The 135304-nt window shown below is 39.6% G+C and overlaps 1 protein-coding gene across 10 annotated transcripts; it reads right to left on the bottom strand.

The window, feature by feature from the left end:
* Window positions 1-1731: 1731 nt before the first annotated feature.
* Nin (ninein) lies at window positions 1732-102054 on the bottom strand. Of its 10 annotated transcripts, XM_071607892.1 has the most exons (33): window positions 101913-102054; window positions 101333-101386; window positions 92446-92649; window positions 80161-80242; window positions 68146-68315; window positions 54404-54443; window positions 52998-53188; window positions 47793-47939; window positions 47167-47334; window positions 46551-46687; window positions 46093-46233; window positions 45643-45817; window positions 42988-43098; window positions 42516-42605; window positions 40201-40339; window positions 39016-39102; window positions 38235-38356; window positions 36518-37035; window positions 33481-35625; window positions 32094-32219; window positions 31912-31981; window positions 30077-30292; window positions 27234-27347; window positions 25353-25475; window positions 24458-24571; window positions 23560-23706; window positions 20266-20445; window positions 18575-18724; window positions 16623-16724; window positions 12218-12415; window positions 8311-8424; window positions 8154-8214; window positions 5684-5750 (listed from the first exon to the last, which is right to left on the bottom strand). In XM_071607892.1, exons 3-32 carry the CDS (start codon window positions 92626-92628, stop codon window positions 8194-8196), a joined length of 6321 nt encoding a protein of 2106 aa, XP_071463993.1. In that variant the 5' UTR covers window positions 92629-92649; window positions 101333-101386; window positions 101913-102054; the 3' UTR covers window positions 5684-5750; window positions 8154-8193. The 10 variants fall into 10 exon arrangements, with proteins under 10 accessions (XP_071463989.1, XP_027785445.2, XP_071463995.1 ...); XM_071607888.1 differs by lacking the exon at window positions 8154-8214 and having other exon boundaries at window positions 1732-5750; XM_071607891.1 differs by lacking the exon at window positions 5684-5750 and having other exon boundaries at window positions 5778-8214.
* Between the last annotated feature and the right edge of the window lie 33250 nt (window positions 102055-135304).

Genomic DNA, 135304 nt, shown 5'->3' on the forward strand with positions numbered 1-135304 from the left:
TGGGCAGGGCAGTGGAAACCACTGTGTTCCCTCCCTGTCCTGTCAGTAAGAGAAACCTGAGCGAGGTGCAGGGAGAGGGGTGGCAGGAACTATGTGGGTGTCTGCCTTCAGTCCTAGCACTGGTCTCAATGAACCAGACCTTGTTCTCAAGGGTGGTGCTTTCCATTCCCCTTTGCATCAAAATACCAGCCCTACATTGCAGGTCACCCAGATGGCTTAGGTCACCTAGATCAAGTTAGGTTCACAAAGCAGGCAATAGTCAAGCCAGTGTTGTGGAATGTCTATGAAGTCACAGAGATGGAATATGTGGGAGTTTCTGACCCCTACAACAGTCTAAACTCAGTAGCTTACTTTTCAAGATTACTCCGGGCCACTGACAGATGATGTGAGGTCCTTTTCCAAAGCAAGGCTATTGTGCAGTTTTCACGTTACTTATCTAAGTGGGCTGCCAGCCTGTGAGGATTGTGTAACTTTCTGGTTATCTAAAATTGCCAACATCTGCGTCAATGGAGTTTTCTGGAATTCTCTTTCACCCTTATCCCTGTGAAGAGGAGATTCCCCTCCCCTGGCTGTGGAGCAAGGTGGCAGATGCTGGGATATTTTGTTTCTTTCTATACTGTTATCCCAGATCTCTGAATCTTAGAAGGTTCTGGTCTCTTTTCTTGCTGACTTCGTGTTCTCCCATGGTCATTCACCTTGAAATGTAGCTACATACTTTTTAACTTTAGTTCTCCTTTGTGGAGGAGGAGATGAGTGCTAGGCACATCTATTTTACCACCTTGGATTGTCCCCTCTACTCCCAGGAATGTTTTATGTTTTTCTTAAGAGCACACTGTACATGAATCAACATCAATTAAATGTTCTTCCAGAAATAGGAGTTGATCCAAATGTTGCAGCACATTAACAGACAAACCTGGACGAGTCCTGAGTCCATTACTTAGCTAGCACTGTGGCTTTCAGGAAACTACAACTATGCTAAGCTTCAGTTTTCTCATCTGTAAAGTGAGGATCATAGTTCCTGCCTCATAAAAGCAGTGTAAGGTTGACATAAAATCTTTGAAAACAAAGCAAAGTTCCTAAAATGAGTCTAGTTTGGCTGACATTTTCATTTCACATCAGCAGTCAGCCTATTAATAATATGCCTTCAACATTTAAAAAAATTCTTTCTTGTAGTTGTAGATGGACAGCATACCTTTATTTTATTTGTTTATATTTATGTGGTGCTGAGGATTGAACCCTGTGCCTCACACTTTTGAGGCAAGTGCGCTGCCACCGAGCTACAGCCCCAGCCCCTCAGGTTAACTTTTGTATCTATAATTAAATCTATCTCATCACTCATGAGCAGCCAAATTAACAAAGTCCAAACCATCCACCCATAATGATGGAAAAGTGAAATAAAGCCACCTCTGAAACATCCAAAATCCCAAGTAGGCCCTGGCCTGAGGTCAAGTCAGAATTCTTCTGGGGAATATACACTACCACATTGTGAGGGACCCCAAACTGCCATCTCTTCTTGGACAGTAACAGAATCCCAATGCTCTAAATCACAAACACATCACTTGGGGATCACATTAAAACAAAGATTCTAGTTTAGCACATCTGGAGCAGGGCCTGAATTTTGGCATTTGTAGAAAGTGTTTAGTGTGATATTTTGATGCGTTCTTGCTCAAAACCAAGGATAAACACATTGAAACTGTTTATAAAAGTTCAGGGTAGATATAAAACAAGAAGTATATTTGTAAAATTATTTATTTACATTTTAAGCTCACATTAAAATCTTTGTAGGATAGAATGGCTAAGATGAAATATACAAAGCTGATATAAACACATACACTTATCTTTATTGGAAGAAAGTTCTATGGATTTTAGATGAATTCAGGTTTTCTTTTACAAAACCAGTGTTTTCTTAAACCACGCTGTGATAGTGTGTCTCCTCAATGAGAATAGATCGAATTTGTATCATTTAAAAAAGTTGAGAGACAAAAAGCTTTGACTTGTTGAATAGTTATCCATAAAAAATTATGCCATAAAACCAAAATTGTTTTACAGTGCTGAGATGTTTAAAGAGGTCCAAACAAGATATAATGAATATATTTTAAACATGAGTACTTTGGTTGTTAGGCTTTGACTTGGTTTGGGCATTACTTATATAATTACATTATTCAAATGAATCATTCATTACAGGTAATCCATTCAAAACATGACTTGCTTAATATTACAGTATTGCAAAGCACTTAGACTTGCCTTGATTTGGAATACCTTCAAAGATGTTGACAATAGCTGAATGTTTCCTTTTCTTCATTTAACAAAATAAAAAGAGAAATCACAAATTCATTTTCCATGTGTTAAAAAGCCTAAATCTGTCACAAAACCTTATTCATTTCATTAAAATTTTTCCCCTCAAAACAATACCTGTTCTAGGTACTGGTGCATTATTAAAATACTAGACCCGTAAGATCTCTTTCTATGCCTCAAAAGCCTATTATTTCATGATCTATTTATGTAAAATGCACTGATGAATATATCAATAGTACACTGATACTTAAGGGATGGATTCATATTTAAAACAACTTTCAAAGCCTAGATTTAGTAAGAGTCTTAGAAAAATAAATAAAACAAAATGCTGTGGTTGGTTCTACCCCTCTCCTCCACTTTTCTTCCTTCATGGATCTGAGCTTGGATTCAAACTTTTAAATAGTAGAAGAAAGCAAAATAGGATAATAAAGGCTTTACTGCCCACAGTTTCCTTTTCTTATGTAATGTATTATCCCCAAGGTAAACTTGATTTTTCTTTAAAATGAAGATCTAGTCTTGTAAGACTATTTTAAATAACTGTACTTAGATAAAAATAAAGTTTAAAAACCAGTGCTTTTAATAAAAAAGCAGCTGAATGTCTATAAAATACATAACTTGTGATTATGAAGAGTGCCATTAAGAAGTCTAAAAGCAGATGGGCACAGTTGGTAACATCTGTAATGGCTTGAGAGGCAAGGAGGATCACACGTTTGAGGCCAGCCTCAGTAACTTAGCAAGACCCTAAGCAACTCAGTGAGACTCTTCTAAAAATAAAAAAAGCTGTGCATTAGCTGAGTAGTGAAGTGCCCCCTGGCTTAAATCCCAAGTTCCAAATAACAACAACAACAAATCTGTAAACAAAAGCTAAACATAATTTGAAGTTTACATTTAATCTCTTTGAAATTCTGTTTAAACTCTAAGTTATATCATAAATGATCTCTTAAAACTCCCACTCTAAACTTTCTCAAAAATAAACTGTCACAAAAATGTATAAATTTAAGGTATCCCTGATGTTTCTTATATTCATCTTTTTTCCAATTTTGTGGTGGAAAAGCAGGAAATTAAGTTCCGATATGTGGCTAAATTTACTTGCATCTGATTTTGGATTAAGTATTATTTTGTATTTGTATTTTGGATAAAGGGATTCTATGTGCAGTCTAAAACTTTCCCCAAAGCCATATTTACATTAATCATACAACATTTTATATACACATAATACAAATTCATAGGAAACAAATTAACCTACACTTTTCATAATGTAAAAAATAAAAATAAAAAATACAAATGTGACCATATGCTAAGTTGACTGAGAAATATGCGTGGTGTCTGGTTCCAGTGGTTCCTTGGGTAACTTGAAGCATGTCACATAAACACACTACAGATGCTTAGTTTATTGTTGACCTCAGCCTAGGCCAAACCACAGTTTTAAGTGAAAAGTTTTCTGTTAAAGCTAGTGCCATACAAGTACTTGAGTTTGCTGAGAATATCTGCACAGGACAGAAAAGATTTAGGGAAGGCATGATAGTAGATGGCAAATGTTTGGAAGCATATTATAGGGAAGGATTAAAATTCTTTTTCCAGGGGGAAATCAGAGCTTTCCAATAAGAGCTATGCAAATCCTGAAAGTTCTGCTTCACCAGTGTGGACTCCTAGTCCCGTGAGTAGCAGTGCCTTTTCAAGGGCCTGGTAGTGAGGACTCCTGGACTGACAAGTGGTTAGCCTGTTAGGATCTCTGAAGTTCCTTGATGGAAATTATTTTGTTGAGATTGATTTTCTGGCATTATATGACTTCTTAGGCAGCTGGCTTTATCTTGTGTTTCTGCCTATAAAGCAGTGTTTGATTTCTGTTATACTCTTTATAAATAGAAAGAACCTCCTGAAATAGATCAAAGTAAAAATTTCTGATCTCATTACTCTCCCATGAAGACAAGTAGGTGGCTGTGATGAGCTTTGGTAGCATTCTGCACCTTGTAAGTCTTCCGCCATCCACTGGAGGAAGTAGGTTAGAAGCAAAGAATTAAACTGGAGGTGGTGGGGGTGTTATCCAGTTTAAAATGTTTACTGTTCCATGATTCCTGATCTTGAGAAAGAATGGGAAGTCCTGATGACATTCCTTTGCTTCAGATGGCATGCCAGTACTTACCACAGTAAGGAATTCTTAGGATCAGATTTGAGGTATAGCAGAGTAAGAAGCATGGACAATTTTGACCTATATTTAACAAACAATAACAACTCTCCTATAAGTTGGAAAAAGTTTTTAACTCTAAAATCAAGGCCTTTTTCAAACACTTAAATGCACTAAAATGTACATGAAAACCCTATGGCTGGAAATATATAAGACAAATAAATAAGGTCACATGGTTTATACATCTCAAATTCTTAGAGAGGCCTGGCAGTAGTTCAGGAAGACAGTTTAAAGAAATGTTCCCTGAGTTCTTGAGGCAACCTCACAGATAAGTCCATGACCTCCAAGACTTTTGAGATAGGAAAACTCACATGGACCGCATATCCCTTCTCCAAGAGTGAGTGTGTAGTCCAAAGTGGTTTGTTCAGTGCTTTTCCTACAGTTCAAATGCTTTAAGAATGTGGCTTTATCCATTTTTTAGAAAATGAGGGACCAAATGAAACTTCTAAGAGGAGGAAGAAAAAGACTGTTTAAAGAAAAGTAAAGCTTCATCATTAGTTAAGAGTGCAGTTGAGTAAATCAGTTCTAAACCTCTCACATAGCAAGAGTAGTAATAGTAAGTGGAAGAAGGTAGAGCTCTATGGACTTGGGTTTTTCTGGTCTCAATTACTGAGCCCAGCCCTCCTATCAAAGAACCAAAACTATTAAAAGCAGAATGATTTTTCAGTATTTAAATGTGCAATACCTAAATTTGTTTTTAAATAAAGTCCCTAATAACCATTTTAGTAAGGTCTCAAACTTAAATATATGGAATTTATATGTATACATATTGGCATACAATGGCGCTTTAAAAACACATTGAAAACTGGGATTTAAAGTTTCTTAAATTGTTTTCATATATTAATTTTCTTGGTACCTACTAGAATACTTAAAAAATAAATTATTTGTAAGTGTTAAATTTTAACAGTCAAATTGTTACAATGAATAGACTCCAAAATTTAGGTTGGCTTAATTTTAAGCCATTGAAAGTTTTTTTTTTTTTTAACAGGGTTAAGATACTACTGAAATGTTCCTTCTCTTTCAGTAAAGTGCACAAAAATGAGTGCATCCTTTGGTGTGGCTATGACCTCAAGGGAGGCATAGAAGTCAATGGTGCTGGTGTCAGGTTCCTGACTATATTACTGAGGCTAGCAATCTTCTCTTCTAGGAGGTAATTTTTCTTCTCTGCTGTTTTCTGTCGCTGTTCGGTCATTTCCAGAGCTTTCAGCAACTGGGCATTTTCAACATACAAATCCTTCACCATTGCATCGGCTTTAGTATTCTTGCAGAGCTAGAAACAGAACCAGAAACACTGTGACTCCATTTCTGTAATTAATCTTTTAAATTTAAGGAAAGATATCAGGATAGATGCATTATAAAGGCAAATCATGCCTACCAGTTACATTCTTATCTTTTACAGTACAGCTTTAACATCAGATTCAGCATCAGGGAAACAAGAACAAACCCACTTTTTCCAAGCTCTTTGCATGTTTGTAGAAGTTACTAATATTTTTTTTTAAGAATTTTAATATTTATTTTTTAGTTTTCGGCAGACACAACATCTTTGTTTGTATGTGGTGCTGAGGATGGAACCCGGGCCGCACGAATGCCAAGCGAGCGCACTACCACTTGAGCCACATCCCCAGCCCAGAAGTTACTAATAGAAAGAATAGATTGCTGTTTGAAGACTCCAAAATGAAAGACTTTATTTCCCACCTAATTAAACTAGATGTATTCCTTTATTTTTTTAAAACATCACAAATATTTTTGTAACTTTAATTTTTGAGGTGTAAGGAGTGAATTGTATTAAACTCCATTCTTAACAGTAGAGCCTGAAGCTTTCCATTCGTAACTACAACCTATTATTCATTTCAAAAATGAGCTCACAAATTACAACAAAGAGATGAGATGTGAGCAGTTGTTTTTCGTCAGCTTCTCCCTTTTTGCATGGGGCCTTGCCTAGAAGGTATATACTAATCCTTATGGTTAGAACATATCATATAGGTTGGCGTGGGAAAACTTTTTAGCAGACATGGAATACTTTTATTCTTGCTCCTTTAATATCTTCAATCTCCTTTCCCATGTTAACTCTTCACTCGACTCCCAATTTCAAGCAGGGCATCTTAAAGAATAAATGTTTAAGGGAATAAAGACCAACTACAAAGTGGCTAAATTATTAGCATTTCAAAGGTCAATGATAATTTAGATGACTGGCAGGTATAACATACTAGCATTTTAGAACCTACTCTCTTTTGAAATACCACCTGTCTTGTTTCCTTTTTCCCTCCCTTCTTTCACTTAGGAAACAATACAATGGTTCCTCATGACCTACAGAATAAAATTCCCTTTTGGGATACCAAGCAAGGCCCTCTCTTTCGGTCCTTTCCCGTCTTTTCTCCCAGGACAGTAGGAACTGGCAATATCCATGTATCTAATAGATATCCACACCCCACATGGTGACCTAACTTCATGATGCTCTCATAGCCTAGAATGCCCTTCCCACAGTTATTCACTTGTTCAAATCTCACTCAACCCTCAAGATTTTATTTAAGAGACCTTCAGGAAGCTTTCTTTAAATCTCTGGGTTTTATCAAGTGTCTCTTCTCTGTGTGCCATTTATTGAAACAGGGCTGACCCTATTTTATATATTTTTGAACCTATCATTTGGTGGAATGCTTGGTACCTTGTAGGTGTGATAGAATTCACCTTCTATATGGGCAGGGATGTAATTTTGTTCACTGCTGCATCTCTAGTGCCCCATATAGGACATGGCCCAAAGTAACTATGTGTTGAACAAATGAGTACTTAAAGGATTGAATGGGAAAATGCTCACTGATAGGACTTTCTCTTTCTCCTGTTCATTAAGATATAGGGCAAGGAACATTCCTGTCTACACCTATTTCCAGACCCTCTCTTGGGGTTATCATTCTCAGGTTTTATTTATCTAGAAAAACAAGTTGGGCAATTTCCCCTGCCCCAGTCTGTCTCAATCTTGGTTTCCAGAGAAGCTGATAATACTTTCCTAGGAGGTGGTTCTCTTTGCATAGCTTTTTTTCTTGGGGAGGAATTTTGGGGATTGAACTCAGGGGCACTCGACCACTGAACCACATCCCCAGCCCCATTTTGTATTTTATTTAGAGACATGGTCTCATTGAGTTGCTAAGTGCCTCGCTTTTACTGAGGTTGGCTTTGAACTCCTGATCCTCCTGCCTCAGCCTCCCAAGTTGCTGGGATTATAGGCGTTTGCCACGAGTTCCTAGCTCCCTCCTTGCCTCCTTGTGTAGCTCTTTGGAAGATGCACAACTAACCTCTAACCACTGAAGTCACTTCTGCCACCAGCAGGTGGAAAGGATATGGCTTCTTAGTGGTCTGGCATTTGGGGTCCAGACTTTATACAAGGCACATCCTTTTAGGGCAATGAGATACTTTTTGAGCTTGCCATAGCTGTTGGAAACAGGAAAGCTAACTCTCCAGTCATTATCCACCAATATCATTTTTCTGTTTTGTTTAAATGGCATATTGCTTATGTTGGACAGAAAAAGATCTGTTAAGTATTCATTTTGAGCCACTGAACCTCATCAGGAATGCTTCAGATCCATGTTAACCACTGTTAGCAGATATTTATTTTTTAAACTTGGGGTGGACAAACATATACCTAGAAGAGTTTTGGAAAAATATAGAATATAGAATTTACCTTTTGTGGGCATGTGAGGGTGAGTGAATCCTAAGTTCTTCTAGACATCTATAGAATTTGCCTTTATTAGACAACACAAGTTAGCAAGTTAATGGCAAGAAAGGAATGTTAAAACTGGAATGTGGGGTGGGTGGAAGATGTGTCTGGGGAGGCTCACTTGTTCTTTGAGCTGATTCACTTTCTCTTGAAGAAGCCTTTTCACCAGTTTCAGTTTCTGTTCAACTTCTATCATTCGTTCCTCCATGACAGTTACCAGCTGTTCCTGGCTTCCCTGAAGGGAAGAAAAAAAGTATATCATCATTTGAAAATCATGCTACATCTAAAACACTAGTTGTTTATTCTCCCCACAAGATGCCTAGAGGAAGTACAGCCAATGTTTCGCCTTTTAAACAGGAAGGATGGATTTCTGATGAAATGGGGGAGTTCTGAGCACTGCATTGATTGCACATGTCAGAAAAGTAGTCCTATCAGAGAAAGAATCAAAGAGAAAACAAAGAATCTTACCTGTGGTATACCATTGTCCCCTGATAAAAAGAAAAATTCTTAAAACCCATAGTTGAATATCTGTGTGCACTTCATATATAGTAAAATGGGTATCCAAAGTAAATTAAAAGAGGGTGATCAACTCCCATCCTGATTTGGGTATTTATAATACTGTGGGTCTCTCGACAACAAAACAAACACTGAGTTTATTCAGGGTTGCTTAATGTTTCCATTCAGCTTGCAACACACGTCTGTTTTTCTTCAGAAATAACTGATTACTTTTTTGAGGGTGTTAGGGTTTTTTTCTTCATAGTAATCATATCTTCCTGCCAGTTTTTCTAGTCATCTGTTGACTTGTCAATGTGAAGCAAACATCTGGATTGGAGGATGGATTTATCATCAGAGTAAATTGAAAATTAAGAAGCCTCTCTCCACAGACAACTCCTAGATAAAGCCACTGGGCAGGAAGGGGCCCTAACTTTCTCCCTCTCCTCACACAACAGGGCTAGGTGTGTGGGTTTCTGGAAGCAGAGTGATGTAAACAGAGATTAGAGTCTGACTGATTGTCCCTCTCCTCAGCTGGCCTCCAACCCCTCAAAATTTCCAGAGAAAGAAGTTCACATTTCAAAAGGTGCTTCAAATCTTGTAGTTCAGGTGTTAATGGCTGATGGAACTTAAATATTCCTTTTTTTAAAAATTATTTTTTAAAGTATTGGGGATTGAACCTAGGGGTGCTGTACCACTGAGCTACATCCCCAACCCTTTATATTTTCTTTTGAGACAGGACCTCCCTAAGTTGCCCAGGTTGTCCTTGAACTTTCCACCTCCTGCTTCAGCCAGTTGCTGGGATTACAAGGGTGTGCCACGCCACACTGGCTGCTCTTAAATATTCTTAAAAAGGCATACTTTAAAAAGTACTCAGAATGACCAAATGTGTTAAAGCCAAAGTTTGCTTGGATATTAAATAATTAGCATTTAATTATAAAAGAAATAATTAACTCATGTGACTAATTTGAAGATAAAAGTTGTAGGAGGCAAAAGTCTAATGCAAAAAACTGAATTTCAATAAATTGGGCCTTGAACATCTAGGCCCAACAACAACTTTTAAAAAGTTCTATTTATTTTAAAAGACATATGGCTTTTTAAAGTTCAAATACAAATAAAAATGTTTGATTTCCACTTGCATAAAAAAAATCAAAATATAAAACCACAGTTACAGAAAATTCATAGTATACAGAGTACAGCAAAAGAGTGGGGGAAAAGAGGAAAAACAAAGGCAGGCATATATTTAAAATTTATTTTATTGTTTCATCAAAAATTTCCTTTTTTCTGGCAAAAAGTATTATACATCTTATACAAAACAGTATAAATAACCCTGATTCTCTTCAAATTCCATATATAAAAGTAGAACCTTTTGTTAAAAATAATTACAACTTATGGAATGAGAAAATATATAGAATACATCCTTTCAAGAATCTTAAATCCACACTCTTTAAATGGTATAAATAAAATGATTTGTAACAAGCAGAAATTTGTGAATTTGATTCACAAGATCTGTCATTTCTACATAAATAAATAATACTGCAAAGGCTTAATAGTAAAAATCATAATAGAATAATTTTAAAGAGCACTTATTTCATGTCTCAGCTTATGCCTCTGTTAGTGTGGTTTATGTGTGTGTGTGGGTGTGTGCATTTGAGAGTCTGCCATAGTAACAAATGCCATCAATAGCAGCCCAGTTTTCACAGGTGCCCAATCCTTCTGTAGGAATCTGCATGCACTGCTCGCTGCTCCGGTAGCAAGGCCTAGAGAAAGAAGGCAAGTGGTATACTTCACCCTGATGTCAAGATTATGTATTTTTAGGGAGTCTAAATTCACACATTTATGATGCAATTTTTCAAAGCACACACATTAACACTACACTACATTACACACGCAAGCAAAGCAACACAAAGGCAGAAGACATTACATCACTCCACACAGACAACGTGCAGATTCCAATAATATTTTGTATTCTTAGAATTAGTGTCAGCTGGGCAATCAGGAATGGGAGAGTCTGAAGTGGTGATCTAGTCGGAGTAAGCACCCTTTGCTCTGGCTGGGTTTGTCTTTTTTTTTGTATGAAAATTTTAAGTTTTGGTCTAATCCTGAAGCAAATGGAGTAAAAGGATGTTTTTAATTCTTAAATACGGGTGGGTGGGTGGGTTGGGAAGAGCATGCTTTGAAAATAGTGTTTATGGGAAGTCAATGAATAGAATCTTAGTCAAATCATTTAGTTTAGACAGTCCATTAGAAACGGAAGTTAAGGTTGTATGGTCAATGATATAATGAAGAGTTGAAGCATTGACCATTGCAATTTTAATTTGCAAATTTAATTTTAATACTGGGAAGTTGAAAGCACAAACTTCAAAGTTTTGTTAGGAAGAATAGATAGCAGGAGTACCAAAAAAAAAAAAAAAAAAAAAATACTAACAAAGCCCAGATATATACTAGTAGTAGAGAAAAACAACTGTTCCTATGGATAATTACAGTGCTCACGTAACTTTGCCAAGCTACTCTGAAGGGATTAAGAAAGAGTTGGGGGGGCTGGGGATGTGGCTCAAGTGGTAGCGCGCTCGCCTGGCATGCGTGCGGCCCGGGTTCAATCCTCAACACCACATACAAACAAAAGATGTTGTGTCCGCCGAAAACTAAAAAATAAATATTAAAAAATTCTCTCTCTCTCTCTCTTAAAAAAAAAAAAAAGAAAAAGAAAGAGTTGGGAAATTCCTTATCAAACGTTGTTGGAGAGGTAAGGTGTATAGAAACAGAAGTGCATCTAAAGCAGAAGGAATTTAGAATTCCACAAAAAAGTATTTGTTCTTTTTATTCCTAATTATGAATTAACTACATGGGCAAGACCAAAGAGTTATGAACTTCTGAAAAAGGATGATTATGAATGAAGCACCAAAGAGAAATAACTGTTTGAAAACTTAGGTAATATAAGATGGTATTTGGTAGTGACCCAGAATAAGGCTAATTCAAAGCCAATGGGAAGATCTTTATTTTCCTAAAAATCATTTTTCAAACTAGATTATAAAACAATTGAGCTTAATGATCATATCCACTAAGAAATATGTCACCAACTACACTTTCTTCTACCTTAATTGTGAAACACTCCACCTGTAAATTCCATGGATGTTGGTGGGCCCCACCCGTCTGGTGCAGTTAAGGATGTTTTGTTCCTAATGTAAATCCTAGAGCTGCACTTGTATTTTGTAGTATTTTTGACATGAGATGAGAATGATGGCCAATTGTACACTATGCTCAAGTGATTCTGATGCTTTGTCTTCTACTACAAGTGTGCAAAGGAGACCCAGAACATCTTAGAAGTGAAGAGCTGGAAAGTAGTGCTGCAAAAACAAAACAAAAACCAGCACTGCAGAACTCTGGATTTGTGATACAGGGAAGTTGTCACTCTCTAAGAGTAGATTTAGGTTTGTTGTCCCCACATTTGAATTGGTTTTATTTGAACTTTCAAATAAAAGTAAAATTAATTAGGCAATCTGAATTTATTACTAGAGGAAAAAAACGCTTCATACCTGTGGTGTGTTGGTTTCGGAGGTCCTGTTGTCAAGTTCCTCCTGTAGGTGCTCATTTCTCCTTTCTGCCTGTAGTAGCTGGTGTTGAAGCTGCAGAAAGTGCTCCCTGGGCACCATCGGACAGGCTTGCTGCTGGAGCAGCTGCAGATCCCAGTGAGGGGATGAGCTAAGCATCACAGTGGACTTCAGGTGCTGCATCTGAAGGACAAGGGCAAAAGCCTAGTCAGCAGCAGTGCCTTCTGTCACAGAGCTGCCCTTGAATGTGTCAAGCAATAGTGAAGCCTATAAATTTGCTAATGGCCCCACACCCACCCATAGCTTGGAAACAGGACAGCACATGAGCCCGAGAGAGATGTAAATGAGAAGAGCCATTTTGCTTAGGACATAATATAATCAAGAGCAGGCTTTCTCAAGATTATTAGACTTTAAAAAACAGCACTTCCTCATCTTGAGTGACTGTGGGAGTCTGGGGCACAATATATAGTATATCTGAATTCCATCTCATTTTTTCTTATGCTAGAATGTTTGATAACCCTCCTTTAAAAAAAAAAAAAAAACTGAAGTTAGACTAGGGAAATAAGGGGAGTAAGTGATTATGTTTTAGGCTTGTGCTACTTTACTTACCATTCGTAAAGATTCTTATTTTCCAAACCCAAGTAAACAAATTTTTAAAGAATCTTTTCCTGAACTTAAAATTATTTTAACCCATCATTGGTTTATCAATAGATAGTGAAACCCTTTAATAGCACAAGACAGGCAATTCTGGGGTATAAGGCCATATCCTAGAACATCTGGGAACTGGAGGACAAGACAATGAGGAAATGGTATGTCAACATGAGAATCAAATTTAGGGAAAGAAAAAGGGGGAGACTGCATTTTGGCCAATGGAGCACGCCACCTCACATCTGTCAACACACGCAACAGACACAGGGCTCAAGGGAAGGCATGCAACAGCATGAGAAGAAGCACCTCCAGGCTTGAGTGGGGGAAAAAGAACTTCTAAAACTCAAACACAATTAAATGCTATGATGAAACTTCAGAGCCACTATCCATTTCTTTAAATTTCTGAGGTGCACCATTACCCATTTTGAAATACTTCTAGTTGATTCAGAAAAGCTACCACTTTATTTTTATGAATAAAAAATATGGAGAACTATGATCCCATGATTTTATACCCGTGGGATAATTTTCTTCATATAATGCTTTTAATACTGATGAAAATCCTAATGTAAATGCAGAAACGTATTCTAGAGTTAAAACAAAATAAAAATGAATACTGGCTCTTACCAGAAGTATTTATTCACTGGTATAGTCATCAGAAATGATTACAAGAACAAAGAGTTTAATGAGATGGCCCCATGCTATGAAAATTCATTGAAAGAGAATGTTCTACCTTCACACACTATCTCAGGCAGAGCACTGCACCCTTCTCTGCCACTTCCAACCACTGAGTTCTAGATACAGGTTAGCCATAGACAAAAACAAACAAAAGAAAATCACAGGAGTTAGAAAAAGAGGAAGAAAAGTAAGAGTTATAAAAGAGAAGGAACAGTATCATTTGGTTATGTTATATTCATGAATAAGAGCATATGAAGAGCTAACATTTACATTTTTCTATACATAAATTTAATAAACATTAAAATGTCTTAATAGCTTTACTTTTGCAACTGCATCCTCATTGTTATAATTTGGTTGATTTTGTGTGTGTGTGAGAGAGAGAGAGGAGAGAGAGACCATGGGGTACTCATCCCACTATAATTACTTAAAAAATTCCAGGTCTAGTATGGAATGGATCTGATGTTAAAACCCTTGCCACTGGAGATGCAGAATTTATTTATTAAATATTTTTTTTAGTTGTCAATGGAACTATATTTTATTTATTTATATGCGGTGCTGAGAATTGAACCCAGTGCCTTGCACATGCTAGGCAGGCACTTTACCACTGAGCCACCACTCCAGCCCTAGAATTTAAACTAAAACATTATGTTTCACTGTCTAAGTTGTTGGCTCTTACAGTGGCGTATAGCACACTTGAGAACTGCTGAGATGGTCTGTACCACCTCCCTCTTCTTTTTTCAATGTTCAAACTGAATTGTTTATTGAATGCTGCCTCATCTAGTTAAATCCCTGGAGTGGAAGTCAAATTCTAGCCCTAATTTGACTAGAATTAGTCTAGAATCTCCTACTCTGGTAATTTGCACACTTTCATTACACTGGAGTAGGATATGTATTGGATTACATCAGAGACTTTCCAACTTATATATAGAGAGGAAGAGAGGCTTCCCCTCAAGGGAACTTGTACATCAGATCAGATCAGAACTGCCTAGAAAGCTTTACTCAAATTCCCTGAAACCACAGATGTATCTCTGATGTAGACACATCTCTTTGTCTGCTCACCACCCCTAACCTCACCAGGTGAGAATCTCTGCCAGAGAGGAAGGACTACACAGATCCCTCAGGTAAGCTTAAAAAAAAAAAAGATGATGTGAAAGCCATGGCACATCTCCAAACTCGCTTAATGTATAAATACTGTACTCTAATAATCCAATTTATAAGGCCAGAAGTGGGAATGGTTAACGCTTAATGGTTATTCTGTTTAGAGTGATAAAAAGGTTTTGGAAATGGTTGTATAACATTGTGAATGTAATTAATGCCATTGAATTTTAAACTTAAAATTGGTTAAAACAGCAAATTTTATGTTATGTATTTACCACAGTTTAAAAAATTAATAAGGTAATATACCCCAAACCATTTAACTGTTTACTTTAAACATGTGAACACCATATGTGAATTTATAGCTCAACAGAGTTGTTAAAAAATCCAATCTGTATAAATCTAGAGTTAACAGTTCTTATTTCCTAATGGAAGTTTCATTAGAAGAGTGTACGAAATGTTCTCTTTAGTGTTTGAATAGAACATTCATGCTTTTTCCTTATTCAGTTCCAGTGCCAAGAATACTCAATTTTCCTTATTTACTAGCAAATATTTACTACTGATCAAGGGAAAAAATGATAGGAAATTGCTTATGATGGCTAATAATATAAAGTGGGACTGAGAGATAAGGGGGCTTCCCAGGCTTGGGGAACAGGCGGAGAATCAGCCTCTTGGCAGAGCATTTGGAAAACATCCAAAGGTGTAATCACCATAGTAAGTATACCCTGTTACTTTTGAGTTAATTACCAGACACATTGGGCTTAGCTTCAGATATCTTATTCATTGGAATATATAATTATTTTGTCAGAAAAAAATACCTACATCTAAGTGTAGCCTGCAACTCAAGATTCTGAGTGCATTTATTATATGCTGTCAGAATACATGGTTTGGGTTTCACTATTTATAATTTCACTAATCTCCCTATTAGTGAATAAATCGGAGAACATAAAATTGCCAGAAACCTCCGTGGTCATTTAAATGTCAATGTGATATGTTTGCCCTTATTTCTCACGTTATAAAACTAAGCATTAATTTTTAAAGTCAGCTAGCATGTATTCAGCCTTATAAAAAATATTTAAATATCTCTTCTGTCTCATTATTCTGGCTTAAAAATATTTCTATACAATTTTTAAGAGCATAAAAGATATTTTCTATGCATACTTCTCTACCTTATATAAAATTTACAGTTAACTAAATGTTGAAGTAATTAAAATACTTTTATCTACCCAATGCAAAATATCTCAGTTTTACTTATTAAGTTTTACTTATTAAGGAGGGCTTGTATATAAGTTGTTTTCTAATCTTCAATGGTATTCAGTAGTATCACAAGGTAAACTGACTGGAATTCAATGTCCAAGCTGACAAGTTTTCCAAACATTTTTACATTTATCAGATGTACCTTCCAAAAGGCAGTGCTGTGGTATAAGTGCAGTAATGAACAAAGGCAATTCTTCCCCCCGCCCCCAGGGCTTGGGAGTGAACCTAGGGCCTTGCACATACTAGGAAAGTGCTCTGTCACTGAGCTACACCCCCAGTCCTACAATGGCAGTTCTTGAAAATGAACTTAAAAATGCAAATGCTCTCAGATTCCCTGGATAGATTTCCTAACTGAAGAGGTTGTTAGTGAAATACAGGAGTATCAGGACACTGTTAAATACACACCTATGCTGAGAGCTCTAGGCCCCTTGGCCAATATCAGGTAGAAGTTCCTGCCACTGAATTTGTTGAGGTACAGGTCTTGGCATTTTAGGATATTATTTCCTCTTCTGAAAAGCAGTATGGAATTACCTGATCATGTAATTAAGCAAAAATGTCTATTAAACTTGCTAAGATAGATCAAAGAATGCAGCCTGGAAGTATACTCAGATTTTCAGGACAGGAATTCAATGTCAGGTCTAGTTTCTTCCAACAAATGGCTCATTCATGGATTAAAATATTCTTCATAGTTAAGGACATTTGCTTAAAAACTTACCTCCAGTAGCTGCTCATCCAGTTTCACTTGTTTCTTTTTCAGGCCTTCGTTTTCCAAATGAATTGTTTCTAATTCTCGTTCAAGGGAATTCACCTGATTAACCTGTTAAAAAATAAAATTCTTTAATAAGAGAAAATAAACAAACATGAATCGCTCTATTTCATTTTGGTAAATTTGTATTAGTCAGAAATCTTGATTCTTGGAAGAAAATCAAGATAATTCAACAAAGAAAAACAACAATGCAATTCAGTTCAATGCTGATATTTAAGTCATCTGGGTTAAACTAAAATTTAAGTAATGTAGATATCTTTAAAAATATATTTTTAGTTGTAGATGGGCACAATACTTTTATTTATTTATTTATTTTTATGTGATGCTGAGATTAAACCCGGTGCCTCACACATGCTAGGCATGTGCACTACCACTGAGCTACAATTGTAGCACCAGTAATGTACGTTTAATCATTACTTCTTGCATGTAACAGATTCTTTAAGGCAGTTGACTTTTAACCTCTGTGTCATCCACTGTAAGAAATGTTTTATTCTATAACCCCAAACCCACACTGTATGTGTGTGTGCGCACAGTTACTAGTACATGTCACAAAAAGAAAATGTTTATTAGGTAGTAATTATCCTTACCAGGATCCCTATACTGATATTTCCCAGTATATTTCATTAATAAAAAAATGCTGATTTTAACTCAGTTGATTTACTGATCCTCTACTATAGATCTGCAATGGGGAAATCACTGTTTTGAGAGTATATAAATTTTGGTTTATATAACTCCTTTTTCGATTTTAAAGATGAAATTAGAAGATTTTATGGGTATCTACTTTTGGAATTCTCTTTATTACAATAGAATCTAATAAGCTACAGGACACTGGGATTCAGAGGATTGCTAAGTAGAAAACATGACACTATTCTAGATGATTTTTGCTTCTATTAAAAAGAGCCAAGGACAGCAGCTAACATTTCTAGGTCCATTTAATATTCATTGTTATTTTAAAACCCATCTTAAGACTTTTCACTTGGTGAGATTATAGATGAAACTTACTCTTTTTCTGACAACTTTACTTAAAAGTAACTGTAATTTCAACTGATATTTCAACTTAGCATACCAATTTTCTTACTACAAATTGTTATACTTTCACAAGTAAAAAAATATGAATATAACAAAATATTGCTCATTCTTCCCATAATTTTAAGCAAATTTTTTAAAAAATAGGCATCTGTTCCATTGGCTCTTTTTTTTTAAAATATACCTTTATTTTATTCATTTATTTTTATGTGGTGCTGGGGTTTGAACCCAGTGCCTCACATGTGCAAGGTAAGCACTTTACCACTGAGCCACAACACCAACCCCTTAAATGGTTTTTAAGAAGAGGAGGATATTAGAGAAAACTGAGTTTAAGTTTAGGAAAAGAAAAACAAGTAACAACAGAAATCATGAGAATAACATGATCTAGAACCTTAACTCCATGAGAAAAGTATAGAAAGCAACTGGAGCTGGGCTACAAAAGTTTGTCCATGTGGTAGCCAGCCTCCAAGATGGCACCCAATGGTTCCCACCTCACAGTCTGAATCTGTCATGTAGACTTCTCTCAGACCACATCAGGACTAATCTGGGTATGTACAGACAACAGCAAAAGTGATGGTATGCCACTTCCAAGATTATGTTATGAAAGGCAGTATAGCTTCTCTCTTGGTCTTTTGGTGCCGTGTGTCTCTTATTATCACCTCAAGAAGAAATCAGCTGCCACATTTGGGCTGGGGTTGTGGCTCAGCAGTAGAGGGCTCACTTAGCAGGTGTGAGGCACTGGGTTCGATCCTCAGCACCACATAAAAATAAATAAATAAAATAAAGTCATTTTGTTCATCTACAACTAAAAGAAAAATTAAAAAGAAAAAGAAATAACCCAGGTATACACATAGTGTATACCTCTCCAAACTCACCTTCTTATTAGTAGGAGATTGTTCTTTCTGAAACTGATCACATTCTCTCTTTAAGTTCAACTTTTCTTGCTCTGTGGGTTTCACAGTACCTGATGGGTTTAGATGTTTTTGGTGCTTGGAGGGAAGAAGGTTGGATTCCAACTGACGAACCTAGCAAAAACAAATGTTAAGAGGAAAAAATGGTTATGTAATCATGTAGCCAGAAAAAAATAAAAAATAAACATATGGGGCTGGGGTTGCGGCTCAGTGGTAAAGTGCTTGCCTAGCATGTGTGAGGCCCTGGATTCAATTCTCAGCACCTCATAACAATAAATGAATAAAATAAAGGTCCATCAACAACTAAAAAATATTAAAAAAAAAAATAAACGTGCAAGTAAAGTTTTAATTCAGTACTTGGGTTCTGTGTCATTAAAAGTCTTTTCTTAGCAGGGTGCCTGTATTCCTAGCTTTAGGGAGTCTGAGGTGGGAAATCATTTGAGCCTAGGAGTTGGAGATCAGTCTAGCTAGGCAAGATAGCAAACTTGACCACATATCAGAAACCAAAAATGAGAGCAATAAAAAATATTTTTCAGTCTAGCTTGCCAATTTTTTTTTTTTTTTTTTGGTACCAGGGATTGAAGCTAGGGGTGTTTAATCACTGAGCCACATCCCTAACCCTTTTAAAATATTTTATTTAGAGTCAGGGTCTTGCTAAGTTGCTTAGGGCCTCACTAAGTTGCTGAGGCTGGCTTTGAACTTGTGATCCTTTGGCCTCAGCCTCCTGACAGGCTGGGATCACAGGCATGCGCCATCGCACCTGGCTTAGCTTGCCAATTGTTGAAGCTTACTTTTATGGATTTCCAATGATCCTTTCTAGGTAAATCTGGCTGGGTCTATAAACCTAACATTGTAAGTATCGGACAAGGTAGAAGGGATCTATCAAGACTCCAAGAGTCAAATTGTGATGTGATTATCAAGATCACAGACATAGCAGTCCTAGTCCCTGCAGCTCTGGCATGAGTATAACTTTCACAAGTGAACAGTCCCATCTATTCTGTATCAGACTGCTTGTACCTGAAACAGTACATTCGCACTATTAAGTTCCACGAGGACAGGGACCATGTCTTTCTTGTCCCCCACCATGGCTTCAGTGACAACAGTTTCTAAAGGAAAATCTGTGCTCTAGTTTCTCCTCAGTAGAGGTGCTGAAGCACAGATTAAATATAAACAGTGAACTTAAGAGCAGAAGTAAGGAATTCAAGCATAGTTTGTTGGTTGAAAAAGATCTTTAAAAATCACTTTAACCTTGAAATGCTGACTCTAACTAACTCCTTATAAGGAGCTAGACCCATAAGATCTGAGTCTAATTTTGTCATTTTTGTAACTTCTGGTCTGGGCAGCTATCCAATTGGAATAAGAACTATATGGTTGACATAATTTCTACGAGTCTATATTTTTTATATCAGGATTAAAATCACAGATTTATTTTAATATAGAACTCCTTATACAAAATGAAAAAAATATTTTCTAAACATACTTGGATAAAATTATATGTAAGTAAATGATAAATGATACACTCTTAAAATAAGTCTTCTTTCACAGGCTACTCAAATCTGTACCCTAGAACCACTTCAATCATATCACACATTCATTTTCATATCAAACTAATCCTTTTCAGACATATGTCATGATGTGCCAGCCTTTGGAGTTACCTTTTCCCGGGAGTGTGTGAGTTCTGCTTTGGTGTTCTGTACCACAGTCTGGAGTCTCTCATTCTCTTGCCAAAGCAGCTGTTGTTCCTCATTTATCAGATGATCCAACTTGTCCCAAGACAGCCTTTTCTGCTGGCTATGGAGCCCTGATGGATGGGTGGCTTTTTCTGGGTCCCAGTTCTTAAGAGAGAATAGCAGAGGTAAGCCTTAAAATGACCCTGATGGGTCATTTCTGTTTTAAGAATTGTATCCTATTTACCTAATGACATCAATACTCATTAAGCACCTTTCAACCTTTTTTGTGTGCCTAATGTGTATAGATATGAATAAACTATATTCTTAGAATATAGATATGATATGAATATAGATATGAATAAAACTATATTCTTGGAATTTGATTTTAAAAATCAGGTTTGGAAATTCTCTGTTCAAAATGGCCTTTGGGAAAACTGGCCAGTCAGGTTCAATAGCAAATAGGATTACAGAGCAAATCCCAGTTACTAATAGGATCCAAGTATATGGAAGTTGGTGGCATGAAAATTGCCTTATTCTTAGGAAGTTATCTTTGAACCTGTATAATACTCTTTTTCAAAAAATATACATATATTTGTATAGATATATACAAATGGACACAATGGCTTTATTTATTTATTTATTTAATGTGGTGCCAAGGATCAACCCCAGTGCCTACCATATGCTAGGCTAGTGCTCTAATACTGAGCCCTAGCCCCAGCTCCTGAACCCAGATTATACTATTTTCCGAGATCAGACGAGATCGGGCGTGTTCAGGGTGGTATGGCCGTAGACCAGATTATACTATTTTGATTAACAGAAAACACAAAAGGAACTCTGAAAGGCACTGCCAACCTGAAACCTTTCACCAGCCAAACTTTTTCGTTTTCACATATGAAATCATATCCCTTTTTAGAATCCCAAAATACATATTGTCCATGTAATTGAGGCTTGGATTCAGAAATGTGCTTTAAATTACCAGAGTGATATATTTTTTTGAACTAAAAATAATTTTAAAAAACAAAAACAAAAAAGCAATACAACTAAGTCAGTCTCCTGCCTTTTAAGCTAAATATGAAAAATAAAAAAGGTAGAATCTCATTTAGAAAAAGAGTCAGCTCAAAAGTAATTTTTACAATACAAACTACATTATTTTTAAAAAGTACCACCAAGAGATAAAAATAACTGAATTAGTGACTACTTTCACTATAGACAAAATCTTAACATCCACCTAAAGACTAGCATCTACAAAATTCTTAATTTACTTGTATACAGATTGATTAGCATTTGTGATAGTTTAAGATGAGATACTTTTTTTTTTAAGTTGTTGACAGACCTTTATTTTGTTTATTTATTTTTATGTGGTGCTGAGGATTGAACCCAGTGCCTCACCCATGCTAGGCAAGTGCTGTACAACTGAGCCACAACCCCAGCCACTTTCTAACAACACTGTAATGTGCCAGCTAAGGCTTTAACCAGCTCTTCCTGGTCTTCCTGGTACCATAGGTGAAACCCATTAGGTGGCAATGAATTATCTCCTGAAATTCACCATTGTTGTTTTATGCAATAGTTTTCCTTCTCAGGAAAAGCTTACTTTTCTTGCAGCCCTTGTGTGTGTTTCTTGATTAATTTCTTATAATGTTTTTCTTGACTTAATTTTTTTAGTCACATTAAAAAATAGGATGCTCTTACATATCAAAGTTTGGAAGTGTTTTAATTTCATTACTACAAAACTCAACTCAGCTATGGTGTTTTGACTTGTTCAATACCAAAAAATTACCTTTTGATATACTTTATATTTTCACTTATATGACGTTCAGAAACAAGCATCTCTGACCTATGGTGACACAAGGTACATAAATCCGTCCCTTCCCAAGAGCCTCTCCTCTCACTGGTTCAGTGGGCACCCACATGGAAAGTCAGTTTGGCCCCAGAAGAGTGACTGTGAAACATATTTGCTGAGAACTTTAGGCAGTGGGAAGAGCAATCTGCTTGGCAGAGGGAAGCAGAAAGTGCTTCCATTCAAAAGTGTAAGTTTGCCCTTTGTAATAAGGAGTGAGACTAGCTGTGTGTGGATTCATGAAGGGGCTGGGACTGGTGGAATGCTTGGAGTCCCTCAGCTTGCCACCCCAGCTCCCTTTGGGTTGGTCACCTCCTGCAAGTTTAGAGGAATTCAGAGGCTTCAACTGCTGTAGTTTGGACACTTGCCATATCCCTGAGCACATCGACTGGGGGATCCAGATAGATCCACAGGCTTGGTGGGTGGCCATGTTCCACCTTCCAAGTACAAAAAAAGAGGCATTGGGAGTGAATGTAGTTGAACTGTGGATAACTTTGCCCTAGCACAAGCTAGTGGGCAAGGAAGGGTGGAGCTCAGCCTACAGACTGCCCTAACTGGTTTGGCCCCTTTGTGTTGGAGCTGAGGACGAACACACAGGACTGAAGCTGCAGCCTGCAACCTCGCCCCCCCCCCCATACCTGGTGGATTCCAAAATTAGAAATCCCAGAAAAAAGTATATCCACTTAAAATACTTTGGACAAAAGGAATCTTAGCCTCTTTTTGTTTCTGCCTTCATTATGTTCTATGTTGTTTTGTTTTCCCTCATTTTATACTTTTATCTAATTTTAAATTAAATTTTAAAAAATTATTTAATTGGATTTTTTCTTTCCTTCTCATTTTTATTTCCTCTTTTCTTTCTTCTTCTTCTCTTTTCCCTCCCCTCCCCACTTTTCAATATTTTAGTACTAATTTTACTTTAATTAATATGTCCTAGTGTAGCTTATTCTATATTATTTCCTCTCTTTGGTTAGTAGACCTGTAGAGGTAATTTCTAATAGGGTTTTTTTTTTAGATGGACACAGTATCTTTATTTATTTATCTATTTATTTATTTATTTATTTATGTGGTGCTGAGGATCGAACCTAGTGCCTCACGCATGCAAGGCAAGCGCTCTACAACTGAGCTACCGGGGGTAATGGGTGGGTAGAAATGCACAAAAGTATGTTATATGCATTTACAAATATGTCACAATGAAATCCACATAAGTAATAAGAACTAATAAAAAAAGTATTTCAAAGGAACTTCTCTTTATAAAACAAGTGGGTATCAGTATTATCAACTCAAGCGGACACAAGAGCCAGCTGGGTGCCAGAAATGTTCTATATTTTGACTAGTGGTAGTTACACAAACACATTCACAAAAATACAACTATATGTAAAATTATATATATCTATATGACCACATTATAGAAGAAAAAGGTGTGCCTCAATAAAAAAAATTACCTTGTCACCCACATTCTGAAGTTGTTTGTGTAAAGACATCACTTCCTGTTTCAAAGCTTCCTTTTCCTGCTGAGTCACTCGGAGGTCAGATTTAATCCGAGACATTTGAAGATTCACATTCTGCAGGGTTTCCTCTAAATTCTGAACCTGCATGAAAAGAATAAGCTTACACTGCTACCCAAACCTCACGGTCTTACTGCCACCATGTCCAGGAATGAATAAACAGGGACTAGAGAACTCCAAGGCTCCTGCTTCTGCTTACTATATCCAGTTCTCTTTTCAGTAGTTTGGTGGAAACCCAGGATATTATGTAGGTTTACAAGATGCTAAATTATGTTTAGGAAAATGGTAAACTGTGCCTGGAGCAAGGTAGTGCTGATAGTCACCTGGTAGATCGCCAAGTGATAGCTGACAAAAGAGTGCCGACTGGCATCACAAAAGGTGGCTTCACTGTGTCCTGGAGAAACTGCATTTCAGCCTGTGGTATTGGTTTGTAAATGATCTCTTCATTGAAAATAATAATATATGCTTGTAGAATCCTATTTTGCACTGATATCTCATATATATATTTCCATTAAAACTTCAAATTTTGTAAAAGGAATGTTGATAGAGATCTTTAATAGGGCATGGACCTGCTTCAGAAATCCTATTTCTAAATTGGGAACAAACACTGATTTCAATATACTATTCTCAAGGTTTCATAATAAGTAATCTCATAATTAAAGAACTTTGAAGGAAATGTTGTTTGCATTATATGGACATACTATATAACGTATATGTAAAATTGGATACTATGTGATCATTCTGAGCCCACCTGGAGTATTCTTTCCACTGGGATTTCTACTGGAAGACATAGGAAAATATTCATGTGGTGATGAAACAGGAATTGTCCACATACCTTTTCCTGTGAAGCTACCAGCTGTGACTTCAAGCTCTCACTCTGGTGCTCCCAAGACTTTTGTTCTTGCTTCATTGTAGCAATTCTGTGCTCTAAACGTCTTGATTTTGCCACCTGTTTCAGGAAGAGAAGCAGGTTAAGAAGGCATTTTTGCAAACATACCTAGCCTCAATTTATCAGCCTTTGCTTACACTGTCAAGAACAAGTACCATCTACATGGGAGATCAGGGAAAGGAAAAATAAAGTAGAAGTTTTCCTGACTCTGTTCTACTTCTAATTTTGAGTCTTTTCATTTTTGGGTTTTCCCATTTTTTTTTTTTTTCCCCTCACTGCCTCTTTTTTTTTGGTAGTTGTAGATGGACAGAATGCCTTTATGTTATTTGTTTATTTTTATGTGGTGCTGAGGATCGAACCCAGTGCTAGGCAAGCGCTCTGCCGCTGAGCTACAGCCCTAGTCCCATGCCTCATATTTTGATGGTAGGAAATGTTGGGCTGGAAGGCAATTAGAAATCTCAGGAGTGTACTGTAACAGGAAAACACAGAATAAGGCAGGTAGGGAGAAAGAAAGCAGAGGTTTTAGATCTGCTAAGGAAACTAATAGAAAAAATTGTCTATGAAATAGATTTCAGATTATTAAAAACAATGTATCAGTTATAGCATATAGAACAGTAGCATTATTGTATGTAGATATTATATATTTAAGCAGTATCCCGATATACTAAAATGAGACAAAGTCACAATCTTGGCTTCATGAGATCTAAGGTAATGTAAGACCAGCTGAAATGCTGTTCCAGGAAACTCTGGAACATGGGAGGCCCGTGGTTGAGTACCCCCAGAGAAATGCTCTTTAGGGAACACATTCCATGATGTGGTAAAATCTTATTGTTTTTACTACCTTATCCACGTAGCTATTTAATTCTTCACTCAGAGCTTCTTTTTCTTTCAGCAGTTGTTCATTGTAGCTTAGAACACTAGAAATTTTTTGCTGGAAGTCAGAGAGATCAGGACATCTGTGCAGCTGTAAGAGATAAACAAATGAGCCCCACCATCATCTCCTGGCTGTGTTCAGAAAGAGGTATTTATAAACAGGGCATTTTCATGACTGCTGAGATTTCCCTATCTGTAGATATTTCAGAGGACATATAAACTCTTGCAGACTATAATTAACTTTAACAAACTGTTCCCTGCTGGCTTCTCTTTCACTCCCCAGTTCAGTGCTGCAATGTCTGCTCAGATGGACTCAGACAGACATTGTTAAATAATGATCCCAGCTTTCAATTTCACCTTCAGGGTAAAATAACTGTACTGCCATTCTGCCATCCATCTAACTTGTGCACAGTGACACATTATATTGTCCTCATGCTTTTTCAACTAGAAAAAAATCTTTTTTCAAAAAACGTAGGTCAAGAATATAGCATCAGCATGAACCAAATACAAGGTATCAACACAAGGGTTGTTTAAGAATATAACAATCTGTGTTTTCTAGCTTGTTTCATGTGCCCTTTCCTTTGGAGGATGCCTAAGTTGACTTCCCAGTAGAGTGTTGCTAACGTGAATGCTGGGCCTTCTTCCTCTCCATGTTACAAACCAGGCTGTTTCTTTGCAGCATCAATGTTGGTATTATTGACACTTTGGGCTGAATTAATTCTTTTGGCGGCAAGGGTGGGAGGTTGGGGGGAGGGAAACTGTCCTGTACACTGTAGGTTGTTTTACAGCATCTCCAGCTTTACTCACTAGATACTGTATCCCCATTTGTGAAAACCAGAAGATCCTAGACATTGCTAAATGTGCCAGGGTCAGGGAACAAGCCCCCCATCTAATCCTGTTGATAATCATGGATTTAAAGAGGCCACTTGTTTCTTACACCTCTTAACCCTTCCCCACATTTTATAAATGTTTAATTTTCCACCCTTGCACTTGACTTTCACATTTTTCAGTTCTTTAGTATCATTCCGACAGGGCCATCTTTCTATGTCCTGCTTGAAGTTGTTTTACATTTCGCTTTAGAAATAGTTATGACAAATAGATTTTACTGGTTGAATCTTGTCTTCAATTGGCAACAAATCTAACATACTTTGGAAGAATAGGCCAGAAGGATATATTGGTCTAATGAAGAGCCTTCTCCTTCACCCAGGACCTTGCAAATTCCCAGAAAGCTTATTATCATTTTGGATGTCTACAGACTGACATGTGATTTCTGCGGATGCTATTTGTGTTTCTTTTCAGTGCAATAGGTAGAAGGCATAGAAGTGCTTGCAAGCTATGATCCATGATATCACATACAATGGCACATGCTTTCTAGGTCTGAGCTGTAGGCAATGACAATGGGCTGACCTTCCCTTACTCAGGGGTCTGGCGCCTGACGAAATAATTACAAGGAAGGACGCTCAGAGGCACCACCTTCACCTGTATCCTCACAAATCAGAGTAAACAGAGTAAGGAAAGTTAAGAGCAGAAGTCACCTTCTTTTTAAACAAACTAATGCTACTTTTTTTCTCCCTGGCCAGGAGAAAGTAGAACAACCAATTCCTTGGGTTGAAATGGTTGGGCTTCATTTACAGTAATAGAATTTTGGAGTCTACAACCTTAACTAGAAGGAAATATGGATAATTACCAATAAGAGCTCTTGCGAATGGACTTGTCCTTTAAGTCCTCAGCTTTACCAAGCAATAAGCTAGTTGAGGGGACTGAGTGCAAAGGATGTTTGGTGCTAGAAACACCAGACTAGGGGGGCACAGTCTGCTCCCTCAGCCCCTCTAGTGGTATGCAGCCTTACTTGTTTCATTTTCTCCAGTTCATCTTTGAGAAGGAGGTTCTCCTGTTCCACAATATGAGTCTGTATTTTAACTTCAGAAAGTTCTGCTTCCAAAGAAGACACTAAAGTAGAGGACTAAGAGAAAAATAAAAACTCAGATAATAGATACATTCACTCAGGCTGGGGAGACAGACCAGGTTCACAGAGGGCAGTAAGTATGAAGGAAACAACGACACCAATTCAACCACAGGCTGCTTTATGAACTTTGTCCTTGTTTTTAAAGGAACTCACTAAAGCCATCTTAAAAGGCTTTCCTCTTAAATAACATGAATAGGATTCCTAAGGCAGTTTTTGTACATTTCTCCACTATGGGGTTACTTTTTCTTGTCAGAAAAGCTTTTGAGGGCTGGGGATGTGGCTCAAGCAGTAGCGTGCTCGCGTGCGGCCCGGGTTCGATCCTCAGCACCACATACAAACAAAGATGTTGTGTCCGCCGATAACTAAAAAATAAATATTAAAAAAATTCTCTCTCTCTCTTTCTTAAAAAAATGGGTAAATAAAAGAAAAAAAAATCTTTCAAGTTTAAAAAAAAAAAGAAAAAAGAAAAGCTTTTGAGATTATGAAATTTCTGTTTTCCAATTTTCTGCTTTATTAATGTCTGATTAGTGGATTTTGGCTACAATAATTATTACTTGGGTGTTTTGCCTAGGGATGATTTTCTGTTTTTGTCTTTCTACATTTTTTAATTATCATTCTGAAATGAATTCTGTAAATTCTCCCTATTTAATCAATTTTTATGTTAATATGGACTCAGGTATTTATTATAGTCTGTGTTTACTTTATTCTATTATATATCTATTTTGTAGATGACTTAATTCTTTTTTTCCTAAAATATGTTTCTAGTTATAAATGGACACAATATCTTTATTTATTTATTTTTATGTGGTAGTGAGGATTGAACCCAGTACCTCATTCATGAGGGGCAAGTGCTCTAACTCTGAGCTACAGCCCCAGCCCCTCACTGAATTCTTTTCTTCCCCAGTGTGGCTACATCCTGCATGCTGTTGGGCTCCTGTAGCGTTTATGTTCCATTTTGGTACCCTCCCCATCCCCACATCTTGAATGGATTCACTTATGCTTTTCTTGTGAGAGTACTGGAAGATGTAAAACAGTGCTGGGGATGAGCAGCTTCATGAAAATGAGTAGGTACATGGGTATTTTCTAATGTCTCCTTTCTCACATATGTGGAGGCACATAGAGATACTCTTGAATATTTTTTTCACGTAACATTGTGTTCTGGAAATTATTTCACATAGAGAGCTTTCTTATTTTTTTCTCGAACAGTACTAATGTGGTATGGATGTACCCACCACATTTCCTCCACCACTCCACTGTGTAGGAGCATCTAGGTTGTTGGCACTATTTTGCAATTACAAACAATGCAGCAATGACTAACCCTGTGTATATGACCTTTGATATTGTTGCAAGTATACCTTTAGGTTATATTCCTAGAAGTGAGATTGCTAGGCAAAAGTTTGTTATTTATTGCCAAATTTACCTGTGCACTGATGATATAATTTTGCATTCTCACCAGCAATGTATGAAAATGTTTGTTTTTCCACAGCTTTTGCCAACAGAATATGTTGTCATATTTAAAAATTACTGCTGGTCTTTTAGGTGATAAATTTCACATTAGTGTTGTTTAATTTGCACTTAACTAATTATGACTGATTTTGAACACTTTTTCATAGATTTGAAGACCATTTTTATCTCTTTTGTGAATTGTTTGTTCATATCTCTTTCCAATTTTGCTATCAGATTTTATATCCTTAATTTTTAAGAGTTCTTTACCCGTAGAGGTATGAGCTCTTCTCTCTGTAGTTATGTTGTAAATATTTTCTCCTACTTCGTCAGTTGTCTTTTGACTTTATATAATTTTTTTTTGCCATGCAAAATTTTTTTTCTTGTATTGCCCTGTTTTAGAGTCATAGTTGGCCTTTTTTAAAATGATAGTTAAAGGCAAATTCACCCATCATGTTTTCTTTTAGTACTTGTACTGTTTTTTTTTTTTATATTTAGACTTCTAATACAATTAGAATGTATCCTTATATATGTTATGAAACATGGATCTAATTTTATCTATTTCCAAATGTCTATGCAGTTGGTCAAACATCACTTATTAAAATAAAGAAGAAGAAGAAGAAGAAGAAGAAGAAGAAGAAGAAGAAGAAGAAGAAGAAGATGATCCATCTTTACTCCAGCAGTTTGAGAAGCCACCTTTGTCACCTACTGTTATTTCTTGGCATGTGTGGGAGACTGGCTCCAGTACTCTCCACAAATACCCAAGCCCCCAGATAACCAAGTCCCTTATGTAAAATGGCATAGTATTTACGTATACCTATTCACATTCTCCTGTGTATTTTAACTCATCTCTAAATTACTTATAATACCTAGTAAAGTATAAATGCTATGTAAATAGTTGTTATAATGTATTGTTTAGGGAATAAGAAGAAGAAAAAGAACTCTGTTCAGTTCAGATGCAATTTTAAAAAACAGTTTTGGTCAGAGGTTGAATCTATGGATGTAGAAACCATATATTAGAAGACTGACCATACTAGGTATCCATTAGTATTTGTATCAAATTCAAGACTTTCTAGTCCATTTATCTGTCTGGGATAGGGATTAATGTTCCAGTACCACACTGTTTTAATTATTATATTTATGCATAAAAAATTTAATACAAGCATTTCTTCTAGTTCTTGAGATTTCCTTAAAAAAAGGAAAAAGAGAGAGAGAGAGAGAGAGAGAGAGAGAGAGAGAGAGAGAGAGAGAGAGAGAAGTTGTAGGGTGGCTGCAGATCATACCTGCACTTTACAGTGTTCTAGTTCTTCTTTCAGATCAGACTTTTCTTGTTCCCATTCCTTGAATTTACTATTTCCTGGCTCTTTTTCCTTCTGGCATAGCATTGCTGCCAGACGTTGATTAAGTTCTTGCAATTCTTCCTGGTTTTGAGAGTTCTTTTGGCTAAGCTCTGCATTTTCCAAATCCAACTGTTGGTTTTTGATTTTTAAATCTGAAATCTAATTAAAATTGAAATACATTTTTAAAACTTGTTACCCTGCTTCTGCTAAAAAACAGACTTAGAAACTAATTCTTTTTTCCTTTCTATATAAAGTTTAAAAGTAAGTATAAATAATAACAGAAAAAATATGTACCCATTATTACAAATTCGGTCATTCAGAAGTGTATGAGACACAGCTTAATCCCATCCTTTAGGATGATCTATTGTTTGCAACAGGATATGTAAACCACTAGATCATTTTCTATGAATACACATTTCTATGAATATATAAAACCCACATACACATAGAGATTCTTTTCTCTTTTTTAAGCAAAAAATTAGATCATTTCATGTTTGGATAGCCTGCTTTTTCCACTTATAATATCTTACAGATGCTTATGCTTTCCATGAGTGTTTGGAAATTATGTGTTTCTTCTTATGGTTATAGGATATCCCAAGTAGCAAGATTTTCCATAATGTATTTAGCCATTCTGCACTGATAGACATATAGGTTTGTTATAATTATTTCCTTTAATTATGAGGAAACAACCCATCTATATCTGGTATCATTTTACATTTAGGATAATATCTTTTAGAAGCAGCGTTGTTGGGTTAGAAGGTATACATAAACATTGTTGTTTTGATAGATGTCTCCCAAATCTGTTCTTCAGAGTGCTACCAATTTACAATCCTATTGGCAATGTATTTCTCGTTTCCTCACAACCTTTTGAATCCTAGATGATATCAACTTTTAATTTTTGCTAGTTCAATTGAGAAAAAAAGAAACTAATTTATACTTCCCTCGTTATTTTGAGGATACCCATCTTTTATGTGTTGTATTATTTTTGTATAATTAGAGCATTCAAACTGATTACCTATTTTTCAACTGGGCTTTACCATTTTTCTACCTTTTTTTTCTTTTTTTTTTTTTTTTTTTTGTGGTGCTTGGGATTGAACCCAGAGTCTTGTGCATGCAAGGCCAGCACTCTACCAACTGAGCTATATTCCCAGCCCTGCTTTACCATTTTTGTAAGAGTACAAAATACATTTTGGATGTTAAAACCCTGTACATTTCAAGTGCTGATAATACTCTTTTCCCAGAATGTTCTCGTCTTTTGACTATTTCAGACATAATCTTAAATGTTCTTCACGTGCTCAACTACATGTTACAAGATTATATAAAATGAACATTGAATGGCACAAGCTATCTGAATAAATTATGATTCTGTGAAATGATATGCTGATTAGCTGGCATTCCATATCTGTGAAATTCTGTCCTTATCTTTCTGCTTTTAATCATGATGAGGAAAAAGAAAGGAACTAACATTGACTGAAGCTGCACAAGGGCTAGAGCTAGTATTCTAGGTGTACTTTAGAGGTATCCCAACTCCTGCTGGTTATAAAGCTTGCATTAAGCACACAGGATCTAGAAACAATATCTACATTATTTTCTAAACAGAAACCCAGTTTAGAGTCAATGAGAGGTGAGTTTCCATTTTTAAACTCAGAATTTACAACTTTACTATCATTAGCAATGTACTATTCTAGGAATATATTTAATTACTATAAATTTGTAAATTTCAAATAAAAAAAGGAAATTTCAGAATCAAGAAACATTGGGAAATACTGTTTCCTTACCTGTTTTTTTAAATTTTCAACCACCTTCTGAACTTCAGCTTTTTCCTGTTTTACAGTTTCTATTTTTTGCCTAAAGGAAAAATGAAAATTTAATTTGGGGGCTAGGCTTTAAAAGTTGAAGTTAAATAGTTTTTTAGTCCTTACAAAATGTCTTAAGAAAATTCAAATATACTCTGTCTTACCACAGTTCTTCCTGAGATCCACTTAATTTTCCTAATTTCAGGCTAGAAATGCTATCTTCTTCATTTAAAGTAGTAATTTCATTTCTCAAAATAGAATTCTCCTCTTGAAGCTTTTCAGATTCATATCTGAAGTACAGAGATTTTTTTAAAAAGTTATAAGGCAGTCATCTGGCATCTTTGGAAAATATTTTTTAGTAACTTCCAATAAAGTAAGTATTGCATGCCAGTTAAAAAGAAAAGTCTAAATTAGTGGTCTCTTGGTCCTTGGAAATCAAGTTTTGACATAACGATTTACTTCTTTTGGGAAGTAAGAATTTCACTAAAAGACATCAGGGGAGTGTGGCTAAAAAAAAACTTGAGCATGGAGATGGGCATTGAGATTCAATATCAATCTGGTGGTTGATTTTCTCAATGGCAGGCATATTGCTTTGAACAAATGGCTTTATTTATCTCAGTCTCAAGGCCTCCCTGCTCTGAATAGACATAAACCAAATTACTAAGCTGTAAGAGTTTTAGTTTTATGCCCACAGGGATCTACAGAAAGAAATTTTACTACATTAATCAAAGGGCCACACTGAAATACGTATACTGTTTACTTTGAGATTCTATTCATCTCATTATATGCTGATGTTTTGAACTAAAAATGGCCTGAGGAAGGAGAAACTATCTCAGGATTGTTTTGTTTTATACCATTAAGATATTTTAAACATGATGTAATATTTTACAAGATGTTTTTAGATACCAATTTTGCTAGAAGATTCATATTTCATAAAATCAAGTGGGCAATAGTTTACATTAGTTCTATCTTTGTTGCTACTCTTTAAGCATATTTATTAGAAACTAGGAGCTCCTTGGTAAGTATATGCTCTAAGATAAATTTCTATTGTTTTTTGAATATCAACATGAACTTCAAGTTATCTAAGTGAAAAACTATAAGCTACAAAACATCTTTCCTATATTAGTATAAGAATTTTTAATCTACCAAGAGAGTTAATAATACACAAAAGCCATTCATGCTTATATAACGTGTTTCATCAAAATTAGGAAAGTAATTGACATTGAGCAAAATAATAGCTATCCATCCAAATAAAGTAAGTGCTAGAAAAGAGGTAAAGTTGTACAGTGGTGATGCATGTGGTTAAACAGCAAACACTCGCCATTTTGAACTTTCACACTCCATATGAACACATTTATTTGCTACAAGGAAGAGAATGCCTCCAAGGCAAGGTTATTTGTTAATATGACACAGAAGCAGAAGGAAGTCTAGGGTACTGCTCTTTTCTTGAAGACTAACAGGTTAGTTTCTCTATGTACGGAAAGCAGTGCAAGTTAGATTCGATCAGGTGCTCTGTGGGATTCCGTGAAGTCTAGAATGTACATACGTTACCTCAGAAGTTCAACTTTCTGCTGCATCTCACTGCATGTGATTTGCAAGTCATGCATCATTGCCTTCAGCTCTTCCTCCTTCTCTCCCTGAGAAGGTACATCTTTCTGCTTAACTAAGGTAGTGACTCTCTCCCTTAACTTTCTAGTCAGCTCCTGTAGCTTCTGTTTCTCCAGTTCTAACTCTGCTATTGTGGCCTGACGCTGAACATGTTTATCTTGAAGGCCTAGGAGAACAGGGCTTTCCTCCAGTATAACTTGAGTCCCACCTCTGGAATTTTCTTGATATGTCTGAACTGTTCCATACACCTGAGGGATTTCATGTGCTTTTATTTTTTTGGAGATTCGCGTTCTGCCCTGCTCAAGGCCCTGGTTTTCTTGGTTGCATTCTTCTAAAATATGGCATGCCCTCAAAACCTCAGGCACACACTCTTCCAGCATCTGATTGAGTTCAAGTACCTTCTCATCACACTCGACCTTCAAGTTGTCTGAACAGTCTTCCCACAAGGAGAAGGAGCCACACTGCAAGGCTGCTCTTTCCTGCAGTTTTTTAATCTTCCCTTGAAGCTTCAAAACCAGAACGTTTAGCTCCTCGTTTTCTGTTTTGACCTCATCATAACTCTTCTCCAGGCTAAGGAATGTTTCAGTCACTTCTTCCACTTTCTTTAGCTCATCCTGCAACCTGAAAACCTCCACAGTGAGCTCTTTGTTGTTCTCCAGAGCCTCCTCGTAGCGTGTCTCCATCACTCTCAGCTCTTCCTGGAGGCAGTCATTTTCTCTGCTTGCATCTTCATATAGCAGCTTATACTTGGGAGAAGCCTCAGGGATTCTCTCAAGCATTTTTAGTTTCTTTTTTAGCACAGAAACATCAAAAAGCAGGTCCTGTTTCTTTTCAGAAGCTCGGTCACAATCTGCGCGTAAGATCATTAGTTGCTCCCGAAGCTGACTAATCTGATTCTTCAGGTCCCAGGATTCGGTCCTGGTCTCTACACTGTTTTCTAGCTCAGAAAAACTCTCTATAGAAGCTTCAGACTCCTCAATTTTGACCTCCTGTCTCTGAACAGAGCTTGTCGCAGTACTCCCCAGGTCCTGGACCTCATCATCTTGCAAGTCACTTAGCCTGCATGGTGCAGTTTCACCTTTTTCTTGCTTCATTTGGTTTGGGGATGAAAATGATTCTGTCTGTTCCATAGAATTTCCAAAAAACTCAGTAGTTGGCTCCTCTAAACAAGATGACATCACCGACCCTGGCTCTAGTCTTTGCAGCCTCTGCTGCAATCTGGAAATCTCAGAAGCCATTTTCACATTTTCCTTCACTGCGCGTTCATGAGCTCTCTGCAAGCTTACAAGGACATCTCCGTTTTCTTCCAACAGCTGTTCCCCTTGCTGAAGCAGGGACATGGTCCCATTTCCTTCCTCCTCATCTTCTCCTGTTGTTTGACAGCTACCCTGAAGCCTGGAGAGAGGATTTGCTGCCTGCTGCATGTCCTTAATTTTATTTTGCAGTCTGGAGATTTCTGTGCTCATCTCAGCCCTCTCTTGATCTGCTTTCTCACAGGTCACTCTGTGGATGGTCTCCATGGCCAGAAGCTTGGCCACCATCTCCTGCCTTTCCTGTTCACGTTCCATTTGTAACTGTTCAAGCTGTTGGCTGGCCAGCTGTTCTGAGGCCCCTGCCTGGCAGAGGACCTGCTCTCGGTCTCTCAGTTCTTTTTCGTGACTGCTCTTCAGCTCAAGTATCTGATCAGACAGTAGATTTTGCTGACTTTCAGATACATTCCGTAGGTCTTCCAGGTCCTGGAGCAGTTGCTCTCTCTCTAGGACCATGCTGTTTAAATGTTCTTTGTATGTCTTCTCCAGCATCTCTCTCTCCTGGGACAGGACCAAAGAAGTTGCTTTCTCCCTCTGAAGAGTCTTCTTAAGCTGCTCCTGGGCTTCTGCATACTCTTGGGTGAGCTCATCCTTCTCAAACTGCCACTGAGATTTCTCCTCCAGTTGCTGTTCTAGAAGGTCCCTCAGCTCTTTGCTGTAGCGCCCCTCTAGGCTTTGCAGAGCATTTTCACATCTCTCAGTGACTTTCTGACAGTCAGCCTGAAACTGGGCTTCTATATGAGAAGTTCTTCTATTATACTCTGTTTCCATTTTTTCCCTAAATGTGGTCAACATACAGTATTACTGAAATTGCCACCAACTCCAGAAACAAACAAAATACATTTTTCCATGCATAGAGGAGGCTGCCAAGCAAACAGTTAAAATTCTTTCTAAAAATGTTCTTAACTTATTCCTCCATGTTTCATGTGTACTGGGAGGAATCACATTTCTAAAAGTTAAGAGTGGCAACTACAATTAATTTGGAAGACAGCTCTCTCTGAAGTTAGGAGAATATTTATGAAACCAAATTCTTTGGCATAGACCTGGATGTACTCACAGATTTTTAAACCAAAGTCTTAAACTGGTATTTCATATGAAATGATGAAATATGTATTGACCTAACCCCTAACTTGGGAAATATATAACACTGCTTCATTTTAATTAAACATGCATTGCAGGATATTAGTCACTTAAATCATACATATTAACAAATTCATTTTGGGTTTGTTTCTTATTTAATAAAATAGCAGTATGTCAGGGAGTGAAGCACCAAAGCCCTCAAATGAACTGGGATTTCACAGAAGGAAGGTGAGCACAAATTGTCATTTCGTAACTCTGGGAAGAAATGTAAGGTTATAAACAGCCTTTCTTAGAAAGCAACCGAACCAAAGTAGGAAGAGACCACATTTTGGATCATCTTATCTTCATCTGGAGCCTTAGAAGATAGATTTTAATACCAGAACCACTTTCCTGTTTTAAAAAAAAACAAATAGTTCCAATACTCTCCAAGTTAAGCTTACAAGGGCAAATCAGTTGAAAATTTTAAGAAGAATCTATACAACCCCTGGGCTACTCTGCCCTCTGTTTTTTCCAGGCCTCCTTCACTGACTGGAGCTTCTGACGCCCTGAGGGGATGCGCCTGGGTTGCTTGGCTCCCCTCACATCCTTACCTTCCCTCTTGAAGTTCTCTTTGATGCTTCTCCAAGAGCTCTCTCCTCAACTCCTCTTTCTCAAGAGTGTGCTTCTCCACCAGGCTTGTCAGCTGCTCCTGGTGAGACTGCTCTAGGTCCTGAGTCAAGCCCCTCACCTTCTCCTCCGTCCAGGTGCTACTCTGGATGAGTCCTTCCCTCTCTTGGCTAAAGCCTTCCTCCGCCTGCTGCAGTCGGGCCTTGAGCTCCAGCTCGTGCTCCAGCTCGTGCTCCAGCCTGAGCTCCTCCCTCAGGCGAGCCTTCTCCTCATCCCACGTCACCTGCAGTTGCCTCTTCTCCTCCTCATGCTGGCAGCAGGTCTCCCGGTGCGCCTCCTTCAGTGCCATGACCTGCCCCTGGAGTTCTGCAATTTCACTTTGAAGGTCATTTATTTGTTTTTCCAAGGTGTGCATGCCATGCTCGTACTTCTGCTTCATGGTCTCCTGCTCCTTTTCACAGGTGAGCCTGGTCTCTTCCAACTGCTTTTCATAATGGCGCACCTACAAGCAAGACAGGAAACCACCACAAGATTGTTCAGCTCAAGGCCATGGAAAGGAATGTGATGGGGGCAGCAAGTGTTTTGTTCTGTAATCATTTCTGAATTTTCACACTTTGAAAATAACTTATTTCAAACACCTTAAATAAGATATCTAAGTCTGGCATAATTTGTTTTTTTTTTTAAAAAAAAAAACTTGGTTAAATTATACTAGTTTCTGAGCAACTCTATTAAGAACTGGGAAGACCCTCACACATAGATACTCTTTGTCTTCCCATGAGTCCTTTCCAACTGAAACTTAAGGTCTTAAAATATTTAATTAATATTTTTAATATTAATATTTAATTAATTCAAATTTAATATTTAATTAATTATTAATTAATAATTTATTTAATATTTAACTAATTCAAATATTTATTGGTACTACAAGGTACCCTGCAAGCCTCAAGGCAACATAAAATCGACTAAGACATAGTTCCTGCCATTGAAGAGAAACTAGTCTGGACATGGATAAAACAAGTTTACAAGTCAGAACATCAAATATAAAAATCCTAGAAAAAAGAACTACAATGTAGCATGGGGAGTTAGAAAAAGAGAAAAATCAAATTTGCTTAGAAAATTCTGGAATGACTTCCTCTAAGAGGCAATATTTGATGCAAACTCTGGAGGGTAAGTAGACTTTCAAGAGGCAAAAAGCAGTAATAACAGCACAGTTTGTAATAGTGTGAGCTAAAGGGGACAGAGTTTAATGGAGAACCACAAATCACCTAGTTTGGCTAGGGGATAAGAACTTGCATGGTAACAGAGAAGACTGGGAATGTAAATGGAAGTCCCAAGGTGACCTGTTGGGAGGCCAAGGATCATAACCTATACTTAATTTAGTACATAATGCTACATCAAAGGGTTTTTTTGTTGTTTTATTAAGATGTTGAAGTTTTTTTTTAACAAGTTGAAATAACACAATAGCCTCTGAGCTTCATGTTCCATGCTTGCAGGAATGAGTATATTATATTTTAGATAAACTCTCTCAGGAGGAAAAGGGCTTGCCCTCAGCCTGAGGAAGTAGGCTTCTGGTAGCCACCAGACATAGGGAGAAATGCACAGAAAGTCCTGTTGTGTGAGAAAGACTTGGGAAAGCCCCACATGAAAATGGTTGTCAGAGATCAAAGAAATTAGGGATCTGGGTTGGTAAGAGAAACTTACCTTGTCTTCAAGCTCCAGTCTTACGTGACACAAGTCCCTGTGATGTTGTTCTTTCATCTGTTCAATGACCAGCTCAGCCTCGATGCTCATATTGAGTGGATTACATTCTTCAGAACCCAGTCCTAAAAACAGAGGGGACCCTCTGATCCTGTGGCAGGTTCTTTCAGTGACACAATCTGGCATCTGAGGAGGGACCCCCAATTTACCTAAGGCATAACTTTCAGCCTAAATTTCCCCAGATGTGAGCTACTGGAAAATAAGAGAAGCCAAGAGAAGTCTCTTCTCTTTTCAAACATTAGGGCAAATAAGACACTAAGATGAACAGATTCTTTCATGTATTGGCAATGTACCAACCTTAGTAGAATATACGTTTTTAAACAGTAGGTAGACATAGGTGTGGAAATTACTGCTTAAACATGACCTCCTCCTAATAAAAATGGTATGTGGTGAGGAAATAGCAGGAGAAGTTTGGCCAACCAGCTTTCTATCCATCCAACAACTACTGAATGACAAACTGGCACAAGGGCAATGTGGCTGGGGGGTGAGTGGCCAGCATACTTGCTGCCAGGCTTTGAGGAGTAGACTTCTTGAGTCAGGATGTTCAGCTCATCACTCAATAAAAAGGAATACTTGGTGTCACTGAATTTCCTGTTGATCCCCCGCTAAAATTATTGGCTGAAAAATAGGACATAATTTGGAACCTGGATATAGGCAGGGGTTTTTTTTTTGGGGGGGGGGGATGGTGAGGGTGGGGATTCACAACTCCACCGTGTGACTGTACCTCTGAAACTGCCCATGATGACTGATGAGAACATCGAGAAGGTAAAGACTAAGTCGAAGGCTGAGCTAGTGCCAAAACACTGTGTGTCTACAAAACAAAGTCTACTATTAGGTAGCAATCCCTTAAGGCAGGGAAGCCCAAGATAGTTTTTCATGTGGGAATATATAGGCAGATGGGAGAAAGGGACCCCTCTTGGGTTGAGACCTCACAGCTAGGATTGACAGTCTTAACCTGGGCTTCCAATCATATGGCATATCCCCAGCTGAGAATCAACACATGGATATAAACCACCCAAAGATGGCCACCTGTGAAGAGCACAACCCAACAGCTGGATGGAAAAGCTGCTGAAATGTATCATATAACCACCCTTGACTAGAGTATATAGGCCAAAATTCAGAGAAAAGGGCTGAAGACCTCTTCCACTCCCCTCCTCTACCCCCTGCTGATTCTACACTAAGTAGGTGAGGGAAGGAATGAACCATTTTGTGAGAAAAGTACTTTCACCCAAGTAGCAGAGAGGAAAGCTATTTATAACAAAAGAACTGATTTTGAGCCGTTTCTGAAATCTGAACTCAATGCATCTGAGCAAAAAGGCAGGCTATCAAGATGGGGGAAAGAGCCAGGAGTGAAGGTCGGATGGTTCCCAAACAACTCTGACTTCCAACCTTGCCCCTGGAAATTTTCCTCAAAGGCACAGGCGACCAACCCTTATTTATCTTATTTGTTGTTCTGCAGAAGCAACAGAGGCATTTAGCATAGCCAGCATAAGAAAACCAGTTACAGATTCTGTGGTTTGCGGTTGGCTCACCCTCCAAAACCATCTTCATACCAGCCAGGCACTCTCAGAGAAAGGATTCAGCAATGGCTCTGTGTCTGAATTCTAACACTCCAAAGGCATGGGTTCTTAGATTTGCAGTCAGTTTGTTTGTTTTAAACAAAGCAAATACTTTAGTGTTTTGATTTTTTTCATTCCTTTGTTGATACATATAAAAATCAGATGGACATATTCTCATACAGACTTCAACGATAAGTGAAAACCTGACCGCAAGTGAAATAGCTCAAAATGAGAATTGACAAAGGCTTTTTTCCCTTCAGATTGCCAGTTTTGCAATTTCACATTCAGTCACAGTTCTTGCAAAGATTAAATGCAAAGACTCTGAAAAGATAATGTCTGAATGTGTTTACCCTGGTCAGGCTCAATGCCGCCACTATTAACATCAAGTTCTTCTGACAGCGAGTTCTTCAAGGGAAGCCTGAATGCTTTGCCTTGTGCACGATACTCTTCTAGCTCGGACTGGAGTTCATCCACTTGGTCTTGTAATACCTGGGGTTTAAAAACCCACACAGGTCTTAGAAGTGACACCAAAATACAAGCAACAACAACAACAACAACAAAAAACAGATGAATAGGACATCATCAAAATAGACACTTTTGTGCTTCAACAAGCACCATCAAAAAAGTAGACAACCCACAGAATGGGAGAACAGTTTTGTTAATTTCATATCTGATAAGGTACTTGTAACTAGAATATATAAAGACTATTACAACTCAATAATAAATATAAGGAACTCAATATAAGAATATAAATATAAGAAATGGGCAAAGGACATAGGATCCTTTAAGATATCTTAAGAAATTTCTTAAGATACTTCCCCCAAGAAAATAAACAATCAGTAAGTATGTAAAAAGATCCACAAAATCATTAAACTATTAGAGAAATGCAAATAAAAACAATGAGGGGATGTCACTTCATGCCCACAAGGATAGCCAAAATAAAAAAGATGCAGAATAATAACTGTTAACCAAGATACAGAGAAACTGGAACTCTCATACTGGTGGGAATGCAAGATGGAAGAGATTTGCCAGTTTCTCAAAAGGTTAAACACAGAGTTACCATATGACTCAGCAGTTCCACTCTTATGTATATGCCCAAGAGAAATGAAAATCTATGTCTTCATAAAAATGGGCACACAGATTTTCATAGTAGCATTATTCATAAAGCCCCCCAAAACTCAAATGTTCATTAACCAATGATAGATAAACAAAACACAATATATCCATATGATAGAATGTTATTCCAACATTAAAAGGAATAAAGTACTGAAACACTTAACAACATGAATGAACCACGGAAACATCATGCTAAGTAAAGGGAGCCAATCACAAAGGTACACACATTATCTGATTTCATTTTTTGTGAAAAGCAAAGATTAGGCAAATCTACAGAAAGTAGAAAAGTAATGGTCTAGGGCTAGTGATCATGGGAGTGACTGTGGCTAGGTAGATCAGGGATTTCTTCTTGGGGCGAGGAAAATATTCTAAAATTGACTGTGGTGATGGTTGCCCAATTGTGTGGATATAATAAAAGACATTGATTTGTACATTTTAGATGGGTGAAATATATGGTATGTAAAGTTGTTTTAAAAAGTGAATGGACTGGGATGAATTTTATTGATGAATTCATTACATTTAAAGACATTGAAAGCAAACAGTCCATTTGATTAGGACCAAGAGCTGTAACTTAATTATAAAAGCAGAAGAAATGTTTCTTTTCTCAAAAGTGCACGTGCACCTCCTGAGAAGGCAGCCCAGAAACAAGCTCATCAGGAGGGATCTGCTTTCCCCACCTCCGCTCAAGTGTAATTTTTATCTAAAGCAGGTAGAACTCAGTTAACCTTGTTAAAATAGACTAGTATTTCTGGTTTAAGGGGGGAAAAAATCCCAAATTCCTAAGCTTATGGAAGTTAATTTAGGAAAATAAAAAGAGATTCCTCTAAAAGAGTGTTTTTATCTCTCCTGGTAGGTATTGGGAATGGTTTATTATAGAAACACTTGAATGGTTTCTGCTTCATTTGTTTTGTAAAAAAGGAACTTATTCAAAAATTAAAAAAAAAAAAAGAAAAAAAACAGGACAAAACTAAATTACGCCACATTAGGCTGCAATGATCAATCAGGAAAGGCTAACTTTGGAAAAAGCACATCAACATGGCAATATCATATTCCTCCACTCGGCTTAAAATTATATTTTCCTCTAAGCACTAGTAACTTTTGATCTAGATAAAGCAGACCTAAATGCAGTTTGCAGATTCCCTGATGCAGGATATTGACTAACCATATATATATATATATATATATATATATATATATATATATATATATATTTTTTTTTTAATTTGTTCTAATTAGTTTTACATGACAGTATAATGCATTTGACTCATTGTATACAAATGGAGCACAACTTCTCATTCCTCTGGCTGAACACTGACTAACAATATTAATAGCCAACTTCCATGTAAGTGCTCTGCACATTGGCTCGTTGAATCTTCACAACCACCTGATGAGTAGGTAGGTACTCTTGTTTTCACAGCCCTCTAGAGGAGAAGGTGAGGCACCCACAGGTTGAAGTGACCTATTCATGGTCATATAGCCAAGAAGCGGTGAGCTGGGATTTGCATGCATGCCCCCCTCCTGCACTCACGTGTTCTCTCCAGCCACTCACCCTGCACTGCTGCTCATACTCATTTCTCATCTGAGTCAGCCTTTCTTCTTGCAGAAAGAATTCAGCACTGCTGGGATCTAGGTCACCAAACTAGAAGGTGAAAGGGCAAAACTGTCATTTTCCCCAAATGCCCTTCTTTGACCTATCACATACCTATCACATACCAGTTTCTGTGTCACCCAGGCTCTTGAGCATGAGAGGAATGCAGTATTTAAGCAGAAACATCATCAACCAGAAGACAGGGAGAACATACGAGAACAATGTGTTCAACTCAGGCAGGGATGACTTCTTGGTGGCAGGCAATGTTTTCCTTCATAACCACTCACTAAATTATATCCCTGCAAAGTTACAACTTCCTTTAGGTACCCAAATAATTCCCTAATAAAAATGTTCTTGGCATTGCTTCTGCTCCTTTGAATAAAGACAGACACATTGGGCAGCCCATCAGGAAATCAGATTTAGACTGATTTACCTTTTCAGCTAACACATTGTCCAAATTTCGCTGAAGTTTGTTTGTCAGATTCTCATACTCTGCCAACTTCTCTGCATTTTCCAGAAGCTCATTTTCCAGGCGACTGTTTTCCTGAAGAAATTTAGGGAAATTAAATATGGCACAGATTAAGAAATAAGCAAACTGTTGTATCATTTTATATGAAGCATAAGTCAGTGTTCTCAATTAAGAAAATTTGCCCATCTTGAATGGAAATGAAAATAAACACAAAGAAGTTGATATCTAAATCACAGCCCAAACGTCTGCCCTTTTTAAAAGAAATCTCATAGAACACGGTGTCCAATATGTTAGCCAATAACAGTCACATGTAAATACTGAGTGCTTGAAATATGTACAAAGATGAGTCGTAAGTGTAATATATACACTAGATTTTGCAGAGCACAAATATATAAAATAGGTCAGTAATTTTTTTGTATACTGATTGCAATTTAAAACAATGCCTTCGAGATATTGGACTAAATGAAATGATTTGAAATGAATTTTACCTTTTAATGTGGCCATTGTAAATTTGAAATTACATATCTGGCTTGTATTCTATTTCTACTGAACAGCACTGCACTAGAGTATTTTTTGAGGATGTGTATTATACTTATTAATGCATATGAATTAAATAAGTGGGTTTCACTTGTAGTGAAACTTAGTAAATTAAATGAAATATTCTCAATGTATTGTCCAATGAAGGAAAACTTGTTACAAAGTAATTTGTCCAGCCACCAACAAAAGAGAACTCAGAAAAGCTATAAAAAGTAGGGTAACTCTAAAATCAATTTTCATTTACTGGTATTATAGTTTGATTTATAAATTAATTTTGGTTTAAGGATGTAAAAGCTATACATTTAAGTGGTTCATATTTATACATTTTTTTAAGTTATAATAAGATAACATCAACCAAAACTCACAAAAAGTTTTAATTAATTTAAAAGGATCTGTACATAAAGTACTTTTTAGAAAGATTTCTACTCACATTGAAAAAAAAAAACCACCAGACATGCTATTTGACATATTTTCTTCTCCAATGGTAAAGACTGATTGGAAGAATGTTATTTCCAAAGCACATTTTGCCAAAAGAATATGGAGCCAGTATATTTTTAACATATTCTTGTTCACACCCTCACATAGCAATATGGAGTAAAGAAAAAAATGTACTTGAAGCATTTAAAAAAAAATACTACCTTCCCCTAAAAATGCCAGTTCTATACTCTAGCCTTTCAAAGTGTACCTAAACTTATGATGCTAAAATAATAAGGAACAATCTTTACGTATCAGGCACTGTTCCGGTACTCTGAAAGATGCCCAATCAGACAGATACTGACTACAGGGAACAATCAGGAGCTCAGGAAGAGAAGCAGATGTGGATACAACTATGATGCAAGAGTTAATTGCACTATGAAGACACAAGAGTAAAGGTAATGGGAATGAAAAGGTACAGCCCACAGTATCAGGGAAAACAGTGAAGGAGCATAAAAGTGTTCTGTCTCTGAGTGCAGTGGGGTAGGGGCATGGTTCTGGGAGTTGCTGGCAGGAGCTGAGGCTAGAAAGGTATGAGGATGGGAACTCTTTCAGTGGCCTCAAATATGAGCACTTTTTTTTTTCTTTTGACAAAGACTATCAGCTTGATTATAACTGATCTTTACGGTAACTGATGGCCATATGAAGGTAGGAGAGATGGGGAAAGAACTGTTAGGGCCCATATAATCAGCTAAGAAATCATGATGAATTCAGAGTCTAATCAGAGGCTAGGGAAATGCAGAGGAAGGAGATAAATCTGAGAGGTATTTCAGAGCATCAACACAACTTAGAAACTGATGAGTGATGATGACTGAGAATTTTAACTCCTGGAACTTATAGTGCATGGTGATGACATTGATTAGGGAGAAAATTCAGGAGTTGAAAGAACTGCATGATTAGGAGTCATAATTGGCTCAGTTTTTGATGTACGGAGTTTCAGGAACATTTCATAACAGCAGCGGTAGCATTTCCAAAGTACTTATTTTCCAGATACCATACACATATCATCGGATATAACCCCCACTTCAAAGGGTAAATGTTATTATGGTGCCCATCTGTACATTAGGAAACAGTTTGAGTAATTTCAGCTAAGTATACGCTGACACCCATGTTTGAGCCATGCCGTCTGACTCTAGAGCTCCTGCATCATATTTTCTGTGTGAGTCCAATAAAGAGAAGGAATGTCCACTCCTCCACCAAGAGAGAGGAAAGCAGGGAAGACAAATGAGAGAAGAGGCACATATGGAAGCTAAACAGAAACTCAGAGGCCTCTGTGTGGCAAGAGGTAAGTTTACTGCAGAGAACAAGGTAGGTGGGCAGAGAAGGGGAAGTAGGACCTGAAGATACAGATAGGCTAGGAGGACCAGATACTGGAATGAGGGTGTCAGTTAAGTGCCCAACATCCCTGAGGACCCAATACAACACTATCAGCACACCAGAAGCCTGCATAACCCTGAAATCCAGGTCCTAGCAGGGTCCCTGCCATGTCTGGATCATGACATGGTGGGGCAAATGTATCAGAGTGAGCCCTGTGTGGACTAGCCCTCTCAGAGCTAAAGCTTTGCATGTGGCAAATGCAGAAGGGATCCCAGCCTTTAAAGAGATTACCTTTAAAGAGAGGGCAAGGCGGTCCCGAATGTAGTTCTCCTCTGTTTTTGCCTTTTCGATTTCCTGTTCGAGTTCCAAGCGCTGCTTGCCCACCTGCTGCAGGATCTGCTCCCTCTCTCTTCGGAGTTCATTTTTTAAGGCTGCTATACGTTCCTTGTACTCTTCATCTAGTTTTCTGTAAGGAGGAAAAATTGACAAGCATCCATCAGATCCCCTGGAGTTCCCTACGTGGATCTATCAACATTGGAAACAGAGTTAATGAGATTGGAAGCACTTTTGAGAAAATGTCTAATGTGTCTTGTTTTCCTTGAGGCTTGACCACATCTAAATCTCTGCAGCCAGATGTGGCCCAACAGGCAGGCAGGCAGGCAGGCAAAGCATCCCTTGCTCTGTTCTGGCCCTATGCCTGGCAGGTGGGAAAGGATCTGGCCCTTGCCCAACCATTCGCACCTAAGGTTGTACTCATTCCGCCGCTCTATGGCCGCATGGTGATCATCCACTTCTGAAGCCATTAGTGACTTAAGTTTCTCAGCCTTGTCCAGGTCTGACCGTAGTTTCTCTTTTTCTCTGACCACTTGATCAACTCGTTCCCTAGAATCAGAAATACACTGAGTTAACAGAAAACTATTTCTAAGCAACAAGTAGACCCCGAAGAGCTCTTATCTGGCTTGCTTAATACAAAAACAAAACCAAGACAACCAAACCCCACCCCAAACATAAAGCTTTTCCATAGTTCCCTTCAAAAGCCTACATGCCAGACTAAGTTCCACCTCATTTTCCTACAGTTTAAGGAAGATCTGTGCAATAGATATGGAGGACTAGTCACATTATGCACACAGAATGTAAAACTGTTTACCGGACTTGTTGGACAGGTGGGAAAGGGAACGGAACAGGAGAACTTGACTTACAACAAATGCCGGATCTCAGCCTTAAAGCTGGCCAGAGCTGCCTGGTGAATGCTGTTCTTGGTGACCAAAAGTTCATTTTCAAGAGCTAGTGTCAATTCTGTCAAGTTGACATTTCCATCAAGGCTGAAATCCAAGGCCTGGAAATCAGAACATAGCACAATTTCAAGACAAACCATAGATCTACCTTCTGAAAGCAAAAAATGTAAAGGTTACATAAACTTGGAGAACTGAATACAGCTTAGATATTGGGCAATTATATTTCTTTAGAGACTACTTCAGAATAATCTTCAATCCAGAACAGAACAGTTTTTTCCTAAAGAAAATATAACATGTTTATTTGTTTCTCTTTAAAAAATACTGATACTATAAATAAACACAAATAATAGAGCTCTCATCTTTACCAGCTAGAGATCAGTTAAGCATATTTCTCATGTCAAAAACTCTGGGGTTAAAATTATGGGAAGTAGTTAGCAACAGGGGGTAGAAAAGTTACCTCTTATCTGAGAGCTTGTGAACAGAATAATCATTAAAGATAAATCACAATGAATCAAGAGTTTCAAAAAAAATTGAAAGTTTCCAAGATTTGCTATTTTTCCTCCCATTTTAACTGCCACACCTTTAGGATCTCCTGGCTGTTCTCAATGCCCTCTTCCTGCCAGGTGTCTAGTATTCTCTCTACAGATGCATGGCCCATCCCATCATCCAGGCAGGAGAAGACCCGAAAGCCAATGGTACTCGTCATCGCCGATGGGGTTGTGGTACGACGTCCACTCTCATCAAAGGACTAGAAAAGAGAGACTTCAGCAAGCTCAGCTGGACTCCAGGCATTTCAACTAGATGCTGGTCAAGACTGAAACTGGTCAGTGCTGACCACAGAGAGCAGAATTTAATTTGTGCTGCTAGGAAAAAATACTTCATGCAGTGCCTTTGATCTCTGTTCCCAGGTGAGCCAAGACTACAAAGCTTATCAAAAACAACTATTTTTGACATAGATGGGCTGGCTCTCTATTTAACACCAGGTTTCTCTGACCCCGAGTTGACATCAAGAGACATAATTAGTGGCCTTCCCACTCTGTAATTTATGGTCATTTCTCAAACCCAAGTTTTCTTCCTGACAGGTTAGTCTTTCTTATTCTCCTTTTGCTTTGCGCTCTCTCTTTGGCATTTTACTTCAGACAACAGATTAATTAATTAGAAATTACTAAGTGGGTTCTAGCTTTCACTTACAAAGAAAAAGCTTACCTGCATGGAGAGGTGCCTTTTCAGTTGTCTGTAAGGAGTAGAGGCTGACGGTGTAAGGGATTTTCCATTTTTAAACAAGCCATAGAAAAAATCTTCTACACTCATTGTGCCATTGGGATCAAGATTATGAAATACTTCTTCAAGCATCTGAAAGAGAGTCATCACATATTTTAGATGCTTCACTGAAAATAACATAAGGCCCAGGATCTACTTCTGGCCAACAGAAATCAACACCACTGTTGATTCTAAGACTCCAGAAATATAATTATGTCCCTTTACTCTCATTTGAACTAAATGCACTTTCCTTTCCAGTATTGATATACCTTCTCCCTCACACAAACTAAATAAAATTCCATTTTCAACATCTCCATAATTTAATAGAATGTAGCAATTAACTTTCTTTACTCCTAGAGTAGGCAATCTTTAATGATGCCATGTACTTGCAAATTAAAATTTTGCTTAAAAAATAAAGATTTAGCTTTCCAGCATTATAATAGTAGAAATTAATAGGTCATTCTTCACACCTGCAAACTGTGGTGACTCTAAGTGACGTTTGGCTTACATAAAAATTTGAAATTGGCTCACTAGCACAGCATAATTTGGTCTGGGAGAGATCGTAATGACTTAAAGAGTTTGGGTCTGAAACCCATACTTGGAGGTTAGAACCTTACTTGGAACAACACTGTATGTGCTGGAATTTTGTTTTAGCCCAGAAGAGACAAAGATTTGGTGAGACAGATTTTGTGTGTGTTCCAAGAGATAAAAGACAAGGAAGCTTCAACTGACTCTTACACCCTCTGAGAATAATCAAGTGGTCCTCATCATATAACAAGGACCCCAGCCCCATTCAGAGGCTTGCCTTGGAGATGGTCTGTTCCTTAGCCTCACAGAAAGGGGAACAGAGCAGTGTGCATCATTGCAGCCCCAAGAAACGGTTTAAAGGCAAAGATCTCCTATTGGAAGTCAGTGTCCCTTTATTTTATGGGGTAGGTTTTTTTTTTTTTTTTCTAAAGGAAAACACCTCCCATGAACAAAATAGAAATCACATGGGGTTCTTATTAAAATGCAGAGTTTGCTATAGTAAGTCTGAGGGAGGGGCCTGAAATTCTGCATTTCGAACAAGCTCCTGGGGGAAGCCCAGGTCACTGAGTAGCAAGATTCAATAAATAACAAATTTATTCTTGTGGCCTTAAAACTTATAACTAAGTCCATTCTAACATAGGTTTAAATTCTCTGTGACACATCCTCAAATTTTTTAACATTCATTTCTTAAATCTGAACTATTGCTATGATTTGTGTCATCTCATGATTGATGTTGTTCTTTATGTAAGTGCTGGAGGCATCTCTTTTATCAATGCTCCCCCCCACACCCCTCACACCAAATAGGAAACATCTGTCTCCATTCTGGAGAGGACTCTGAAACAAGGAAACTATTCTAAAGGGTGGAAATCTTTGGAACAAGTAACAGTTTCTAACAGAGAATCTAGTAATCAAATCCATGGAAAGGCATTTAGGACAAGCTGCAGAGGCTGCCAACATCCCTTAGCTTTTTGGTCTCATTTTCATCAACCAAAAGAACACTCTCCGATATCAGTATGGAGGATCCTCCAAAAACTAAAAACAGAACTACCCTATGATCCAACTACACCACACCTCAGCATTATCCAAAAGTGTCAAAGTCAGCATACTATAGTGACACATGCATTCCCATGTTTAAAGCAGCACAATTCATCATAGACAAGCTACAGAATCAGCCTAAGTGTCCTTCAACAGATGAATGGATAAAGAAAATGTATATATAGTGAATGGAGTTTTAGTCAGCCATTTGCAGGAAAATGGATGAAACTGGTGAATATCATGTTAGGCAAAATAAGCTAGGCTCAGAAAGACAAGTTACTACATATGAAATATGACATGTGGAATCTGGAGGGAATAAAGGGTATCTCATGAAAATGAAAGGAAGAGGAAGAGGATCAGGGGGAAGAAGAAGGGGAGGGCAAGAGAAAGTCCCGGGGACTAAAATTGATCAAATGCATAAACAAATATGCCACAATGAAAACCATTGTTCTGTATGATTAATATGTGCCAATAAAAAATATATATGTGTGTGTATTTATTTATTTATTTTTAAGAACACTCTCCTGTAGGAGGAGAAGGAGGAGGAGGAGGCTTTCAGAACCACCAAACCAAAAGTTATGATGAAATCCAGGCGCCCTGGCTGAAGCTAGCAAGGCACATTTTACCTTAGACCCACATCTAGAACTGCAAGGACATTTTTGCTCCCCATGATGCACTAGCCAGATCTTTAAATAGTTGATTTTCCAATGTGTGAGTTAGGAAATAATGTATCAGGATAGAGATCAAAAACCCAAATATGAGCAGAGCCCAGAAGATGATGGAGACAATGGAGAGGGTGGTTTTAAGACATTGGAAAGTGGTGAGAACTCACTGGACACCTGACCACATGTCCTTCCCAAGGAGCCTACTACATCTCACGGCCTGCAGAAGTGGGCAAGATCTTTGGATTTTTAAAGGAAAATCTCCCAAACTTAAAGTGTACCACACAGTTCAATTTTTAAAACCTTGAGCCAGCCAAAGAAAATGACTTTGGGATTAGATGTGGCATCTGGGATGCTGGTTTGCCATCTCTACCCCTTAGTTGTCCTCCCTTCTGGAAAGCAAAGTGCTAGTTAGAGCTGTAAGAGAGGGGCTCCAATTCCCCCTCAAGACAACAGCGGGCAGCAGTGACCTTACTGTCTTTATCTATACAATGAAGGGGTGACTAAAGCTCAAATGGCTTTCAGTTGTAAAATCTAGGATTCCAAGTGGCATGTTAACAACATCATCCTTAACTCCCAGCTCCTCTGTGGCTTAGAGCAAATCATAAAAAACACTACAGAATCACACAGTTTTTCTTTAGGAGAAAAAAAAAAAGAAAGAAACCGCTAAATAAAAGTTGTGTTTAATAAGCAATCCTTTATTCATACTCAAACCAGAGGAAAAAATCTTTATTTCTTCTCCCAGGTTTTGGGAACTCTACTACTCTTATATAATGACTACGGTTTATTCCAAGAATTGTTTTTGGATAAATAATCCAAGTTTGTGCAATATTTCTTGGCAAAAACAACCCCAGGTTCTGGGTACTGCACTAGTTTATAAATTAGGAGGATGATTGAATTTTATGACTCAGAGTCACCATTGAGGGCTGGGGTTATGGCTCAGTGGTAGAGCGCTTGCCTCGCATGTGTGAGGCACTGGGTTCAATTCTCAGCACCACATAAAAATAAATGAATAAAAAAAAGGCCCATCAACAACTAAAATAATATTTTTTTAAAAGCCACCATTGAAAAATAAATCACCACTATATACATGAAAAAATGTTCAACATCACTAGCAATTAGAGAAATGCAAATCAAAACCACTCTAAGATTTCATCTCACTCCACTCAGAATGGCAGCTATTATGAAGACAAATAACAATAAGTATTGTTGAGGATGTGGGGAAAAAGGTACACTAGTACACTGTTGGTGGGACTGCAAATTGGTGTAGCCAATATGGAAAGCAGTATGGAGATTTCTTGGAAAATTGGTAATGGAACCACCATTTGACCCAGCTATCTCTCTCCTTGGTCTATACCCAAAGGATTTAAAAACAGCATAATTCAGGGACACAGCCACATCAATGTTTATAGCAGCACGATTCACAATAACTAAACTGTGGAACTTAGATGCCCTTCAATAGATGAATGGATTAAAAAAATGTGGCATGTATACACAATGGAATATTACTCAGCAGTAAAAGAGAATAAAATCATGGCATTTGCAGGTAAATGGATGGAGTTAGAGAAGATAATGCTAAGTGAAGTTAATCAATCCCAAAAAACCAAATGCTGAATGTTTTCTTTGATATAAGGAGGCTGATTCATAGTGGGGTAGGGAGGGGGGGAGCATAGGAGGAATAGACAACTCTAGATAGGGCAGAGGGGTTGGAGGGGATGTGAGGGGGCATGGGGTTATTAATGATGGTGGAATGTGATGATCATTATTATCCAAAGTATAGGTATGAAGACATGAATTGGTGTCAATATACTTTGTATACAACTGGAGATATGAAAATTGTGCTCTATATGTATAATAAGAATTACAATGCATTCTGATGTCATATATAAATTTTAAAAAAGCAGTCAAGTAGTGTACAATGACTACATATACAAGTGAGGAAGAAAACATTAAAAATAAAATAATAAATTTTCTGCAAACCAGGATACTGGGAAGTTTTTGATTATAAATTTCTTTGGGAGAGGGGATAGGAAAATACTACCACTTATGGAGTGAGCAGATAGCAGGGTTTCAAATATCATTATAATCAAAGACCCCAAAGCTACCACTGTAGCCCTAACCTCTAACTCCCTAATCTTTATTTTTAGCTTTTTGAAAAACATCTCTTGGAATTACTTACATTCTTATGTTTCACAGCTATTCATGCATTTAGTCCTACAGAGCCCTTCTTATTTTTTCAGAAAATGTAAAGTTTGAAATGTTACCAAGTGAGACTCTTTGGGTGGCTCTTTTAAGACTCTGTACTTTCAAACAACCAACTTACCCTTTTCCATTTCCTCATGACCAGAAAATGGTAATGACCCCTGGTTGTGACAGCTAACCCAAAGCTCTTCTCATACAATAGGCAAAGGCAGCCGAGACCATCCTTAACTCCCAGCTCCTCTGTGGTTTAGAACAAGTCATAAAAACTTTTCCCATATATTGCTCAATCTGCTTAAGGATCCAGGGATGGCATTGAGATATTCTGTCTAAAAACCTAAACTTAATAGCCTGGCTTTCAAAATAGTCCCCCAACTTAAATGTGTGAAACTCCCTGCTTAATTTTTCCTCCATGCTTTCCCATGTGTTCCTTTGTGATTGACATCTCCTAACATCATAGCTCAAAGAGCTAGGGTCTGGTAGTCTCATACAGGGTAACAGGCTTAGCACTGTAAGGGGCACACAGTATGCACAAAGTATCAGTTTTTCTTTCTCATAAAACAATATGAATCCCTCAAAAGACAATATCTTCAAGAATGACTTCTTAGGAGGAAAGAAAATAGTCTCTAACAAGCTGCAGGAAGCTATGGTATGGCTGTCCCTGCCTGTGGCCAGCTAGGAGCTTATCATCATTATTGTTCCCGAATCAAAACACTACAATGCTTACCTCCCCATTAACATTCTGCAAACCATACTGCTCGCAGATGGAGACCAGCTTCTTCCGGTTCAGGTGACCATCCCGGGTGATCCCCAGATCATCACAAACCTCCTGCAGTTTCTCCTCTATCCAGTCTTGGGGAGGGGAAGACCCACTCTGTGAGGCACTCAAGTCATCTGGGTTCCAAAACCGTAGCTGGCCTGAAATCAGAGTGCACACAGTATTGTCTCCAAAGGAAGTACAAAGAAAGAGTGAATGCCTATTCTCAAAAAAAAAAAAAAAGTACTTTTGAAAATAAATATTATATTAAAAAAGTTGAATATTATAAGAAATGTTGACCCCCTTCTTATTTGGTCCTGATGTTCCAACATAAACTTTTTTTTTTTTTTTAGAACCAATAGATAATTTTTTGCTCCATGGCAGTCAAACTGAGTAAAGAACATCCTTCCTGTGCAGTACCACTCATACTGGTTTATCCCAACTAATAACATCAGAAGCTTAGGTGGTCATCTGATCACATGAGAAGGCTGGTCGAGAGCCACCCTAACGTGTTCCAGGCCCTGAACAACTACAGGTTCCAGTTTTATTTCTATTATCTAAATACTAGAGCATCTTTTACTAAGAAAAAAAAAAAAAAATTCATGATGATCATCTCAAGATTTGCCTCTTTCCAAAGTCTGCACATAAGAATATTCTGACCTATAGAAAACAAACAATCCAACTTCAAAGAACTACAGGTTGCAAGTTTCAAGTTCCTATTATTGGTAATATGAAGGGTAATTTCTATTTGAAGACAGAGATCAAACTACTTATTTAAATATCAAGAATATTTATCCTCTATTAAAAAATCTCTACTTCTAAATTGTCCACTTACATATTAGAGAGTCTTTAAAGTTGTCACTTAAACATGAGATAATTACTGGCACAATTTTGTGTGCGGGAAGAACGGAGATCTAGAGAGAACGTGTTGTAAATACATTTAAGCACAGTTAATCCCAGATAGGTAGTGAAGTGGCTTGAGAGCTTGTCAGCTGGACCTCAGTGCCACCTGGTGGTCAGAGGATCAATTGTGTTCCAATGCTTTTTATATACATTTGAAATTGCAAGGGATGCATATTAAAATGCTATTTAGGTTAGGTTAATATTTAGGTTATGGCTGTTAACAATTAATTAAAAGGTTTGTATCAAGAGAAATTAGTCACATTGTAGTTGCCATCTTTTTCATGATGTTAAAAGCCAGGAGTTTAAAACTATGAGCTATCAACTGCAATTGAATTTTCTGTGGCTTCTGTTCCTAATGTTTATTCTCAACTAGCCTCCAGCATAAGATGCGGGAGGTAGGGTATGGGAAGTGCTCTATGAATGGCAGCCCAGCCCTCCCCTCCCCAGCAGGTCCCCACATGCTCAGCTCTTACCTTCTGCTTCATACTCCTCACCGCGTTGCGTCTTCCAGTGCTACGGAGGACAAGAGATGATTAGTGTGCTTTTGAAATTATTCAAAAAGAAATCCTAGCTTTTCCTAAACCAGATTACATTCTGGCTCTGAAATCATCATCTGGGTGGGCCACATGATTTTAGGGCCTGCCAATGCTTCTATCCAGGAGGGTTCTCTTCAGTTAACCAGATGATTCCTATGACACTGAATATGGTCTTCTGCAGACTGTTATAAGGATTTGTCCTTCTCATCTGGGAGGTCACTTATTCAACAGCAAAACCTATCAAAACCCATTAAATTAAGCTGAAGTAAATATTCGGAATCCATTAAGAAAACAAGATTTTGTATGCACGCATTTATGAACTTCTTGTTCAATAAATGTGTATTGAATGCTTATTTTTATGCTAGGTCCTAGTAATGCAGTCATAAAGAGAGCCAACACATTTCCTGCCTCACAAAGTGCATATGCTAATGAGGACAAGCTGACAAGAAAACAGGAAGTACACGGGAGGATGTTTTAAGTGCTGTGATAGGGAATTTCAGGATGCTGTGATGATGCCTACATGAGACACTTCAGACTCACTAGACAGGGTAGATTTCCTAGAAGAAGCAAGGTCTAAGCTGAGACCCCCAAGGATGAACTAGAGAGAGTGAAAAAAAAGGGGCAGTTATTGTTTTCTTCTGAAGCAAGCAGGTACGAATAAGCTTTGTGTGCCTGTGGCACAGTGAGCAGAGAAATGCAAACCAAAAAATGGGAGGCTAGAAAGCTTGAGCTAAATAAAATATATATTACCAGTAAATTTCAGTAAAAGTAGTAAAACTTATCTGAATTAGACCATTTAGCCATCTTATCATGCTATGTTTCTACTTTTTAGTGAGTCTTCCCCAGGGTCACAGCACGTAGTTTATGTACTGGCAAAACCACCGAGCCAAGGGCACAAGTCAGGACCAAAATCCACCATTGCCCACTTTACAGATCTTCTTCCAACCAGCTGCAAACATAGGTCTTCAGTGGCTTTGGCCTTTCCAGCCAGCTGCCCAGTGCTCCCACTTCTACTGAGAGGTTTTGTGACCACTGGCAAAAATATAACTCTGTCAAGGTAGGTGACTTTGATAACAAAAAACCAGCCCATTCTCTGGGGAGGCCAAACTATCTAAGATGAATTAATTTCTTTGAATCCTGAAATAAACTGAGCAGCAAAAACAGGCCTTGTTGCCACCTGTCTCCAGACCTGGATTCCTCATGGCAGATGGAGTGCCACCTGAAAAATCCTTGGATTAAACACTGTCTTTCAGCAGTTTGTTCAAATTGGCCTGAGCTGAGGTTCTTCTTTTGGGCCACCTAAGCACATGTACTTCATTCTCCACACTCCCTGTAGTTCTCTTAAATGAGGGTCAAGTAGCTACCATGATTTCATAGCTCCTTATTTCACTTACAAAAACACTGGAAATAGCACAGATTCAGGAGCTGGCCTAAATGTAAACCTCAAACTGACAATGCTCAGACAGAGTATTCTTGTCACACAGAAGGCACCAAAAGGCCATAACTCCAAATGAATATGTTCACCATGGCTCATTCAGGTTACAATTGAAAGTCACTAGCATACAAAGGGGATGATGATGAATCAGTAGGCACAGTGTGACCTTGATTTTTTTCACAACTACAGTTTTATCAGCTCACGGTGATAAAGGCAGGTGGTGTGCAAGGCAGGGTGGGAACAAGGGGTGAGTGGCAGAGTCAACAGTCCTCCATGGATTTCTTTACTTATTGCTAGTCAGAATTCAACTGTATTTTATATATGAAATTTAAATCAATAAAGCCCCACTAGTAAAAGTATCTTGCCTGCTGTCCCTCCATATTTATTTCCTTATTCAACAGAGCAAATTATTTAAATACTCACTCTGCTGTGGTATCCCCAATTATGAAAATTCATTATTCAACATTTAAACACTCTAGAACTAAATCCATTAAACCAACCTACAACAAATCAAATACGGTTTATGATCTAAGAAGTGTAGGTCAAAATAAAACCTCTCAAACCACAAATGAGATGATTTTTAATAGCAGACACTGATGGGAGAAATGCTAGGAGATATGTTATCTCTGAACCCAAACCAGAAAGAGAGCTCCAGCTGGGATTCCTACTTAGAAACATGCAAACCTGCAAGGAATCCTTGGTAACACCTTCTAAAGCAATGAACTATGTGTTGTTACACAAAAGTTGATTTACTAACTTTGTTCATTCACATCTTAATTCATTTTAAAATTGAGTTAAAAGAACTAAGGTGCATAGAATTTCTAATATACTGTTTTCCAACGTATCACCATCTATGGGACTGTGTGCATATTTCAGGTTGACAGGGACAGTGCATGCTTGATGGTTTTTTTCTTCAATTCTCACTCCCAACTAATAAGAGATTAAGTGTGGAGATCACAGCATAGATCTAGGAGTCAGACTGCCTGGCATCAAATCCTGACTTACCTATCAGGTTGACCTTAGTCAAGTTTCTTGACCTATCTACAAAATGGGAATAAAGTAGTATAGTACAGATTTCACAGAGGTAAGGGGAAAGGGATTAGAATTGTGCCTGTGCAATGTAAAATTTTTATTTTATTGGCCAGGTGTGCGCATAATAGACATGAAATTTATATTTGTAGAAATATTTTTCATTACTATGTTTAAACTTAAAGTAGGGCCTGGGGTTGTGGTTCAGTGGTAGAATGCTTGCTTAGCATGTGTGAGGCACTGGGTTTGATCCTCAGCACCACATAAAAATAAATAAAATAAAGGTCTATTGACAACTAAAACATATTAGAAAAAAACCAAAAACTTAAAGTAGTCTTTTAGGCAGGCCTGAGGACGTATTCCCCTATTCATATAAATTTATAAGAAAAAAGTCAAGCCTCCAGCAGAGGTGCAAAGAATATTGACCATTCACATAAGAGGCAACAAAATTAAATAAATTTGGGGAAAGGTTTATCTCAGTACCAATCAAAGTAGTATAAATTTAAACCAAGAAATCATAATAGTTTGTACTAAATTAGCAAAAGATAAGTTTAAGATACAACTCCTATTACAACTATTATAGTTTAAAATAGTCCTGTTTAAGATGAATGCATAAAGAAACTGTGGTACATATACACAATAAAATATTACTCAGCTCTTAAGAAGAATGAAATTATGGCATTTGCAGGGAAATGGCTGGAACTGGAGAATGTTATGCTAAACAAAATAAGACAACCCCAAGGAACCAAAGGCTAAATTTTTGTGATATGCAGATGCTAATTCATAATAAGGTGGGAGAAAGAATAGAAGTAATTTGGATTGGACAGAGGGGAGTGAAGGAAGGGGAAGGAACATGAGGGTAGGAATGACAGTAGAATGAATCAAACATTATTACCCTATGTGCATATATTATTACATGACCTGTGTAACTCTATATCATGTGCAGCCAGAGGAATGAGAAGTTATACTCCATTTATATATAATATGTCAAAATATATTCTACTGTCATGTAAAACTAATTAGAACCAATAAAAAATATATTAAAAAAGAATGTAAACAATAGATTTGTTTGTATATTACTTGTAGCAATGTAAATGGGTATTATTCCTTTATTAATGAAAATGGCATTATGTGTCAAAAGCAATAAAAATATTCATACTCTTTGACGCAATAAATTTACTTACTATCCAAAGGAAATATAATCAGAGATAGAAAGCAAAAAGCCATAGGCATAAATATGTGTATCGTAGCACTTTTTGTAACAATATTGAAAACAGCCTAAATATTCAACAATAGGGGCATAAAATATAATGATACATCATAATGTAGTCATTAAAAGAATAATTAAGAAACTGTAGGAACATGAAAAAAAATCCTAACAAATGAAAGAGCATAACAAAAATGCCATCTACCCTATGGTTACAGCTGGCAAAACTATTTACACAAACAGACAAAGACTGGAAGGAAATAGAGATAATAAAAATAGATAACATTTTGGGCCGGGCACGTTGGCACACACCTATAATTTCAGGAGCTTGGAGGAGGATCGTGAGTTCAATGCCAGCCTCCACAAAAGCGAGGTGGAAGCTATTCAGTGAGACCCTGTCTCTAAATAAAATACAAAATAGGGCTGGGGATGTGACTCAGTGGCCTAATGCCCCTGAGTTCAATCCTTTGTATACAGCACCCCAAAGAAAAAATAGATACATTTTGGTTGAGGAACCATGGGAGACAATTTTCTACTCTTCTACTGTTATAAATGCTGTTGATGCAATATAAATAGGCACGACTTTCATTCTTTCTTTTGCCCAACTGCCCTCAAGTTCTCACTAAATAAATTAACTCTTGTGACTTAGGGATGGGGATGGAGGAAGGAAGTTCCCTCCCTTTGGTAAGTCCCATTCTGCAACACCTGCAATGCCATCCTGTCTTGTGACAGATGGAGAAGTATTGGTGAGAGCCTGAATGCAAAGGCTACTAATGCCAGTGCCCCCTAAGCTTAGTGGCAGTTGGAAAGATCTGAGACACTCGCCTGAGACTTGTCTGGGGGGACTGAGACTATCCCCTTTGAAATAGCCCAATCCAAAGTATGGTACAGGTTTTGAACCCCAGGCAGCACCTTCACTTAAAAAGTCTCGCATAAACTCTTGAGGCAATTGGGAGTGGTGAGGTAAGGGGTCATTTAAATATATTCTGAAGTCTAGGGGAAATAGTTTCCCAAGCACTTCTCCCACAGCCCTTTGTAAGAAACAGAAACCATCCTGCTAGGAGAAGCAAGCTTATGTTAATGGCCACATTTTCATTCCAAGACCACCTCAGCTGGAGACGAAATTTATTACTCAGATATGATATATGCTATGCTTCTCCCCAGTCTCCACTGAAGGTCTTCTCCTTTAACAAGAGGGAGGTAAGCACATGGCGGCTGGAAGTTTGTTATTAAATTGTAATTTCAGGAGGTGGGGTGTGTATAGGGGGGAGATCCAATTCATTCACAGCTCATTTATTTTCATTCTCATTGCCTGGAGCCAGTTATTCCCATTAAAAAACTGGGGAAGGAGGGGAGAGCAGGTTAAAAGGTTGGGGGATTAGATCATTCAGCTACTGAACAGCACCAATAAAAGGAGGCATCATTCTGGAACAGGGTCCTTTAATTGCTGATGGTTTCCCCAGCATAGTGAAAGCTGGCAGGTGGCCTCTAGACACTGATCTGCCAGAAGCACTGGAAGGGATATAATCATGAAAATCTTTGGATGAGCCAGGCTGAAGGGAGGGACAGTTGCTGGATGCATTCATGAGGAAGGATTTTCCATTTCTTCCTCTTGAAATCCTAGGTAGCCTCTCACTGGAGAAAGAATGGCTATTAAGGCACTTAAACATTATTCTGTAGGACTTCAGCCCCTCCCAACTCTGTGGGCAAAGTTTTTGCAGAATGGATAAGCACAGGGGCTTGGCAGAGAGACTGGTCTGGCTTAACCACTTCCTGAGACCCCTCCAGTACTTCATCTGCCAAGTGGGATGACACTCTTACATACTTAGGGACATGGAGGCATGTGCTTGGCACTTAGGAAAATCAGCTATCATTATCGTTTCAGCTGGAACCATGATGTGGTTAGGCATTTGGACTTCAGAGCTGTACTCCTTGGGTTCATTTTCACCTTTGACCTTTACTGCCAGGGTGACCTTGGGCAAGCTACTTAATCTCTGTGTGCCTCAGTTTCCTTATGCTAAGTAGCAATACCTTTCTCCAAAGTTAGGCTGCATTTTTGGAAAGCACTTGGAAGAGTGCCTGCTATGACTTAAGCACTAAGCATTTGTGAAGTAAATAAGAAATACAAATATGAATCCTAATGGTATGTTCAAAAGTAGGACAAGGGCAGAAGAAATAACAGACAGACCACAGTCAGCTGTAAGAATAACTCAGAAGAGAACCTTTAAAACTACTGTTTTGATATGTTGATTGATTTGATTTAATCATCTCACAATGTACACATATATTAAAACATCATGTATATATTATAAACATACAGAATATGTACATTTATGTATGTTTCATCAGTTCTACCTTAACAAACCAAAATCTACAGTTTTTGACATGGTGATTGTGATGAAGCAATCAACTTTGATTTAATTTAGGATCAGAGCCTCCCCTGGGGACCTTCCCCTACAGACAATGTCCCCTGGGCTGCCACAGCTGGCAGGGACTGTCCTGTGCTTCCTCATTACCATGCCAAGTGTACTGGTCAACAGCCCCATTGAGAGAAAACACAGGGGAAAGGGTCAGAGGTTGCCAAGCCCTAAAATGTCTGCTTCAGAAAGCAGTCCCCAACCCCCCAGGAAGATAAAGGGAGCCCCTGCGCTCACTGTGCATCTCAGTGTCATGCTGGTCATTGTGGCTGGCTCTTGGGTTGTCTACAGCTGGATGAAGGTGCCCTGCACACTTCAGTCACATAGACGACACCAATTTCAGGAATGTTTTTTTAGAGGGACACCTGCTTTGGTGGACTGCAGAGCAGATGGCTTGAGTTTCTCAGATCCCCGGCTTCCAGCCCCAAGGCCGGGCCAGCATCTGCAGGCTTTGGATCTGGTGTGGCCCTTACCCACAATAGCCAAGTTGCCACCCCCCACACGCCATCTGCTCTAGTGCAGACCTTTGTGCCCCACAGAATGTACGGCTAATTAAAATGATTATGGGGGCACACACAGGGCTATTCTTTCCTGGCAGAGGTTGCTTAGCTGATCTCAGCAGCCCCAGAGCATGAAGCAGATTCTTTTTTGAACAGGGAGGGCCTTGCAAGCCTGAAGAGAAGAGGAAGGAAACTTACTAGAATAGCAAAGGTCCCCAGAGAAACTGAGCTGGAATATCCCTTTTAAAAGGGGAGCACATTTAGCAAAATGAGTCACTGTCAAAAAACAACAATCTGTTTAGGGAGAATGCTTATAATGAAAATTTTAGGACTTTTTAGTACACAGTGTCAGTGGCATGGTTCACTCATAGTTCTACATATTTATAAAGTCTGAGTTGGGTACTGGAAGCTAAGTGTGCCCAGGAGGGCTGGCTATTATTGTTTCAACAGGACACACTTTTCCCGGGACTGAGATTCATTTCCCACTCTGCTGCCTTTGAAGGCAAAGGCAAAGGAGGGCCTGACAGCTCAGCTCCCAGTCTCTATTCTGAACTCAAGGACAAGCTGCTCAGTGGCAGGCTGTCACAACCAGAATGCAAATCAATGCCTTAATCTTTAAAAGCAATTAAATGCTACAAGTAAGTGCTGGGGATAACAGGAATGAATGCACAATTTTTAAATGCATACATATCCTACTACATTGCCAAAAATTCTTTAGTACTGCGGGTGTATGGAAATGTAGAATCGAAGAGTCTGAGCTGTAAGCCTCTTCTGCTGTCAAGGTTGGGAGACTGCTTTAGCTTATTGGATTTCAAAGTCCTCAAAGGGAAGGGATATTTTTATATCTTTCCTGCTCATCAGAGTTGCTCGATGGCTAATTAACACTATTTTTCTATGTGGAGCATAATTAATGGGAGAGTTGGAAAATGCTTAATTATTATTAAAATTAATTTGATTTGTTATCTAATAGAAAATAAATATTAGAAATTGTTGATCTGGCCAGGTATGGGGGTGCATGACTATAATTCCAGCAGCTTGGGAAGCTGAGGCAGGAGGATTGTGAGTTCAAAGCCAGGCTCAGCAACTTAGCGAGGTCCTGAGCAACTCTGTGAGACCCTGTCTCTAAATAAAATACAAAATAGGGCTGGGGATGTGGCTCAGTGGTTGAGTGCCCCTGAGTTCAATGCCGGGTACCAAAAAATTAATTAATTAATTAACTGTTCTGGAAGAAAGTGGGACTAGATTCCAAGGGAATTCTTTCTGGGATCAAGTCAGGAAGACTCACTGGGACACCGAAGTCCTAAAGTCTTGTGTGTGTGTGTGTGTGTGTGTGTGAGAGAGAGGGGGGGGGGGGGGTCTTATTATAAGCTTCAAAAGAGCTTCTCAGATCACTTTCAGGTAATCTACAATTGCATCTTGAATGAGTGTTTAATTTCTGGAAATAGCCAGATGATCTAATCAGACTAAAGAAACATAAAAACAAGGACTAGGATGTCAGTAATAAAAACATCCATCCTAGCTGGGCGTGGTGGCACATGCCTGTAATCCCAGAGGTTCCAGAGGCTTAGGCAGGAAGATTGGGAGTTCCAAGTCAGCCTCAGCAATTTAACAAGGCCCTAAGCAACTTAGCAAGACCCTGTCTCAAAATAAAAAAAAAATAAATAGGGCTGGGGATGTAGTTTCAGTGGTTAAGTGCCCCTGAGTTCAGTTCCTGGTACCAAACAAATAAATAAAACAAACATCCTGAGGATGTCACAGCATTTGATGGGGTAGATGGCATAGTAATAAACTGCTTGCTTTGTCAAAGACTGGAACAAAAAATGTTAACATGGATAAGGAGAAAATAGATGTGCTTCCACTACAAAAGATCTCAGCAGAACTTCTGTCAGTTAAGAAGGGTTTGCTCCATAATTAAATATTGACTCTATACAATGTAAATGAATAATTCATAAAGTTTAACTACAAAGTTATGCATATATGAAAATGAACATAAGGGGAAGATAAGTTAGTTTCACACTTCTTAAAGAAGTTTGACTTTTTGTAGGGTAGCAAAGTCAGCTTTTGGTTTTGGTGTGGGTGCTTTTCAACAACTTCCACCCCTATCCTCTCACCCTTGTCCCAACACAACACCTGAATCCACTTGTCCATCCTTGGGCGAATGTGGAAATCAGCTTTAACTTTTTCTCCCAGATTCTTGCTTAAGTTGCAGTGTGTGAGCCAACAGTTTTAGCTTACACTACTATTGTCTACAGTTGAAGAAATCATTGTTTATGGCCCCTTGTTCTTGATAAGAATCTTATTAGACCTGATCTATTCCCTGTGGAGGAAAACAGTTAACAAGGTGTCCCCTGTTTTCAACCAGGACAGAAAGCAAAGTGGCCCTGCCCCAATTGTATTAATTGCACAATCTTTCCTACCAAGTCTGAAGAATACAGAATAGAATAATTGAGAATTCATTTTCTCTTTTCCTTCTTTCCATCTACCTCAAAAGAAACATGAGCATAAAATTCAAGGTCAGTTCAGTAGCTCCTGCATACAAAAGGAGAAAAAATGTTCATTTCCAAACCTTAAAAAAAAAAAAAAAATCTCACTTCTGTTTCTTAATGAAGTAAAGCACAAACAGCGATTATCAAAACCTTCTCATTAATCGCACCTCAGTTTGGAATCGAGAATGTGTCCTTTGTTTGTTGGGTTAATTCAAAGTAGATTGTCCTGTTGAATTGACTTGGGTGAAAATGACGTCACGAAAAAAGAAAAATCACCACTTTTCTTTCAATACTACCCAGAAGAGAGGTCAGATGCCCAAGGGATCCATTTGCCACATAAACACACTAAATTGGAAGGCAAATGCATGTTGCAGCCTGCCAGTGGGACCTACCTGTCACTTGTGAATTAGTGCATTCTGCTTCAGGGTTTCCAAATGAAATTCTGAAACACCACACTTCAGTGTTGAAAATTTAGCTAGATTACAACAGTCTTTTCCCTACAGAGGGCTTTATTGCCTTGTAAACTAAACTTGGTAGGGGAGACATGCTTAATAGCTAGGTTAGATAGTCTCAGTTTCAGCAGGAAAGAATCAAATTGCCTGATAAAAGCACTGGGGGAGGGAGAGGAGGCAGGATGGAGACTATTAAAATGTTTACATTTTATGTCAATGCTTTAACATAGATATACTGAAACAAAAGTCAAACATGATCAAAAACACCTTGTAACAAGGTTTGTTTTCATATGCTCTGTGCAGGGAGGGAGCTACTCCACAGTAACAATGTGGGTTCTCACCCATAGCAGCACATCACAATGGTGCACGGTGAACAGTCACCAGATGAGCTCCGAGTTGCTTGCAGCTAATGAAGCCTGAAGCTTCACATGGGACTTACATTAAATATAAATATAGTTGCTTCAAAGCAATCTCCATAATAGCCTCTCTCATGCTCATCTGCATTTCTATATGTTTTCCTGAGTGGGAGAGAAAGGGTGGAGTTATAGGTAGACTGCAGAGAATTATGACTGCTAAGAATTACTGATTTTGTTTTTCTTGTGGGAAAATGTCTGTCAAATAAGGATTCAGAAAAACACTGGGAATCACTAATCCAGGAGCCCAGGAACGAATTCCTGTCACTGATAGCAACCTCCCTTACTAGCCCTGGAGGGCAAGGAGGAGGAGGTGTTGCTTTTCAGATGATTGCTCACTTACTTTGATGGGATGAGTTCCTAACAGGAATCAAGCCACATGGGGACAGCTTTTGACAGCTGTAACACTGCTTCATCCTACTGCCCACCCTCTGCAAGTCCTCAGGTAAATAAAACTAGTATTAAATTCAACATGGACTAAAATTAGTTTCTTGTTGCTGGATGTGGTGATGCACACCTGTAATCCCGGTGGTTTGGGAGGCTGAGGCAGGAGAATCAAGAGTTCAAAGCCAGCCTCAGCAAAAGCAAGGCACTAAGCAACTCAATGAGACCCTGTCTCTAAATAAAATACAAAACAGAGCTGGGAATGTGGCTCAGTGGTCGAGTGCCCCTGAGTTCAACCCCAGTACCCCCCTTCCCTCTAAATTAGTCTCTCATTGCATAGACCTCCCCTCTTTTAATTTCTGACAATAGGTTCAGGTTTTGGAACTGTCTTCATCCAGAAACTCTGGAATTCCTTCCAGATACTGTAGGCCTAAGGCAAGCCAAGAATTTTACCTTCACCTAAGCCAGGGCCCAGGAATCAAAGGAAACCCAGGACTTAATTAAGACAACTGTCTCTAGCTGCCCATCTGGTTATTCCTTATAAAATATTTATATCTGGGAGAACGAGGCCCACACCCTCCTTCATTATTGCCTGGTAGCACTGACATAAGTCTGAGCCCAAAGAACAAATTCTTAGTACCTCCACAGACAGAAGACAAGAGGGACTCAGGCAACCAAAATGGGAGGAAAAAAGAAGCCAACTGTACAATGAAGAACTCCTGACAGGTTCAGACTCCTTGTGAGAGTAAATGAACTCCACAGGTCACTCAGAATTGCTTCCACCCCACAGTCCCCAGTGGAAGCCACTCTAGAATGGGGAAGCTGTCCTAGACAGCTTCTGTAGAAGGGCAGGTTTTCAGAGTGGGCCTGTGCCTCCCAACATGTGAACTTCTGTTGGCTGACTGAGTGGCTCTCGATTGCTGAGGCTAATGCAGTAACCGGCCAGGAGGAGGTTGCACATTCACACAGGGCGTGCAACAGGACTGACACACTGACAAAAGGACAGTGTGAGGCGTTGTGTATCAGCAATGGCATGAGTGTGATCTGCATCCAGGGTTGCTGCACAGGGCTGGGATTTGCCCTTTCGACTGCCAAAGGGAATGTTGAAAATGCTACATGAGAAGCTATTCATTTTTTTAAAGAGATGAATTGTTTTGAAAAATGACAGGATCCACTTATAAAACACTTGATTTTTAGGCAAGAAATAGGTGGTTGAGCTTTGGTTTGAACACACCTTTAGCAATAAAAAAAAAGGTGGGGTGGGGAACAGGACAAGAATGGTTGAACACGCTATCAAAGCAGGATTGCTGAGAGCAGAAATCCAGAGAAATGACCCTCTCCAGGCCTCTATCTGCAGTTCTACTGAAGGAACATGGAGAAAACTGCAGATTCTGTATATAGCACAAGAGGTCACACCCAAGAGGTTTCTGGAGGATAAAGGGAAGCTATAGGATGTTGGGGCTGGAATGACTCTCCCAATATATCCTTTACAAGCAGAAAGATTGTACCCAGGCTTAAACTTCGGCTCTTCTTTTTGTTTATACATGAAACCAAACTTTCACTTTTTAAGTAAATCTCACTAAGAGTCCAGTAGATAAGATAACAAGGATATAAGAAATGCAGTACCAGCAATGGTCAGATTTGCCCAAGAACTTATTGGATATCATATCAAAAAATAAGTAACCACTTAATCTCTTAACACCAAATAATAATCTCTTGAAAACAGTTGGAGAACTGGGAAATTAGACTTAAAAGTAGCTTCCAAATAAAACATATCCACTAAAGTGTTGGAAACATTTTAAACATCCCCCCCCACCCCAAGAAGCATCTCATTTATTTCATACTACCCAGAGTTATGAAACGGACTTTATGTAATAAAATGATATCCTCCCTGATACAAGACAAACACAGTGTTATGAACACTGCACTCCTTGAAGTATGCAAATTACTTGCCTCTCTAAAATTGTATATGTGAAGTTTTGTGCGTGTGAGTATGTGTGTTTTCCTGAGAAAGGTCCCTATCTGGATTTTCAAAGGGACCTGAGATAGGGGAAGACCACTAAAACTGTACCTGAGATGGGAAGCAGCCCCTGCCCAACTGACCCACCCAGGGGACCATGATATCCCAGGAAGTGTCCCTTCTCCTTGTTTTCAGCTTTCATGTCTCACCACACCCCCCTTTCCTACTTGATTTTCTTCTCTTCCCACTCACAATTCTGTCACTTCTGGAGTGAGGACAAATGGCTTTTGTTTTAAAAAATGATGCAAACTTCTTCTGTTTGGCAGACTGCTTGTGTGTTCTTGTAAACTTCAGAATTTATTGCCAGTTTCATTTCTGCTCAATACTTGGGTTTCTAGTTAACTCTGGGTTTGTGCATATTCTGGAACATTGAGCATACCAGATGTTTGATTGCTGGGGACATATTGGGAGCATGTTTCCTGTAGATTTTAGTAAGCTCAACATGGGTGTTAGACAGCCATGAACACACACACAATCAGCCGGCAATCTATAGACCACTTTCAGGAAGCTGAGGTGCTGTCTCTTTCCCAGTTTATATTAGTATCTGAAATATCTGCAGCCCCAATCTGAGCTGGGATTTGCAAGAAATATTTAGAGCTTGCTCAGCATGGCATTTTTCAATCATATTCTGTAAGTGGGATGCTGGTAAATGAGCCATAAAGAAAGAATAAAGAAAATGTTACTGTTTATTGGTAGATTATGGCAATATGCAAAGTAAACAGAAGGGAGCTAAGGGAGGGAGAAGTGCTGCAGAGGGCGACAGACCTGGGTGTGTCAGAACCAGTAGGAAGAACAGTGGCAACTGCTGAGCAGAGGGAAAGTGCCCCTGCTTGATATCCTGAGGCAAGAATGGAGTACTAGAGCTGCTTTAGTACATCACAAAAGATAAGATGCAGGCTCTCAAACTGCCTGAAAATTTAGCTTTCATTTTCTACCTATAACAGAATGCTGTTTTATAGTTTGGAGTGGGTGGAAGGGAAAGATTTTGCTAGATCTTTAAGTTACTAAAAAAATAAAAAAATAGCTGCACCATTGGGATAAGATATATTCCCAGGAAGAGCTAGAAGTAGAAGACCCCTGACAATATAAACATAACTGAAATCTAAACATAAAAGCATAAAAATGTACAGAATGTCTGCACTCACTCTGAAAGCTGAAACCAAGGAGAAAATATTCAAACAGAAAGATTAATCTCTATGTCCAAAAGACAAGTAATAAGATTAATAAGAAGATGGTAATTCAGAAAAGCCTGCATTCAGTCTTAAGTGCCCTTACTTTTCCCAGCTCCATGCCATGCTGAGGAGCATATCCTAGATGTGCTATTCCAACTACTTACCTCATTGCAGTCACCAGCTGGGATGTGTGAAGGTCGCGCTTCTTCATCTAGTGGCTCAATTACTGTCACCTCTGCAAACTCCTCCACAGATTCTTGAAACTCAGGCAAGGACCTTCGTCCATAACGCTTCCCACCTCTAACATATTTGGGCTGAGCTTCCAGGGAGCAGTCTGGACAAGGAGACAAGAGTTGAGGCCACATTACATGAGAATCTCAGCCCTGAGCTAACATTCACAGCCGTTGGATACAGCCTCTTATACCAGCCCTGAAATAAACCACCACTGTTTGCCAGCTGTGGTGGCCGTGGGCGTATGTGAGCTACTGGGTCAGATGCAGAGCACAACTTCTAATTCTGAATGATTTATAGCAGCCCGAGTAGATATCTGCATATCGTGGGAAAGATGCAATGGTAACAGCAAAGGATTTTAACTCAAAAGTACAGAAGATCAGGAAAAGGTGAGGGATCATATTTGTTCTTCTGTTTACTAAGCTAATGTTCTGCAGGTTGGAGATGCAGAAGTGGGTAGAGAGGAAAACAAAACAAAACAAAAAAACCTAACCAACAGATATCTTGGAGGAAATCTTGGAAAATGGTAATGCAACAGACCTCACACCAGCACTGTAAAGTTAGCATCCACATCAATTAGAAACACCCTCCCTTACCTCAACGACTCCTTGGTCAATTATTCTACTTTATGGTCTATCAGACAAGTAGGAAGGTAAAGCAAAGAGATGGATACAGCAGGATCTAATCAATTAATGACAGCAAGTCACGTCTATGAAGCCTGGCATCAAGATCTCATTATCAAATTAAAAGCTGTGGAATAAAACAGCAAATGTAAAATTCTATTAAGAAAAACGGTGTGTTGCATTTTTTTTCCTCTTTATGAGCTTCAGTGTTGTACAAAATGAAAAGGAATGTGAATAAGGGGAGGGCCATCTCTTGGTCTTAAAGGAGGGCTTCAGCATTTTGACATTTTGACATGGAAGGTTCAACATTCACTGACTCCACCTTTGCCACCACCACCATCGCTGCTGCCATCATCACAGCCACCAACACCATCACCACAATGACAGACTAGCCTCTTTCTACTATGAACAGCTTTAAAGCAACAAAATAAATAAATACTTCACTCTATTTGAATGTCATCTTGACGATTTATAAAGTACCTGTGCAGTATTAGGAGAATAAACAATTCAATTAAAATATAAAAGACTGGCAATGCTTTGATTTCTGTTGTCTTTTTGTCTATAGACACACTGTCTCTCTGGAGAACACAATATGGGTTCTGTTTGAACATGACAGTCCTCACAAGATATCTCAGAACTCAAGACATGTCGATTTTTAGGTGAGGTATGTAATCATAGCATCAAAATGAGGGTGGCTGATTAGATAAGAGTTGAAAGAACAAAAGCCTTCTTCTGCTACCATTGAACCTCGGTAGGTTAGCCCTCACTTTATGGCTTTCCAGGGAGGGCCGATGACCCTGTTTGACTAGCCCTTGCCCTTCCTCTGGCACAAGCTCAGATTTCATGAGACTCACAAATGTGGCCAGAAGCATTCTGAGAATGCTCAGCAAAGCTCAGAGTGAAGTATTTATGCTGGCTATACAATCTCTAGTGGTATTTATATCCAGCTTTTAAAAAGTCCCAGTCAAGTCATTTTTATTAGGTCGAGCGATTCTCTTACAGGCAGTGTTCAAACATACAAAATTTATATTGAAAATTGCATGCATATTTGAAGGTACCTTTTCTCAGAAGGGAGTGTGTCAGCTTGTGGGGATTCAGGAGCGGCACAGACACCCGAGCTACTTGGCAGCTGACACCCACAGATGCTAGTCAGATAAGAGGCAATGCAGAACCATCCTTAATTTATTAGATATTCTTAAATTTTAGTGGCAGACAACAAGATACACCATTAGTGACGAGGGAGTGGGGGACTTGGAAAAGATTAAAAGGAAAACTTAAAACCTTTGAGAACAAAGTCACGTCCAGGGATGGAATTGACAAAGGACCTCTTCAATTGCAGGCTGGAAAAAAGCTTCCAAAGGAGAAAAGCAACATTCTTAAGAAATCCTACTGTGACTAGTCCTAAACTTACCTGTGGATGAAATGATTCCTTGGTTAATAACTACTAACTACCCCCTACTTCAGGGAGCAGTGGTGCATTGCAAATAGCTCTTTCTCTAAGCAATAAAAGACAATAGATTGTGAACCATTAGGGACCCACGAAGTTGTGCTTTGCTTACCTACTCACTTTTGCATTGCCAGGAACTTAAGATTTTTAAAATTCTATTATAATAAGCAATTTTAAGCAAACTTTAATATCTTCTACAGAATGTACCTATTATAGTCAAACTCTAAAGAGATCTATTAAACTGTATAATCTTTTAGAATAAAGATATTAGCACACAGAAAAGAAAAATAGATTATTAATATTTCCTCATCACTGAATTTTCAAAACCATCTGTGTGACCAAAAGAGAATTAGAGTCCACACACCATTTAAAAATAGTTATCTCTTAGAATTATACTTAGACATTTCTATTGAGAACATTAATGTCATTGAAATTATATGATAAGAAGAGAAGAGAGACCACAAGAATAAGGAATTCCAGGGAGAACATTTATAGTCAACAGCCACTGCTGTGTTAAGCATCCGAAAACCACCATTCTCCTTTTTAGTCTCAACCAGGGCTTCAGAAGTCAACAGCAGCAGTCCACCAGTCAGTCCATGGCCAGGATATTAAGACTAAAGAATGCCTTGGGCTGGGGTTGTAGCTCAGCTCTTGAGAGCTTGCCTAGCATGAGTGAGGCCCTGGGTTCAATCCTCAGCACCATATAAAGATAAATAAAATAAAGATATTGTGTCTATCTACAACTAATATATTTTAAAAAAGAAAAAGAATGCCTTGTTCCTTCTTACCAGGCGTAGGAGCAAAACTGAAGCACTGGGGCAAAGTTAGTTTATTAATTTATGAGAGTATTCAGATGTAAGTTTTTTAGGGTTTTATTCTGGAACAATGTACCCATGCCAGAGGACATGGGGTTATTTGGTTTGTTAAGAAATAAAATTATTTACATCCCATAGTTTCCTTTGACATAGATGTAAGGAATGCTCTGATCATGAGCTCCAAGAAGAAATGTGAAATGCCAATTAAACAAAGTAGAACTGCTCTGTCTTTGGTATTTTAATTCCTTGAAAGTGTATTTATGATTCTGCCTGAGTCTCACTTCTGAGTCATTTTTCTCTTTCTCCCCTTTTTCATTTCTCCTATTTAGCATCACTACATAAAAATAAAGATAGGCTCTGAAGGATGCACACCAACCTGCCTTGGGGAGTCTCAGATCCATCCTGGGAGAGGTTATGGTAAGGTAGTTGAGATGCTCTAGGTTTAATTCCCAAAACCAAACAATTGCTTATGAGTAGGGGACAAAAGAGAAACCTTGGTTTAATCCCCTTAAGATGCTGGAGTAATGTGGAAGAAACCAATAATCTCTAACAAGCAGGTGGAGTAAAAGATCTAATTTAAAATTCAAAAGATGAAGGGGGGAAAAAGCCCTATCCCTTTTAATCTTAGAAATAAAGGCTGGGTGCTCATTCTTCACTACACATCTTAGTTGTCCCAAGAAGAGAAGCTGCAGAGCTGTGGTAATTTTCCCCATCCAGATCAGGATGAACCTCCACACACACGTATGACTTGTGACCAGAAGGTCCCGAACTTACAATAAAAAGAAAATTGAAACACAGCATCAGGGAGAAAGATACTCCAAGTGGATGAGCCAACTGCAGGCAGGGAAACAAACATCAGTGGCATGCCCATTTCTCTTCCAACTCTTCCCAGGAGTGCTGATGGCAGGAACAGCTTTCCAAACCTGACCCTGGCCACCAACATGATGCAGGTGGCCGCTTGGAATGCTCAGGTGTCCTAAAAACACCCCATGGATGGCCAAAGGCATAATGACAAGACACTAAGGGAGGCTCCACTTAATCAAATGCTTTCTGTGCACAAGTGCAAGCTTAGGACCGCAGATAAAGTGGCATCCACAGCACACACATGAGAAGTTAAAGCAGGTTTTCAAAGCTTCCCTCTAGTGTTACGTTCACTTAACCTCATATTTACTGGACACCTGCCATGGGCAGGGCATTATGTTATACTTGTTGAGACACAACATGGACATTTTATCATTTTCTGAAGCAAACTTCTTGGATCTCCCATATAACCTGATGCTATTTCCAAGGATGAAGAAGAAAGCCTGGCCATGAGGGTGCAGCCATTCTTATTTTGGAATTGCTACGGCAGACTCTTGCTTTCTGTTTGCCTTCCTGACCCACTTAGCCTAGGCAGTCATTCCCAGTGACACCGCCCCCTTCCAAAGAACCTCAGCGGAGAGGGTGCCAATCCAGGCCTGTCATACTGCACGCCTCCTGAGCTCACAGGATTCCTAAAATCCATTTGACATTAACAAAGGATAAAAAATGAAACATGTGCAAACCTCCAGACAAACACCCCCAAGAAGCTTTCTTGGGAAAAGGCAGTCATGTGGCAAATGAGCATCCCCACCTCCTCACCGGTTATGAATGTGCCATTACACAGGGACTGCAAACCCCCATCTGATTCTAAATAAGACAAGGAATTAAAGGATAAACCAAGAACAAGACTAGGAGAGAGACTTACATATTTAGAGCAAATGACAGAGATTGACACAGAGGCAGAAAGACTGAGAGAAAGAGGAGAGAGAGAGAGAAGGCGGTGAGGGCACAGGAGATGGCAAACTTAAAGGCTTGAGGAGGAATGCAAGAGGGAAAAAAGAAACAAAATAAGAAAGGAAACCAAGAGGCAGGAGAAGAGCAGAGAGGGGGACGAAGGAGGAGGGTTTAGGTGAGTTGGGGCAGTGGAAAGGTGTAGGGAGGAGTAAGAAGGGGGAGAGAGGCCAACAGAGAATGGACAACACAAAAAAGACACTAGCAAAAGCCTTGTGACATTATCTGGCATTCCTTTTGCTTCCCAGTGTGCTCCCAGTCCCCAGGAGACATCATCCCAAGCAGCCTTTTCTCCCCATACTTGTGTGTGCTGGCAGGCCTTTCCAAACAGCTGCCTGGGGGTCCAGAGACATCACTACCTCACTCCCCATCTACTCCCCTCTCCTGGAATCACCACATGAGGTGCAGATGTTCAATTGGGTCTTTCAGGTTCTCCCAGTGACAAAATTTTAGGAGCAGTCTCCATATCAGTTCTTATGGGTAAGATGCTTCTTACTAGAACACAGGTTTTTGGATACAAAGGTAATAAGGGTGGAGAAAGGCTCCAGGGAGAAAGGCTTTGAGAGGAAGGTTAGCAGCCCCCAAAATTGCTGAAGGTGGTGGGTGAGTGTGGTGTGCCCAGGACTGATCAGTGTGACTACTTGGTCTATCTCAGACTTCCAGCAGTTGACAATCAGTCAACAGGAAAAGATCTTTGAGTGGATAATGATTATGATTGCTTCCCCAGCCTCAGCATGGAAGGATCAATTGGCTGATCTCTGTTAGGAGGTCCTGCATCAGAAGACACTTGGAGGAAAAAAGCAGAGTCATATTTCATCTAATTGAATCCTCCCCATTGTTTAAGGCACAACCCAATACTCATTTCTCTCAAGTAACTTCTTGGCACAACTCTACTGGAACCTTTTTTTCTATGCATTTGGTGTAACTCTTATTGTTTATCATTTCCAATTTAATAATGATTGTGGTCATATTTTTTCTAAAAGCACTTTTTACATGTTAAGATTGCTTACTGGGCTGGATGTACTGGCTCACGCCTGTAATCCCAGCCTGTCAGGAGACTGAAGTAGGAGGATTGGTAGTTCAAAGCCAGCCTCAGGAACTTAGCAAAGCCCTAAGCAGCTCAGTGAGACTCTGTCTATAAGTAAAATATAAAAAAAGGGCTGGGGATGTGGCTCAGTGGTTAAGTGCCCCTGGGTTCAATCCCCAGTAAAAAAAAAGAAAAGAAAAAAAAGATTGCTTACTCATCTTACTTCTTACTAGAACACAGGTTTTTGGATACAAAGGTAATAAGGGTGGAGAAAGGCTGCAGTCCATTCTTCTGAACTTATTGGAATCTTGCATTTTTTATTGAGTTATTATTGTTATTGCTTTTTAGGGGAAAAAATGAGTCTTAAAATCCACAATTGTTACACTTTCCAGGACAGCAGGGCTTCGTGGAAAGAGACTGGGCCTTGTACCCAGATATTCAACTGCTGTCAGGGTTAGGAATACTTCAACTCAGGAAGGCTTGGTTTCCTCATCTGGAAGGAGTAAAAAGAACAGGAGCTACATGGAGCAAGGTCACCAATTGGTCTATCAGCTTCTGTCCCGGGAGCTCTGGCCACACTCTAGTTCTTTCAGATTTCTACAGAGCCAGTGGCAGCCCAAAGCCAACAGGCCAGGGACAGGTACCCAGCAGTGGGTGCCTGGAAGAGCAAAATCAGGAAGAATATCCCAGCCCTCAACCTCACAGTCGATTTCCTCAATTTCATTTTTTTGTAACAAAGGCAAATGTATAATGACATTATGCAGTTTCTCATCTCAGAAACTGGAACTGTCCTGGTCCTGATCTTGTGCTTATCCTAATTTTCTCTTCCTTGTTAGTTTACTTTCCCTTCATTTGGGCTGATGCAAGAGGGATGGGCTGATGCAAAGGGACACACTAATTTCTCTGTGGAAAACCACCATCCTCTGTTTGGAAACCTTAGAGACTCGCTGATATTAAAATTAAAATATAGACACAACTTCCAAGTAATCTGCTTCATTATCAAAATTCTCACCAGTCCCATTTATTTAATTTTAAATAACATGAACAGCTCTAGCACATATACATATAATTTTAAAAGACTGCTTTTTATCCTTAGTAAAATTACCATAACAAGGAATCTTCTATGGCAAAGTTTAATAGCTGCTCAGTCTTTGATTATATAGATATACCACAATATGCCTACTAATACACTGCCAATTTTTTTCTCTTGACACATGCACACACTGACATGAGTACTCATACATAGCTCTTTACACATATCCATAATTACTTATGTTGCATAAAATCTGAGAGTCGCACTGATTAACCAAAATCATTATTACAGCTCTTGGTATTTATTATCTTCTATAATTCTAGAAAGGTTCTATCACTTTATGTGACCACCGGCAGTAGGCATGAGTGTTTTCAATTTTATGATATTAAAAACACACTCTTGGGCTGGGGTTGTGGCTCAACGGTAGAGCTCTCGCCTAGCACGTGCAAGGCCCTGGGTTCGATCCTCAGCACCACATAAAAATAAACAAAAAAAATAAAGGTATTGTGTACAACCAAAAAATAAATATTAAAAAATACATTCTTAACACCTTCTTTCATTGTATTATAATTGGTGGTAATGGTTTATTTCACTCTTAACTTTTGGAAAAAATTTCTGGTCCTCACAATTAGCATGTCATCAACACCAGGAGAATAGGGATTAAGTTCTCACTTATCTTACTTAGCCAAACAGAGGACACAAAACATGTCTCTTGGGCTATCTGTGTGTAATGCCTCCCCAAAACAGAGATGTTAGCCAGACTTCAGAGGTGGGCCCAACGCCTCTGAACACAGTTGCAAATACAAATCTTCCATTGCTGCAAATCAAGATTGAACCCAATGCCTTACCATAGAACCTGCTTCACTGTACATTTACTAAGTGAATGAAAAGATAACTGTTTATTATATTGATGGCTTCTTCAAAGTATAAGAAAAATAATTGTGAGTAGGGCAGTTCTTGGAATTAGGAAGGTCTGTCACAAAACAAAACAAAACAATCACCTTCACCACAACACTGCCCAGCCCTGCTTTTCTAATGAGTTGGCTTTTCCAAAGCTGAGTTTCTCTCCCTCCAATAAACAAAGGAAAGACACTTTCAACGAACCATATCAGGGAAAGGGCTTCCTGCATTATGCTAACATCTACTATAAAACAGAAATCTAATGCAAGATGCATCAAATAAGAGCAAAATCTCTGGGGACTAGATTCAGCTAGCATGCTGATGCCATGTAGCTGAGAGCTTGTGGCAGCATTTCCACTACAAAATGCAATAATCCAGAGCCGTCACAAATTGAATGAAGAGGTAATAAATAAGTTGTTGCACCTCTCTTATTCCAGAAAAATAATTTAAAAATTAAATTGTACATGTAGATATGAGGGGAACTATGCCACTGGCAATGCTGGTCAGTTTGAAACTTACAAAGGACTCCCCCACATTTGCAGTCCATTCTTCTGAACTTATTGGAATCTTGCATTTTTTATTGAGTTATTATTGTTATTGCTTTTTAGGGGGAAAATTAGTCTTAAAATCACAAATAAGAGAGTTATAAGATGTTGAAAGTAATCTAGTTCACAACTTCTCATTTTAAAACCTCAGAGAAGTAATAAATAGCAGAGCCAAAGACTATGGAAATAAACACTTAATTTCATCGCCTTTGAAATCCCATTAGATCTTTGATTTTGTTCTATATAAATAATTTCTTTTATTAGAGGAATGTAAAAGATACTGAGCATTCGTTCTTAGGAAGAAGCACTTTAGAGTATCAATTTATGTTAGGTAAAATCTTATAGAAACACAAAAGCTAGCTTTTTTCAGAGATTTAGATAATGTCATTTAGATATTAGAAGACAACACAATTGAATCTTGGAGCTTAAAGGGATTTTAGGTATTTTCTAATATGACCAATTTTAGATAGGAGCTGATTGAAAACCACAGAGATGAGACATGTAAGGGCACATGATCAGAGGGGCTGAGTCAGTGTTTCCTAACTCCTAGCTCAAGGTTCTGTCTGTCTTATCAAGTTGACTTTTCTATATTACAGCCTGGTATGGCATCTGATAATTTAACTCATAAAAATCCTAAGTGTTATAAAATATGAATGGGCTATCACTATGGCCTTCTTATTTTTTCAGTCTCCTTCTATTGTTTAAGGGCAGCTTTTTCTCTTCAAGTATACCAGGACCACTGATTTTAAAAGCCAAGGCAAAAACAGTCCTGGCCCTTGTGGTAAAACATGAGTACTGAGCACCCAACAATGAAGGACAAAGGTATCCCTGTCACCAACCATCATCTGCAACACATTCTCATTCACTTCTTGATGCCTCTGGCTACTTGGCAGACTTGTTGGGCCAGGCTGCACTGACTGAGGACCAACTCATCCTTTGAAGGTTAAAAATCTTTAACCTAAACCCAGTACGTCCCTGGTACCCAGGTGATGCAATATTAGCATTCTCCTCTGCTATTATCTGTGACACTTCAATTAGGCTCTGTTCCTCCTTAGGCTTCAATTTGTTCTATGATAAAACTGCAGAGATCTCTGCAGTTCTAAAATGCAATGGTCTGTTATTTAAGGGACAGTTATTGTTATAAAGGGAGAGGAAAAGCTGAAACTCAGGTGGCTTCCTGATGCACTGCATTGGAGTCCTTACTCTTTTCTGTCTCTGCCCACCCAAACCAGTCAGTGAGAGTGGTTAGAAGAATGCTTGAGGGAAAGAACTGCTTGATCCTCATGAACAACTGGTGAATCCAGGGAGAGATGGACAAAAACAAAGCAGAGATATTTAGAACAAAGCCGGGAATGTGGGAGGAAGGGCTGATTCATGTCTCTTATTAGATAAAATAGTCTTTAGGCACAGACTCAATTCTAGATTTTATCCTAGCAGAACAAATGTTAGGGAAGTCATTTAAATCCTGGCTGAAATGCTATCAGAAGGTGTCTTGCTGCTGCTTTACACTGATTTGGGAGGAGGAGCAGTTCTATCACAAAGCTTGCTGCAGTCTACCCCAAGGACAGGGCGCATGGCAAGACTATAAAAATCTCTTCTGTGTTATCCTGGGAGACTGGTCCAAATCATAACCTCTGCCCACACAGCAGCAAGATACACACATAACTATGAAACCACCATCAGCAGCTTGATGTATCTGCTTTACTTCCTGCTGTGACCAAGCTCAAATAGCCATGTTCTAGCTCAGTCTATTGCTTATATTACAACCCAGCACAAGTCTAGGGGGCAACCTCCACATCTGTGATCACCATAAATCTCTATCTTTATTATGACAATTTTCTGGCAGGTAACAGCACAGGTTTTGAAGAAAAGGCGGTGAAAGGACCATGTGGACTAGGAGCAGGTCTACCCCTCCCAAATCCATACAAAATCACATTATCAGCCCAGAGAAGGCTGAATTTATGTCTCTATTACCTATGTTCATATGAACTGAAATGTACACCAGCAGTGATATCACCATTGTCCTATCAGAGTTCCTAGATCTTGTGTAATTGTTATAAAGATGAAAAAATTTACCTTTAAAAAGTAAAAATACCAACAAAATGTGACATCCCATAATTAACAAACATCCTTTATTCCAGTAGTAGTCACCTACAGAAATTTTACCACCTGTCTGGAAAAATCTCAAAGAGTGTAATACCCTATTGCTCAGGCTCACTGGGGGCTTCTGCAGAGTGCTGGCAAGCCTCAGAGTTGAGACTAGCCTTCCTAGGGATGGTGAGCATCAGCAAAAGCGGGGACACAGTCCATAATCCAAGACACTGTGGAAGGCAGAGTTCAGATACCTGGCACAAATCTGGAACATTTCAGAAGGTACAAAGAAGAACTAGATCACTGGTGAGAATAAGAAATGAGTTCCCATCTGTTTCATCTAAATAGGTCACACTGAACATGTACTGGTAGCCACAAAAATGTCAATGATTTCTCCTTGGTCTCAAACCTCATTGTATTTTTGATGTTCTCTTTTTTTTTTTTAAGTCAGGTTTATTGTGATGACATTTACTTTGAGAAAATTTCATCCTTTTAATGCACAATCTACAGGTTGGAAAAAGCTCACATAAGCATGTAAACTAACATTACTATTGAGATATAAAAGTTTTATCATAACCAAAATTCCATCATGTAGGAGTTTTAATCAATCCCTCCATCTAGCCTATGACAGCCACTGATTTGATAAACCAGACTGTACTTTGATACAAATTTCTGTACTGTCTAGACTTCCCTCTTAAATATTTACCATATTTTATTGATTCCAACACCAGAATTGAGCACACTGAAATCAGGTCATATTTCAAAATCAATGGCATCTTAATTTATCTGGAAACATTTTTTTTAATTTATTCTTTTTAGATATACGTGACAGTAGCTGACAACAAATTTTAAGAAATACCTGAAATAGCAATGCGTCTCATAATGTACAGTACTTTAAAAAAAAAATCAGTGAAGTCTTTTATTTCTTAACATTCATTGACTACTTACTATGTGCTGAGCACTCTTCTAGACACTGGAAACATAAAAATGAATACACAGCCCTCAAGGAGCTAACATTTGAAAGGAGGAGACATAAATAATAATAAAAATGCCTATGGTAATGTCTGTAGCAAAGGCCTAGCCACTCACTGAGACTAAAAAGAATTATCTCTAGGTCAGAATCTTTCTTCAGGAAAAATGTCCCCCAAATCACAGGCTTCCATGTACACAGGAAATAAGAATGAGGGTGGTCACCATTTAGCTTCTCCCCATTCATTCCAGGAGTGAGTTACTGCCATACCATATGACATATTGCCTAGGAACAACCCAATTATTTTTCCATAATACGCTGCTATAGTGGAGAAGTCTCATTTTAGTGTTCAACAGCTGCAAGGCTTTTATGATAATATCGAAAGAAAGAAGTCACTGGAAATAACTGCTCAATCTGTGAAAGGCAGATGTAACCAAATCCTTCACACACATGCTTCAAGGTCCCCACATTTTTCCCTGGACAACTTTTTTTTTTTTTAATATTTATTTTTTAGTTGTAGTTGAACACAATACCTTTATTTTATTTATTTATTTTTATGTGATGCTGAGGCTTGAACCCAGGGCCTCACATGTGTTAGGTGAGTGCTCTACCACTGAGCCACAATCCCAGGCCTCGCTGGACAACTTTCAAAGGGAATGTAGAAGAGGAACATCTGTGCCCTTACCTGGTTCTTGAAAGTGCTCCTCATTAGACAAAGTCCTAGACAAGATTAGTATTAATGCTTCTTTGAATTGGTCAAAATGCACCTAAAAAATAAAAATAAAAAATTTAAAATCATTTCCACAGTGCCAAGATATCTATGAGGTACCAGAAGAGTTTGTTCCCATCCTGACAGCCTTGAATTGAGTCATTGCCCACCTTTGTCCCCTTTTTTCTTCATTTCTCTAAAGTACAGAAGGGACAATGGGCTGATCATTTTGATATTCAGTGCCATAAACAAATTAGTATTATATCAACATTGATATTTATTCAACCCCCAAGGGAAAAAGCTGTACAGCAAAACCCTCTTAAAAGCTAAAAAGCTTAAAAGATATATATATATATATATCACACACACACACACACACACACACGTGTATGTTTGTGTGTGTGTATTTAACTCTTAGCTTCTTTTATTTTTTCAAACAAGAACAGAAAAGAAAAATGTTAGGTTAGATATTAGGAAAAACTTCCCAAGTAAAGTTTTAGCTCTTAAGATATTCTAGAAGAGGTAAGCTTTCTTTTGAGGATGACTGGACTATGGTCTTTCCTGGGGCAGGAATATAATAATTTATCTCCCAGTTGCCCAAGAGTCTATAAACAAGCATAAGTCAATAGCAAATCAGGAGATAAGAGAATCTTGAGAATAATTTTCATGAATCCATAATAATACAAATGCCTTGACTGCAGTGTGAAAGAATCTGTCTTATTTAAGGAAATAGTCATAACTGGGATATTATTTTGCTTAAAAACATAAAACAATTTTCTTTTTGGCCAGCTAGATTTTTCTATAACTTCAACTTAAGGGACAGGAAGAAGAGATGGTAGTTTTTCTCATCATAAGGCTTCTTGGATAATGTGGCACCTATTTACTCCATAGATAAATACAAAATGAAAGTTTGATAAATGTTGCAACCTTTGCTGCTGTGGATTTTTCTGGATGTCATTAAAAAACACTGCCTAGAGGCTTAAACATAGGTGACAGATTAAAAAACACCTCCTAGTTAAATTTGGAAAAGCAAGAAACCTTATTAGTTATCTAAACAATGGGGGAAAATCAGATATTACCTGTGCAATCAAAGCAAAGGAGAAGAATCCATCTTCATTTATGTCATAAAATTGTGTTTGCTTACAATTTACCACACACTTCCAAGGAATATGTGACTTCCCAACCACATGATTTTAATTAAGTAAAATTACTTCCCCAAATCATATTTCTTTTAGACTGAACGTTACATATTTTTAAAAATGTTTAATTGCATATATTTAAGGTGTACAACCTGGTGGCTTGATATATATTTATATACTGTAAAAAAATCATCATAACCAATCTAATTAACATATCCATCATCTCATAGGTTTATTACTTTTAAAACTGCTTGTTGTCATGAGGACATTTAGGATCTATATACTCTTGGCAAATTTCAAGTTAGATTTATGGTCTTGAAAAATCAACAATCAAAGGAGCCACAGTAGTCTGTCATGGGAGGCAGGGCATCTGCTAAAGAGATAGTAGGATACAACCCATGGACAGTTAAACAGTTGCAGAAATGCAAGCTCTGCTAACCAGGATTCACAACTGACAAATTACTTCAAAACCCCTGGGAGGGAGGATTTGTGGTCTTAGTTTCAGGAATGGGCTTTAAGCACAGTGTACCCCAGCTCTAGTTCACATGGCAACACCATCTTCCCTACCAGCCATTCATAAACATCCCATACCCAGGAGCTTTCCCATCCGGGCCACTTAACGGGCATCTCCTAATTCCTAGCAGAAGTATTCCTATTCCCAGGGCAGGCAGCAGAGGGTTTGGAAGGACACACAGAGGCTCTGGTGTCAGGCAGGTCCAGGTTCTAACTCTGGTGCTACTGATCACTTCCTGTTGTGAAACTGCTAAACCTCTCTGAGCTATTCTTTGCTCATCTGTCAAACTGAGGATATCTATCAACAAATATTTATTGAGTAGCTGCTATATGTCAAGCACTGTCAGATACATGGCACAAATCTGGAACATTTCAGAAGGTACAAAGAAGAACTAGATCACTGGTGAGGATAAGAAATGAGTTCCCATCTGTTTCATCTAAATAGGCCCTGGTGATACAGCAGAGAACAAGAGTGACAAAAGACTTGGCTTCATGGAACTCCGCTCTCAGGAAATATCAAAAGGAGTCAGGCAGGTACTATGCTAACAGCACTGTATGAATTTTATGGTTTTTAGAGTAACTCCTCCCTCATCATGTTACCAGCATTCTAACTTAGAGCCCTGACTCTGGGGTCCTAACTAACCAGGCTCAACCAACCTGCCCCCCCCCCAAAAAAAAAAACAAGCGGAAAAGGTCATGGTGAAATGTAGCAAAGGGAGCTTTAGTTAATATGGCCATAATGGGAAGGCAAAGTGTGAGATCCAGCATCTCAGCCCTGTCTTGGGGCACTGATGGGTGCTTTAGGTTCAAACAGGAAGGATTGGGGGTCAAGAGGTAGGCATAATTAAACAGATTTGGTCAAACTTGTCTGGTTGATCATTCTTTCAGTTCTGGTTCCATGAAGTGGCACCAGAGAAGCCACTATCACTCTGAGGGGCAATTTATACTTGTGGTTCTGGATGTTTATCCATCAGACCTGTGATCCTGGAAAGTGGCAACTCAGTTCTCATGAAGTGACTGCTCCTGGTGTTCCTGGAAGGTGTAGGACAGGATTTAAAACTTCTAGGTGCTACTCCAGAGATCTGAAACTGCATGCCATAGACTTCCCTGCAAATTTGGCTTCAGTCTTGAAGAGTGATGAGACATGTTGGCTAAATTTAGGACCAATAAACCTTGTATTACTAGTTTTAGATAAGTACTCCTTAGTTGATGAACATGCCTATGTTCAAAGCTGAGCAGGGACCCAACCCAAAGTTTAAAGAAGACAGATACAAAACCTGTAGGGCTCAGTAGACCCAGGAGGTCACAGATTTTAGCAAAGGCATTCTTGTTTCCAAATCTATTACAATAGCAGTGTTAGAGAGATAAAATGAAAACCATGTAAAATGTCTAGAACACCCTAGAATTTCCTAAGTATCCCACAAGTGGTAGTTAATACTACTAATAGTGGGGGTGACTGTTCCCACCACTATTACAGTCAAACTGGGCCTACATTTTGAAGCGAAGCAGCTGACTGTGGGAGCAGTTGAGATAGATGAGTGGAAGGGTGGGATGGAGCAGGGAGTTTGGGAGCCCACCTTCTCCCAGCCCCAGGACCTGTAGAATTGCTCAGAACCAGAGGAACTGATCTGGTCTGCTGTGTGTGGGACCCCCAACTCTGGTTTCTTGCTCTAAGATATTCATGGAGGAACCTGAACGAGCCTAAACTTATCCTGGCTTCAAGCTGAATGGCAGGCTCCTGTTTCAAATCCTTCATACTGACTCTGTAGGTCTCCCTAGGATCTTTCAATGGTCTAAGTTTTGGCCAGGGCAACGGGAAAGAGCCCTTCTGAATTGTGTCCTGACACAGTTCAATTCAGTAGATGGCAGTGGTGAGGGTCACCCATGGGTTTACATAATTCAATTTTATTCCCCTGACAAATGACAATGCACACATAATTTGTACTTCCAAGACTTTATATGAGGCCTAAATCTCCCTTTTATAAGGTATAATAGGCCTGGGGTTGTGGCTCAGGGTCTGGGGTTGTGGCTCAGTGGTAGGCACTGGGTTCGATTCTGTACCGCATACCAATAAATGAGAAAAATAAAGGTCCATCAACAACTAAAATTTAAAAGAAAAAAAAATAAGGCATAACAAACACAAAAATGCTTGAGATGGTACAAACTTCATGCATATGAAGGCTGTTCATCCTGTAACTCCATCTACCTAGAGTCCAACAGAAAATGAGGAAACTTACAAGGGAGGTGTAAGGCTAAGCAGGGCCCTGTAGAGCCCTGAGCTCTTGCCTAGGAACAGCCACAGGACCAACACAGGATCTCCTTACTCTTACACTACCAGATTTTTTAGAAACTTCATTATCTGCTTCCTAACCCAGTACAGAGCAGAAGTAGCAAATAAAAGAAAGGGGTATTCCAAGGTAAGACCAGGAAGTAACTACTGACATATTTGAATTGAGAAAAGACATTAGCTATCTTCCTTCAAACAAAAGTGATGTGTAATATTTTTATGCTTTAAAAACCATTTTTTAAAAAAAAGTTTTTTAGCTATAGTTGGACACAATACTTTTATTTTACTTATTTTATGTGTTGCTGAGGATCAAACCCAGTGCCTCTCATGTGCTAGGTGAGCACTCAGCCACTGAGCCACAACCCCAACCACCATTTTTAAATCTACAGAACTGATTAAAAAAAAAAAAAAAATGGCATGTCCACTCAAAAATAGGTCGTGGTCATTAGTGTTGGGATAAAGATTAATAAGCTACTGAAGGAATCCTCAGGGTATCATTCTATTATATTATAAAAGAAAAGCTGATAGATCAAGAAGATTTTATGATCAAGGACAATCTAATTTATGTTTAATTATTCTTTGATAGGATAAAACTTCAGAAATCTCCAGTACTCAACATGTTGTGTGTGTTCTCTCTCTCTCTCTCTCTCTCTCTCTCTCTCTCTCTCTCTCTCTCTCTCATCTGTCACTATATGGGGTAAAAGGTCCAGTTATCTCCAGTTAACCAGAACATTTTATTAACATGAGTCCTGAATAATACCAAGTGAATGGGGGTATTTTTGAAAGTTCATTATTTCCTAGAAATTTTGTCCTTTCAACTTCACAACATCCATGTGAGATAGTCAAAGCAGAGAGTGCCCCTACCCCCTTAAAATTTAAGAGAAGTAGCGCAGAGAGGGCACGTGCTTGAGGCCATGTGTCTTGAAAGTGATGGGGTGGCTTGGAGACCCTAAGTAAGCTAGGTCTTCTGGTGGGCCTCTTCAAGGTCCAGCCTGACCCAGACCCACTTCCCTCCTGATCTGACCTCTCTGGGAAAACCCCTGCTGCTGCAAGTCAAACCCTACCCTTCATACAGAGCAGCTGGGTGTAAGATGGCAATAGGGGATCAGTCATCAAAAAGATGCATAACCTCGGAAGTTTATCAGCTGCACTCTAGATTCTAGAAAAATAGGAGAGTGACATGCAGAAGAAAAAAGAAAAGTGCATTCATTATTACAAACAAGAATCTGGTAAGTGCCTTGAAAGAGACACAAACAAGCCAGCAGAGGCCTCTGGTAATTCAGCATGTCCTACTGGGCCAGTACGGAGGGAAATTGGGATAGGTTTTGACTGCTCTAAGATATTCACAGATGGAGTTAAACGTTTTCAAAATGGACTAATGATATAGTTAAATAAGCCTCATTTTAGAAGAAAAAGCATCTATGTGGTTATTAACTCAGAGGTTCTTCATAATCTAATAACATTTTTCTAGCTGTCCCCCTCCTTCCTCAATAATAACAAAAAATCCCCAAGACCAGATACTATTCAGCAGCTGATAAAAATAATTGGAGTAGCTTTAAGTCTTACATTGATCTTTATTTCTTTCTTACAAGGGCATGTGGACACTGGGCCCCTGGATTTTAAATAGCAGTAAATGCCACATCTTTGATTCAAGGAGATAGTTCTCTAATAGAGGCAGGTGATTGCTATTTTCCATCAAAGCTCATGAATACTGATGTGGCAAAAAAGCCCCCAGGGCACAACCCAGAACCAAAATGTTGACAAATGCCCTCTATTGTGAAGAATCACATAAAGAGTGGGCTGACTATGTTCAGTAACCAGAATTTTTAAGTAACACTTTTCTTATCCCAGGGAGCTTTACTATTGTATTATGTTAAAATTTAGAAATCTTCACAAATACACAAGGCAATTAAATCTCACAGGGTAACAAGCTTCAAGGTTGTGCACATGCTGGTTGTACCTCCTCATTTGAATAATAATTGCTGCCATTCATTTTACAAGAATCTCCATATCTTGTATGCCTCAAAGGGCAGTTTGCAGCAATGGGAAAATTACAGGACTGACTAAAAACACACATGACATTTAAACTAAATTAACAGGAAGACTAGTCAAGTCTGATATTTTTTTGTCAGGTGTCACCACTGCTTAATAGAATTTACCTCATCATTTTTCCTCTCTACATTTTGTATGAATGCTTTTTTAAGAAATAAGATTTGCGTTACTGGGGGGAAAAAGAAGTTTAAATGCCCCACAAGAAGCAAATGCTAATTCAAACCACAAAGAAACCTTCAATAGGAAGTGGAATAAGGAACCAAACGTTGCATAAAATCACCTTGAGCAATCATGGAGATCAAATGCACCCAGTTTGCACATGTATATAGGCAGTACTTCAAACAGACCCAGAGTGAGAGAACTTAGTTTAATGAAGTGAGCTTATTAAACAAGGCAAAGTCCAGGCAATTGTCATTAAATTTAGTAGGTTTATATCTAGTAATACAAAAGGAAATCAACAAGAGAGTATTCATAACATTGTTAGGAAATGGGTATAGAAGTATAGACTTATCAGAAGGTCAATGTATAGGAAAATAATATTCATAGCATTATGCAAGGAGAAATAACATACACTGACGAAGAGATGTAGTTTTACAGTGAAAGATTCAGTTATGAAATGTTTTATTCTAAATGAAGTCTTTGGGCTATTGTAGCCCAGCAGTCATTTATTGCAGACAGTGTAGGGAGGCCAAGACCTTTTTAAAAGGTAGATTTTTAAAACTAACTATATGAATTTGTTCTCCGTGACTAACCCTGCCTAAAGATGGAAATGGACACAAACCACCACCAAACCAAGACAACTTCTAGCAAATTCATTTTCTATTCTAATAAGCTTTCTTAGAAACACATTACTTTGAAGTTACTATTTATTGAGGACCCCTTCTGGGCATGTAGTGGGTGGAGAAGAGGAGTGTGCAGTGAGATATGGTGGGTAAACAATTTTTCCTGGCTCTATGATAAAATTATGCACACACAATCTCAACCAACTTTCACTGCAATCTTGCAAGGAACATATTATATTTCCATTATACAGATGAAGAAACTGAGGCTCGGAGTATTTAAGATGACATGCCATCATGGCTAAAAAACAGCAAGAGCCAGTACCTGAATCCAGGTCTCACCTCAAAGACCATGCTCTAATAGAACAGAGTCTCCATGTGGTGGTGGTGCTGATAGTATTTAGAGGGGAACAAAGAATGTGACTTATTTTTGCATACTGGAATTAGAGGAAACTGAATATGTACATTTAAAAGCAGGGTCTTGGAACTCCAGTATCCCACATGGAACTGTCCCAAATGAATTGTCTGACCTTGAACAATTCTCTCCAAGTGCTGGGTTTCTTCATCATACAGATGAACCCTGTCAGGTAAAATCTGTGATTGACACTGAAGAACATTACGCAGACAGGAAGCAAACCATAAAAGTATCAGTGGAATATTGGTGAAATCTAAAGAGCATTCCTGACCATGTCTTCTCTGACATGGGCATTATTGAAATAAAGTAGATTGAAGACAATGGCCGTCTAATGCTTGACCCTTCCTGCTTTTACAGAGTTCAAGGCCTTCCCAATAGCTCCCCCTCCCCCCTTGCTTCCTGTCACATAAAACACCTCAGAGACTTAAGAACTTAAGGTACTCAAAACCTAAGTAAATTTCACAATGAGTTTGACAAGAAAGCATTAACATAAAATAGACGCAAATCTAATAACTCCCTCATTAGAAAGTCTTTTCTATAAATGCAGAACCACAGACCCACAGGAGTTCAGATCAACCTCAAATGAGACTCCTGTTCAGAAGGAGAATGATAATTCACCTGGAGTCACAAGACCAACGGAGGAATCACACATATAATCCTCACTGCTACAGGTTAAAGTGTGGTAGTTTAAGAGTAAGAAAAAGGCAAAGGGCCAGGCATTTGAGAAATGCAGCAAGGAACATTTCTACCATTCCCTGCAGTAGGTTCGAAAGGTCTCAGATCAATAATATGATATAGTAGCATGATCACAGGATAGATACAAAAAAAATAGGCGGTGATTGATGACGAAGTATAATTTTGCACACAGAGAACAAGTCCAAATAATCACTGCCTAAAAGCACTTCTCTATTTCTGATTTACTCTTCAAATGATTAAATATATATTAAAGAAAGAAACCTTAAAATGCTCTTAATGAACTGGAAACAAAGAAGTAAATCTACCATTTGAAATTAATCATGACATTTATAAAAGAACCACAAGCACTTTGAAATGAAAGGTAGAAAGCTGAGCTAAATTATATATTTGTATAGCTATCAAATTTTAATACTAAAAATTTCAAAGTGCCTTTGATGGCCCAAGTTCACACATCTTATTTGGAAGCCAATGGTGAGTTCTGCTGCCAAGTGGCTTATTCCCATTCAAAAGAGTGGGAATAAGGACAGAGAGATATTTTAGCATTCAAATTCATATTAAAGTAATGACATAGCAATGAAACACTTTAGAACTTCAGGGAGCTGTTTTTTCTTAAAGTAGGTATGTAACAATAAGAAAAGGAAATGCATTTTTAAAACTGAATATAATAAAGGGCTTCAACAATACCAAAGCAAACTATCTTCTTTTTATGCCTATTTTCTTTTCTTTTTTTTTTTGGGGGGGGGGGGTTAAGGGTGATGTGGGGGGTGTATTAAGGATTGAACCCAGAAGTGCTAATCTACTGAGCTACATTCCCCAGCCCTTTTTATTTTTTATATTGAGACAGGGTCTCGCCAAGTTGCTTAGGGCCTTGCTAAGTTGCAGAGGCTGGCTTTGAACTTGTGATCTTCCTGTCTTAAGCCTCCCAAGCCACTGGGATTACAGGTATGTGCCACCATGCCCAACTTATGTCCTATTTTCTTAAAGAGAGAGAGAGAGAGAGAGAGAGAGAGAGAGAGAGAGAGAGAGAGAGAGAGAGAGAGAGAGAGAGAGGTGTGGGGGAGAGAGGGGGAGGGGGAAAAGAGAGGGAGGATTGTTTGAAAGGAACAAGAAACAGGAAGTACATACAGTTTAGTATCAATTGCTTGAATGATACTTTGGCCCAGTGAGAGAGCTAACATGATTCTCTTTCTTAAAAATTTTATAGTACTTTCTCCCTATAGTATTCACCTGCCAGTTACACTACCCAATTAGACTTTAAATTCCTCAGTGGCATTAAGAAGCCCCTTGTGTCAGGGCCTTACCCACCTGACAGGTGCTTGGTTGATGAGAAAGAGATGGATGAACTCTTCAGATTATCTAATAGGAAACACAAATCAGTAATGTCCCCTTTCCTTCCAATCAGAAATCGATAAGCATTAAGCATTTCAAACACTTGTAAAGTAACCACCTTGCTTAGGGGAATATGGACTCAAATTATAAAGAAATACACATGATTTGAAAGATGATTTGGGAGGAAATGACCTATTATGCATAAAAATTGCAAGTGGATTTGAGTTACTTAACACTTATTAAAAGAAACATTAGGTTTAAAAAATATTATTGCAGATGGACTGTCAAATACAAAAATAAATAGACAGTACTCATATTCTTGGTTGAGGGAGAAAATGCTTTTTTACTTTCTTATTTCTTTTTCAAGAATTCTGCCTAATTCCAATAGAGATAAAACTTGGAAGTTTTATTGCATCTAAAAAGTATGCTCATTAAGATTTAAAACATAAAATTAAAGTCATAAGTATCCAGGAAGCTGATGGGTCCTAATGCATTCAAAAGCTAATTTAATGGAGAACTGCAGCCTATAATAAACATAAATAAACTGTACCAATACCATGAGACTAGTGGAATGACTGACATGCAGGACACACTCAATTCATATTTGCTGAATTTACGAATAGATGAGCATATGCAGATTTGTCATGCTACCTTTTCCCCTTTTTTATTAAACCAAGCTACTAACCCTTGAAAGCTTTTCTACAAATACCTTCCAAAGAGAAAAAAGATGACTGGCATTAAAAACAACTTATATGATAACTATGGCTGATAACAATTAATTTAATATTTCAAAATAGCTGAAAGGATTCTGAATACTCCTAACAAAGGAATTGATCAATGCCTGCGGTGACAGATATGCCAATTACCCTGATCTAATGATTATATATCTTATACATGTATTAAAATGCCACACTATACCCCATAAGTAATGTAAAATTACTATGCGTCACTTAAAAAATTTTTGTATTAATTAAAAACAACTCCTCTGATCCATACTCAACATACATGAAGGTGAGAGCACTTAGATTGCTCCAGTGAATTCTAAGGATTTTTTTCTTTATCATTTAAAATCATAAACCATATAGGATATCTTAACAGCATATGGCCAAGTTTATGTGATCATCTGAGAATAATTCAGTTCCATAAAAAATGCAAATTTAACAGTAGTGTGTTAATTCATGCCAACACTGCTCTCAAGACAATCACCAGGGACCTCCCACATGAAATCAATATGCATACATCTATTTAACTTTTATCACTGGCTCACTAAGTAAATATCACACTATAGTCCACTTAGGTATTCATTATTCAGGCAAATATCAAACATAAAAAGCAGGCTGGTGGTGTCAAGTTGTTAACAAATCAATCGATAGCTGTTCCCTGGTTTTAGTCTACCAAATGAGGGCAGATATGTGCAACATCTGGAGAGCAAACTATTAATCTGCTGCCAAGGTGCAGTCTGTTTGCAGCAGAGGATTCCACATTAATGCTGACTCTGAGGAACCCTCTCAAGGAAATCATCAGGCATATCATGTTTTCTCCTGCTTTCATAGCATTAAAACAGATATGTCCTTTGATATCCCTGAGATCTTCAAGGACCGCACTGGGGGATGCCACGCTTTTGCTCCCCACCTTGTCTAAAATTGAGGCAGAACTCAAAAACATTTGAGTGCACCATATGATGGGGAGCAAATGGCTGAATATTCAAAGCATCCACTTTTATTGCTTTCAAAGCAAGATTTTTGGCATTTTTTAGGAATCATATATATTCACAAGCAGTTAATCCCCCAAAGTGGCCAAGAATGTCCCCAGTTTTGTGAAGAACTTGGATTGCTCTTGACACCACAGTCATGGGACTGTCACTTCCTCTATATTAATCTCAAAATGAGCACTGCTCTTGTCTCTTTCAGGTTATAGACAACCGCTACATTGCATCTCAGGCTATTTACCCACCTTGTCAGCCAAGAGACAGTGAAAATAAAATGAAGAAGAGAAAGTTCAGTCACTAGAATAAAGTTAAGCTTCATGACTGCTTCCTCAATCTACACATGATAAAAACTACTGCCTACAGAGGGGCAGCAATGATAACAACAAAGCTCAAACCTTTTATTTTCATGCATTCCAAAAACCAACAGCAAAGATTCTGCTGAGGTTGTGGCTCAGTGGTAGAGCGCTTGCCTAGCACGTGTGAAGCACTGGGTTTGATCCTCAGAACCACATTAAAAATAAATAAATGAAAGAAACAAAGGCATTGTGTCATCTACAACTTTTTTTTTTTTTTTTAAAAAGAGTACCCAAAGCAATGTAAATGTTGTATTACATTGTAAATGATCCAATAATTATAATTATGAAAATTGAAGAAAATCTCAGGTCTTGACATAAAAAGTCCTTCCCACTATCAGCACAAGAGTGGGGGATGTGAATCCCCTTCTCTCCTCTCACTCACATCTGCAGCAGATCTATGGGGAAAGCGTGACTATTTGTTGTCAATTGTAGAAGTTAACATTGGCAACGCACACACATCCCTGCTGGAAGCAAGTCGTGCTGGTTTTTAAATGAAGCTACACTATATTTACTTACCCTCCTGTCTTACTTCCTGGGTGGAAGGTTTAATTAATACTTCACCCAGAAACAATCCGCACAAGAAATAGTTTTACCAGGAACAAAAGTCATAATAGAAATCTGCTCTTCCTGTGATGGGCGGTTTTCTTGCTGTGTTTTCTTTATCTTCCATGGAAATCTTGCCTCCTCCTTTCTGTCCCAGTGATGAATGTGGAGTCAATGAAATGATTCACAAAGAACAATAACAACAAAAAGTGGGAAATATTTTTTTTTTCTATCTATGACGCTCAGTGCACAACATGATTCCACAGCTAAACTAAAGCACACTCTTGTTACCCAAGCACACTGCACTGCTCATGGCCATTACATTTTTCTTTTCAACTGAGTTAACGGCTAAGTTGCAACATATGGGGCTTGCACCACCCCCAGCACCCGGACAGAAACCGCACCCCTCTTCCCACAGACTCATAGTTCTTCCTCACATCTTACCCTGCCCAAGAGGTTGTCCTGAAGCAGTGTCTGTTGCAGTACCGGGCCAACCTCCTCCAAGCTTAGCATGTGGCAAAGGTCAGTGAGTTCTTCCTGTCCAAGGGACCCGGTTCCTGTCGTGTCAAAACTGTCAAACAGCTCCTTGAGTCGGGCCTCATGCTGGTCCTGCTCCACCTCATCCATCCCATAGCCCACAGCGCTCACCTGTGTAAGACAGAGACAAGGACAGGTTGGGGCAGGTCAGTCCTTGGTGCACCAATCTCTCCTGGCACCACTAGCTGCTTGGGAACACTCTTCTATGTATGACATTCTATTTCTGACACAACCCATGGCAAGTCCAGGACCCCATTTTGGCCGTTAAAGCTCCCATGCACACTCACACCAGGGGTACCTCTTGATCACACTGGGGGTGACATTACCAGGAGGAGCAGGTCATGTAGGCAGAGAGACACCCTCTTCTCCTTCCTGCTCCTTAGGTGGATGTCCGGTTTATCAAATTCAAACCCACGAGTGGTTCTCTCCCTATCAGTTCATCTGGTCAAGACTTAAAGAAGGTGAAAGGCCGCTTCTGACAGCCAGTCCAGTGAAATGAGCCAACTGTTAGCACCACCCAACTGTGCAAGCCAGAGCCTCCACACAAGTCTGCATGCTCCACACAACCTGCCCAGATGCTAGGATCTGGCAGTGTGGCCAAGCTGATTAGTTCCACTTCGTTCAGCCTAGATGCTGCCCATAATAGTTACAAGAGACACTGGCTGAACATGTTTGCTACCAAACCATGTCCCTGTTTACATGAGACCAGATGCCTTTTACATGAGAGCTTCACAAAGCAACTCAATTAACTTTGTTGGTGCAATTACATGAAGTGTGACAGGAAGAATATTCCCTGAAGCTCACCATAGTCCCAGGGAGCTTTAGGTAATGCTTAGTTGCCTAGAGAAAGGGGAAAACACCACTCCAACCCTTGTGACAGAAAGGTTTGAAAGGAGTCACAGACTGGCTTCTGTGAATCAGAGACTCTTAGGGAACCAGAACTCTCTGGAGCTCCCCTTTATGCCTGGTTAACCTGTCTTGCATCTCTGTCTCACCCCAACCCCAGGGCTTTCCATTTTGCCACTTTCCCTAAGATTGGTCAAATACTTAGAGTTATCAATAGCTCTGAGTCATATTTTTGCTAAAAATATACATCATAAAATTCTAAGAACTTCATGCTTTAAAATAGGTTGGTTTTTTTTTTCTTGCGCAATTATTCATTTCTAATGTGCTAGGTCTTTTGATGCAAGCCTGAAGCCTGAACATCTGGAGGAAACTTCACTATGATGTAATGGATGCCAAATACAACACATACCCTTGAGACAGTGATCTCAGCCACAGACATCAAGCTCTCAGCCTAGGGGTTGGGGTATAACTCAGCAGTAGAACGTGTGTTTAGCCCTGGGTTTAATCCCCAGCACTGCTATCCATCTCCAACAACAAAGGCAGCATCTTCAACTAAACCAAGCACTGGGTCAGAAAATACTCTGAATTAGAGGTGATGTTCCATAGAGAAAATCATTATTACCTGGGGAAGAGGTAAGCTAGCATGTTGAACAGAGCCAGTAATGAAGATAAAAGAGCTTTCTGTAGCAAACCAGTGCTTCTCTCAGCTGTGTCTGCTGTGTGTTCATAAACAACTTTACAACATGACAAGCCCAAATAGTTCCACGACCTTAACAAAATTAGGTGGATTCAGAAGAAGAGTCCTGATCAGCTCTGCCATACAACTCAATTTTTATGAGGACCACTCATTAAAACAACATGCCATGGTTTGGGTCCAAGTCCCTGTTCTTGAGGAGGTCTCCTCTCCTATTACCAGTTTCCCATTACTAAGGTGCTGTTGGCTCTGGCTGTCTTCCCAGGGTTGGTCTGTTGGGTTAACTAATCACTATGCAAATATTTTCAAAATAAGTTGAGAGTGCTATATAAACATCAAAGCATCAGAAAAGGAACACAAAGGTGTTATGCAAAGTCACAAGAGGTAGGAATTTAGACAAGGCCAAGGCTTGGCTAATGAGATTCACTCAGTGTCTGCCAGTTAATTGTCAACCAAGATTTGCTGAGATTCCCCAAAGTGCTCTGGGATTTTTGGCGTTGCTATGGCTCTCAGGCTCAGTCTGAGGCTTACAGTCCCCTGGGTTGTAATCTGATCACCTTCAGAAAAGACATTCTACCTTTGCTTGATTTTGCATAATATTTAAAAGCTCAAAAGTGAAAAAAAAAAAGTTCTAATACTTCCTCTTTTTAAAATTATTTTTAAGGTGCAGCAATTTATCCATCTAAGTCAATGAAGGAGAGCAGTAGAACTCACAATACACTGAAAAGTCCTAATCTGATGTGCTGCTTTGAATTTTTCTTTCTTTTCTTTTTTAATACTGGGGATTAGCCAGGTGTGGTGGCCCATGACTGTAATCCCAGTGGCTCAGGAGGCTGAGGCAGGAGGATTGCCAAGTTCAAAGCCAGCCTCAGCAAAATCGAGGCACTAAGCAACTCAGTGAGACCCCGTCTCTAAATAAAATCCAAAGTAGGGCTGGGGATGTAAAGTGCTCCTGAGTTCAATCCCACACACACACTACTTCTATATCTATATCTATCTCTATATAGAGAAATGGGATGTAACTCATTAGAAAAGCTCTCCTAGTTTAATCCCATCTATAGTTATAGATATACTTATATAGAAATAGATGGGATTAAACCAGAGGAGCTTTACCACTGAGTTACATCCCATCTCTTTTTGTTTCTTGAGACAGGGGTCTCACTAAGTTGCTTAGCCTGAGCCTCAAACTACTGAGGCTGACCTCAAACTTGTAATCTTCCTGCCTCAGCCTCCAGAGTTGCTGGGATTATAGGCATGCAACTGGCCTGCTGCTTTGAATTTAATAAACTATTATGCCCCACTCTGGGGAGATCACTGAACTTTGCTAAATTGAACTTCTTTTGTTTTGTAGCAGCCTTCCTTTCTTATGTTTCCATCTCCCTCCTTCCTAAGATACCAAGCTTAGGAAAACATTCTTTGGACTGAAGGGGGGGAAGGCCCCACCCCTGTGAAACAAATGCTCACAATAAAACATCCAGGAGCTGCTATGCATGGTGACAAGCTGCAAGCACTCATCTGGCACAGAATGTATTTTTTTCTGGTTGATATTATTCTCCAAATGTTCATCAGCAATTTCATGTGCAAGAATTTTTGTTTTCCTCCCCACTTAGCAGAAAGTTCCTTAAGAGTAAGGTCCAAACCTTCTATTTCTTTTATGCCTTCCCTCAAACTGTTCTTCAGGCCAGGGACTTGATCAACCTCATGTACTGACTTACTACATGGACATTCCTTGAGAGGAGACTTACCCTGAATGGGGAGATGTAGGAACAAGCATAGGAAAAATTTGAAATACCTATTTCTTCCACACATACACCTCCACTTCCCTCTTCCAGTTCTTTTTTAAGGGCATTTTTAGTCTTGAACATACTAAGCAGAAGTACAGAGTCAGCAGTGACTACCAAACCACTCTATATAAAGCCATCTGAAGCTTAGTTCAATGGGTTAGTAATTAAGCGAATGGATTCACAAACTGCAGCTACATTTTGTTGTTGTTATGGGATAAAACTTTGGAGAAAAATCTGTACTAAAACACTTTCTCAGGTCTTCTCATTTATCCAATGAGAATAACAATACCCCTCTGGAGGGTTGTTCTGAAGGTTAAATATGGCAAGCAGTGAGAATGGCTTATCCCAGAGAAAGGTGATATAAGAGGGGAACTGAAAAACAACCAAGAAAACACCCAAGTCTCACAAAGGAGGCACAAACTTAGGTGAGTAACTTAAGTCAATCAGTCATAAATCTACCTTCAAAGAAGCAAAGCAGGAAGTGTGGAAAGTCATAGAACAGAGCTTTAGAGCAGGCATTGAATGTATTATGCATATAAACAGCATTATATTTCTAAATGATAATGGCAGCAGGTAATGTTCATGCTTCCTCAATCTTCAAAGGAAGATTATTGATCATTTAACATCAAATAAAAGCAGAGAGGCTGAAATGTAGCTGAGAATTCAGAAGAATTTATTATAATTATTGTTGCTGTGATTAATCTCTGAGCATTCACTATGAGCTGGCCTATGCTAAGCGTTTCAAGTTTATCATCTTATTTAATACCCTCCCCACCACCCCCATTCTTCAAAGCAGAATCCCCATTTAAGGTATTAAAACTTGGGGCTTGGCAAAATTAAGCAATTTGTTCAAGGATACAGAACTAACATAGGGGTAGAGCTGAACTTAAAATCTGGTATGGCAATAAATTATCCTCCAATGCACAAAGAACACATGAACGGGACCACACTTGGAATGATACCACTGACAAACTTAACCTCCACCTTTATGTGTCAGCCAGCTGAACAGTACTCAGTATGAGAAGCCACCATGGAATACTCCCTGGCCACAAATTTTTCCAAATTAGAATGGGAAGAAGTGAAATCCTTACCTGCTCCCTCCCTTGAACCCTTTACTGAATGAGTACAGGCTGCAAGGCTCTTGGGATACATAGATAGAATAAGCATGCTTTTTTCCTAATGCACCTTTGGGATTTGGGCATGGAAAAAATACATTTTTATATAGAATGATCATAAAGAGTCTCATCATCAATATGGGCATAGCTGAGGAAATGATAATTGTTCAATTAATCTTCCCAAATAAATACTTAAGTATACAATCTAGTGCACTCCAGAGCCAAAGCCTAACTGGCATCCATCAGTGGCAGGAATCTTAGAGATTTAAAAAGTTGGGCTCGAGTGGTAAATCCTTCAAATTGCAAAGAACAATTCCAATTTTATGAAACCTGCCATAAACCTAAGCCTTTCCTCACCAAGGACCTTCCCAATCATGTGGTTTGGGACCTTTATGATTCTTTTGGAATAAAAGGGCCAGGGTGGATAATATTTAGGAGTTCTAACTAGGGATAGTTAAATAAGAGGCAGATGCACAGAATCATTAATCAAAACATTTACCACCCAATAACCAGCTATAACGACAATTGTTCAGAACATCTTTCTTCCAAAATAATTCAAAATAAGGCTGCCAAAATTCTGCAGACTCTGACAGGGATGTCCATTACAGATCTGCATTGTTGTGCTCCACTTGGCTGCCCTTGCTGATGGAATTACAGGACCAACTGAGACTGCAAAAGGAATAGGTGGAGGTGTGGCAGGAATAATGGAGTGCAGACACAAGGCCAGGATGAAGTGCTTATGTGAACTTATGAACTTTCCAGCATCTGAGGTACAGAAAGGAGCTTGAATGAATGGTACCCCAGCCAACAGGGACGTCTGTTCTGGGCTGGAGGGAGTGAAAAGAAGACAAAGTCTAGCAAGTGAAACCCAAATAATAAATAAGCACAATGCCAGAGCCCCTAGCCCAGGCCTTTGATTTCCCCTCCAGATGGTCCAGCAGCTGAACAGCTCTGTGGAATGTCTGGATGCCCCTCTCGGCTCAGCCGCTCTCCCTTCTAGGACATCATAATAGATGCTTTCGGACCTGTGTTCAGACATAGCTGTTGGGGGTCCACAGACTGAGCAGTGACCACCGAGTGACTAATTAAGTTACTTGGGGACTGAAGTGATGAACACAGACAAACTGCTTGGGGAGCCTTTTCATTTAGGCCTTTAGCTTTCACCCTGTGGCAAGTCAGCCTAATAATGCCCATGATCAAATTGCAATGTTTCTTTCTCTTCTGCAAACTCTTTAATCTGTTACAAAGATTTCCAGGCTTACTATTTTGGACTAATTTCAGCATGAAAGGAAATAGTGATGAGAATAAATTCAAGTTTAGCAAAAAACTCAACAACAACCAAAAAAAGCTATCGCTCCTATTTGCATATTCATTAGGAGAACCCTTCAGTCCAAAAACTATGGCTGTTCAGCAGCAAACCAATCACAATCAGCCTCCTCTCTGCTCAAATAGCCCCTCACACCAGGCTGGTTACCAAAAGCAACATGGTGCTACCAGGAATAAAACTGTGGTATAAAAATATACCATAAAAATGTAAGTGCCACTACACAGGAAAAAGCAACATTTAAATAAATCTGAAAGAAAACAATAATCTGTGCTAAATATACTATAAAATTTTATTGAACTAAGGGTGTCCTATTAGCACTTATCCCAAATCATAAACAAGCTTTAGTATTTTACCACCCTGAAGGTTACAGCAAACCAGGCTTTTGTTAAATCTAACAGCAGGTGGATTACCCAATCAAGTAGTTAACTCAGGGCAGTAGATGGGAAAAAAACATCAGCTTAGCACAAGGTAGATCCAATAACCTATAATCAACTACTAAGTAAAATTATGGGAGCAGAAAACAGAGTTGCACATTGACTACTTCTTTTCTAAAAGAGAAAGCTTATAACAATTTTCAATTCTTGAGCCATATTTACTCAAATTAATTTAGGATGCCTAAATCTATGAGTACAGTTCCCTGGGGTATAAGTGAAGTGCTTCTATTCTCACATCCATAAATAATATTTTCCCAACTTTGTATTTTAAGTGAGCTTTTAGGTACAGATGGCTTTGCAGTATTTTTTTTTCCATCCAAAAGCTTGAATAAGTGCTGCTACAAATAATAATAATAAAAATACTAATCTCAATGTTGCTGACTTGTATAATCCCATAATCTTTTCAAAATTCTATCTTATTTGTAAGTGGGATAAAAATATCATTTTGCAAGGTTCAGTAAGTCTCCCCACAAGCTTCTGCCCAACAGATGCAAGATCAATAGCCAGAATTCAAACTGCATTATTTATTGGCTTACAAATGAATTGGCATCTACAAAAATAAGCCTTCTGAAAAGGCTCTGGGCTATCTGAATCCCTCTAAAATGCTTCTGGCTAAACTTGCCAAGCCTTTATCAGTGTAAGACCGATAAAATGTATTTCCATTACCAACATAAAATGGAAGCATCAAGATTGGTGAAATGTTAGTTTAGAAAATCATTTTCAGTGACATTTAAAACAATTTATTTGAACAACATTTGATTCATGATAAGAACATTGCCTATTAAATGAAGATTGGCTGTTCAGAATTCATTGGAGCCAGATTCTCCCCCTGTGTGAGTTAACATCTTTTGATATTAAGGGTCATTACATATCTAAAATGAAAAAATAAGAAAAAAGAAGCCCATGTCATTCTGGGCAAGTGCCTATTAAAATGACTGATCCTTGACATTTTAATGTAAAGTCCATGCTGATGAAGGCTTCTTCTCTATTGCCCCAGTAAAACCTCTCCCTGTCTTGGCAAGGTCTTTGCTTAAGTACAACTCATTTGCTTTATCTACATTGCAGTTCAGGATGCTTCCCTCTAAAGAAGCACCAGATTACAGGTGAAAATAAACAAGTCTGCAAACAACCCTCCATCCCAGCAGTTCTCATCACCTCCCAAAGAGGAACACTGACAACAGTTGAAGAAAACACACAAACTCATTTTCAGTCATCCTGCAATGTTACTCTTACAACCTGGGAATTTCACAGCTACTTTCAATTCAGAGCAAGATCTACCAATATTCCAGGTAGGCCACCAATATAAAATGCTACAACTCAGGCTGGGGTTGTGGCTCAGTGGTAGCATGCTAGCCTAGCACATGTGAGGCACTGGGTTCGGTCCTCAGCACCACATAAAAATGAAATAAAGAATGTGTGTCCATCTACAACTAAAAAATAAATATAAAAAGAGTAAAATGCTACAACTAGAGAAGAAACAAGATAAAACTATGCTGGCAGAAAACAAAATGTATTTCCTGTAGATCATTAAGCCTTAGGAAGTATGTAATCACATACAAATTCATGTATGAATTTGAAAAGAAATCTTCCATGGTCCTAGGAGCCTATCTTATGTGCCCTTATGGACTTTAATCAGGATTCTTATCCTAAAACTACCTTGACACTCACAAAGACAACTATCAATCTGCTTTTATTATTAGTAAACTCAAGAACTGAGTTGTAGGACAAGCCCATCTCAGTAATTCCCCAACACCAGGAGGGAATCTGTCCCAGTGAAGTGGAGAGCTGAAGACCTCATAATAACTAAGTTGTCTAGAAACATGACATAAGGTAGAACAATAGTTTCAGCTCCCATTTTATTCGCACCTTAACCATGGCTCATCAGGTCAGAGACTAGGAAAATTGCCCCTTTCAGTCTCTCTTTCAAATTCGGGGTGGGGTGGGGGGTGGGGTGGGGGCTTTAAGCAGTAACTCTTTCCATCAGCTTTGTCCTTTTGTGGGGGCCGGTTTAGTAGCTGTAGAGTTCAGCTGGAACCCTGGAAGCTTCCTCCCCTGACGTTCCTCACTTTCATTAGACACTTCGATTTCTCTGCTCTGGTGACTTGTCACTGTAGTCGTTTCCCCCTTTCCTAGTAATTGTATTGGGAAAGTCTCTACATGTATTGATCCTACACACCTAAAATCTCCACTTTAAAGGCTCCAAATAGCTGTGCGCTACACAAACAGCACAGGCTAACATCTCGGAGTACCCCACGCAGCTTTCTCTTCAGCTTCTCAATCACAGGGCTGCCTGGGCGGCACATACCAACAGAACAGCAACCCTTTCTGCTGCTTCTGGGACTCAAATCTGCTGCCTGGACCAATAGACAGTAGCAGCTTTCAGCTCCAGGCTTGCGGCTGGAGCCAAGAGGGTGGCAGAGGCGCTGCAGGTCTGGGAGGCTGAGGTGCGGCCAGAGGGCAGGCGCGCCGCCTAGGTCCCTGGCAACCCGCAACGCGTCCCCGACCCACCTGTCCATCGCCACCACCAGAAGCCTGAGACACTCCATTGTGTCACCAGGCAGCACGCTCTCTCGGCCCCCGCCGCCCTCGCCTACCTTCTGTCCGCCTCTCCGGAGCGCCCGCACACCCGGCTGCCTGCCTCCAGTGCTCTGCAAAGCGAAGGAGGGCGCTTTGTTAGGGTTCAAGAAGCCGGACAATACTTCGCAGCCGGCGCCGCGGTTCCGGACGGGCGTCCTTCAAAAGGACGCGAATGGGGACCCGCGCGAGCGTCATTTCCATATGTAAGGGGCCAGCTCTTACAAAAGCGCTGCGATCGGGGGCCGCGGGCTGCCGCGCATCCTCCCCGCCCGCCGGCCCGCCCGCCGGCCCGCCCCCCGCGAGCGCAGCCCGCTCCTCCTGCACGGCCCCTCCTCTCTGCCGCCAAAGCCGCCCCCTCCCCGCCTGGTCCCAAGGAGCCCCTGGGCCGGGGCCGCCAGTCCAGTCCCCGCTTCCTCCAGGCCCGCGGGGTCAGCGCGCGCCCTGACCCCTGGTTCAGAAGGGGAGCCCCAGGGGGTTTCAGTGCACATTCTGTCCCTGGTGCTCAGGGCCTCGCCGACGGCGCGCGGGCAGCGCAAGGCCTCCCCGCACCCTCAGGCCGGGGGGTCGGGGGACTCTGGAGCTGGGCTCCTTGCTTACCGCGTCCCGGGGCTCAGGCTCCCGGCGCTACCGCGGAGAGCATGGCCGCGGGCGCACTCGGGGCTCGGCGAGGGCGGCAGCGGGACGGCCGCGCCCAGCGCGCTCAGCTCCCGGCTCGGCCTCAGCCACCCAGAGCTTTGGACGCCCGGGAGGAAGAGCAGGGCCCGCGCGGGGAGGAGGAGTCAGGGCGACGCCGACCCGGGCGCGGCTCCTCCTCCGCGGCCCGCGCGGCTCCTGCAGCCGAGGGAGGAGCGGGTGGCGCTGTCTGGGCCCTCGCGGACGAGTGACCCTTCTGAGCCTCAGCCACGGAGATTTGAACTTGGAAACGCCAGGGCTCAGGGTGCGGGCGGAGGTTGCCCAGGAGCTGGCACGTCCGCCTCTCCGCCTCCAGCCTGCCAGCCACCCTTTCCTTCCAAACGTTCCCACACGCACCCGGCGACTAGGACACCCTGCAGACAGCGTCTGCAGCCTGTGCGACCTTACACTGTGAATTCAGGTGCCACTTTTGCCCGCAAGTGGCCTGGCTTTCCCAGCTCTGGGGAGGCCCCTCGCTATCAGGGGAAGAGGGGTCTAGGAGGCAGAGACCTCCGGGCTTGACTCTGAATCCTACGAACCTCTAGATGGCATCAACACCTGCCCATGGCATCCTCATGGGTTCCTGCCGCCTGTGCAGCCCCTCTGCCGCCTGTGCAGCCCCAAACCTAGGTCACAACCAAGCAGAACAGAAACTCTGGAGTTGGTGGTCCCAGAGCCTCACCCCCTTGCATCCGTACTCTACACGCCCCGCCAAAGTAATGGTTTTCGCACTCTCCGCGTACCTATTCTCTCCTCTGATCTCAGTGCAGACAGGATCTCAAGTCTAGGCTAGAGGTGGCAGTAGCTGTGGGCCCCAAGCAGCACCCATGGTTCTTGAGCTGCAGGGTTAAAAGTGCTGCCCTTGGAGAAGGATCCGCCTGACTTATTACTTCCCACAGTCTGATTATTTCAGCAAGAAAACGGGAGCAAACCCTTTGCTACTAAGGGAAAGAGCAGCAGCAAGAACAAGACAGGAAGGAAATCAGCATTTATTGAGAATCCAGTGTGTTGAAGACGCAACAGATTTTTTTTTTTTTTACCTAATCCTCCCACCAACAATCCTGAGGAGGCAGACATTATAGCATTTAATATATGAGGAAACTGGGTCTCCCAGATGTCAAAAGAGCTTTTCTGTGATCACAAAGAAAATACTTAATAGAGCTGACGTTCAAAAGCAGATCACACAAAAATGCAGAGAACTAAAAGTATACACAAATGAGAGCCTGTAAAACCAGTCAAATTTAAATAAGATCTGATTGTTTATGTTGATTTCCTCATTGTGATACTGTATAACAGTTATACAAAATTTTACCACTGGAAAAAAAATAGGGTTAAGTACTTAGAGGATCTCTGTATTTTTTCTTCCAACTTAGGTGAGTCTACAGTTATCTTGAAATTTAAAAAATATGAAGCAGATCAGTTATTTTAAAACCCAGTGTCTCTTCCTTCAATACAATGGGCCTGGGGAGTAAGAGGAAGCTCTTGGATCTCTTTGAACACTCTTGGATAAACACACAAATAATCATATATTGTAAGCATAGTTGTTTAGTTATACAACAAACATGCACACACATGTGCATGCACACGCACACAAACATACACACACACACACCATCCATTAATCTGTTACCGGAATACTTACATAGATGTCATCCTATAAATAAGAGAATAATGCTCACTGGGCACTCAAACAGACTTAGAAGGTAAGGATGAAGAGGTGGCTTCTTTGTTTTGCTCAATCTCTGCCATGGCAGCCTTGTCCTACTGGATCTCTCTCCAAGCATCCCTTTTTAACCTGCAAGAATCCCTAAGGATGAGATAGCTCATTAGTTTAAAGCACTGATTCTTGGGCCCAGGAGATAATTGGAGGTGATATTGGCTCCTTGTGGAGGGAGATCAGAATTGCTGGGGGTGGGGTGGGGAAGATGTTGTAATTAGAAAAACACAAGACATACTTTCTTGAGAGGAGCAAATTGGGTGGAGTTAGTGGGGGGGGGGGGGGACTGGGATCTGGGATCATCTCCAGCCTTGCTAGAGGAGGGGAAGCTTGCAGCTTGGCTGCTGAGTGGTACCAGTTGGCAAGAGCAAGCCTGCAAAGGCAGATCCTTTCTTTAACACAAGGTGTCTGTGGCTTGGGTTGCACAGGGTGAATGGTTATTCTTAGCCCAGCCTAGAGTCACTGGAAAAAAAAAAAAAAAAAAAAAAGCAGGGACATCACTTGAACTTTTCTCTATTAAATGAAAATACAATACAACACAAATAATAGCAGAAATTTCAGCCACCTTCAATTTTACATTATATGCAATATAAGGAAAAATGAAAAGAAATGTCAATATTTGCCTAGAGGTAATACCTTCACAAACCAAATTTCACTCTTATCTGTTGAAGTTTATCTACTTCTGGTTTTAACTCTCATTTTATAGAGCCTTGTTAATGGATCCTATCTTCAAGTACTTGTACATGACATTTTTGAGTGATTTTCTGCTACATTTCATGGTGTAGGACTGGCTTTCTCAGGTGGTTCAAACTTTTTAAAAGTTAACTAAAAAAAAAAAAAAAAAAAACCCTGGGAAGAGAATGATACTCCTTGTTTCTTCCTGAAGTAACTTTGTAATTATCAGTTTAAGAGGGCAGGACAGCAAAAATAAATTTGAGAGAGAAACAGACAGAGAATATGAATTCAGGCTTCATAAATTTCCTGGGATCTCCCACCCCTGGTGCTGGAAGGGCTATAGCTCTAACCAAATTCAACCTACCCTCTCCCAAGTCACAGTTTGGTATTATTTATTATTCACAGAATAACCAAAAACTCTTCTGTCTTTCTGGTATCAACTCCAAGACCTTTGAAACAGTGATGGATGTCTTTTGATTCCTTAGACCATTTGAACGCAGCAGAACAATGGTCAAGTAAGTTGTGAAGCTGGGTTGAGAGAGCCCACTGGTTAAAACAGATGATCAGTTACAATTCAACCCAAGCCATGTTTAGGTGAAAGAAAAATATATCATACTTTTTATAAGGCCCTAAGGAGGTTGAATGTTGGAAGGAAGATGGGGACAGTTTGGATTCTAGACCTGCAGGTCAAGAACTAGGAGTTTCAGCAATAAGACATTGCTGGTAAAAACCCAGGAAGAAGGGAGACAGTGCAGAGAGAGGAAGGGGACAGGAGTCAAACTGATTTCCATTTTGCCCCCAGGGACTCTCATTAGAAATTAGGATTCTTTTTTTTTTTTTAGTAGTGGTTGGACACAATACCTTTATTTTATTTATTTTTATGTGGTGCTGAGGATCGAACCCAGGGCCTCGCAAGTGCTAGGCAAGTGCTCTACCGCTGAGCCATTACCCCAGCCCCAGGATTCTTTATTCATTTTCCCCTGTGAAGTATATAAAAGAAGAGGAAATAGATTCAGTACATCATTTTAAAAAGCACTGAGCTCCTATTCTGTGCCTACCACTGTCTTGATGTTCAAAAGAAACATCAACCTTGGTTCTAGCCATAGAGAAAGAGGAATGTAACATTCTCTTTGGGGGGAAGCAAAAATTTGTATGCATGAGAGAATAGGAAAACAATGTGGGTAGCTTTGGATTCTAATAAGTCCTCCAGGTGAGGAACATCCACATACTGTTGCATGATAGCGAAGAGGCCAAGGACTCCTCTTAACATGCTTCTATCAGGTCGCTCAGACCGTTGCCTTTGACATTCAGCCCTAGGTCTCCTTGGCATTCAAGGTCCTGCCCAATCATTGAAAGTGTACATATCTTCAATGTCTGCAGGCAATCTACCCCCTCCACTCTGTTCATAAGTGCTTCCAAATCATCCCTCTTCTTCTTTCTTCCCAGAATGTCAGTCCTAAAACACATTTGATGCCTTATGTCTATCCACTGTTCTTTATTTGGCCCAGAAGTTAAAGAACAGCAGGATGTGAGCTAAACTTGAGCCTTTTGGATCTGATAAATTAAGCAGTTAGTTGCTTTCAAATCTTGGCATTCCCATGTAGAAGAGATGTTATATGTATGTGCATAGGGTAGGGGGTCTGATTTTTTTCCTTTTTGTACTGAAGCTAGAACCAGGGGTGCTTAACCACTGAGCCACATCCCCAGCCCTTTTTATTTTTCATTTTGAGACAGGGTCTCCCTAAGTTGCCAAAGGTCTTACTGAGTTGCTGAGTGCTGAGGCTGACCTCAAACTTGTAATCCTCCTGCCTCAGCCTCCTGAATCACTAGGATCATGTGTCATCATGCCTGGCTGATTTTCCCTTTTGGTTCTCACTAAAGTTTTATTCAGAGAAGAAGGAAATAAAATTTTAGCTAAAGAAACATTGATGCTGGTTGTGGTGGTACATGCCGGTAATCTCAGTGGCTTAGGAGGCTGAGGTAGGAGGATTGTGAGTTCAAGACCAGCCGCAGCAACTTAACAAGGGCCTGAGCAACTTAGTGACACCCTGTCTCAAAATTTAAAAAAATTTAAAAAGGAAGGTTGGGGGATGTGGCTCAGTGGTTAAGCACCCCTGGGTTCCATTCCTGGTACAAAAAAGAAAAAAGAAAGGGAGAAAGAAAAAGAAACATTGATGGTCTTTTTCCTAAACTCTGTCAATGTGACATGAAAATCTTTACTTTTTCTTTTAAAAGAAATTGAATTGAAAAATGATGTAACATTACTTTTTCCAGGTGAGACTACTTGGAGTTTTCTAGAATTCGATGTACTCACAAAAGAAATGGTTCTATTCAGTAGAAAAATAATGTGAGTCACGTGTATAACTCAAAATTTTCTAGTAGATATGTTTAAAAAATAAAAACAAATACATAAAATGAGTTTTTATATTTTAATTAACCCAGTATACCCCAAATATTATCTTTGCAACGTATCATCTGTTAAAATTAATGAGATATTTTATATTTATTTTGGAATAAAGTCTTGAAACCTGGTGCATATTTTTCACTTGCAGCACATCTCAGGTCAGACTAGCCACATGGGACTAATGGCTGCCTTATAAATACAATGTTAGAACAAAAAAGGGTTCTGAATTTGTCTAACCCAATTCTCTTATGTTGAAAAGAAGCCTGCACTTAAGAAGTGTTTATGCCTTGTTCAAGACCACACAGTAGATATATCAGACCCCTGGGCCTTATTCTGGGCCTGGCCTCCAACACTCACCTCCTGGAAAATTTTAGGGCTGACCTAAATAGCTACCTTGGAATAAAAGCACAGTGTTGAAAAAAAAATCACCACCTTCTAAAAGCCTTTGAAATTTTAAAAATAAAATTTCAGATGAAAATAGCCCAATACATACTATTTTAATATTTAGAAATGACAACTTGGTAGAACATTTGTTAAAGTGTACCCCACCTGTTTTCTGCTCAGCTTTATCAGTGTCTGTGGGGTACCCAGCGGAGAGGAGGCTGAGAGCAGGAAGACAGTGGCTGCTGTGCACTGCTGGTCCTCTAGGGAAGGTGGGAGGGAGGATTATGCATCATCTGCCCTCCATACCACCCACATGAGCTCCTGCCAGCATCCTGAGAACCCATGTTGTTCTCCATGATTAATCTCAAAGGCCTTGAAATAACAGTGACCTTTTTTCTTCTAGGATGCACATTTTGCAATGCCTTATATTTTGAGTTAAGAAGAAACTGAAATACAGGGGAAAAAATGACCATTTCCAACACAGAAAATGAGACCCATATGAAGAGAGCATTGCTTCCAGTAATGAGGACATCTGGGAGTATACCGAATAATGAAGGCATCTTTGCACCTAGATTGATGAGAAAGCAATTAGATATTTCAAAAAAGCAGCATAAAGATCTTTGATTTGCATTTTGTTTTCAATTAGAAGAGAAGGGGTATGGTTTTCTATGGATATAATTCAGATCACTTTGTACCAAAATGCTGAGGCCACAGTGATAATAAATCTCTATGGCAGTGAGCTCTGTGAGTCATTTTGAATCTACATAAAATTCCATCTTAGAGGCTGATGTATTGGAGCTAATGCGGAGAATGCCAGATGCCAAGCTCAGAATTTAATCAAAATGTACTTTGTCTGATTCTTTATTATTAAGGTTCCCTTCTCCCACATTGTGTAGCCTATCTCTGGGTCCCCCAAGGTGCAAATGAGGTAGAAGGAAACAAGATCTGTAGAGAGGAAAAGGCATGTCTAATTATGTGTATCTAGTAACAAGGTGATATCAAGAACAGGGGTGTGAGTGTGTGTGTATGTGTGTGTGTGTGTGTGTGTGTGTGTGTGTAGAAAGGAAGTATGCTGGATGGCCTCTGTTTGTCCTTTCAGATCCTCCCTCTGCCCTTTTATACCTGCTCTGTGCCCTAAGAGGATAACCTAGAGGTTACTACATCAACAGGCTTCCCCAAGCCCTGGCATCCCTTTAGGTTCGCTTGATGGGGGTCACTGGCAAAAAATTGGAGGAAGCAGGAACATGAGACCAGGGTATTTATTTGCCCAACTTGCTCCTTATAGGGTCTCTATAGGCTGGCTGCAGAGACTAGCTCCTATCACATAGTCCTCTCCACACAACTCTGTCACCAGATCTCAAAGCCATGTCCTCCTCTTACCAGTGAGGTCTAAGGTTGGTAAGGGCACCCTCTGTAACCAACTGTCAGGCAGGCACTGTCCTTGTTTCTCTGTACCTGCCCACACTTTGTAAATAGAACCTTTATTATGAACTATCCTCTAAATGCCTAGTTGGAGTTTATTCACTACTTTCTTCTGAAATCTTGATCGATAGTATGCACACATTCCTTGTTCTAGAAAAAAAATGCCTTTTTCTCTATTGAAATGAGACTTCTTGAATTTTTCCATTGCCCAGAATCATATTAAGTCTGTTCTCTGGAAGCAAACCCTGAGATAAGTATTCATATGCAATAGTGTTAAAGATATACTCCCAAGAGAAATTGTAAGAGAGTATGGTAGTGAGGAGGAGCATGACAGAGAAAGAAGGAGTGAAGAATCCAGGCAAGGGTGTTATTTCAGGCAAAGCCCCAGCATTAGCCTCATGTTGAATGGAGCTGTGGAGCATAAATTAACTTCAAAGTTTGCCCTGACTTGAGTCAGGGGACCTAGGCTTTCAATCTCTTGTACCACTATGTCATTGGCTATTTGCACCTCTGGGCCACAGCAAACTCTCAGGAACTTCCAGCTCTCTGTGGAAATAGATTAAACTCCAGTAGTCCAAGAGTAGTAGTCCTCTGAAGATGGTTGCAGGAACCAATCATTAGAAAGCAAAACACAGACTTCATATGGTGGCACACCCTGTAATCCCATCCCAGGAAGGCTGAGGCAGGAGGATTCCAAGTTGGAGGCCAGCCTGGGCAACTTATGAAGACCTTGTCTCAAAATAAAAAAATACAAAGGAATGAGGATGTGGCTCCGTGGTAGAGTGTATCTGGGTTCAATTGCCAGAACTGCAAAAAGGAGAAGAGTAGAAGGAAAAGAAGAAGAAAGCAAAGCACATTGAATGTAGACCAAAAGTAGAAGGGCCTCTGGGCAGAGCATGATTAATTTATACTTTACATATATTCCCCATAATTTGCATATATTTAAGGAGAGAGATACATAGGTTATCAATTCGCTTAACAGTGGAGCTATTGGTGGAGGGGGAAGTGTTATCTATGATGTTAAGGGGACACACACTTTGAAAAAGCACCGTATGTTAATTGAATAGTATTCAATTCAGTGCATTCGGTTAATATACTTTAAAATTAGTAAAAATCAAATAGGATCTTTAGTCTTCTTCAAAAGCAAAGGAATCTTTGTAGGACTCTTGGCTGCCAGATGCAAGTAGTAGTTCTCTGGTATGTGTGCATGTGTTTGGCGGCGGTGGTGGGGGAATATCAACACTTGCCATTTTCCTCTGAAGCTTCTAACACTTGGAAATTTGTCATAGAAGCTTTTCTCATCTGCAGTTCAAACACTTTTCAGCAGGAATTTAGCTGAAGTTGAAATCACCATCTGGCATCTCATATTGAACCAGGTACTTTGTGTGCCAAGAACTTCTTCTTTTGGCAATGACGCTGACTGTGATCTTTCAAAAATGTTTCTTGGGTTGGCATTCTTGACTGAACAGAGCAAGCAGCCTGTCTTGGAATTTAGGAAGAGATGTGCTGAGCACATTGTTGCCAGAGGAAGAGAAGTGCAAGGTGAATAGTTGATCATTAGGTCTTGGAACCCCAGAAGCCACATACCATTTATCAGCTAAAACCAACTAGCAGGAGAAATTCGGCAAAATAATCAATAGCAGCAGAATGTTGCAAGAGAATATTTAGTTCGAATCAATAAATGCTGTTTAAGAACTTGTCAGGTACAAAGTGATATTCCACCTGCTGTAGAGATGTAAAGGTGACTAAGATGCAGTTCTTGCCCCCAAATGGTTCACCATCCACTAGCCAGAGGTGGGGATAACTGTGGTTCATTAGGTGGACTCAAGGAAGGCTATACTAAGGCATGTGGCTGGCACTGTCCGACTCCCCCCAAATACTCTGGCATCCCTTTTATCATTTCTGTGCACTTCAGTAATATCCACTGGCCTGCACCTGTGACTCTACTTCCATGGCTGCCCTTGGACTACTGTGTACATTATAGGTAGCAGGAAGAGCTTGGGAATTAATCCCTAGCTAGTGACTGCTTAGTGTGGGAGTTTTTGAGAAAGCATGGTCCCATGCCTCAGAAAAGGATATGAATGAGTATCCAGAATGTCCCCATGGAAGCAGGCTAAGCTACTCCCTTGAAACTTTGAGGCCCTTCCTTAGTCTCTCTCCCTTTCCTGTCCTTCTTCCCTTGTTCATTTGCTGATCTCTTCTGAGAGTGTTTGCTTAACAAAACCTTTTCCTACAAATCCATCTGTCAGAGCATGTCTTTGAGAATCTGACCTAAGACAGGGCACAAGAAGAATACAAATAAAATGCCATCAAAGCATAGAAAGAATGATTAATTCTGTCTGGAGAGCAAGGAATTTTCCATAAAAGGAAATGGTGTTTGAGGGAAATCTTGAAAGGTAATTTGGATTTTACCAGACAGATGAAATTGAGAAATATCATAATACATCTGGGGAAATGTATACATAAAGAAATAAAGAGGGCTAGGGTTGTGTCTCCATAGCAGAGCACTTGCCTAGCATGTGTAAAGCACTGGGTTTAATCCTCAGCATCACATAAAAATAAATAAATAAAATAAAGGTATTGTGACCATCTACAACTAAAAGAAAATAAAAGAAACAATGAAATGCAAGTGAAATGAAGCTGCTGGAGAAGGCTGGGACTAAATGAAAAAGAGTCTCAAATGTCACTAAAGAGTTGGGGTTTTTTAAAAATTGGTGATAGTGAGCCATTGTAGGTTTTTGAGCAGGAGAGAAATATGATCTCTCATAAAATAGAAAAGATGAATTAAAGACAGATAGCAGAAGCTAGTTGGGGCACCATTACAACACTCCAGGAGAGGATGATGAGGGACTGACTTAGGGACATGAATCTGGATATTGAATAGAGTTCAATTAACTGGATGCAAGTGGCAAAAAAATGAAAGAGATCAAACATAGCTAAGGTGTTGGGTTGAATCAGAGAGTGAATGATGGTGCCATCCCCAAGGAGAGAGAGTCAAGAAGAAAAAGACAGACTAGGGAGAGAAGTCAAGGAGATAATTTTGGGATATATTGAAATTGGAGGAGATACCTAAAAATCAATCCCCAATAACTCAAAATAATTTGAATGAAATCTGAAAGTAATCTGAGAATGAAGAACACACCAAAGAATTTAGGATGTTCAGATACTCATAAAGTTCTAGTTCAAGGTTAGACCAAGTGTTTTAAAATGAGAAATTTCAGAAAAGTCCTTTTTTGGATAGGAATCAAAACAATAAAATCAACAACAGAAAATTTGGATACACTTTAGGAAAAACAGCACTCAGAATTCACTCATGACAAAGCAGAATGCTTCAGTTTCATCATGATTTACTTTGCTGATCAAGTCTAGGGTGGGGAGTCTAGGGACATGAATCTAAGTCTAGGGATATGAATCTAAGGGATATGTGGTCTAAGTATTAGACCTGATATGTTGAAACTGTATGGCTGTTTGGAGCTGTCTCTGAAAGCAGAGTCCTATGATAATGGCAATAAAAGCAAGAAGAAAAATAGTACTTGGAGCGTCCACAGGCTTTTATAAAATGCTGATTGTGATAGGGCTATGTACACAGTACTTCCATCCACAGCAGTGGCTGTTGGTTGGCCCTTAATTATTGCTGTTCATTTACTTATGACCTTGCATTGATTAAAAAAAAAATCAATATGTTCATGTTGAAATTGGCTTCCCTACATTGTGTTGACATTTCAAACCACATACAATTAGAAGAAAAAGTATAATTGCAGGGCAAATTCTTTTAAAAATCTTTCAGATAGAGGAAAAACTTAACTCGAGACAATGTTTCAAAAGCCAAATGAGTTACAGGACAGCTAAGAGGCCTTGCTACTCTGTAACAAAGTTACATTTAAACTTTCTGGGGAACCCTTGATGCTTAGAAACTAACATTTCCTCCTGTCTTAGGCGAGATGCAGATTTCAGAATAGAAATAACAGAAGAGGGGGTAGAGAAACTAAGAAGCAAGAGAGAGTGCATTAGTTGTGTTTATTCACTCGATTTCTTTCTTCTTCCTTTCCTTCCTCTTTCCATTCATTCCTCCCTTTCTTTTTCTTTTTCCCTTTTCTGGGGGGAGGAGGTACCAGGAATTGAACTCAGGGGCACTCGACCACTGAGCCACATCCCCAGCCCTAATTTGTATTTTATTAGAAACAGGGTCTCACTGAGCTGCTTAGTGCCTTGCTCTTGCTGAGGCTAACTTTGAACTCATGATCCTCCTACCTCAGCCTCCTGAGCTGCTGGGGTTACAGGCATGTGCCACTGTGGCCAGCCTCATCCCTGCATTTCTATTCTATTTCTAGGAGTACCTGAGTGACTACTGTGTGCCAGCAACTATGCCAAGAACTGGAGATACCATGTTGTACAAAACAAACAGATTAGATTTTTACTCATGGAACATAGGTCTATCACACTTGATTTGATTCTACATGTAAGCAAAAAAATATCACTTCATGTTTTATATTAAAGCATATTAATTTCACCAATTTATTGGGAAAATACAGCCAAGCTATCTGAAATCTAACTCTTGTACTTAATAGTTGCACTTGACTTGTCAAGTGATTCAACATTTTGACCCCTTGTCTTTTTATCTATAAGCCATAGATAATAAAAACACATTCTCTGTAGGGTTTAGTGAGTATTACAAGAGTTAAGTTATATAGAATTTACAGTGGGTTTTGGCACATAGTGATCAACTGATAGCAGTCATTACCATTTGCTGGCACACATAGGAATGAAAAGATGAAACAGTTTTTATTTTCAAGGAGCTTACAGTCTTGCAGGTGGGGACAGACAGGTATACAGATAAAGACAATCAAAGGTGAAATGATGAAGAATGTTTAGGCCACAAGGGAGGGGGTCACAAAGAAGGGAGCAATGAAATTCTTTTGGTCAACTCTTTTGAGATGGATGTAATATCAGCCCAAAGAAGTTTCTTATTTCCCTGACCCTTGGGTAAATGATCCTTCCCTATTAAATGCCTGCTTTGCTTGCTTTATTTGCCCGTAGTTATTCCACTGTGAATAATTACGTAAGCACAAATGAAAGCTTTTCTTGAAGGGACATTATGGTCCCTCTTTATCTACACTCTGAACAAAGGCTCTTACCATCTTTGGTGAGAACAGGTTATATTTTCCTGATTGTTTATGTTCAGTGCCATGTTTCTTATAGAAACCAGAATTTGTATAAAGCAAAAACAGGCCTTTTCTCACTCCAGAAGGTGGTCTTATTCTTTTTGCCAGTGATTAGAAAGTCATGAACATATTTAATCTGGCCAAGGGGACCAAAGGGAAGTAAGCTAAGGGCTCCAGGAAAGATTTTCTTAATAATACAGACTATCGGGAGGAAACACTATTATTCTTTACTGGATGTTGTGGGTCTACATATGATGTTTGGTGCTGCTGTAGCTCTTTTGTAATCAGAAAGGGAAACATGGCTGATATCCTAAGAATAGCAAATTAGAAATCAAGTAGGTCCCTGCAGACATCCTTGAGCTACTGAATTTACCAACCTTTGGGCCTTGATCTGTCTCTGGACTTCTTGTTTTGGAGAAAATAATACTTTGGTTATTTAAGCTGCTTTTAGGTGGGTTTTCTATTTTTAATCAATTCCTTCTTATAGTTGCCTGTTTTATTGTTCCCAAGTATTTGAGGAGCTTCCCCTGGGAAGATCGTACATACTCCCCCCTGGAAGGCCAGGCATGGTTTCATTACTTTGACTAGTAAAGCATGGGCAGCATGTTGCCAGGAAAAAGCTTCCAGAGCCAACATATGGTTCGTTATGCTTCCTTTCCTCGGCGGGCATCTATGAGCTGAGGTGCCAGCCTCCTGGTTCCTCAAATGACTGCAAGGACTGGGGCCTTCCCATCTCCAGTGGGCTTGCGGCATGGACAAGAAATAGATTTTATAATTTTAAACTGCTGAAATTTGTTGTTGTTGTTGTTACACAGACGAATCTAGTCTATTTTGACCTATAGACATCCTAAAAGCTGTGGTAACTAAAAACAGGGAAGTGGAGGCAAGAGCTTGAGATGCAGAACCTTGATTCATTGCCAGAGAGCTGGCTGGGGGCAGTGCAGGCCAATGACTAAACGGTGGCTGTCAAGGGCAGACTACTAACTGCCCACGCCATACATTTCCTGGTTGGGGAGATGAGACTTGGAACAATAAGTAATTTAATCCAAATAATGCTGTGAAAATGTCCTCACTTCAATGAATTATTCAGAGTAAATTAATCACAACTTATTAAGTGTCTCTTTAGTATCTCTGACACCTCATCACTCAGCTTCATCAAAATTCTGCTGCGGTTTTTTTTTTTTTTTTCTTTTTGGTAATGATTTTGCTATGTATACCCTGAGCCATCCACTCCACAGACACCTACCTAGGGAGCTTTTGGAAATGGCTCAGTGGTCATTTGGCTGATATTCGGTGATCAGGACAGGAGGAAGATACTCAGGTAGCATGTGCTCTGTACCATATGCCATTCAAAGCACTTTGTATATAGTAACATACTTGGTCCTCACCTTACAAGGCAGGCATTATCATTACCTGTCTTTTACAGGTGAGAAAATGGGCACAGAAAGATTAAGAGTCTTACCCCAAGTCATCAACTGAAATGTGGCGACACTTCATTAAGTGGGGGGCAAAGGGATTATTCTTGGAGTAGTTGTTGGTGCTGCAGTGGGGCCCGGTGGTTAAGAGCCTGGTTAATCTCCACCTAACTTAAATCCTAGATGTGTGTTATTTCACAATTTACAAAACATGTCCACATACTGATCTCCTTGACCATGAGATGGTATTGCTGATAGTTCTGTCCTAGTTGAGAAGAGTGAAGCACATCAATCCCATAGACACCCTAGTATTGAGCTAGACCCTGATAATCACCCCCTGAATGTCACTGCGACAGAGCCTCAGAGACTGTGGAATCTTGGGCTCGGGAAGAGCCATGCACAAATACAAAATGGATTTTTCTAGGAGTTTGTAGGAGTCTACTGGGTGTAAGGCCTGGGAAAGGCTAGCTGGAGAGTCACTTCAGGGCTCTGAAGGCACTCTGCTGGCTAGAATGTACTCAAAGCACTGGAATGATAACTGAAAAGCCATTTGGACCAACTGTGATTTAAGAGAGTTGGGCATTTTTTTTTTTTTTTTTTTTTTGAGACACAAAAGGAGTGGGTTGATATATGCATGAATAGAGAAGTAAGGGCAAGGGGCTTGGATCTAACACTGTCTCAGAAAAATTTTGGAAATGTAGCTCATGAGAGATGATATTTGGGGAAAATGAAATAATCTACCATAATCGACCAGCTAAAGTTCTGTAGACTGTAAATAAATAAATAAGTGTATACATACATATATATTCATCTACATAAGATATTATTAGTACTGACTGCAAATTGAACCCAGGGGTGCTCTGCCAGTGAGCTACATCTCCAGCCTTTTTTTTCTTTTTACTTTTTTGTTTTTAGTTGTTGATGGACCTTTATTTATATTTATTTGTATGCAGTGCTGAGAATTGAACCAGTGCCTCACACATGCTAGGCAAGCACTCTACCACTGAGCTACAATCCCAGCCCATCTCTAGCTCTTTTTTATTTTTATTTTTTTGAGACAGTCTTCCTAAGTTGCTGAAGCTGGCCTCAAACTTGTGATCCTCCTGCCATAGGCTCCCAATTCACTAGGATTATAGGTGTGCACCATCACCACCGCACCTGTCTAAACTGTATTTCAGATCTGAACATCTCTCATCATCACTACCATGGCCACTGCCAACATGTATTTAAGAGTCTCCTATCCTTCAGCCTCCTAGCTGTCTCTCTGCTTCTTTCTTGTTCTTGCCTGTATAGAGAAGAAATAAACTGTCCCTACATGCAACATCAACACAGGAAACTCCTGGTCACCAGAATGTGTGGGTTTTGTTTTTCCCCACTAACAACCAATTCTCTATCTCTGGGGATTACAGGCATGCACCACAGGGCTTGGCTTGTTCTTGGGTATTAATTCAAACATCACCTTTTCCAATTTCCTGACTGCCCTGTCCCCTGTCCCACTGTTCCTCCATCCATTCTCGGCCACCATCAATCCCAATAGCAGATTTAATTGTACTCATCACCATTGGAAATTGTGTCATTTGATTGTTGGCTTATTTGTGGGTTTGATGCCAATCTGCCCTATTAAACTGAACGGGCCTGTTTACCACATTCCTGGCTGTATCCAGCGCGTAGATCAGTTCCCAGTGTGTAGAGACTCCATAAGTTAAGACAGAAGTAATTTACATTTAATTTCCCTCAGTAATGTATTCCAAACAATTTATTTATATGTCCCAGTGGAAAAGCAAAAAAAAGGAGAAAACATTAATTTTATTTATATTTAATTGAATATTGATGTGTTCTTTGGATGATGGCAATGAAATAGTGATATTTGAACATAATTTTGTGAGTTTAATCTACCCCTTGAAAAATCTGAAATTGCATATGGTTCAGAATAAATTAGTTTTACATAGAAAATTAAAAACTCAGGAGCCATTATTGATAGGTTCCTATTTTTAAATATTATGAAAATATAAAATTTAAATATTATGAAAATGCAAAATATAAGCTATAATGTTTCTATAGTAAAGAGCTTATAGTTGCAAGGATAGAGAATACAATGTTAAAAATCTAGCTAACTGTATTTTCTTCATAGATTTCTCTGAAAATCTTAATGGGAGCAAATGTTTATTTGGAGTATAGTAATATAGTAACCTGGGTATTAATTGCATTTACTTATTTGTATTGTTTCTGGATACAGTCCAACTTTTTTATATTTAAAGATTATTAATGGAGAGCCTTCATTTTTCAGCCCACATTATGACTAAATTTGGTCACATTTGCTCATTGTATAAAGGACCCTTTCTGAGAAATAAATATTAATTCTGGCTGGTTTAGAAATAAGAACCCTTGGGGCACCTCTTCTTCTTTCCTTTTTTAGACACCTCTGTTCTAACAGCTCTAACACTTGGGTGGAAGTGTTTTTAAAGGAGCTTGTGAAGATTTGGAAAAGATTTTATTTTTAATATCCCAGATTGCATCCTCTGCATTTGGTTGGTTTTGTTACATGTGCTCCATCTGTCTTAGAGATACAGAAAACTCAGCAGGGGAAAAATGGAAAGGGTAAAATTGTTTCCCTAGTTTCATAAAATGTCTAAAAACGACTTCGCATGTAAGATCTAGTGTATGCATTCCTTCACCTCTAATTTCCAAAACACTACCCAGGAGTCTGTCAATCTGCCAGACCAGATGTATTGTCCCCCACCTAACCCTTCCACTGCCCCTGAAAAGCTTCTGCTTTTCAAAGCAGGGAAAGGGGACATTGCTTAGTTACTGTCTGCTTAAAAGGTCTGCAGTAAAGAGCAGAAAGCCTTTTATACGCCTCTGTCCTAAAAGACTTCTGTAAGCCTTCTTATCAATTCAGGTGAATTTAATGAAACACACAAATAGGTTCTTTTATTATGAATTTCCTTAAAGGAGAATATAATCAACTTACTTGCTGACTACAGTTAGTCTGGGATTTCTGTTATCTTTTTTTTTTCTTCCCCAGTGTTTTAGGCTAAGTAGTAGATGAAAAAATTTGAAAAAAAGGGGAAAAAATACAATAACTTTTTTTTCCCCTTTCCCTATCATTCCACTATACTCGACAGTGAAAGAAGTTGAAATCTTACTCCTCACTGGGTATTACATGTAATTTCAAGCTATTATGTTTTCTGTTTAAGCTACTAGATAATACTTAGTAAGTGTTTTTTTGTTTTGTTTTGTTTTGTTTTCCGAAAATCAGTTGGTTATATTTGTAATTGAAGCACTTCATGAATTGGGTGTCTGAGAAAGCAAAGTGCTTTCTCTAGCCTATCATTGTTTAATGTTTATTTTTATATTTATTGAGTGTCTTGTAGCCTTAGAACATGATGAACTTCTAGAGACTAAAGATCTCTTATGATCTTCGTCCCACTACATAAAGTATTGTCTCAAAGGGGACTTTAGTCTGGAGATAGAAAGTAACACTTCTTTGATATGTATTTAATTGCAAGTGATTCTTTGAACAGAATCAAACCTTCAGCAAGTAAAACTTGGCTTCCAACTTTATCAACCTACTGAATTGAGATGATGCCAGGATCTTGATTTGTTAATTTTGGAAGGGTTGCTATTTTAAAATTATCAAAAATAAAGCATTTTCCATCAGAACTGGACTATTGGAGAAGGTAATATTCTTTTTTAAATCATATGGTGTTTAAAGCTAGCTTTACAGTTTGCAGATTTAAGTTGTTAAACCTGTGCATCAGTGCCTATCTCAAATACCATCAAGTTTTCTCCTGTCTCATGACTTATCTTAATTCTGCTCTCTTGCTATCAATGTCTCCTATCTTGTTACAAGAGCTCATCATCACCTAGAACTGCTTCACTGACCTCTGAAATGCTGAACTTTGAAATTCCACTCTGCGCTCAACTCCCTACCCCTCTTTCCCCCTGCACTTCATCCTATAAATCTTCAATCTTTCCAAGGCATCTGACCTTCAACCTTCCCATGTCATAGCCCCTGGTGCTTTTGGCCTTAAGGACACTTTTAGGACAGTCTTATCATTAGAAGCACGCCCTTACCCTCTGTGACTTGCTCAACCAATAGATCCTCAACCTTGGATCCATTGACCTTCCTGCTTTCCTTGGGGTTATGTTACTGGAGAAAATCACACAATCCTGTAGTCAGAGGCTAACTCGAATTTTGAATTTCAAACTTTAGTTGAACTTCAAGACCATCTGAAATTCTTTAAGTATTCTTAGTTGGTTCTCTGAACAATTTACCTGGTCTGAGACACATGGGACTATAAGTCACCAACACTAAGGATGAAGCTAACTATTTTATCGAAATGTTTTAAAAGTTCATCTTTTATTGAGTATTACATGAGCCAAATTTTCCCCACTTGTGTGTGTGTTTCCTCCCTCTTACTTTCATTTTCTTTTGCAGTCTGTCATGGTTTAGATATGGGTGTTCCCCAAAAGCTCATGTGTTAGATAATGCAAGAATTTTCAGAGATAAAATAAATGAGTTATGAGAGTCTTAACCAAATCAGTGGATTAATCCACTAATATGGATTAACTGCCTGGTAACTCTAGGCAGGTAGGGTGTGGCTAGAGGAGATAGATTACTGTGGGCAGGCCTTTAGGGTTTATATTCTGTCCTTGGTGAGCAGAACTCATTCTGTGCTTGCTGTGTCCTGAGCTGCTTTCCTCTGCCATTATGTTCTGCCTCACCTTGGGCTGAGATATGGAATTGACCATTGAAGGACTAAGACTCTGAAACCAGGAGGGTCAAATAAACTTTTCCTCCTCTAAAATTGTTCTTGCCAGGTCTTTTGACCACAGTGGCAAAAAAAAGCTGACTAAAATACAGTCTTCCAAATAGATTATTTCCTGTGAGGAGTATTAAATAATTCAAGATAATCACAGAAGGCATACTATGTGCCAAGCACTGTTTCAGGCATTAGCAACATAGCAGTGAGCAAAACAAACAGCTCTGTACTCACAGAGTCTATATTATTGGAAACAAGGCATGGAAAATAAGCAAAATAGCAAATTGCACACAGTTGGCTCTCATATTCACAGGTTCCACATCCATGGATTCAACCAACCAAGGATTCTGGACTATGCAGTTCAACATATGATGATTGCATCTGTAATAGACATGTACAGACATTTTTCATGTCATCATCCCCTACACAATACAACTCTTTATGTAGCATTTACATTGCAATGGTATTATGAGTAATCTAGAGATACTTCAAAGAACATGGGAGGATTTGTGTAGGCTCTATGCAAATACTATGCCATTTATATAAGGGACTTGAACATCTGCAGATTTTTATATTTGTATCCATAGGCGTTTCTGGAAACTATCCCCTGAAGATACTGGAGGACAACTGTACTATAATAGAAGGTGCAGAGTCTGGAGGGGAGGCAGAGGCTGTGGGGGCTGGTTCTAGGGGCATGCATGAACCAGATTGCCTGGATTCTAATCCCTGCTTAAGCACCTTACCTTCACTATATGTGAAATAAAGATTATCATAGCACCAACATCATAGGGTTTGTTTTGTGTTGATGTAACAAAATACCTGACTCTGGGTCATTTATAAAGAGGTTTATTTTACTGATAAATCTAGTGGCTGCAAAGTCCAAAGAGCATAGTGCTGATATCTGATCAGGACACCTGGCTGTTTGATAACACGGTAGAGAAGTGGTATGGGAACTCAATGTGCAGAAGAGGCATCTGTATGAGTGAGAAGGCAGAATCTAGGCAGGGGCCAGGCTCACTCTTTTATTCAACCACTCTCTCAGGAAGGAATCTGGTTATAGAACTACATTAATTCATTCTGAGGATGGAGGTATCATGCCCCAATCACCTTCTACCAGGCCTCACTTCTAAAAGATTTAACATCTCTCAATATCATTACATTGGGGACTAAATTTCTAGCACATGAACCTTAGGGACAATCTATATTCAAACCATAGCGGGGGTGCTGTAAGGATTAAATGACTTAATACACACAAAGCATTTCCCCTGGCAGGCCCTATTGTAATTCTCAATTCCTTTATTCTATATAGTAGCTTTATCAGGCCCCCACATTCACAGCCCAGCACCAGAGGTGGAGGGAGATTCACCACGAAGGTGCAGCCCACCACTTGCCCAGCCCCTTCCAGGCCCTGAGAGAGCCCCTACCAGTGTGTTCACAGGGTGCTTTCGTCACCTTTAAAAAAGTGAGACCTTTTAATCACATTGGTTAAGATGCCATCTGTTTCCATCTGTTTCCTTGTGTTGGCTAATGCTGAGGGCATTTGGGAATCCAGCTAAGAGGAAGTTAAGTTGGGGAAACACTTAGTTTGGGTTTAGCAGGGAATGTTCGAGTTTTTTGTTCATCTCCCTTTCAGTTACTTCTTGTTATGCTGGTGTTGAAGCAGTTCCCAGGACTCCTACCACCCTCTGAGCCATAGGTGCAGGGTCAGACACAGGGATGCGACTGTGTCCTGTGGAGCCTGGCAGCAGAGGCGTGAGGGTAGAGGAGAAAGCAGGTCTCGAAACATGCAGAAACGTTCTCAGATGTTTGAAAGAAGAGGAGGATGTGGTTCTCAGGCCACAGTCAAAGCAGAAGTCTCTCCCTCTTAAGAACAAACCAGATAATGCAGCATTGACAACAATTATAAGTGCATTGTTAGGTGCTGAATGTCTGTGTACCTTCCACATTCATAAGTTGAAATCCTAACCCCCATTGTGATGGAATTTGGGGGTGATTTGCCTTTAGGAGGTAATGAAGTTTAGAAAAGGTTATAAGGTGTCCCCTCTGCCTTACTAAAAAGAGATCAGAGAGCTCGTGCCCCACGGCCTTCTTTCTCCGTCTCCCCTCCATAGGAAAAAACAGCAAGAAGGCACCTGTACCTGATGCAAGCCAGGAAGACAGCCCTCACTAGAACCCCATCCTGACCCTAGATCTTCTAGCTTCCAGAACTGTGAGAAATAAATATGTTGTTCAAACGACCAGTCCTGTGGTGTTTTGTTACAGCAGTTTCAGCTAAGATATGCATCATAAGCATTTTACTGTTTTTTTGAAAATGAGAATCACATGAGATAGAATTGTAATGTCTGTGTGAGCAGAAACCTGTGTCATACTACAAGCAGAAAGGTTTGCAAGGTTTGTGTTTGAAGCTGCAAGCTCAATGCCTCTCAGCCATCAATATTCAAAATAAACTTCAAGCAATCACATTGGAAGAAATACTGAATTAGCTTTCTTGTCTCTCATTAGAAAAATATTAACAAATTATTGTTATTAAGGAATGATTAGACAGTCAAAACTGCAGGAAAAACAAAATAATGTAGAAGCATGTCAATTTGTAAATATAAATCTTACATTATTTTCTGACTGTTATAAGGTTTGTGGTATTTGTCTGCCTTTAAAAATATTATTGGTGTGTTCCCTTTCTAATTCTAAATAAATACTTTGTTCCTAATTTTGATTTGGTTAATTTTGTGTTCTTTTTCTTAAACAGGCCATCTTCCCAAACAGCATACATGTCGTGACCCAAAGCGCTAACTCCCCTCTGTGTGGAGGAAACAAGAACAAGGCAGGATCTCCTGTGTTTCTTTTCTTCTCATTTAAGCTTAACTACATGTTCAAGTCCACCTAAAATCCCTTATCAAAGAGGAACAGGCATCTGGGTGTGGTGGTGCACTCCTATAATCCCAGCAACTCTGGAGGCTGAGGTAGGAGGATCACAATTTCTCTTTTTTTAATCTTTATTTTTAGTTGAAGTTGGACACAATACCTTTATTTTATTTATTTATTTTTATGTGGTGCTGAGGATCGAACCCAGCACCTCGCATGTGCTAGATGAGCACTCAACCTGCTGAGCCACAACCCCAGACTCACCCCCTGCCCCACCTCCTCCAGAATTGCAATTTCAATGCTAGCCTCAGCAACTTAGTAAGGCCCTATCTTCAAAGTAAAAAAATAAGAAGGGGGACTGAGGTTGTGGCTCAGTGGTAGAGCACTGGCCTTGCATGTGTGTGGCCCTGAGTTCGATCCTTAGCACCACATAAAAATAAATAAATAAAAAATGAAGGTATTTTTAAAAATCATTAAAATAAAATAAAATAAAAAGGGCTGGGGTTGTCGCTCTGTTGTTAAGTGTCCCTGGGCTCAATCCCTGGTTCCTCCCCAAAAGAGGAATAGATGGCCCTATTCCTCTCTCCACTTGTGCCTTCGGGGTTCCTGCCCCCTTCCCACCCAACCAGCTCTCTCTAGGAAGACTCTTTCCACTGACCACAGGCTGGCTGTTGGATCATAAGCATGACCCTAAGGCCAGTCCTCATTCTGCCCTCCTGGCTTACTGCCTACTTCATTTTAGAGGTTTCCTGATCTGCTTCCCACTCTCCCACCATTATATCTTTTTTCAATTGTTTCTTATGCTGTATCCCTTTCTCTCCCCTACCCCCACCCCGTATGTGTCACCAGCCTGGTCTCAGGCTCCTGGGCTCAAGTGATCTTCTCAGCCTCTGGAGTAGCTGACACTACTGTACATGCCACCCTTTCCCACCCATGATATATCTCAAAAGAGTAGCCCATACTCAAGGCCTGCACTTTCTTTCTTCCAATTAACTCAATTCACTGGGATTTGTTTTCTGACAGCTTTGCGGGACTGTCCTCTAGAATCATGCCTGCCGACTCTGGGGTCTCAGATAGTCCTCTTCTGATTTGTTTTTTCTAGTGTGCATCTGACAATGTTGACAATACTGTCCCTGGTTTCCATGATGCCACTTCTGCTCTCTCTCCTGCCTCCCCTCTGATGACTTAATAGGTGTCCTTTTGGCCACTAACTCTCCCTGGAAGTTTCCTTGGATAGGTGCCCACAGATTAGCTCTCTCTTCTTCACCCCACTTTGCATTGCTCTTCCTGGATATGCTTGTTTACTTTGTAACAAGTCCATGTCTCTGAAATGAGATTTCTCTGCTTGTGGTTGCTCCTCGCCCAGCTTGTGGCCACACTGCCAGCATTCCACTGGAGAGCTCCAAGTGCTTGTCCTGTGAGCTTCATACATGACATCTCCACAAATGAGCTCATCACTATCCTCTCCAAACTTCTGCTCCCTCTTTGTTCTCTATGGTGAAACCTGTTGCCATCAATCACTATGTCATTTAGCCAGCTGTTCTTGGAGTCTTCTAGTTTTCCTCCTTTTGATCCCTTACCCCTTATTTCCAATCAACAACAGGTGTAATTTATTTTACCTTAAGTCAGATGTTCTTAACCTTTTTTTTGGGGGGGGGGGCGGTACCAGGGATTGAACTCAGGGGCACTCAACCACTGAGCCACCTCTCCAGCCCTAGTTGGTATTTTACTGAGTTGCTAAGTGCCCCACCATTGCTGAAGCTGGCTTTGAACTCACGATCCTCCTGTCTCAGCCTCCCAAGCTGCTGGGGTTACAGGTGTGCACCACTGCATCTGGATTTTTTGTGTATGTATGTATGTACTATATATGTATTTATTTATACATATATAGTATGTATGTATGCTGAGGATCGAATCCAGTGCCTTGCACATGCTAGGCAAGTGCTCTAGCACTGAGCTACAACTCCAGTCTAATCCCTTTTTTAAATCATTAAAACATTCAGCAGTCTGATGAAGACTTTGTACTGCTTTTCAGAATAATGCTTTTTAATTCATAAAATAAAACAAAGGATTACAAAGGATGCCATTTTAAAAAATACAGTTTTCAAAATTATGTTGATACAGGTAGTAAGGTGCTAACGAAGAAGGAAACTGCTCAGATTGAGTGCCAGATCTCATTGCCAGCATTTTAAAGTAGCGATGAACACAATTGATACTTGCAGACAATTGCAACAACTGAAATATGATATGAAAAATAACATGAAAAGTCTGTGGTTTCTATTGATGGTAAAGTCATAGATATTGCTAACATTACTATTATAGTTTTCTTACATTAATAATGTAAGGAAATGATAAGCTTTAGTAGCAGGAAAGTGAAAACAGAGATAGAATATTTTTCCCATTCAAGTTTACAGACCTCCTGTGTCTATCCAGGTGAAGAACACCTGCTTTAAAATAACCTGACACTTGCCTCTTCTTTTCAATTCCATTGACCTAATTAAGGTCTTTATCTCCATGGGGAGTTCCCATAGGCACCTGAATTGAGTACTCCCCTTTCTTCTAAACCTGCTCTTATTCCAGTGTTCCCAGTGTACCTGAGAAAAGCCACCCTCTGCACAGTCACCTACTCCAGATGCCACCAAGCATCAGGCTGCCCTCTCCACAGTCTGTCTATAATGATGGATCCAACCTGACACAACTGCAGCCATCTTGCCCACCAAGTGACCCTGGCACATATTACAAACCTTACAGGACGAAGTCATTAAGGTAGCTGAGCATGCTGTGCTAGTCACTGATGTTCAGATGTTCTTAACTGATGTTGGACATGCTAATAGTTTTTAAGAAAACTCGTGTACATTCCAGTTGTCCATGGCTCAGTTTTATGTAACTTAGCAACTTTTACAGACTACTTCCTCCTGCTTTGGGGCACAAGGACCCTTCTGTCTCACTGCTGCCCAAGATACACTTCTGTCTCAAAGTCCCCAGTAAATTGCACTTTGTGCAATCTGGGCTCTGACTGCCACTTTTTTGGTGTCATGGCTCCTTATGCCTTTTGACGCCAATTCTTATAGCAGGGTCTGGATTTTTCTGAGTCACGGCTCTAGCTTCATCTCAACTAAGCTCAGATCCGTCTTCCTCTTCACCCGTCTTTGCAGCCTCCTTTCTTGATACAATCGCTACAATGGCTTCCTTACACTGTACTAGATCAGCCCCACAAATCCTTCCAAAGGCACACGTCCATCCTGCAGCCAGATCTGATCAGACCACACCTTTGTTTTCAAACCTCTCACTGTTTTCAGGATAAAATTTAGACTCCTTAGCATGAAGATTCCTTTCTAACCATCTCCTGCAACTCTGTGCTCCAGCCATCTATACTTCCTGAGTTACCCAAACTGCAGGATAATCTGGGGTTAGAATCAAGGACTCTGGAGCCAGAGTACCTCCATTCAAATCCTGGCTCCCCCACCTGCTCACTACATGGCCTTGAAATCATCACTGAACCCTTGTGCCTCAGGGACCTCAGCTTCAAGAACGGGAGTAATAAAAGCACCTGTCCCATGGGGCCATGAGAATTAAGTGGCAGGCCATGTGTGAAATGTTCAGGGCAGAGCTGGGATGTGTAGAAATCCCACTGGCAGAGGGGCCTTGATATTGCTTCCTATTTCCCTTTGTGGGGAAGAGCCTTTTTCCTGTTCTCTGCTTGGCTAATGGGCCCTTTAAGATGCAGGCATCTAGTCCTCCCAAGAACCTCCTGTGACCTGGGCTGGGCTGGGCTGGGCTGACTGCCTTTTCTGGGCTCCATCACCCACAGCCTGCCAGATCATCTTTCCACAAGTTCATTGCTTACCTGTGTCTGGTACAAGCATGTGTGGTCCCTCCAGACAGGGACTGTGCCTCCCTCATTTTCTTTGTAATCCCAAAGCTGCCAGGAGCCAGGCACAAGGCACTTATTTGTCTTAATTCATTCAGGCTGATGTAACAAAATACATAAATGGGATGATTTACAAACAACAGAAATTTACTTCTCATAATCTTGGAGCCAGGAAAGTCCAAGATCAAGGTGAATGTCAGGTACGGGCTGGGTTTCTTACAGATGGTGCCATCTCTTTGTGTTCTCACATGGAGGAGGGGACAACAAGCTCCCTCCAGCCTTTCTTTCCTACAAGGGCTCCTAGCCCTTTCACGAGGGACTCACTTTCTGGAAAGCCTTACCTCCTAACATCACCACCTTGGGAGTTAGGATTTCAATGTAAAAATTTGGGATGGGGACAGCACAAATACTATGTAGCCGAGGCTAAGTAAAAAGAGAGAACACAGATCAAAGGACAAAGTGTTAATAAAAATAAAGAGTAGCTGGGTGATGCAGTCCTGTTATCCCAGCAGCTGGGGGTGGGGGTGGGAGGCTGAGGAAGGAGCATTGGAAGTTCAAAGTCAGCCTTAGCAACTTAAGGAGGCCCTAAGCAACTTAGCATGACCCTGTCTCAAAAAAAAAAAAAAAAAAAAAAAAGGGCTGGGGGACGTGGCTCAGTCTTTAAGTGCCTCTCATGTCAATCTGTGGCACCAAAAATAAATAAATAAAATAAAGAGTAGCCAGTTCTCTTTCACTTGCCTGCCAATTGGCTTTTCAAGGTATTGTATGGACCTATCTTACTGTTTCTCTGAGTGGTCCTGTTTGTAGAGTCCTTTCCAGGATAATTCTTGAGTCTGGGGACACCATGGCCATTTCAAAGTCTTTTAGCCCTGGAAACTACAACAGTTGGAAGATTAATTTAAATAAATTAAGAACAGAAGACAAAAAAAAAAACCCCACCTGCTATATTGAGTCCTGTCTTAGGTGTGTCCAATATGGCAGTGGCTTTCACTGGTTAGAGCTGCCCCCTTTCCTTTCTTTTGCACATTATTAAAACATGTTCATTTGTTGAGAAAGGATTAAATAATACAAAAAGGTAGAAAAGAAAAAAACCAAAACTGCCTCATTCCCCCAGTCCTACTCCCTACAGGTAACCTCCATTTCAGTGCAGATTTTATTTTATTTATTTACTTATTTATTTTTTGTTGTACTGGAGATTGAACCCAGGGGCATTCCACCACTGGGCTACTATCCAGATCTTTTAATTCTTTATTCTGAGACAGGGTCTTGCTACCTTGCCCACGCTGGCCTCAAACTTGAGATCCTTCTGGCTCAGTCTCCCAAGTTGCTAGGAGTACAGGTGTGTGCCACTGTGCCTGTCTTCAGTGCAGATTTTAAAATATACATGAGGTGCTTTAAAGTCACACATTCAGGAAGGGCCCTGCTGTGCTTTAAAAAAAAAAAATTGGAAATGTAAAATTTTTCCAAGACTTGTCTAGAGAGTCAAACTGGATGGAAATGTTACCATAAAAGAGTAATTTTTTTTTCTTAAGTTGAAGAAAGAAATTTCCTAAAATAACATAGGAGGAAACCCCTTTTTTTTTTCAGAGAGGGTCTATGGTGTAGAGGTATGGCATTGAAGTGTGTCTCTGGGCTCTAAGCCTCCTTCCTGGTCATTCAATGGGCCAGTGCCCTGTAAAATGCCCACTTGATACCACAAAGCTACCAATCCTGCGGGCTCTGAACTGGTTTTCAATATCTGGATTGGAGGTCCTTGGTGGAACTGGAGAGAGGGACCTGCTGCAGGGCGACCTGCTGCAGGGTGCAACAGTGCTTAGGAGTTGTCAGTTGCTGAGGAAGAACTCAGTCCCACACATCCTCCCTACCCCCTCTCTCTTCCTATTTGTCCAGGCAGACAAAGGCAAAGGGAAGCCCAGCACCTGTACCCTGGAGCATTGGAAAGCAGCAGCAACAGCTGTGTGAAAGGAAAGTCTAAAGCAGGAGGGCAGCTGGGGCTGAGCCTAAAAATGAAACCAAGTCTGACAACCTCACAAAGGCTCTCTTGTGGAGCAGGTGCAGCCAGCAGGGCTGTTTTGGGGCCACGTGGAGAGTGAACCTCCAACCTCCCAGCCTTCTTCCAGAGTGTCATTCCCCAGCAGCCCTCAGTAAACACTCCCTTCCATCCCTATCCCTCTGTCCCTGACTTGGCTGCTGCCTCATTTTGGGATCTAATGACTAATTGGCTGTGGTACCTTTGTTTATAAAACCTTTGCCAGCAGTGAAAGCAAAACCAGGGATGGGCCCATCTTTTTCTTCCAAGGTGGGAGATCTGCAGTGTTAAGCCAGAAAAGCAGTTTTCAGATAGGCAGGAATGAAACGGATCCGTCTTTGGGGAGCAAGAGGGAGTGTCCCTGTGTTCCCTCACTTTATAAAAGAAGCCCTGGGAGACCGACTTGTGGAACAATCTTCTCAGCACCTATTAAGTGGATTCTCCACAAAGGCTGTCGTTGTTACCTACTGTGCTGCACAGAGCTTGCTTTCTGTGCCCCTGGGTTGGAATATCCTACTTCTGCTTCCTGAGCTTCAGGTTGGACTGCTCAGGAAGAAGTTTCTCAGCTTTATAAAGATCAAAATGCACAATGAATTAAAAAATAAAATTGTCAACAGAAAAAAAAAATCAGTGAAATCTGGGAATTAAGCATTAATGCAGAGCAGAAAACACATGCTAGAAGAGTGAAATCTTCTAACATTTAATTTAAAAAAATTTAAAATGTTACAAATGATTTTGAACAGCTAACCATCATTTCAATTTCTAGATACAAACTTTCTCGCTCAATGGAATCACTATTGTCTACGTGCCTTACTGGCTCACTGCTGCCCCCAAGTGTCAGATCTGAAAAATCACAGAATTCGTCCTTAATTTTATGCTTTGCAAATTAATTGTGCAAAGCCCCCCATCAGTCTATTAGCTCCCATGAAAATAAACAGTATAGAATCAAAACAGTGTTTTGGCTTGCTAGTGAAAGCTTGATAATTCAGGTAAATTTTCAGTAAGTCTTTCATTTTAGAAGACCTCATTCTATTGTGCCCAATTGATTGTGCCTTTGTTGAAAGGGTAAGTTTAACCCTTAGAAATAGTGGTTATGATTATACTAGCAAAGTGAGTTCTACTAACGATACCCCATTCCTGACAAACCATATGCCTTACATTTTTATTTTATAGCATTCAATTAAAATCTTATGTTTAGGGTGATTGAAAGTTTGAATAAAGGGTTTACAATGTGAAATAATTCTGATACATGACCTGAATACTCATCAAAGCACAACCTCCTTGTGTTCACCTGTAACTTTGGTGAGCGTACTAAACTTCAGTTTTGATGGAAAATAGATGTCTCTATTAAACACCAAATCTTTCTATTTCTTAACCATCCATGAATTTCTGTGAGTTGCTTCTGGCTTCATAGAACTGGGGACCAAATAGAATATCAATGTAATCTTCAGTGGCATATGGAAAATGCCTCTGTACTGAATGTATCAAGGGGCCTGCTCCCTTATGCAAAAAGGATGCAGGAGTCTCCTCTTCAATGTTACCTGCATGGAGGAAATGGTTACCTGTTCTCAATACTCACTCCAGAATCTTCTACATTTGTTTGGCACCTCCCATAGTCATAAGCTAAAGTCTGAGTGTTTCTCTATGGATCTTATTGGTCCTTGCTGTTCAGTTCAAAAATTGCTCTTAGGGAGAGGGCTCAGGCTTCACCTCCTACCATAGAAATCAAAGTAAGTCTGGTCAAAGTCAGTGCCCACACAGGCTCCTGTGAACTAGGTCAAAACCAAATTTATCACCCTGGAAGGTAAGGCAGGGATTATGGGACACACACTGAGTGTGAGTCAGTATTTCTGGGCTATTTAAATTGGCCTGACCAAAGTATTCTCTGAATTTCTAGTAATATTCCAGGTTAAGAGCAGCTATAGCCATTTATCCTTGGGAGATGAGGCATCTATCAATGTCTCTGCAAAGGCAGCTGAGAATTTGTACAGCAGGGTTTCAGGAATTTCTACATAGGAGGAGCTTCAGGGTAATTATCTGACCAGATGTCAGGGCTGAAGGGAATATCTTGAGGTTACATTTTCATTAAGCTTACTATTTTCAGTGGTATGTTTATTTGAGGTGATTCTGGGAGTGGTGGATGATGATGAAACTGCCTATTGGAAAGAATTCACTTCGTCAGTCCTTCAACTTTTTTTTTTAAATACTTTTTTAATTGTTGATAGACCTTTATTTTATTTATTTATATGTGATGCTGAGAATTGAACCCAGTGCCTCACACATGCTAAGCAAGTGATCTACCATTGAGCTATAACCCCAGTTCAGTCCTTCAACTTTGTAAACAATAGGCATCGTCTAAGAATAGCAACCTGTTTGAAGAGCTTAATTAGTCTAGGTAGAAGTCTCATCAACAACACAGGGACCCTGTTGTTGTTGAACAATTTTAGAAGTTACAGAGCAGGGGCCAGTGCCCCTAAGTGTTCCAGTTTGGCTACTCAGGCTCGGAGGTCCATTTCTCTCTGTGCTCTCAGAAGCAGCCATCCTGGAGCCCAAACCCATCTTTAGCCTTGTGCCTTTTTTCTTTGCCATGAACCTGGCTGTGGCCAGTCTCCCATCTATCCAGGACCATGCTGCTTATATTGCTGTGTGTCTGTGAGGAGGGAGGAAGATCAGGACTCGGACAAGCACTTGGAGCTACAGGATATAGTTTACCTGCTTAGATTGTTGACTAGTTGCCAGGTTTCTGTTCTCGCGACTAAAAGGCTCAGAGGTCACTCCAGGTAAACTGGACTGACTGGGCTGTGCAAAATAACCACACAAGAGACACAAATACCTTTTCCTTTGGGGTCGCTGTGACGGCTCCTCTGACCTTAATGGTCTGCAGGAAGAGAGAGAAAGAGAGCACACACACCCTCTGACCCCTTTTATTGAGGAGAAGCTATTCAAGTGAGGCAAGGGGTCAGGTTTCAGGGGGCTGAGTCTATCTTCATGATGTCCACTGTCAACAGGTTGACTGACACCTGGGTAGGCCACACCCCAAGGGCACAGTAAGAGAAGGGGACACACACAAGGCACTTCCATGGAAGATTCTATCCTAAACAGGGCAAGGGGTTATATTATAAAGGAACAGGTGAGCGTAGCTTCACCCATGGGGCTGTAGCAAGACACACCCATGCACCCAGACACCATCCCTCGAACCCAAGAAGGGTGGGGAAAGCTCTGCTACATTTCTGTGACTGAGCGCCTCAGCACTGCAGCTGGGGATTGTGACTCGGTCACGTGTGAGGTTGGTCTCCCACAATTAGTCTCAAAGATTGTGGGACATGTATAGTTTTATTGAAAGAAATAATATAGCATAAAGTGAGGATTAGAATTAAATTCAGCTATAAATAACTAAGAAATCAGAATAACAGCAGCTTAAAGAAAATGAACATCTCTCCTTCTTTTTTTCCTTCTCCACCTTCTTAGCAGTTTTGTGAGGTAGTCAGGTCACTCTCTGAGTACAAGGACATGACCTTGAATGGACCCTGCCTACTTCTCTGATCTTGTCTCTTTTGTCTCTTTCTAAGGGTTCCAAAGCTTCGGTCACACCAACCTTCTTTCTGGGTCTTGGACACTTCATATTCATAATCCTTCCTATTCTCTCTGGCTCCTTCTCTACCCTCAAGACATTTTTTTTTTCATATCCTTACCTAATATTTTAGCTTTTCCTGTTTAACTCCTGTTTAAGATCTCAGTTACAACAGTATCTCTATTATCTGATTTAGCTTTTTTAGCACCTGACTTAGTATTATTGGTTTGCGTAGTTTTTTTTTTTTTTTTTTTTTGTCTACCTTCTCTAAAATGTCAGCATCACAAGAGCAGGGAAGTCTTGGTCAACTTTGAAACCCCAGGACTTAGAACAATATTTAGCATATACACTGAATCTATGTTTGTAGAATAAATGAAGAATGAAGAATGGTCTCCCTGACATCAGGGCTCATGTCTTATATTCCCTCTGTCCTCTCTAGTGCCTGGCATGATAAAAGATCCCCCCATCTTGTTAAGTAGCATTGCATTGGAGAAGGAGCATCTGTCTCATCTTTAGGTGGGTAAAGGGCGGGGAAGGGAGAGATCCCTCATTTACACAGGGTGGGATGGCTGCACTGAACGTGGAACTTGGTTCTGGGTGGGTGGGAGTGAGAACGGCTCAGTGAACTTCACAACCAGCCTCCACAGCACACCTTACAGATCATCTGTGAGGCCTGGGCTCTTCCTTGCTCTCATCTTGTAGTTCTGAATTCTACAGGATGGACAGAGAGACCAGTACAGAATGTATGTATGAGACAGGAACTTGTGGTACTGACTGGCTGCTGGATAAATTCAAGTTTTTCAATTATGCATTCAGTTTACAAAATATTTACCCAGTGCCTACTTTGTGCCAGACATCATGCTAGGTGCTGGGGATACACATGGACTAGATGTGTGAAATTTTGTTCCTAACTTAGTAAGTAATACAAAACACAAAAAAGGAATCCCAACTTATATAGGGCAAGACTATAGGATTGCATGTGATCCACTATAGCCCTTTTGCTTAAAACTTGTTTAACTAAGCAGGGCACAGTAGTATAAGCCTACAATCCCAGAGACTCTGGAGGCTGAGGTAGAAGGACTGAAAGTTCAAGGCCAGCCTTGGCAACTTAGTGAGACCCTGTCTTAAAATAAAAAAAAAATAAATAAAAAAGGAATGGGGACATAGCTTAGTGGTAAATCACCCCTGGCTTCAATCCCCAGTACCTTACCCCCTGCACATTGTTCAACCAGTCGCCTCACAGTGCTATTCAACATTTCCCTCTGGATTAATGATCTGGTGTTTGCTAAATAATTTCTGATTGCTGTGTTGGGAGGACTCCGTGGAGAGTTCTTACCCTCTTTGACATTTAGCAGGCAGGAGAGGGAAGAGCATCCTCCACCTCTACCCTACCCCCACACATTCCTTTGTCTCTCACAGTGTAAGGAAGGAAGGGAGTCTCCTGTGATATCAATTTTTAATTCCTTTTGGTAGGAGTGAAGCAGAAGAAAATAATTGCATGAACTCCCAGGTATGTTTTCATATTAGTATTTATTAGTAATTAGACTTCCATGCTGGTCTACAAGCCATATGTCGATGGTTGTCCTTTAAATGAAGGAATACCAATATACCTAGGAGGAGCCTGACAAAGACAGTATCAAATATATTCATTAATAAATAATATGTAAGCTAATTTTTTTAACTTCAAAGAAGAGCTTTCAGATCTACGATCGCATTTCACACAACATATTATTATTTTAAACCTGCTCTCTAGGGGCAGGTGTTTCATGCAAGCAAGGCTAAGTGGGGTGAAGATCGAAGACCCGCCTCAGGCTACCTGACATCATGGCCCAGGCTGTCCACTGTAGAAGTCCCCTGGGGTCTCTCCCTGCTTGTTTAAAAACTAAAGGCGAAGATGAAAACATACATGAATTTCAAGCTGTGTTGGATGTACACTCAGGCATGAACAGGGGAACCAAGGGAGTGAGGCCCCTTTTGGAAATGTCTTTGGAGATTTTATAAACAATGGGGAATAGCTTAATTCAAACTGATGTCAGGCATTCAGAAAGCTCAGAACTGGAATCCTTTAGTCTCCTGAGACCGAACAGCCAGTTCCTGTTTACTTCATCCCCAGCTGTGACTTTTTTCCTGTCTTTGCAATTTCTTCATGTGTGTGCTTTCATTTTCAGGAAGACATTTTTTTTTCATATCCTTACCTAATATTTTAGCTTTTCCTGTTTAACTCCCTCTGGGGTAAAAAGCCCCAGGTCATTATTTACTCTAAAGCTGGCCTGCAGACTACAGAAATGACTTTACTTTGGATTTATTAGACAAATAACACACACACACACATTCAAGTAGAAGTAAAAAAAAAATAATAATAATTCTTGATGGTGCAACTCTCCCTATCTCCCTGTTCATATTGTCCTAAAATCAACTCCAAAGTTCCACCTCACAAAAATCCAGGCATGCGTCACCTTCCCTAGAGCAAATACTACAAAGATTGCTTCAGAATTTCCTACCTGGATATCTGTATATCCAGGTGCCATATGACTGGACACCGTAGGTGGTGGTAAATTCTTCCTCCCTGATGATTCAGGAAGCAGAAACAATTAGTGCCTATCTAACCTGTGATGGAACTATTTTAATTCTGCTATTTTTTTAAATAGCTAGGTAGACTCTTTTTTTTTCCTATTTTTTTTTTTTTTTTAGTTGTCGATGGACCTTTATTTTATTTATTTACATATTGTGCTGAGAATCGAACCCAGTGCCTTACACATGCTGGGCAAGTGCTACAACCCCAGCCCCTCCTGAACTACAACCCCAGCCCTGCTATTTTTGAGGGTAAGCTGAAGAACTAGAAACCCAGTTTACAATCACCTGTTGGGCCCCACACCATTCTGTCATTGTCCTGCTCTTGGGGATGTTTTGTCAGCAGGTTACTTTCTTGCGCCAGGTTCTGATGCTCTTTGATGATCAGTCTCATCTTGCTTGCTCTGCTGAATGAGTGCAGCCCATGCTGAACCTTGCATATAGTGGGCACTCAATAAGTACTGAATG

Source organism: Marmota flaviventris, chromosome 2 (genome assembly GCF_047511675.1).
Source record: "Marmota flaviventris isolate mMarFla1 chromosome 2, mMarFla1.hap1, whole genome shotgun sequence".
Lineage (NCBI taxonomy): Eukaryota > Metazoa > Chordata > Mammalia > Rodentia > Sciuridae > Marmota > Marmota flaviventris.

Coding starts and splice junctions, on each gene's coding strand:
- Nin (XM_071607888.1), bottom strand. CDS start 92,628: ATGGATGAGGTGGAGCAGGACCAGCATGAGGCCCGACTCAAGGAGCTG. Junction 40,340..42,515: donor AGTATGAGCAGCAGTGCAGG/GTGAGTGGCTGG, acceptor TTTAAACCCCAG/GTATTACAAGACCAAGTGGA. Junction 24,572..25,352: donor TAAATAGCTACGTGGATAAG/GTAGTAAAAACA, acceptor TTCCTGAAACAG/GTGGCAAAATCAAGACGTTT.